Below are 107,195 nucleotides of genomic sequence, written 5' to 3' on the forward strand. Positions count from 1 at the left end.
TTGGTCCCTGGGTTTTTTGTAGCTGCTTCTCTCAGGCCAGGAGAATGGGTTAGGAAAAGACCAAAAGAAAAGAAAAGAAAGAAAAACCGCAGAGCAGTTCACTCTCTGGCTCAGGAAATTCCAATGTTAATGAAGCCGCCTGGGAAGGGGAGGGGAGGGTTCAGATAAATAGGAGAGAGTAGCACCAGGGCATATAGAGAAAGTTACTTATCTTGCTTGGGATGACTGTTTTATCTAAGATTCCCGAGGGGCACGTGGACTGTGTGCGCTGGCTGGGTAGAGATCGCCCCCGAGGGTCAGGCCTGCATCCTGTGCTTGCTCTGTCTCAGAAGCTGCGGTCAGTTCCTCCACTCCCAGTCCAAAGCCCAGAGCCAAGGTTCCCCTGCTGGGACGCCACATTCCTGGCTCCAAAACCAGTCGCTGCCTCCCAGTGACTCCTCCTCCTGTCAGCCGAGTCACTGCGCTGCCTGCGTTCACTGGCTGGGCTTCCCCCGAGGTCAGTTCACGGGGCTAGGGCTGCACCCCCTGTTTGCCCTGTTTCAGGATGCCGTGATCAGCACCCCTGCGCCCAGTCCAAAGCCCCGCTCCAAGGTTACCTGAATGGGATGCTGGCTCCGGGCTCCGAAAATAGTCGCTGTTTCCCTGTGGTTGTTTGTTCTCAGTCTCTGTCACTCAGGTCAACTCTTTAGATCTGTGTTTGATGGTCAGGGTTCGTAAACTGTCATGTATGTGATCGATGCACTTGTTTTTCCAAGTCTTTGTTGCAAGAGGGATCCGAGGTAGCGTCTATCTAGTCAGCCATCTTGGCCCCGCCTTCGTGTGTGTTTAATACATTTATGTATTCCCTTCTGTGACCATATCTCACTTCTATGTCACCCTCACAGACAGCATTCTAGTAAGTAAATGGGTCCATTGTGGCTGAAAGTATCCTTCAGAAGATATTTTGTTGTTTTGCATACATGCGTTTTTAATTTACTAACATAACGCCTTGTGATCCTTTCATGTGATTTGGCAGACATCTAATCCATTGCTTCTAGGTCCATATCACACCACATTTTACCACCCCACTCTCTAAATGAAATGTACCAAGTCTCCCTGTACCTTTTTACCACCCACAAGCATGCTCCTTTATGGGATGTTTGAGAAATTCTTTGTAAAACATTCCCAGAAATGGAATTGATGCCCCAGTCTGCACTCCCATCCGCAGTGCATAAGGATTCCTGTATCCCTGTCTTAGTCACCTAGTGCTGCTGTAACAGAAATACCACAAGTGGATGGCTTTAACAAAGAGAACTTTATTCTCTCGCAGTCCAGTAGGCTAGAAGTCTGAATTCAGGGCACCAGCTCCAGGGGAAGACTTTCTCTGTTGGCTCTGGAGGAAGGTCCTTGTCATCTGTCTTTCCCTGGTCTGGGAGCATCTCAGCACAGGAACCTCAGGTCCAAAGGATGCGCTCTGCTCCTGGGGCTGCTTTCTTGAAGGTATGAAGTTCCCAACTCACTGCTCGCTTCCCCTTCCTTTTATCTATTATAAGATAAAAGGTGATACAGGCCACACCTCAAGGAAACTCCCTGTACCTTGGATCAGGGATGTAACCTGAGCAAGAGTGTTATATTGCACCCTAATCCTTTTAACCACGGGCAGAGATCATGATTTATAAGACATAGAAAATCATAAAATGGAGGACAACCACACATGGCGTAACCAAGTTGGTACATATTTTTGGGGGACACAATTCAATCCATTACACCCTGTCTTAGTAATTTAGTGCTGCTATAACAGAAATACCACAAGTGGATGGCTTTAACAAACAAGAAGTTTATTCTCTCACAGTCTAGGAGGCTACAAGTCCAAACTCAGGGTGTCAGCCAAGGCTTTCTCTTTCTGTCGGCTCTGGAGGAAGGTCCTTCTCATCAATCTTCCCTTGGACTAGGAACTTGTCCGTGTAGGAACCCCAGGTCCAAAGAATGCACTCTGCTCCTGGAGCTGCTTTCTTGGTGGTATGAGTTTACCCCCCGCCCCCATCTCTGCCTGCTTCCCTTTCCTTTTATCTCGTGTAAGATAAAGGTATTGCAGGCCACACCCCAGGGAAACTCCCTTTATATTGGGTCAGGAATGTGATGTGAGCAAGGGTGTTACATCCCACCCTAATCCTCTTCAGCATAATCCGATATTGCCTTATTAACCACAAGCAGAGATTAGGATTTACAATACAAGAAAATTACAATCACAAAATGGAGGATAACCACACAATAGTGGAAATCATGGCCTAACCAAGCTGACACGAATTATGGGGGTACACAATTCAATCCTTGACAATGCCCATATCTATAACAACCCTGGGCATTATTCAGCTTCTGATTTGTTAATCCACCGCTCATCCGTCAGTGTGTTATATTGTGGTGGTTTGTGTTGCTATGAGGCTAGAGGCTATGCCACTGGTATTTCAAATTCCATTAGGGTCACCCATGGTGGACAGGTTTCAGCAGAGCTTCCAGGCTAAGACAGACTAGGAAGAAAAATCTGGTGACCTACATTAAAAAAAAAAAAAAAATGAGCCAATGAAAACTCAGTGGGTTACAAAATATTATCCAAGACTTCAACTCACTTACTTTGGCTGGGTTATCAGGAAGGACTGATCACTGGAGAAGGGCATTATATTTGGCAAAGTGGACTGCTAGCAAAGGTGAGGGAAACCCTCAATAAAGTAGATTGACACACTGACCACAACAATGAAATTAAACATGTGGATAATCATGAAGAAACCCTGATAGAGTAGTGGTTAAGAGTTACTGCAGCTAACCAAAAGGTCAGCAATTCAAATCCACCGGGCGCTTCTTGGAAACTCTGTGGGGCAGTTCTACTCTGTCCTATAGGGTCAAATGAGTCGGAATTGACTCGACGGCACTGGGTTTGGTTTGGTTTGGGAATGATCATGAAGATGGTGCAGGACCAGGTAACAATTTGTTCTGTTACATGGGGTTGCCAACAGTCAGCCAACTCAATTGGAACTACCAACACCAACAATTTGTTAATGCTCTAATAGACACAAATTGATATGTTACCTCACATTTCTTTTATTACCAAGTGCTTTGGGTTTCCCTTTACATAAATCTCTTATTCATTTCTTCAATCCATCTTTGAGTTGGCATTCTTATCTTATTCTTGTTGATTTACAGAAGTTACTTGTGTATTCTAATAACTAATCTTTTTGTCTGTTTGAGACCCTGCATATAATTTTCTGCAGTCTGTCAGCTGTGTGTTACCTTTATTGGTGGTATCCTTCATTGAACAGGAATCCTTGATTTTAATATACCAAATTCATCCATTCTTATAATATTGTTTGTGCTTTTGACATTTCTGACTGTGCCCTAAATTTATCCTCTCATAACTTCTTTTCACTTCCCCATTCCCTACCACTCCTTCCTCCCCACCCACCCTCACCCAATCCCTTTTTATATCTACTTTGCAACACTGTAGTGATATTTAGATTCTGCTGGAAGGCTTATCTGGTAGGCTCGCCCTGCAAGCATGCCCCCCCCCCACACATACCTTTATCTACCTGCCATAGTGCAGGGCTCAGAATCTCCATACATGCTACCAACATCTAGATAACATTCAGCTACAGCCTGCTCCAGCTCTGTGCCCAGCTCCTATGCTGGCTCCCACTTGCATAAGCAGAGGCACAAGCAGGGCTTCCTGGGGGGTATGGGTGGAGGCTGGGTTGGAGCCCTAGGACCATTACCAGCAGTGACAGGAACAGTGGTAGGTGGGAAGCAACTTCAATGAAGAGTTCAATATTGGCGGTCTTCTCTGGAAATATCACAGTTTTCTGTGTGTGAAAGCAGTGGAAAATCTGGGCCCAATTATCTCAAAAATGAGCCTTTTATCATCAAGGACCAATGACCCACACATTACTGTAGAGTGAGGTGTCTGCGAGTGAAGAGCAGAGCCTACTGTGTAGTTGTGAAATGAGAAAAAACATAAAACATTCCATTTGATAAACTTGAGACCTAGGAAATAAAGCTTTAATAAATATAACAAAGTTAATTTCCATATGGTAGTCAGAATTTTAAAGGAGGGGGAAAGGAGAATCATAAAATGGAAGCACAGGCTATTACGTGGGACAGCGGGTGGTGTCTAGAGTGAGAGTTTTGCAAGACAGAAGCGAAGAAGACAGACACCATTATTGTGCCAGATTCTGATAGCCAACAGCTTTCAGGGACCCTCGTGGAAATCACCCACTTCTTTGCTGCAGACCTCTGAGATCATCTGCGGGGATTCCTGGGATTCCTACTTCCTGGTTTCCTGCGCAGTAGAGGACTCCCTGGGTGGCACAAATGGTTAAGAGCTCAGGTACCAATCAAAAGGTTGGTGGTTTGAGCCCACCCAGAACTGCTTCAGAAGAAAGGCCTGGTGATTTGCTTCCAAAAAAATCAGTCACTGAAAACTCTTTGGGGTTATCATGAGTCGGGATGTTCTCCACAGCAGCTGTTTTTGTTTCTTTGTTTTATTTTTTGCTAGCAGTAGCTTCTCTGACCTTGGCTGTCTTAAGCCTTTACTTCCCTGCATTAAATCTCTTTTTTTCTTGAAATACTTAGAATCGTTCCTAATTTTGTGAAGGAATCATGACAGATACAATTATGGAAATCATTTTCTGGGATTGATTCTGCAATATTTTTTTTTAATCATTTGATTTTCTTTCCTAATAAAAATTGTAAGAAAACAAAAAAAGAAAAGCGTTGCCTGTCTGGTCAGTCAGTGGGGGTGAAAGGTAAGGGAAGTCAGGCATATGTGTATATATGGGGGGGGTAAGTCTGGTGTATGTGCATATATGGGGGTAAGTCAGGTATATGTGCACATATGGGGAATATGGAGATACGGAGAGAGGCTGGGTATATGTGTACATATGGGAGGAAGCCAGGCATCTGTGCATGTATGGGGGAAGTCAGTACAGTTTATGTTTATATACTGGAGGAGGACAGATATGTGTGTATACGGGCGGGATGTTTAGGCGTAAGTATATCTAAGTCTGTGTAAGGAGGGGAGGTCATCCGGCTGCCCTCTGTGGGTTCCGGTAACTGTCCCCTCCCCTTGCTACAGCAGGCTACAGCGGGAGGGGTACGCCACATCTTTACTGTGATTATCCCCTAGGCATGGCAGAATCACCTGTGCTTGTTTCCCACAAGATCCTAGCTGACAGATCTTTTACCATCATCTTTATTGTTTACACCATAACTTAAGTTACAGCTGTCTCAGTAGTGGAAACCCTGGTGGCATAGGGGTTAAGTGCTACCACTGCTGTACAAGAGGTCGCGGCAGTTCGAATCCTCCAGGCTCTCCTTGGAGCCTCAATGGGGCAGTTCTACCCTGTCCTATAGGGTCCTATGAGTCAGAATCAACTCGATGGCAGTACGTTGGTTGAACTCCAATGGTTAAGTGCTCGGCTGCTAACCGAAACGTCGGCGGTCTGAACCTACCAGCCACTAGGTGGGAGAAAGATGAGGCAGTCAGCTTCCATAAAGATGGCAACCTTGGAAACCCTATGGGGCAGTTCTACTCTGTCCTATAGGGTCACTTTGAGTAAGAGTCAATTCAACGGCATTGGGTTTAGGGTTTTTTCTGTTGTTGTTAATTTACTTGAGGTAGGGCTTTCAAACACTTTCTTTAAATAAATGCTGTACCTGGGCTTTATCCTGGGTGATGCGAACAGTTAATGTGCTTGGCTGCTAACCTAAAGGTTGGAAGTTCAAGTCCACACAGATGTACCTTGGAAGAAAGGCCTGGCAATCTACTTCCAAGAAATCAGCCATTGGATACCCTATGTATCCTGTGAGATGAAACTAGGAAAAATTCTACTCTGACACACATGGGGTTGCGATGAGTGAGAATCGACTTGACTGCATCTGGTTTTTATTTCACTTTTCAGGTGGAAGAAGAGGGCAGGCCAATGATGTTTACCAGCTTAGCAACAACAACACAACACACAAAATTTACACCAACAAGACATATCTATTACAGCACAAATCACTAAGTGAGACAACCACTTTCAGACAATGATTTTTACAATTCCTGAGGCCTGGTCATCTTGCAAGATTTCCTTTGTTAAAAATAACATTGGCAAAATTCATTTTATGATACAGAAGGCCTCTTGACTTTTTGGAAATTTCAGGAGAAGAAGTAAGATTTATCCTTCTATATTGCTGAGATTTCTTTCAGCAGAAGTTCAAAAAAACCTTCACTTTTCAAGGCACAGACTAGGAGTTGCATGAATTAGCCCTGAGAAGGGACAAAAAGCAGGCATGTCTGAAAGGCTCAAAACTGCTATGAAAATAAAAGGGGTGGAAAAGGGTTATTAACAAATGGTATGTGGGGGCATGTTGTTTTGTATATATACGCCTGTTATGTATTGAATCGTGTCCACCAAAAATGTGTGTCAACTTGGCTAGGCCACGATTCCCAATATTGTGTGATTGTCCACCATTTTGTCATCCGATGCAATTCTCCAATGTGTTGTAAATCCTAACCTCTATGATGTTAATGAGGCAGGATAAGAGCAGTTACGTTAATGAGGCAGGACTTAGTCTACAAGATTAGGTTGTGTTCTGAGTCAATCTCTTTTGAGATATAAAACAGAGAAGCAAGCAAAGAGAGACAGGGAGACCTCATACCACCAAGAAAGCAGCATCAGGAACAGAGTACATCCTTTGGACCTGGGGTTTCTATGCTGAGAAGCTCCTAGACCAGGGGAAGATTGACGACAAGGACCTTTTTCCCCAGAACCAACGGTGAGAAGAAACCTTTCCCCTAGAGCTGGCACCCTGAATTTGAACATGTAGCCTCCTAAACTAGATATATACATATACATATATATATATATGTAGGAAACCCTGGTGGCATAGTGGTTAAGTGCTACGGCTGCTAACCAAAAGGTTGGCAGTTCAAATCCACCAGGCGCTCCTTGGAAACTCTATAGTGGAGTTCTACTCTGTCCTATAGGGTCACTATGAGTCAGAATTGACTCGATAGCAATGGGTTTTTTTGTTGTTGTTGTTTTTACTTATAGAGAGAGGAGAGAGAGAGATTTATTTCAAGGAAGTGGCTCACACAATTATGGGGGCTGACAAGTAACAAATCCCTATGTCAGGTGGCAGGCTGGAGACCTCTGCTGGCTCACGGGATTGCAGGACTGATGAATCCAAAATCTGCAGGTCTGGTGGCAGGCCAGTGACTTCTGTAGGCTTTTGTCCTAAGATCCGCAAGTCAGGTAATGAGAAGAATGTGGGTTGAGAGAGAGAGAGAGAAAGTGAGCTTTGCCAGAACATCCATTTACAGTGAAACCTGTGAGAGCCTGAACTCAAGGGGATTGCCTTGTTTTTCCAGTCTCTAAAGTTTTCTTCCTTTGACAGAGTGTAGTTTTACTACTTTTCTATCGCTCATTTTTTTAGTGGAAAATATTTTAGTTGTCCTCTGACAGGCTTCTGAATCACATAGGCTCAGGCTTTCACAGGTTTTACTGTGTATTCTGGAGGCAGATCACACCCCCAGGGAAACTGCCCTTTCAACTGATCAGATCACAACATGGATAGTGATTATATTACATCACATTATAGTACATTACATTATAGAACAGCAACAAGTCCAGTATCTGGCCAAACCAGTGAGAATCATAGCCTAGTGAAGTTGATACATAAAATTGACCGTCCCAGACAATAAGGCCTAATTCTAGTTCTTACATGTCCCAGGAGTCATTTAGCATCGTCCGCAGCTTCCTACCCTGAGTGGGTGTTGAACTCCAGCATTTCTGTGTGCTTGGAACAGAAGATGGGATCAGTGTAAGGTAGCACAAGATTGGGTAAAGGGGTTTCTTCCTTATCAATTCAGTTTACTCTTTAGACGTGGAGCTGCACTTTCTACTTGCCCTCTTCATTCACCTTCAGCCCATCTGCCCTCAGTCTTTACTAGACTATTTGTGGCTGATATCATCTGGGGTCTCCTAATTTTCAAATACTATTTATAATTTTCAGGCTTCACCTGGCTTTATTTCTCCAGAGCATTTGGTACCAATAGCCATTCCTTCTGGAAACTGTCATACCTTCCAGAGCTTGGTTGATCATTCCTTTCTGGTTTACATGTTGACTTTTTAGCCTCCTTCTGGCTGTTAAATGTTGGTATTGTCCAATGTTCTGATTTTGGCTATTTTGCTTTCTCACATTAAGAAAAGAAAAAAAAAACTAAAGTGAATTTGTTTCTCATGAAAATCTTCAAACATACACAAAAATGTAATCAACATTGATAAGCTGATCCTAAATTCGTATGGCAATTCAAGAGACCCAGAATAACCAAAACCATCTTGAAAAAGATGAACAAAATTTGAGGATTCACACTTTCAGATTTCAAAACTTAGTACAACGCTACAGTAATCAGGACAATGTGTTTCTGGCATAAGGACAAACGTATAGATCAATAAGATAGAACTGAGATTCCAGAAAAAAAAAATTATCAATCAATTTTTTACAAATGTGCCAAAACAATGAGGAAAGAGTAGTCTTTTCCATAAGTGGTGCTGGGCAACTGGATATCCACATGCAAAAGAATGAAGTAGGGCACCTACCTCACACCACATACAAAAATTAACTCAAAATGGATCAAAGGCCTAAATATAAGAGCTAAAACTATAAAACTCTTAGAAGAAAAAATAGGAGGAAATCATAATGACCTTGTATTTGGCAATAGTCTCTTAGATATGACACCAAAATCACAAAAGCCTATGAAAAATTAGATAAATTAGACTTGATCAAAATTAAAAATATCTGTGCTTCAAAAGACACCATGAAGAAAGTGAAAACACAACCCACTGAATAGGAGAAAATATTTGTTAATAATATGTCTGACAATGGTCTTGTATCTAGAATATATAAAGAACTGTTACAGCAGAAACAACTCAATTACAAAATATACAAATGATCTGAAAGGACATTTCTCCAAGGAAGATATACAAATGACCAATAGCACATGAAAAGGTGCTCAGCATCATTGCTCATCAGGGAAATGCAAATCAAAACCACAATAAAATGCCACTTCACACCTGTTGGGATGGATAGAATAAAAAAAAAGTGAATAATAACAAGTGTTGGCAAAGATGTAGGGAATATAGAACTCTCATACTACTGGTGGTAATGTAAAATGGTGCAACCACTTTGGAAAACAGTCCAGCAGTTCCTTAAAAGATTAAACATAGAGTAAGATACCGCTTTACACCCACGGGGATGACTGTAATAAAAAAGACAGATAATAACAAGCGTAGGCCAGAATATGGAGAAATAGGGACCCTCACACACGCTAATGGAAATTACAATGATGCAGTCACTTTGGAAAACATTCTGGCAGTCCCTCAAAGATTATACATACTGTCATGAGTTGAGTTATGTCCCCCCAGAAATGTGCGTATTAACTTGGTTAGGCCATGATTCCCAGTATTTTGTGGTTGTCCTCCATTTTATGATTGTAATTTTATGTTAAAGAGGATTAGGGTGGGATTGTAACACCCTTACAAGGTCACATCCCTGATCCAATATAAAGGGAGTTTCCCTGGGGTGTGGTCTGCACCACCTTTTATCTCTAAAGAGACAAAAGGAAAGGGCAGCTATCAGAGAGTGGGGACCTTGTACCACCAAGAAAGCAGTGCCAGGAGCAGAGCCGTCCTTTGGACCTGAGGCTCCTGCGCTGAGGTTCTCCCAGTCCAAGAGAAGACTGATGCATCTGAAGGACCTTCCACCAGACCCAAAAGAGAAAGAAAGTCCTTCTCCTGGAGCTGGAGCCCTGAATTCAGACTTCTAGCCTACTGGACTATGAGAGAATAAACTTCTCTTTGTTAAAGCCATCCACTTGTGGTATTTCTGTTATAGCAGCACTAGATGACCAAGAGAGTTACTATGGTGTTGTTCTATGCTGTTGAGTCCATTCTGGCTCATAACAACCCCATGTGACAGAGTAGAACCACCCTATAGAGTTTTCTAGGCTATAATCTTTATGGAAGCAGATTGCCAGGTCTTTTCTCTCATGAAATCGCCGGGTGGATTTGAACCACTAACCTTTTGGTTAGCAGCGAGCGCTTAACTATTATATCATCAGGACTCCTTAGAGTTAACAACCATGTTGTTGTTCTTCTTAGGTGTTGTTGAGTCAGTTCTGACTCATAATGACCTTAAGTACAACAGAATAAAACATTGCCCTGTCCTGTGTCATCCTCACAATAGTACGTGCTTTTGAGCTCATCATTGCGGCCACTGTATCAGTCCATCTTACTGAGGGTAGTCCTCTATTTTGCAGACCCTCTATTTTACCTAGCACGATGTCCTTCTCCAGGGACTGGCCCCTCCTGATAACATGTTTGTCATGGATTGAATTTTGTCCCCCAAAAATATGCATATCAATTTGTCTAGGCCATGATTCCCAGTATTGTGTGATTGTCCACCATTTGTCATCTGATGTGATTTTCCTATGTGTTGTAAATCCTACTTCTATGATGTTAATGAGGTGGGATAAGTGGAAGTTATGTTAATAAGGCAGGACTCAATCTACAAGATTGGGTCATGTCTTGAGCCAATCTCTTTTGAAATATAAAAGAGAGATGTGAGCAGAGATACAGAGGGACCTCATACTACCAAGAGAGTGCCAGGAACAGAGCGTGTTCCCATGCGGAGAAGCTCCTAGTCCAGGGGAAGACTGATGACAAGGACCATCCTCAGAGCCACAGAGAAAGCCTGGAACTGACACGCTGAATTTGGACTTCTAGCCGACTAGACTGTGAGAGAATAAACTTTTTGTTTGTTAAAGCCATCCACTTATGGTGTTTCTGTTACAGCAGCACTAGATATCCAAGATAATGTCCAAAGTAAGCGAGATGAAGTCTTGCCACCCTTTCTTCTAAGGAGCATTCTGTCTGTACTTCTTCCAAGAGAGATTTGTTCATTCTTCCCACAGTCGGTGGTATACTCAGTGTTTTTCACCAATACCATTATTGAAATGCATCAATCCTTCTTTGGGCTTCCTTATTCATTGTCCAGCTTTCGCATGCATATAGGCAATTGAAAATACCATATGACCCATCAGTTCCACTCGTACACATACCCAAGAGAAATGATAACATATGTCCAAGTAAAAACTTGTAAACTAATGTTCATAACAGCATTATTCATAATAGATAGAAAGTGGAAATAACCCAAATGTCCATCAACTGATGAATGGATAAAGAAAATATGATATCTTCTTATAATGGAATATTATTTGGAAATAACAAGGAATAAAGTACTGATATATGCTACAACATGGATGGACCTTGAAAACATTGTTAACTGAAAGAAGGCAGTCACAAAAGGTCACATGCTGTATAATTCCATTTGTATAGAACGTCCCAAATAGGTAAATTTAGAGACACAAAGTAGATTAGTGTTTGCCTAGGACTGGAGATAGGGGTTGGAGGCTTGGGGGTGAGGACTAAATATGCCGAGGTCTCTTTTTGAGATGACTAAAAGGGTTTTAAAATTGATTGTGGTAATGGTTGCACAACTCTGTGAATATACTAAAAACCATTGACTTTTGCACTTTAAATGGGTGAATTGTATGGTATGTGAATTATATCTCACAATAATAAAGCTGTCACATGTATACACACACACAAAGAATAATATAATCAACTCCAATCACCATCACCAACATCCAACATTTTACAAATCTTATTTCATCTATCCCCCTAGAGTGGCACAACGCCAACGACAACAACAAAAAAGCCCAGGTGCTGTGATGGTTGTTATTTGTCAACTTGGCTAGGCCATGATTATCAGTATTACGTAATTATTCTCCTTCGTGTGATTTGATGGAAGGAGAGTTTCCTTGGGGGTGTGGCCTGCATCCAATATACATGGACATTCTGGCAAAGCTCACTTGCTCTGGATCCTGCATCCAATTCATCATCCTCTAACTCCTGATTCTTGGGCCTTGAGCCAGCAGCCTGCTGCCTTACCTGCCGCTTTAGGGATTCACCAGCTCCGGCAACCCTGTGAGTCAGGAAAAGTCTCCAGCCTGATGCCTGACCCACAGATTTGGGACTTGTCAACCTCCACAACTGCATGAGCCATTTCCTTGAAATAAATCTCTCTGTGTATACTCGTGCACATACACTTCACTGGCTTTGCTCTTCCAGAGAACCCAGCCAAAGACAGTTGCCACGTAGTCCATTCCAACTCATGGAGACCCCATGTGTATCAGAACGGAATTGTGCTCCATGGGATTTTCAATTGGCTGACTTTTTGGAAGTAGATCATCTCGCCTTTCTTCTGAGGTGCCTCAGAATAGACTCGAACCTCCAACTTTTTGGTTAGCAGCAGAGCAAGTTAACCTTTTGCACCACCCGGGAACTCCCCACAGTTTAGAGGTCCCTCATTTCCAAGTATGATCTTTTCTTAAAATGCAATAATTTGCATAACTCTTTAGAAAGTTTTGCTTGTTAGATGCGTTAGGCATTTAAAGATTTGGGGCAAATCATATTTATTAAATTTGTTGTCACATTTTGAAATGTCTCAGGCAGTGGTTCCCAAATTGTTGCAAGATGGGAGGGTGGTTAAAATCCCTATACTCAGTGCTGTAGGGTAAAAAACATCACAAAGTTTAATAAAGCAAAAAGAAAGTTTTATTTGGCATATAGTCAAAAAGACAAAAGTTGAGAAGCAGACAAGCATACTCCCAGAGCTGACGTCTGCCCGAGTCCAAGGAAATATTACAGAATAGACAGAAGAGGGAAAACGACAAGCATCCTGCCACAGCCATGTCTGCCTGAGTCCAAACAATATTATGCAGTCATCAGTATATATTAACACCACAAAATGGGCAAGACCATTGAAAGCTTCATCTTTTCACAGATTGGCTACAAACTGTTATCCTACATTTTGAATTGTCCCTCTCAACAATCATTGGTACAGGTTTCAGTAAGGACAGTCAGGAGGGTCTTCATTGGTCCAACAAGTTTCTATTCACTAAATGCAAATAGAAAATGATGAGTGGAAAGTCTTTTGTGTTTTGTTCGATTGGCTTTACATGAAAAACCAAACCAAAAACCCATTGCTATCAAGTCGATTCTAACTCATAGCGACCCTAATGCATGGAGTAGAACAGCCCCATAGAGTTTCCAAGGAGCAACTTGTGGATTTGAACTGCTGATCTCTTGGTTAGCAGCTGTAGTATTTAACCACTACACCACCAGGGTTTTGTATGAAAAGTTCCCTAAAAGTTATTTTCCAAGATTATCTTAGCTATTATCTTTATATCTCAAGCCCACCTGATGTGTCCTTGTGAGTCCTTGTGAGCCCAGCTCCAAATGGGTCACATTCTCTATTCTCAAGCACAACAAAAACAACACAGGGAATAATAATTCCAATATTATTTCCTAAATCACCAGGTAGTGCCTCATATCCCTTACCAATTAAATCAGCGTGTGTGGATGTAGGAACGGGTACACATCAGTATGTTCACTGATTCTCCAAATGAATACAATGTTCTGCAAAGTTCATAAACCGTGAGAGGTGTTTTCGTAGGATTTAATTTGTTAATCGTATCATTTATCTAATCAAAGAACGAACGAAGTTTTACCCCCCCCCCCAAAAAAAACTCGATTTATAAATGAATAACAAGTTTGGCAAGTTGACTAAGCTCAAGCGAAAAGTTTTAAAAGCCTAAAATTGTTTAAATTATTTACCATTTAAATACTGAATAGTCAAATCAGGAAATTTAAGTATACTTTCCTTATCAACAACACCCTCTCGGGGTTTAAAAATTAGGGCACAGCTGGGTCACTGAATGCTTCTCAAGCAGGTAATCTGGGGAGCAAGAGAGACAGAGTTCAAGTTCAGAAGACCCATTTCTTTTGACCAGAGGGACCCGGAAAGTGATCCCACTGGCCAGGAAGTTTCATCCGGGATTCCCGGAGCCTTGGCAATGGGTCCACGGTGATTTCGTGGAAGATCGCGTTTCCCCGCCCAGAGCGGGTTGGGGCGGGAGGGAACTACGCGCCGACCGAGCCGGGAAATGGGGCCGCGAGCCCAGCCTGCGATTGTCCTCTTGATGCTCTTGCGGACCGTGGCCCCGCACTGGCGGCCACCGCGTAAGTCCGGGGCCGGCGGGAGGATCTGGGGCGCGGCGGGCGAGGAACAAAGCCAGCCTAGCTCACCTAAACGCCCAGGAGTTTGCAAAGTTGGGAAGAACTGCTCAGCCCCACCTGCAATCCCTCCGCCAACTTGCTGCTCGAAATGGGAACGCTTCCGCTCAGCGGCCCACGGGGTCTCTTCGCTCCAGGACTTTGCACTCCACAACCCCGCTGTCGCTTCTCTTCCGAGTGGCGCCCACCCTCCCCTCGACTGGCGCGCCCCGTTACGCTTTTAAATAAATCTCTTAGTTTCGCATTTAGGCGGAGCTGGGCCTGGGGGTCTCTGGAACGGGGTCTTGGTTTACTAGTTTCTAATGTTGGCTGTGCCATCCTCCCCCCCGCCCCGTCGTCCCCAAACAGGAAGTTCTCGTTAAGTGCGACTTTGGCCCGGGCGCTGCACTGGTGTTTATGCACCACGGCGCAGAGAGAGGCTAGGAGACTTTGGGCTGAGCGAACCCAAGGCGGAACCGGTGCACTTCAGAACTGTTAGTGCTGGGGCGGTGGGAATGTGGGAGTGGGATCTGAGTTCCACCCCACTCCCACTCCCACTCCCTTGCGGTGATACTGGGTGTGGGAGGAGCCTGAGAAAGACTTGCTCCGGCCCTTACCTGACTCTTGGTGATTGAGCTCTTGCCTGGAAAGAAAAAAAAAAAAAGCCTTAGCTGTAGATAACCGTTTTCTTTCCTAGCCCGGCTTTGGGCTTTGTTGATTTGCAGTGTTAATGTGTTGTATAAGTAGGGTCGTTACTATAAGATACCAAATTCATGATGATTAACACTTCTTAGTAATGAGTTTCGGTTTTAAAATCTATTCATATCTGTGATTTTATCTCACACTCACTATGCACTTGGGAAATGTTGTTAGGTGCGCGAGTCGCTTCCAACGCATAGTGACCCTAAGTACAACAGAACACTTCTCGGTTCTGCGCCATCCTCGCAATTGTTGCTATGTTTGAGCCCATTGTTGCAGCCACTGTGTCAATCCATCTCATTGAGGGTCTTCCTCTTTTTGGCTGACCCTCTACCTCACCAAGCAAGATGTCATTCTCCAGAGACTGGTCTCTCCTGATAACATGTTCCAAGTACGTGAGAGGAAGTCTTACCATCCTCGATTCCGAGAAGCGCTCTGGCTGTACTTCTTCCAAGACAGATTTGTTCATTCTCCCGGCGGTCCATGGTATTTTAAATATTCTTCGCCAACACCATAATTCAAAGGCATTAAGTCTTCTGTCTTGCTTATTCATTGTCCAGCTTTCACATGCATGTGAGGCGGTTGAAAATACTATGGCTTGGGTCATGTGCACCTTAGTCCTCAAAGTGACATCTTTGATTTTCAACACTTTTAAAGAGGTCTTTTGTACCAGATTTGCCCCATGCAATAGTTCGTTTGACTTCTTGATTGCTGGTTCCGTGGGCATTGATTGTGGATCGAAGTTAAATGCAATCCTTGGCAACTTCAGCATTTTGTCTGTTTATCATGATGTTGCTTTTTGGTCCAGTTCTGAGAATTTTTCTTTTCTTTATGCTGAGGTGTAATCCGTATTGAAGGCTGAATGTAGTCTTTGGTCTTCATTAGCAAGTGCTTTGTGTTCTCTTTGCTTTCAGCAAGCAAGGTTGTGTCATCTGCATATCACAGGTTGTTAATAAGTCTTCCTCCAATCCTGGTGCCAAATTCTTCATATAGTCCAGCTGCTCAGATTATTTGCTCAGTGTACAGACAGAATAAGTATGGTGAAAGCATACAACCCTGATGCACACCTTTCCTGACTTTAAACCATGCAATATCCCCTTGTTCTGTCTGAACGACTGCCTCTTCGTCTATGTATAGGTTCTTCATGCGCACAATTAAGTGTTCTGGAATTCCCATTCTTTGCAGTGTAATCCGTAATTTGTTATGATCCACACAGTTGAATGCCTTTGCATAGTCAATAAAGCACAGGTAAACATCTTTCTGGTATTCTCTTCTTTCAGTCAAGATCTATCTGACATCAGCAGTGATATCCCTAGTTCCAGGTCCTCTTCTGAATCTGGCTTGAATTCCCTGTCAGTGTATTGCTGCAACCACTTTTGAATGATCTTCAGCACAGTTTTATTTGTGTGTGATATTAATCATATTGTTCAATAATGTCTGCATTCTGTTGGATCACCTTTTTTTGGAGTGGGCACACATATGGATCTCTTCCAGTCAGTTGGCCAGGCAGCTGTCTTCCCAATTTCTTGGCATAGACGAGTGAGCGCCTCCAGTGCTGCATCCCTTTGTTGAAACATCTCAATTGGTATTCCATCAATTCCTGGAACCTTGTTTTTTTTACCAGTGCCTTCAGTGCAGCTTGGACATCTTCCTTCAGTGCCATCAGTTCTTGGTCATATGCTACGTCCTGAAATGGTTGAACATCAACCAGTTCTCTTCAGTACAGTGACTTTGTGTATTCCTTCCATCTTCTTTTGATGCTGCCTGCATTGTTTAATATTTCGCCCTTAGAATCCTTCAGTATTATAACTCCAGGCTTGAATTTTTTTTCTTCAGTTCTTTCAGTTTGAGAAATGCAAAGCATGTTCTTCCCTTTTGGTTTTCTAACTCCAGGTCTTTGCACAATTCATTACAATATTTTACTTTAAAATCTTCTGTTCAGCTGTTTTACTTCATCATTTCTTCTATTCACTGGTTAATATAGTCACACTAATTGAAGGGTGCCTCAGAAGAAAGGTCTGGCAATATACTTCCAAAAAATCAGCCATTGAAAACCCTATGGAGCATAGTTCTACTCTGCCACAGATGCAGTCTCCATGAGTCGAAATGCTGGACAGTGACAGGTTTGTGTGGTTTTGTTTGTTTTTACTAGCAGTTAACTGGCTCTTAGGTTAAATAACTTTCCCAGTTTAATTTTAGATAGTGTACTACCACTCCTTCCTAAGCATAGCTCACATTAATCAGGCTCTTACTATTGCAAGACTCTAAGCTGACTTTGCAGACGTTATCATATGTAAGACTCAGAACAACTCTTGAGTTTGGGTTCTACGGTGAAACCTGTGAGATCCAGAACTGGATGGGACTGCCTTGTTTTTCCTGATCTGGCAAGTCTTCTGTCTTTGACAGGGTGCAGCCTTAACACATTTCTGTTGCTTGTTTTAGTGGAAAATATTTGAGTTTTTCCTCTCTGACAGGTTTCCGACTCGACAGTTTCTGGCTTTCGCAGGTTTTACTATATTTGTATTCACATGTTACAGATGGCAGTAATGAACATGGCCCCTCATCGATAACCCTGGTCGACATGACACAGGCTTTTGCAGGAGAATCCGTCTCTGCTCCATAGCTGTCATTCTTAAACATCCCATTGCATTAGAGTTTCAATCATAAAATTTGACGTTGAACAGAAATATTCATTCACAAGTACAAAAAGTATCACACTGTTCTAGGCCCAGAGTAACAGCAGGGAACCCAGTCTTTTGCCTTCTAGTGGGGAAGAGGGCAGTAAACAAATGAGCAGGTAGTGAGGGGTGCCATGAAGACCTGAGAGGTTGGGAGGTCGGGGGGTGGGGGCTCTCTCTCAGGGTGATGTTTGCACAGAGACCTGAAGGAAATGATGACAATGCCGTGCTGAGACGGAGCTTCCCAGGCAAAATTAGGCAGAGTGGGCCTGGCAAGTTGGGTTGAAGCAGGGTTTCATAACTTCAGGGTAATTTTGTGTTGTGGAGAACTGTCCTGTACATTGTGGGATGTTCAGCAGCACCCTGGGCCTCTACTCACTAGATGCTAGTAGTACTCCCTAGTTGTGATGATCAAAAATGTCTCCAGACTTGGCCAGATGTTCCCGGGGGAATAAAGTCTCCCAGTTGAGAACCACTGGGTTGAGGAAGAGCAACTAGCCTGGCACTGCTGGAGTGTAGTGGTCAGAGGCAGAAAAATGATCAATGGGGTCAGAAAAGGGGCCATAGGCAGGGCCATGCAGGTCTTTGTAGGCTACAGTGTGGATTCTCAGGTCCTGGGAAGCCAAGGGGTGATACGATCTTTCTTTTAAGAAGATTGCTCCGGTTGATGTGTGGAAAGCAGAATGAAAGGGGCAACGGTAGAAGCAGGGAGAGCAGCCAGGCAGCTGTTATACTAGGTCCAGGCAAGAGGTGGTGGATTAGGTGGCTGGGACCTGAGGAAGTGGTGAGAAATAGTTGTATTATGAGTGTATGTTGAAGAAAGTTGCTGAAGAAACTATGTGTTGCATGAGAGAAAAAGAAGAGGAAAAAATGACTCCATTATTTATTTTCATTTTAATGGCTTGAGCAATAGAATAATTAAAAAAAAAAAACAAAAACCTGTTGCCCTCCTGTTCATTCCAACTCATAACGACCCTATTGGACAGAGTAGAACTGCCCCATAGGATTTCTGAGGATCATCTGGTAGATTCGAACTGCCAACCTTTTGGTTAGCAGCTGAAAGCTTAACCACTAGGCCACCAGGGCTCCAAAATGCCATTTCTGAGATGGGTGAGGCAAAGAAAAGAGCAGTTCAGGGGCAATCAAGAGCCTGGTCTGGGGCATATTAAGTTAGAGATGTGAATTAGTCATCCAAGGGATAGGGTCATGTAGGCAGTTGAGTATAAAAATCTACAGTTCAGGTCCGGAAATAAATGAATTCATTCATTCATTGATTCCTTCAACAAGTATTCAGCACCTAGTTGGTGGAAACCATTTGTGCTTGACTACTAACCTAAAGGTTGGTGGTTTGAACCTGCCCAGCAGTACTGGGGAAGAAAAGCCCTGGTCATCTGCTTCCGTTAAGACTGTTGTTGTTGTTGCTTGCTGTTGAGTAGATTCCAACTCATGGAGACCCCAGGTGTGCAGAGTAGAGCTGTTCTTTAGGGTTTGCAAGACCAAGAAGACACTATGGAACATTCTACTCTGTAAAACATGGGGTTGCCATGAGTTAGAATCATCTTAACAGCAATAGGTTGTGTTAGGTTTGGGTTTTAAGTGCCAGGCACCATTCTAGGAACTGGGGATACATCGCTGAACGCTCTTATCCTACAATTGAGGGACAGTGTAGAGAAACTCACTTACCTATAGGTTTTGTCCTTTTCTGCTTACTCAGGACTCCTAAATTTGCTTTGAAACTGTTGTGATAAAGAGCTGCCCTAAGCTATTTATCTGCAGGTCTTCCAACATTCAAGAGCAAACATTTGTCCATGAAACGGTTTACAGGTGGAAAGGGTAAAAAAAAACACCACAACAAATTCCTCTGGACTCAGATCTAGTTCATTCTGGGTACCAACTCTGAGCTCAACTGTCATGGCTAGGGACACCTTGAGATTTTCTAGAGTCTGTCAGCACCTGGGGAGACTCCATAATTGTGGGCAGGGCCTGGGGGCAGGGAGGGAGTGGCAGCCACTTGTGGCAGATGGAAGCACACAGAGAGCAGACAGGACTGACATGTGGAGGGAGAGCAGTCACTGTGTGTCACTTTTCACGAGCAGGGACCAAACACAGCTGGCACTATGAGTTGATTCAGAAGCAGCGTGGCCCCTTTGCATCCCATCCCCCCTGCTGTCCACAGTTAAAGCCATCTGCTGGTCTCTCTCCAGGGTCCCATTCTCTTCGCTACCTCTTCATGGGTGCCTCAGAGCCAGACCTTGGACTGCCTCTGTTTGAGGCATTGGGCTATGTGGATGACAGGCTGTTTGTGTCCTATAATCATGAGAGTCGCCATGCCGAGCTCCGCCCCTTGTCGGTCTGGACTGGGTCTTCCAGCCAGCTGAGGTTGCAGCTGAGTCAGAGCCTGAAAGGGTGGGACCACATGTTCACCGTAGACTTCTGGACTATCATGGACAACTACAACCACAGCGAAAGTATGTGGAGAGGGGGCCTTGCCGTCCTGGGTGTGGTAGAGCTTCTCCCCACCTCAGAGATGCATCGATGCATCCGAGAGTTGGAGCATGAAGGTCTGGGGGCGGGGGGGGAGGCAGTGGGAGGAGACAGGGAACAGGGAAGGAGGCTGCTTCCTGAGGTTGCTGGTGGTCCCTGGGGATGGTGGAGACAGGGATCTACCTACTCCTTTGGTTTCAGTAATGAGGCTGGGGGTGCTGTCAGAGTCCCACACCCTGCAGGTGATTCTGGGCTGCGAGGTGCAGGAAGACAACAGCACCTGGGGGTTCTGGAAGTATGGGTATGATGGACGGGACCACCTTGAATTCTGCCCTGAGACGCTGGACTGGAGAGCAGCAGAGCCCAGGGCCCAGGCCACCAAGCTGGAGTGGGAAGTGAACAAGATTCGGGCCAAGCAGAACAGAGCCTACCTCGAGAAGGACTGCCCTGAGCAGCTGCATCAGTTGCTGGAATTGGGGAGAGGCGTTCTGGACCAAGAAGGTACGTAGGGGTACCATTTTGCCCCCACACTCTAGCAACTGAGTGGACCAGGATGCAGGGCACAGGGTCCTTGGCTGGCGTTTCTCAGAGGTGGCCAAGCTCGGGCGGTTGTGTGACTCTTCCCAAGTTCTAAAAAGGGACTTTCTCAGCCCTGAGGTCTCCACCTCACAATTTGGATATATGACACAGCCATGAGTTAAGGTTTTATTTTTTCCTCTGTGCATGTGGAGAAAGAAGTACCCATGATCCTCTCTTGATTGAATAGAGAATCCTATGTATATTTATTCTTTTTAGGAGTCCAGACATGTCAATATCACAAGGCAGGAAATTACCAAACGAGGCAACCAATCAGAGTTGCAGAGTTTGTTGGAGGTTAAAGCTTACTTTCACAGAACATAACAGTAGTCCCTGAAGCTTGGCTATCTTACAAGTCCCTTCCTCCAAGAATACTTATTGGGTTGAACCAATAATCCATATTCAATCAGTTTTGAGCCACATAAATGGCAATTTCATTTGGTTCAACTGAATCTATTAACAGAATGAAAGACCTGGACAACGGGTACATATTGGATAGGAGCACAATGCTTATATGATCGTGACTGTTCTTTTATGTGACACCACATCGGAGCCAAGTCTTAAAACAAATTTTAGGAACACCAAATGGTTTCCTTCCTGCAGCGTGCTTTGCCTGCAAAGAGTATTTCCTTTCTCCAACCCATAAAAAAAGAGAAGTAAAAGTCCCAGTCTTCCTAGCAAGGGTGAAAAAACTCATCTTTCTTCTTTCCTGTCCAGTGCCTCCTTCTTTGGTGAAAGTGACTCATCACGTGACATCTGAAGCAACCACTCTACGGTGCCAAGCTCTGAACTTCTTACCCCAGAACATCACCATGAAGTGGTTGAAGGACAAGCAACTCCTGGAGGCTAAGGAGGTTGAGCCTGTGGATATACTGCCCAATGGGGATGGGACCTACCAGAGCTGGATGGCTGTGGCCGTGCCTCCTGGAGAAGAACAGAGATACACCTGCCAGGTGGAACACCCAGGCCTGGACCAGCCCCTCACTGCCACCTGGGGTATGAATGACAGCCAGAAGCTGAGAAAATCTGTTGTAGGTGGAATGGGGCTGGTCAGCGTGGGGTCTGCTCTGGGTTGGGAGGTGGGCTGGGAGTTGGTGGTCACAGGCTTTCACTTGCCTTTGCTGTTTCAGAACCTTCGTCTCCTGGCACCCTAGTCATTGGAATCATCAGTGGGATCACTGTTTGTGTCATCATCTTCTTTACTGGAATTTTGTTCAGAATCTTAAAGAAGAAACATGTTTCCAGTGAGTAGACAGAAGGGAAGAAGTTGTATCTCTGCCCTTTTCCTTTTTCCTTAGCTGCCGTCAAATCGATTTGGCCTCAGAGCAATCCTGTAGTACAGAGTAGAACTGCCTATAGTGTTTTCTAGGCTGAAGTCTTTATGGGAGCAGATTGTAGGGCTTTCCCCCGCTGAGCCACTGGGTGGGTTTGAACCATCAGCTTTTTGGTTAACAGCTGGGTTAGCGGCCCAGTGCTTAACCATTGTGCCACCGGTGCTCTCTCTGCCCTTTGGGTTCCAAAACAGCAAAGACAAGGACACACTCCTGGCAGAAAACGGGCAGAGGGAGGACATGGGAAGCCTTCCCTCTCTCTTTTTCTTTGGGGGCACTAGCCCCCTCCTAGGAAAAATTATTTGTTTTCTCCAGAATGAAAACTCTAATTCAGCAAACATCTTTTGAGCACCTGTTTGCCAGGCACTATTTAAGGTAGTAGAGGAGCCCTGGTAGCACAGTGGTTAAAGCACTCAATTGCCAACTGAAAGGTTGGCTGTTGGAACCCACCAGCCCACAAGAGAAAGATGTGGCTGTCTGCTTCCGTAAAGATTACAGCCTTGGAAACCCTGTGGGGCAGCTCTACTCAGTCCTTTAGGGTCACTATGAGTCCGTATCAACTTGATAGCAATGAGTTTTGGTTTGGTTTATTTAGGGTAGTAAGGAGCCCTGCTGGCATAACAATTAAGTGCTGGCTGCTAATGGAAAGTTTGGCAGTTCAAACCTACCCAGCCACTCTGCTGGAGCAAAGACCTAGCGATCTGCTCGCGTAAAGATTACAGCCTAGAAAACCCATGGGTCAGTTCTACTAAGTTACATGGGATCACTATGAGTGGGAATTGATTTCATGGTACTAACATTTAAGGTAGTAGGAGTCCCTGGGTGGTGGAAACAGTGGACTGCTCAGCTAACTGAAACGTTGGCAGTTCAAATCCCCCAGAGATGTTTGGGAAGAAAAGCTTCTCATCTACTTCCCAAAGGTCACAGCCATTGAAAAACCCTATGTGCAATTTTACTCTGAAACACATGGGTTGATTATAAGTCAGAATTGACTCAACCACAACTGTTTTGGTTTTTCTGCTATTTAAGGTAGTGCAGAGGCTTAAGGAGGAAGGGCTCCTTTTTCCTCCTACGGATTGGAGGACGGAAATATTCTTTTCAGACAAAGCAAGCCAAGGACAGATACAAGTACATTTAAAGAAGAAAGAAGACCCCTCTAAGGTTCTAAGGGATATATGAAGCAAATGCTTTGAGGTGTCAAAGGAAGGAATGACCACCTGTCTCAGTCATCTACTGCTGCTGTAACAGAAATACCACAAGTGGATGGCTTTAACAAAGAGAGGTTCATTCTGTCACAGTCCAGTAAGCCATAAGTCTGATTTCAGGACACCAGCTCCAGAAGAAGTCTTTCTCTCTCTGTCGACTCTGGAGGAAGGTCCTTGTCATCAGTCTTCCCTTGGTCTGGGAGCATCTCAGCGTAGGAACCTCAGGTCCAAAAGATGTACTCGGCTCCTGGCGCTGCTTTCTGGGTGGTATGAGGTTCCCAACTCTCTGCTTGCCTCCTTTTTTTTTTTTTTTCCTTATCTCTTGAGAGATAAAAGGTGGTACAGGCCACACACCAGGGAAACTCCCTTTACATTGGTTCAGGGAGGTGACCTGATTAAAGGTGGTGTTACAATTCCACCCTAATCCTCTCAATGTAAAAGTACGATCACAGAATGGAAGACAGCCACACAATACTGGCAATCATGGCCTAACCAAGTTGATACACATATTTTTGGGGGGACATAATTCAACCCGTGGCACCACCTTTGGCTGGGGATCAGGAAGGCTTTTTGCGGATGGATTCTGAGGTGGATCTTGAAGGAGAAGTAGGACTTCTTTAGGCAAGGTTGAGGATGCGAGGAGGCCTAAATGGTTGGAGCAACCATGCAAGCAGAAGAGTGGGAGGCATACTGGGAGTTAATAATGACTGCAACCTGTCCTTGACTTCACATACCTGTCAGTCACCAAGCTGTTCATTTCTACCTCCTAAACATCTCTGGTTTGGGGAGAAAAGAGGCAGCCAGAAACCAGCTCATGCAGGACCCTGGAGGCCTGTTAGAACTTTATCTTATGGGTACTGGGGAAGCAAGTAGAGACATAAGCAAGGATAGACACAAACTCCTTGGTATGGAGAATGAGTTGTTAGGGGGTGAGATGGGAGGTGAGGAGACCAGTTAGAAGGCCATTAAACAATTCCAGATAAGACATAATGGTGCCAAAAATCTAGTAGTAGCCTGCATCAAAAGTTGTCAAAGTTGAGAGGGGTGCATGAGGGAGGCGAGGTATAGGGAGGGGCAAGGATGATTCCTAGGTGTGTAATGTCTCTTTCCTCATCTCTTGTCTGCACAGGAGGAACCATGGGGGACTATGTCTTAGCTGAAGGTGAGTGAAGTGCAGTCTGCAGACCCCTTGTGGGGAGGAGGCACAATTAGAGACTCAGAGGGGGCGCATTTGTGGAGTTCTCCACATTTCAGGACAGAGGTGGACCTAATAAATAGAAAATGCCTGAGCAACTCTCTGCTGTTAGCCTTCTCTCTTCACTCTCTCAAAAAGTTTTCCCAATTTAGGTGTTTGAATCCATGCATGCTAACAACCCTCAGCTATGACCTTTCTCCAGAACTGGGTGTCCAATCTAAAGCTGCATCAAGAGTCTGCCTTTATTTCTTCCATCACCTCAGACCCCATACACCTATGCCCCCTCATCTCCTACCTGTGGAAGAGGGACCTTTAAATTTTGGGAACTAAGATTCCTTTTGGAAACCTGGTGTTGTAGTGGTTAAGAGCTACGGTTGCTAACCAAAAAATTAGTAGTTAGAATCCACTAGGTGCTCCTTGGAAACTATGGGTCAGTTCTACTCTGTCCTATAGGGTCGCTATGAGTTGGAATCAACTGGATGGCAGAGGGTTTCTTTTTTTTTTTCAAGATTCCTTTTAACACCTGAGAAAAGCAATGAACCTTCTCTCTAGGGTCATGCACTTTCAAACCCCTACCACAATTTTGGACATACATCCAGGCATTTTTTAGACCTTCCCCCTCCCCGCCATCTCCACCCCAAGTTTCCTTTGACTCCTCTGTCTGTGATATCCATTAACTCATCTGTCACCACGCCCTGAGATCTCTTCCTTTAGAGGCTGACCTGGGTGTCCGTGCAGCTATGAAGGCTGTGCCTCCTTTCCCAGCAGAGGCATCATGGATGTTAATGAAGTTAGTTTTTCAGCAGCATGTGGGAGAGAAGTGTCTCCAGGAGGTGTGTCTTTTTCTGATTTGCATAAAGGCGCTAGTCAGATTAATGGTGCCTTCATTTGCAAACCTCTCCGTGTATGCCAGACCTGAAGGACCATACTAATTTTCTACTAGTTTCAGTTGACACTCTCTCCTTATTCTGATAATGAGGATGATGATAATAATAGTAATGTGGCTGTTAACCTGTTGCCATCAAGTTGATGCCAACTCACAGTGACCCTACAGAATAGAGTAGAACTGCCCCCATAGGGTTTCCAAGGAGCGGCTAGAGGATTCGAACTGCTGATATGTTGGTTAGCTCTTCACCACCTCCCACCAGGGCTCCATATTATAAAAAGGATTTACTTGGTCCAGGCCCTATTCTGAGCATTTACATGCATATCTCATATAATTCTTACAACAGTTTCATGAAGCAGGTACCATTACTATCCCTATTTTATTTTTTTTTAAGAAAATGAAGAAACAGTACAGAGTATCTCACAGCTTTCTAGGGATAGAGACAAGTTTTGAACTCAGCCAGCCTGGCTCTTAGTTCCATTTCACATATTACCACATTCAGATGGTTCCAGTGCTTGGAGTAATATAGAAAGAAGAACAACTGCTGGTTGATGTGGGTGAAATATGAGCGGTCTTCTCCCCATTCAAGGTTCCTGGGTGGTGCAAATGGTTTGCACTTGACTACTAACTAAAAGGTTGGTGGTTTGAACCTACCTGGTGGTACCATTGAAGAAAGGCCTGACAATCTGGTTCCATGAAGATTACAGCCAAGAAAACCCTGTGGAGCTTATTTCTACTCAGTCACACCTGGGGTCACCATGAGTTGGAATTGACTTGAAAGCAATGAATTTGGTTTTGTTTTTTTCCCTATTGACTTCATCTCTTTTCTCATTGTGTTTCTTCTCAGTGAACTTGACCCAAATGAATGGAAAACAGCAGAAAACAACCTACTGATCCTCGGCTGCCATATTTCCTTATGATATCCCTGTGGGAAGGACCCTGGAATATGACATCCTTACTCCTCTGTTGTTATCATCAGTATCTCTTCAGTCCTTAGGCCAGGGCTGTGACTGGTGATGTCAGCTAATGGCTGTGTTTGGCCAGCACTTCTGGAGCCAGAACTCTGGTGGCATTTTCCTGGGCAAGCTGGAGCACCCTCTCTCATATTAATGACTGTGAAACAGAAGCCACCAAGTGGCCTGGAGGATGCCCCAGGCATCTTTTTAGGGTTGCTGGAGTTCCACTTCTCATCCCTAGCTGTGCACATTTTAAAAAATTAGTCTAGCCAAGCCATTCAAGATTAAATTGCCTGACCATGTTCGAAGAATCTTAATATATACACCCAGATGTCATGTGTTTACTAGGCATCTATATATATTTAGGCTGCATAACAGTGGTACAAGACATTCTGTCTTGGAGACCAGGTACCTCTGGAGACCAGATACATCTCAGAAGGTCTTTTGGTAGTGTTACAGATTGAATCATGCTCCCCAACCCCAAAGATTTGTTGAAGTCCTAACCCCTGTACCTGTGAACGAGAACCTGTTTGGAAATAGTCTTTGAAGATGTTATCAGTTAACGTGAGGTCATACTGATGTAATATGGGTCCTAATCCTATATGACTGTCATCCCTATAAAGGAGGAAAAGATACATAGAGACAAGGAGGCAGAGAGAAGACACTGTGATGCTGCAGCTGCAAGCCATAGAACGCCTGGAACTACCAGAAGCTAAGAGAAAGGCATGGAACAGATTTTCTCTCAAAGGCTCAGAAGGAATCAACATGGCTGACATGACATGTTGGACTCTAGCTTCCAGAACCATGAGACAAAAACTTTTGTTCTTACAAGCCACCTAATTTGTGGTATTGTGTTATAGTAACCCTAGGAAACCAAGAGAGATATGTTGAATTTGAGGGAAAAGATCTCAGCTATTTTTTTTAAACTTTTCCTTTTTTTCTGACTGAGCAAATTATGTAAAAAAAGTAATTGGTATGCATTGTAGAAAATTTGAAAAATGAATAAAAATAAAAAGCATCTGTCATAGTGATAAATTCTATAATATTTATATTTCCTCAGTATTATTGCTGTATTAAACAGAAAATTAACAAATATATATTAATAAATGTACACTTGTGTACTGCGTGACCTTACTGATGTTGTACTTGTTCACATCTTATGTGTATATTTAGTCATTACCTCAGTTTCAGGACATTTACACTGCTATTTTTTTTTTTTTTTTTACATTTTATTTCATGAGTATTTTTATTAAATTGCAATAACTGAATTAATTGTTTTTCTTTGCTCTAGAGACATTATTATTTAAGTTGTAACACATTGGTTATTTTTACCCCCAAACTAAGCTGGAAACACACTGACCAATTCTTTATCTCTAAATATTATCCTATACTCAAAGCAGACTACTGAAAATCTTACCTTACTCTCCTACCTCATGAAGGAAAAGTGACAACAAAGGCAATGGTTTGTTGTATGTTGGTTTTATTTTTACTTCAGAAAACACCCTAGTCTTCATTAACAAACAAACAAACAAACCTGTTGCAGTCAAGTCAATTCTGACTCATGGTGACCCTATAGGACAGAGTAGAACTGCCCCATAGGGTTTCCAAAGAGCAGATGGTGGATTCAAACTGCCAACCTTTTAGGTTAGCAGCCAAGCTCTCAACCTCTGTAGCCTTCGTAATAACACATTAACAACCATCAGCAACTGGGGTATATTAGTTTTTTAGTTTTTTTCTTAGTTTAATGTTTCTGGCTTTGTCTATTCTTAAGGCCAAGTACATTTGAAAAATCAAAGAATACCTGCATTTTAAATTCTGTATTTTATTTTGCTTCCGGCAATACGACCCATAAACAGAAAGTGCTAGTAAGGAGAAGAGTGACATCTGGTGGCCATGATCAAATGTGTCAGTAGTCACATGACAGGAGTGTCCCAGAGTAAAGAGACCCAGTTGGGAGTTTTCCTGGGGTAAAGGGCCTGGAGAAGGAGTGGGGCACTGGATTGTTTGATGCTAATAGGCCCTGAAAATAAAAGCGAGGTTGAGGTTTTATTAATGATAGAATGGGCAAATTAAAGTTGGGGGCAAGTCCTCCTAGACCTTCCACTTAAAGGAAGGTGACAGCTGCTGGGATGTACACAAAGGAGGCTCACACCTTGTCTTTGTGTATGAAATTACCATTTTGTATATACTGTATTGATATTCATCAATTGAAACGCATGTAGGAATTTCAGAGCTTCCCCTATGGCCTCAGGCCTTGAACTTTTTCTCTGTAATGTTTGGCATCCCTCCTTAGCTAAATCTCCTCCTATAAAGGTGTGTGCTTGTGATGGGGAGCAGGCAGGGAGCGACAGGAACCTAAAAATCCACAATTTGGGGCCTGGAGAGTATAACTGCTTAGTTATTTCAGATGTGTCACAGACCATATGCCATCGAGAACTTCCCTGCCCTCTTTCAAGTCTTTTCTCTTCCTCACCCATTGGGTCTTCTCTCTTTTCATATGAACAAGTCGTTCTCTCAGACCATAATTCTAAGTATCCACAATAGGCTTTAACTGACCCCATGGCAACTGGGTTTTTTGTTTGTTTGTTTTAAACCAGAGCCATTCTTACCACAGAAAATTCAAAAGCTGCAGCAGGAAGCTAAGAAAAATTTGATTCTAGAAGTGTCCTCAAACTAGTCAAAGTTTTGGTTTGAGAAGTTCTCTTCAAATCACAGACAAACCCATTCTATTTTGCCTTTTTGTTTTGTTTGTAATAGGATTCCCAAACCAAAACGCTTTGCCTTCCAGTGGATTCAGCGCCATAAAGTGAAGTGGCCCGTACGGGGATCGAACCCGCGACCTTGGCGTTATTAGCACCACGCTCTAACCAACTGAGCTAACCGGCCAGCCATAACGAGCTTAGTCCCGTTTAAACACCAATAATCTTATCAAAGGCCTTCCACAGACAGACTGTAATGACCTTAATCGAGTATTAGCCCTACCCTACAATTAATCCCCAACTCTACAAAACGTATGTTCTCGTCTCTAAAACTGGAACAGTTTGAAAAGGGATTAATAAAGGAGGGAAGGGAAACTTATTGACTGTTGTTGACTGCAGGCTGATCAGACAGGTGCAGCCGGTCCAAACGGGGGTCCAGGGACAAGTGATTATCCAAGTTTAGCTTTATGCCCCTTGCTTCTCACAGACTTCAGAAAAAGGATTTTTTTTTTTTAATAGCGATGCAGAAGAGAAAGAAGTTTGCACTTAAAACTAAAAATTTTTTTTTTCCTTACACTTACCAGGTTATAATACGTAATATTTGTCTGTCCTTTTTATCTTCTCAAACACAGGACTTTGAGACCTTTAGGGACAAGAATCCTTCATGCCCAGGCTTATACTTTGTCCAGCACAGAGAAGGCTGTCAAAATGGAGTAGGGTTCTTAAAAGGAGTGGCAGGGAATGCCCCTTGACGTATAACTCCGCCTTTCGTTAGACATTATTCCTATTTTTCCAAGGGATCATTGCCTAATTTAAGTGGAAACATGCAAAAGAAACGTGGGTTCTTTGCTCAAAGTTTTTGAGCTGATGAGAATACTTTCAAACTTGCAAACGCACGCGGCCAACTTAATGCACCACGAAGAAAAACAAACAAGCTTTTCAGCAGAATGAAATCCATAGCTCTGCATACAGCGGGCCCAATGAAGCATCAGGTTTCACTAGCGAATCAAAACACTGAACTTTCAATAAAACGCCCGCCTCTCTTTGCTCCCCCCACTTGGCGACCTAATTTGGAAATTACGCCAGTTCTATTAGTTTTCACTTCGGTCCGCAAATATACTATTTAAAGGCCTGTGGCCCGCTTATGTCGTCTTTGTGAGAGCAGCCATGTCAGGTCGGGGTAAAGGAGGAAAAGGCTTAGGGAAAGGAGGTGCCAAGCGCCACCGCAAGGTGTTGCGGGACAATATTCAGGGTATCACCAAGCCAGCCATTCGGCGTCTTGCTCGGCGCGGCGGCGTCAAGCGCATATCTGGACTCATCTATGAGGAAACCCGTGGGGTGCTCAAAGTTTTCCTAGAGAATGTGATCCGCGACGCCGTCACCTACACAGAACACGCCAAGCGCAAGACGGTTACTGCTATGGACGTGGTCTACGCGCTTAAGCGCCAAGGGCGCACGCTCTACGGCTTCGGGGGCTGAAAGCAGAATCGACCTCACCAGCACTTTCTTAAAAGGCCCTTTTCAGGGCCGCCTACGAAATCACATAAAGGGCTGACCTGCGTTGCAGAAGTAAATGAGCTCTTTGTGGCTGCTGAAGGAAAACAAGCAAATAGGTCGTTAGCAATACTTGACGTTTGTGATTTTCAAGTGACTACGCCACGATAAGGTGAGAAGGTTTTTAATTAAGTACTTACTAACCACACTTAAAAAAAAAAAAACACTTCTAAGTAAGTAGAAAGTGCGCGTTTATCGTGCCATTGGAAGCATCTGAGAAAAGTCCTTGGACATCACCGGAGGAACCCAAGGCAGAAAACACTGCACTGCGCTATGTAAATGAAGGCTTTTTGGGGACAAGCTCTCGTTGGAGGACGCGCGATATCCGGAAAACGACACTGATACTGTAGAAGAAAGGATTCCAAGGCTGTTTTTCTACTGTTTAAAACAGCCAAGAAACAGGACGCAAAACCTTTGGTGGTTGTAACAGTTTTTAACCTGATAATATGCCAGGAGTGAGAAGCAAGGGCTTATAGGGTTTAGACGGATTCGCGTCCTGCTGGGGCGACTCGCTGGTGGCGAGTCAGTCCACTGCTGAGAACATCAGTCAGGCGTTGGGCAAGTGAAGCGTATTTTTGCATATCCACGATTCCAACCTCACAAGGAAACAATGACCACCATATCCAAGTAATGCATGGGCTGTGGATGAGCAAAATTAAAGTCATAATTTTCCCTTCCATTTTAGGACACGGTTTAATTTTTTTTTTTTTTTCCAAGCAGCCCATTTATACAAACGAGCCCTTCATAAAGGCCAGGCCCTGGCGAACCACATATAAAAATGCGCTGCTTAGCGTTGCACTGGGCTCTTTCAAAGGCACCCCGAATACTAAGGCCCAAAATAATATTAGCAACATTAGTGTAAAGAGCTCTGGTGGCGGAACTGTGCCTGAAAGTTGGCGGTTCAAACCCACTCAGCTGCTCAGTGGCGATTTGCTCCGGTATGGATTAAACCAAAAAAAAAAAAAAAAACGTTGCTTTCGAGTCCATCCCGACTCAAATAGTGACCAAATTTTTTGGGAAGCGGATTGCAACATCTTTCGCTCTTGAGAAGGCTGTCTGATGGATTCAAACCTCCAACCTCTCTATTAGCAGAAAAGCGCTTAACCACTTCAACACCAGAACGCCGATGCAGATTACAGCCTAGGAAACCCTGAAGGGCAGTTCTGCTCTGTCACATGCGCTTACTATGAGTCGAAGTCTATTCCAAGGCACCTAACAACATTAGTGTGGATTTAACATTTAGGATGATCTCTAAGGATGTTAAGTGAAATTTCAAAATAAATGTTGTTTAAAAGGGAAAGGTACTTCAACCTGGACCCTGAGGGTTTCTTAACATGCCTGTTTCATGATTTTTTAGGAGTTTCATTCAGGTCCTGTCAACTGTACCGACCCCAAAATTTCCATGAAAGTTTTGGGTTCGCCCTGTGGAGAGCCCTGGCGGCTTGGTCAAAGCTATAGGCTCTTTTCACAAATAAAATACATAGGATCAAAATTGTATTAAACTAAATGTATTAAAATAGTAAAACTTTTTTTAAAAATTCAGACAGTAATATACAAACTTGTTAATAAAATAATAGCATCTAATTACCACCACACTTTGGAAATAGCAGTGAGGATAAACACTATTTCAAGATTCTTGCAACAATAGTAAATTGAAAATATTTTCTATCGTTTAGTTTATAGCAGATAATGGAAGGAAATGCTAAATTTGTTAGAGGTTAGTAAAAACAGAGGTAATTTTTTTTTCCTCCTAATCCAAATTCAGAGACATCCCATTTCTAATTATTGTCCTCTTGGAAGTCACTGTACACTGGACTAAGAAAGCCTGGTTGGTATCCTACAGTAGATGCCGACTCATGGCAGGCGACCTTATGTGTGCAAATAGGTACTCCATAAAAGAAAAAAAAGATATAGGGTGATGTAAAAGAACAAATTGGGACATACCACTTGCTGTTAAAAAAAATTGTCTAAAACCCATTGGCCGTGGAGTCCATTCCAACTCACAGCAACAATGTAGGACAGAGTAGAACTACGCCCATGGGGTTTCCAAGGAGCGTCTGTTGGATTCGAACTGCCAATCTTTCAGTTAGCAGCCAGAGCTCTCAAACACTGCGCCACCAGGGCTGTGTATCTAGCTACCTATCTAGGTGTGTGTCTAGGTATATACCGATTATCTATCTAGATACCTATCAATCTAGACATCTCCATAGATTTCTATGGGTAGATATCTAAAGATTCGGTAGCTGAGCTTAACTTTATCCCTTCCTCACACTAGTCATTTCCAGAAACGCAGTCTAGCTTATACATAGGCCAAGTCCCTGGGCCCTCTAATAGCCTAAGCAGTGAAACTTATTTTTTGGATTGATTCTATCAACCACAATGGGTTTGGCTTTTTGGTTCTTACTGCGTCAATTACCTTTTGTTTCACTCCAAATATAACCACTTGTTTTTGTAAGGAGACCCACGACACTGACCTAGAGGCCCCACTTGGCTCCATAAACTAGAAATTTCCAGTGTCACACCGTTTTAGAAATATTTGGGTGGCTCTTAAAAGAGCCTTTGGGTTCTTTGAAAACTAGTCTCTCAATGCTTCTCACTTCTTCGATGCTGCCTTCCTGGGATTTATTTTCTGCTGGGTCACCTTGGGCTTCCCGGCCCTAAGCTTCCCTGTTCGGGCCTTCGGTGGGCTCTTCCGCTGCTGCTTGACCTTGGCGCCCTTAGCCTTCCTCACACTTCTGGCAGCTTTCTTAACTCCTGCTGCCCTTGGTTTCTTGACTTTGTTAGATTTGGCACTCTTTCTAGACTTCGGGTCTCTCGACAAAGCCAGCTTCTTGGCCTTACCAGAGGCGGACTTCTTGACTTTGCCCTTGGGCTCTGGAGCCGCCTTCTTGCTGAGCTTGAACGAGCCGGAAGCGCCGGTGCCTTTGGTCTGCACCAAGATCCCTTTGCTCACCAAGCTTTTGAGGCCCAACTTGATGCGGCTGTTGTTCTTCTCTACGTCGTAACCAGCTGCCGCCAGTGCCTTCTTGAGCGCAGCCAAAGACATGCCTGCTCGCTCCTGCGACACCGACAGCGTCTCGATAATCAACTTAGACACCGAAGGGCTCGGAACCTTGCGGTTAGCACCTGTCAAGCCGACAGGCTTCTTCCCTCTCTTCTTGGCTGGAAGCTTCTCCATCGGGGCTGGAACAGGAGCTGCAGGCGCTGTCTCAGACATCGCAACACGAAGACGGACAAAGATGCAATGACCCGTGAGAAGCGTGAAAGCGAGGCGGGCCTCAGGGCCTTTTATAGGGCAGGGCGCGCTGTGATTGGTGCATCTCCAAGGCACCGCCCCCGCCCTTCGGAGGAGGAGCATTTGTGTTTGTTCTACCCCCAAAAGTTGAATCCCACAAAACCCCTAAGCACCGAATCGCCAAAGTTCCACTACTGAAATGATCCATGGAGACTCGGGTTTCACATGCCTTATTGTCTTTTAGTGAAAGATAACCCTTTATGTCAAAACTATTCGATAAAGCTCTCGATTTTCAGCAAAATCTAAGGGCGGAGAATAAAACTTCCTCTTTTCCTTGTAAATTCAAAGGTAATATTTAGCCGGAGGTTTATCTCACCTCTTCTGAGTGGTCTTCCAAATGGTTGGCTTTCGCTTGATGGAGAAAATAAGTTATTCACGCCCTAAATTTTATTGAAATTTATTTATGTATGTGAGGAAAGTAACACAAATTTCTTACATGTCTCATTGCAGAGTTAGAAGACGCTTGTGGAAGTGCCTAAAACTTCAGGGTATGAATGTATTTGGGCAAACACAATCTATGAAGTCATAAGCCACAAGGCACACGACTTTCCTGTGATTAATGCTCCTCCCCAGACCCTGTGGCTTCGTAGAAGACCCTCAAGGACAGGTTAAGTCACATGGATCTCACAATATGGTATCTGCTTGGCCAAAATGAGGCCACCCTCATGGCTGGTGTCCTCAACTGAGTTCTGCTTCTGGTTTCCTTACTTCGGTTTCCTCCCCTCTCTCCTGACTGATACGCAAATACAGTCCCCCCGCCCCCAACACCCCCCAACATAAAATGTCAGGTAGGAATCCTGCCCTGAAGAGCCCAGTGGAACCACAAACCTGCAGCTCTAAGAAGAGTTGGGTGGCAGAGCTGTGGAGAAAAGGTTGTTGGGATCGTGCTCAGGATGCTTCTCTGAGCTTCTCCTTGGTCTGGCCTTTGTGAGGGGGCCTGGAAATAAGAGTTTGCTCATGAAAGCTGGGCCCTTCAGGAGGATGCTGAGGGAGCGGTGCAGTGTGGCCAGAACCCAAGGTCTCAGCAGAGAAAATCCCCCTCATGACTTTTTTGTGAGGATTCCCCTATGCCTGGGTGAGAAGTTCCCTGGTTATTCTGTAAACCTAAGAGCCACCAGAAGATTTGAAGGACAGACAGTTTGTTGTATTGTTGTTGTGGTAGTTGTTTTGGCTATATGTTTTTTGCAAAAACGATCATTACTGAAGAGGACCCAATGTCAGAGGTTGGGAATCTCTTGCAATAATCTCTGCAGGATGGCAAGGGCTTTGCTTAATGAAAGCACGTGGAAAAGTAGCAAGTCTGCGTCTGAGATATTTCTGAAGCAGAACCCGAAGGATGAGATTGCTGGCTTTCAAACTTTTTCTGATTGTAAAGTTAGATAGAAAAGCTTCTCTCTCTCTCTCTCTCTCTCTGTCACACACACATACACATACCTGAAACAAAAATTCAGGAAATAATACTACCCTAGGTGCCTGTACTGTGATATATTCTATTTTGTTCTGTCTCACTTTTTTAAATGCTGGTTGCAAACCATGAAATTGATTTCACGTTCCACTAATGGACTGTGACCTTCAGTTTGAAAAATCTTTCACCTTGAGGAGAGTGACCTTGTGTTGACATTTGCTTGGTTTCTCTGACCCTTAATGGCTCTCTGAGCACTTGTGTCCTTAAATGTCAGTGGCTTAGGGGTCCCTTCTGTGGCTGTTGGATCCTTGTATTTACAGGTTGACAGAACATATGCCATGACATTAAAAATAACATATGACTAAAGAACTAAGAAAAAATTTTAGATTATGTAATTTAAGACCCAGAGAAAGAACCATGAGTCATATTTTGCATTAGATAGCTAAAAAGATATCATAAAAACACATCTCTCTCTCACACACATATATTACATATTATACATATAAATACACATATAGTGCTTTTTTCTGTCTCATCACTGGCCTGCATTTTTTCCCTCCCCGCCCCCCAAAAAGGAACTCATCGTATAGATGAAGAAACTGAGGCATAGAAAAATCACATGATTTGACCAAGGTCAAAGAGCTAATGAGGGCAGACTAAATCCCTTGCTGTGGAGTTGATTGCAACTCATAGCACCCCAGGGAGGAAAAAGCTGTAATTAGTTAATAAATAAATAAATAAAGCAGGAGTCACTCATTTTAGTCTAAAGAGGGGGATGTTTGGTGCTCTGTGGATAGTAGAGTACCTTGTTTTTGCCCGTATTTACACAAAATTTTGAAATGGTCATGATTTAATCACGGTCTCAGAGTAACCTTGTTTGATATTGATGTTCAGTGAGGTTGTTTATGTCCAACCGGAAATAACATGGCCTAGCTGTGAGCGCTAGGCCAGTGTTCAAATTTCAGAGGCTTTTCTTTTCTTTTTTTTCTTTCCCGGGCTACTACTCATATTTCTTCATTTGATGTTCCCAGAAAGTCTATAAGGCAGTATCAATTCCATTTTGCAGATGAGAAACTTCAGCTGCAGAAATATGAAATAATTTCCTCAAAGGAGACAAGTGTTCAAAGGTCTGGACCCAGTCCCCTCCAAGATGCCACATGGTTCCCAGCTTGTGTTGACCAGCATAAAATGGGGAGAGGCAACCAGAGGGGCTAGGTGTTGTGAGTGGAACCCCCAGCCATTTGGGGGTTCACCTCTCCCTGATTGTAGCCAATCTTGGTCAGAACTGAAGGAAGGAGCAAGGACCTCCCAGGGCGCAAGGAGATGAATGGTGGTTTTCTTTGCCTTTTAGCTCCTACCTCACAAAAGGCAACTGAGGGATCATGGCTGCCTGAACCCTAATGTCATATCTGCCTGTTGCTTTTTTTTCATGTTGCAAATGAGTTCAACTTTTGTCAGCCTGAGCTAGCCATTAAAAAGTTTCCCATCTGCCTTTTCCGTAAGGGTTTCAAGAGCAACCACTGTCTGGATCTATTATTTCCGTAGGTGGCATTATTAATACCCTCTTTACAGCTGAGGGAACTGAGGCAAAGAGAGTTTGGGTAACTTGAGCAATATAAGCAGCTAGTATACAACAACTCGGGGATTGGCACCAGGCAGACTTACTCCAGAACTTATGTGCTTAATGACTAAAAAAAAAGAAGGGCATGGAGAGAATTTCATTCACATGGAGTCCAAAAGCAAGTAAAAACAAGCAATATATTTTTTAAGGATGCGTATGTAGGTTACAAATCAGGAAAAAAAAAAAACGAACAAACACAACGCATAATTAACACAGAATTCTGGTTAATGGTTACCTCCATGATAAGGGTTGGAGAAGGATCGAGGAGAGTCTCCTGGAAGTGGGGTCTTTGAAGATCCTAGTGATGTTCTATTTCTTAATGTGGATGGTGTGGACACAGGTGTTTATTTTAGTAATACTGTTTTATGTTCATATTTTTCACAATTATTAAAAAAAAAAAAAAAGTGAGAAAGAATCTAAGCCCAAGACCCCATCTAATTAGGAAGCCCCTGGAAGAAAAACAATTTGTGTAGCTAGAAAACCCTGGAGGAGCCAACCAGGTAATCTTATTTCTGTTCTTTCTGAAACTCCATATTCCTTTACTAGCTATTTATATGTAAGTAAAGGCATGTACCCCACCATGCTGTTTCTTAATTTGTGACTAACAGGTATTATGCTAACATCTCACACTTCAGTCTAAAACCTTTCTATGAACAATTCAGCCTCAACAAACCAAACCTATTACTGTGGAGTTTATCCAAGTCATAGCCACCCTATAGGACAAAGTAGAACTGCCCCATAGGGTTTCCAAGGAGTGGCTGATGGATTCAAACTTTTGACCTCTTGGTGAGCAGACATAGCTCACTGTAGCTCCTAACCAATGTGTCACTAGGGCTCCAGTTCATCTCCAGGAGTCGCAAATAATTTTCCCAAGTTACACGAATGCTAATAAGCCAGTCTTCAAAACAGGTGACACAAGCATTAGCACTTGGAGTGAATTTTCTTTAATCTAGAATATGGCGCAATCAGAAAGAAAAAGTCATTTTTCTTAGTCTTCACAGTAGCAAGGGGGTGGGATCTGGTGATGTATGCCTATTTCCCCTCACCCTTATCCCTTCTTTCCACCTCAGCATAGATCCAATGACCCCCTAGAGATGCTGCAGATATCTGATGACCATAAGGTAGAAAGTACATGAAGAATAGTTAGCACAGGATGATAGAAGAAGCCTGCCTCCTTAAGCAGCCCCGGCACCCACAGCCTAACCTAAAGTCATGGATTGAATTGTGTCCGCAGAAATATGTGCAGTAAATTCTAACCTCTATGCCTGTGGTTATAATGCCATTTGGGAAAGGATTTTTGTCATCATACACACTGCTGAGTTCCCCCAACAGTGCCTGGTGCATGAGAGGGGCTCAACAACAGTGCATACTGAATGGTGCACACATGGTCCACTCCTTTTCCAGCTTTATCTCATATCTTTAGGGCACAGTTTTACAGCATTTATCATTCCAGCTTATTCACCTATTTCAGGTATGAGATCAGTTTACAGATACACACCCCTCCAAGATTATGAGGATGTCAACATTTTATATCATTGTCTAAATGGAGAAAAGACTGAAGTTGTCAAGGATTTCATTTTACTTGGATCCACAAACAATATCCATGGAAGCAGCAGTCAAAAAATCAAAAGATGCATTTCATTGGGCAAATCTGCCGCAAAGGACCTCTTTACAGTGTTGAAAAGTAAAGATGTCACCTTGAAGACTAAGGTGCACCTGACCCAAGCTGTGGTATTTTCAATCGCATCATATGCATGTGAAAGCTGGACGATGAATAAGGAAGAACGAAGAAGAATTGACACCTTCGAATTGTGGTGTGGGCGAAGAATATTGAATACACCATGGACAAATCTATCTTGGAAGAAGTACAACCAGAATGCTCCTTAGAAGCAAGGATGGCGAGACTATGTCTTACATACTTTGGACATGTTGTCAGGAGGGATTAGTCCCTGGAGAAGGACATCATGCTTGGTAAAGAACAGGGTAAATGGAAAAGAGGAAGACCCTCAACGAGATGGAATGACACAGTGGCTGCAACGATGGGCTCAAGCATAACAATGATTATAAGGATGGCACAGGACCGAGTTTCATTCTGTGGTACATAGGGTTGCTGTGAGTCAGAACCGATTCAATGGCACCTAACAACCACATATCATTGTCATATGGATATGTGTAAATAGTTGTGTGCATAATTAGCATTTTTTTATTTTTTCACGAGGTTCAATGTTGTTCATGGATGAGTGTTCAGACTGGGCATTTGGATTGGGCATTGGTCTAATTACTGGCTCTGGGGACACTAAGCTCTGATTCCCGGACACTGCCGTCTGCATGTGGAATGGGAGGAGCCCCGGCCTTGGAATCAGGAGAAATAGATTAGCTTCTGTCTTAGTTATCTAGTGCTTCCATAACAGAAATAACACAAGTGGATGGCTTTAACAAAGAGAAGTTTATTCTCTCACAGTCTAGTAGGTTGGTTACAAGACCAAATTCAGGGTGTCAGCTCCAGGGGACAGCTTTCTGTCTCTGTCAGCTCTAGAGGAAGATTTCCTTGTCATCAATCTTCCCCTGGCCAAGGAGCTTCTCAGGCACAGGGACCCCAGGTCCAAAGGACAGGCTCTGCTCCCGGTGTTTTCTTGTTGATGTGAGGTTCCCCTGTCTCTCTGCTTGCTTCATTCTTTTATATCCCAAGAGATTGCCTCAAGACACAATCTAATCCTGTAGGATGAGTCCTTCCTCACTAACACAACTGCTGCCCATCCTCCTTCATTAACATTACAGAGGCAGGATTTACAACATATAGGAAAATCACACAATATGTAGAATCATGGCCAAGCCTAATCATTGCACACATTTTGGGGAGGCATAATTCAATCTATGACAGCTTCCCACCACATCTGTCTCTGCTTTTGTGACCTTGGACCAGTTTAACTTCCCTGCTCCTGTTCTCACTCAGTTTTCTTGTCTGTAAAGTAGAGCAGTAATACCTTCCCTGGGTAGTTAGGAGGTTTATAACAAACAGTGTGGATAAAAGTACTTGAGCTGCACTTAGATGCAGCCGAATGCAGTTGTTTACTCCAACATAGCCCTGGGCAGAGAAAATCCCTTGCCGTCAAGTCGGTTCTGACTCCTAGCGACCCTATAGGACAGAGTAGAACTGCGGATTTCCTAAATGTAACCTAAAAAAAAACCCTAAGATCCTGCTTATTCTTCAAATAGTGCTTTTGTTGCTACCATGTCCATCATTTTGCAGCACACTTTTTTCCTTACTGGGCCATGGCTTAATAAAATCATGGTGAAAATTTGACTCTCACTAATAATGAAGGAAATGCCTTTAAAATGAGAAAAAAAAAAAAAAAACTTTTTATTTTCTTTTTGCCTATCAGGTTAACGATGCTTTAAAATAAAAAATCCTCAGTGTAAGTATGAGCGCAGTAAAACAGGAGTTTCTATACTATGTTGGGATCATACATTGGCATGGTTCTTCGGGATTGACATGTTTGGCAATATGAAAGTTAAGAGACTTAAAAAATGTTTTTACCCTTTGGTCTAGTTTTACCTAGGTTTCTATTTCTAGAACTCTAACCCAAGGAAATAATCAAATATTGGAACAAAAGTTTTATGTACAAAGATGTGTGATCTGTGTCACCCGGAAGCATAAAAATGGGATTCAATCCAAACATCCAGTAACAGAGGACTAATTACGATATATCCAAAAATTAAATATTAATCATCCATGAAAATTTGTTTGTAAGCATATTTAGAAAATCATATATATGCATATATATATATGCAGATACATGTTATACCACCTAAATTTGCTCAATATTTATAAAATTTATTTATAGAATATAGAATTAACATATTTATATAACTATACATTTATAGGATATATATTTATCATGTGTGTATCATATATATTCATATACATATATCTCTCACATACATATAAAAAGAATAGGAGACACTAGGAACGATTTTAATTTTCTTTATATATTTTTCTTTTCACAAATTTTTGCAATAAACATTTAACATTTCTGAAAACAGGAAAAAAAAGTAAACATTTTAGCCAGATGCTAATTAATCCTTCCTGATTGTTAAAAATACTTCCATTTATCTTCTTCCAGCATCATTTTCATTGGTTAATTTGTGAGATGACCAACGGTGGAAAAGACATGCCTAAAGTCTGTTTGCTTCTCCTGTAAAGAGAGAGAGGGAGAAAGACTGATTCATTTCCACAATTCACCAGATCCCTAATACTGTACTTGACTCTGAGAACAACAATGATAATGAACATGGCTAACCTTCAATGGGTGTTTGCTCGTGCTAGGCACTGTACTAAGTTCTTTACCGATACCAATGCATCTTATCATCACAACTTCAGGACATAACTACCATTATTCTCCCTGTTTTATAGATGAGGAAATTAAGGCAGAGAGAGGTTGAATTTCCCAGGTGACACAGCTGTTGGTTGGTGATGCTCTGCAGTAAACCCATACCTTCTAGCACTTAAGCCTGGGTGTGCTGTTAAATAAGGGATGAACGTGACCTAGTCAGTATCCTGGAGGAGACAGATTCCCAGATGAAATTCTATTTGAGCTAAGTCTTGAAGGGCAAGTAGGAATTTATCAGGTAAGGAAATGGAATTAGGGCTTTTCATACAGGAGACACAGTGGCAAAGACCAGGCGGTGTATATTATCTAAAGTGGGATGCATATGCTTGGCCATGAGCCAGGTGAGCTACCCATGAGGGATGAGGAAGGTGCTTGCATGGTGACGAGTGGAAGAGTTCAAGCTTGTTATCCCACACAGGGCAACTGTAACAGTCTCCAGAAACCTTCTCTCTCTCTTAGGTGACATACATTCGAGCTGCTGGCAGAGGAAGCCCCCATCCCTCTTGCTTACTTCTTAAATAAGTCTAATGAAACATACGGATATATTTTCTTAGACTTATATAAGAGGAAAATTTTGCTTCCTTATATTGACAAGAAAAGGAGCCCTAGTGGTGCAGTGGTTAAGCACTCAGCTGTGAACCCAGAGGTCAGCAGTTCAAACATACCAACCACTCCATGGGAGAAAGAAGTGGCAAGTTTGCTTCTGTAAAGATTGACAGCCTTGGAAACCCTATGGGGCAGTTCTGCTCTGTCCTATAGGGTCGCTATGACTTGGAATTGATCTGATAGCAGTGAGTTTGGATTTTTCTGGTTATGGACAAGAAAACAAAGGCAAAGCTCTGTTCATGCTCTCCACAAGTGTATCCAAAACAGTGCAGGGAAATATATACAGGGTTTGCTTATTACAGAATCCCTTTTAATACCTGTGGGGCTGGCAGGGAGAAATGGGTTTATGTGATGAGTGGTCACACACTTACCCAAGGGTTCCTGATTGTGTCTCAGGCTTGACACATCTAACGCTCATGCCACACTTCACTTGACAGAGGCTTTTGCTACATGTTTCACATATACTTGTAAAACACAGTAGTCTTTAAACAATGAAGTTGTCTTTAGACAGGTCCTTAAGAAAGGTCATATTTAGGTAAGCTTTGAGAAAGATCTACCTATAAGCAGTGCCTGCAGGGAGTGGGGGGTGGCTGTGGGGCAAGCAGTCCTCTCTCTTTAGTCACAAACCATTGATCATCTCAGGTGATTCAAGGGGTGACCTCTGAACATCCAATAGCTCACTAAACAGAGCCACTGTTGATTCCAATGTACTAGTATTAACAACTGTAAGTGCCCCATATTATCTTAAACTCTATTGAAAAGGCACCAGATTTAAAGACTGTGCTGGAGGAGCCACGGCTCTCCCTCCATGTGCGCACACTCACACCTACTCTTACACACTCACACCCAGAATGAGGGCAGTGATGACAGCAGTAGAGAAGAAGGGACAGTTACTCAGAATAGATCAAAGGTAGAACCAGTAGGGCTTTGATTTCTCCTATTTTTTCATTGCTGGTCCATTCCCTAAGGGCTTCATATGTCTTTCAACTAACCTTTTATTGTCTGAAGTTCATTGAGTTAATATAATAAAGCACTTAGAACAGTGCCAGGCACATACTAAGTGCTACACCAGTGTTAGCTACTATTATTACATTAAGCATTGGGATAAACGTTACTACAACTATTATCATACCTACTAGCCGTTCCTGATGTGCTTTCCATGTCCTACCTTTTTTCTCTTCCATAGCATTTACACTTTTCCCAAATTCTATGTCTGTTATTATCTTTTTTTTATTATTATCTAGTTATTATGTCTATTGTTTGTTGCCTGTCTTCCCAGCTAGAATGTAAGCTCCAAGAGGTAGCAACTTTGCCCTTTTCCAAGCAGACAGTCACTGAAGATGGCTTCTTAGCAGCTAGAGGAACAAAAGCCAGAGGGATGGTCCCTCGGGGTGGAAAGAGAAGGAGAAGAAACCCCCTCCCTAGATCATCCCAAGACCCTTTCCCCACTCCCTGGTCTCTGATAGATGTTGTCAGTGGCTAACAGGAAACCACTGTGTGCTCCCTTGAAAGGGACATAGGGCAAGAGAGGAAGCAGAAGGGGAGCTAGTCCAAGGCAAATGGACACAATGGCTGAAAGTCAGCTTGCTCCGCCTTCACCAAACCTTGTTTATTTTCTACCAGGATATACAGCCTGGCAGTCTGCATTCTTCAGTCTCCCTTGCAAGTAGATGGGGCTGAGACCAAGTCTGGGCCAAAAGAACGTGTGCAGAAACAACACGTCGCTTTCAGGAATGGCCCATGAAAATCTCCCTCACAAAAGTCTTCTTGACTTCCTCTGTCTGCTGGCTTGATCTTGAGGCTTCAGCAGAGATCTCTGAGGCCCAAAGATGTCCAAGACTTCAGATACCAGTCGCAAGCCTGGTAGTCCCCATGACACCCTCACTTCTGACCTGCTAGCTGCAAATGCGAGGGTTCTCTCTATCTGCTCAAGATGCTAGCTGCAAGCTCAAGGGTCCCTAGGCCCCCTCACGTCTCACCTACTGGCTCCCGCTACTCTCTTGAGTTTGATAATTTACCAGAACAACTCACAGAACTCAGGAAAAGTATTATGCTTACAATTACAGCTCTCTTATAGCAAAGGGAATTCGAACAATGAGATACATAGGGTGAGGCCTGAGAGGATTCCCCACATTAAGCTTCCACGTCGTAAAGGATGTACTGCCCTCTAAGCACTCATGTCGTTCACCAACCAGGAAGCCTATGGAGCTTCAGTATCCAGAGCTTTAATTGGGGGTCTCATTATATATACATGATTGATCAAATCATTGCTCCACATGAATTTAGCTCCTTTCCCCTGAGGTTGGCTAATATGACTCAGTTGATATCACATGGTGGAGCTTTCTGGCTAGCCCCTACCCAAGGGTCACCTTGTTAGCATAACCTGTTAGGTAGGTGTCACTGGTCAACAAGAAACCATTGTAGGGTCCCTTGAGAGGAACACGGGGTAAGAGGGAAAGGAGAAGTGGAGGAAGCCCAGGGCAAACAGGACTGGAAGTCTGGAGGCCTCATCAAAGACACCAGTCACTGTGGAAATTTCAAGGTTTTAGAAGTTACCTCTCAGGAACTAAGGACAAAGGCCAAATTCTTTGGGTAAAGTTAATGGTAAATTCCATAGCATTTGACAGAAATTTATTGAACTAATGAACTGATTAATTCAATCTTTTTTGTGCACCTACTCTGTATCAGGCTCAGTGACAGCCCCTGGGGGATACTGTGGTGATCAAATCAGAACTCAGAACTAATTGGGGGAAACAACTAGACAAGCAATGACAATTACATGCAGGTGCAAGAGGGTTGGTCAGAGAAAGTTCAAAGGAAAGTGATGTCTGATCCGAGAGTTGCAGAATGAGTAGAAGTTTGCCAGGCAGGAAGGAAGTGGAAATATTCAAAGAAGGAGGTTCAGCATATGTGGAAGGCAGGAAACCATGAAAGGCAGGGTGTGTGCAAATCCAGCTGCAGTACAGAGCATGAGGGGAAGAGGAGCAAAAGAGGCCCAGAGAGTGGGTAGGGGCACATCCCGCAGGACCTTGGAAACTGTGTTTCAGGAGTTTGTAGTTTATCCTGTTGTTGCTAGTTGTCATCCGATCAATTCCAACTAATGGTGACCCCATGTGTTACAGAGTAGAGCTGCTCCATAGGGGTTTCTTGGCTGTAATGTAATGGATGCAGACTGCCAGGCATTTTCCGCAGACCTCTGGGTGGGTTTGAATTGCCAACCTTTTGGTTAGTAATTGAGCATAATCCTCACCACCTAAGGACCTTCATAGTTTATCCTAAGGGCAAGATAAAGTGCTTTCAGGCCCATTACAGATTACCCACTGCACCCTGGCTCACAGGACAGTAGGTTGAAGACCCCACTGCTCTTTCCCTTCATTTCCAGCTGAGTAAAATTCTCAAGCCATTTAGCCTTATTTATGTCTAGACTTATTTATAGTAAAAAATCATGAGTACTCCAAATCTTCCAAAAAACCCTTACCCTGCGTGAAACCCTTGACCTCCAGGCTGGCAGGTTTTCTTCCATTCAAGATAACAGAACCTTGCACCTTTTCTTTGGAATTCTTAAACACACAATCTTTTTCCAATTTAAAAAAATATTTATTTCAGAGCACCAACGCCCAAATATGTGCATGTGTTTTAACATCTAGTCCCCAAGGTCTGCCATCCCAATTGTCTAAGCAAGCCCAACAGAAGAGAAGGGAGAAAGGAAGAGGTGAGGGAGAAAAGAAAAGTAAGAATGAAGGTTTATACATATTGCTCTTGAATCCTTTTTTTTTTTTTTTTAACTGTTGGAGATCTTAATGTGGCCAGAGGACAAGCCCAAGAATGTAAGTAATGGAGCCAAGGTTTTCACCCATCGTTACCCTCTCAGAGTAGCTTCGTCTCCTCACAGAATTAATGAGCAAGAATTGATGGTATTGAAAAAGTCCAACCTGCACTGAAGCCATTGGCAAAAAACAAGGATCCAGGAATTAATGGAATATCAATTGAGATGTTTCAACAAAGGGTTGTAATGCTGGAAGCACTCACTCCTCTATGCCAAGAAATTTGGAAGAGAGCTTGCTGGCCAACTGAATGGAAGCGAGTCCTATTTGTGCCCATTCCAAAGAAAGGTGACCCAACAGAATGAGGAAGTTATCAAACAATATCCTTAATATCACCCACAAGTAAAATTTTGCTGAAGATCATTCAAAAACAGCTGCAGCAGTACATAGACAAGGAACTGCCAGAAATTCAAGCCAGATTCAGAAGAGGACGTGGAACCAGGGATATCATTGCTGATGTCAGATATATCTTGGCTGAAAGCAGAGAATACCAGAAAGATGTTCACCTGTGTTTTATTAACAATACAAAGGCATTACACTGTGTGGATCATAACAAATTATGGATAACATTGCAAAGAATGAGAATTCCGGAATAATTACTTGTGCTCATGCTGAACCTGTACATAGGCCAACAGGCAGTCATTTGAACAGAACGAGGGGATACTGGGAGGTTTAAAATCAGAAAAGGTGTACATCAGGATTATATCCTTTCACCATAATTATTCAAGACTCCAGACTGTATGAAGAAGAATGTGGTATCAGGATTGAAGGAAGACTCATTAATGACTTACAATATGCAGATGAAACAGCCTTGCTTGCTGAAAGTGAAGAGGATTTGAAGCACCTACTGATGATCAAAGACCACAGCCTTCAGTATGCGTTACACCTCAACATAAAGAAATAAAAATCCTCACAACTGGGCCAATAAGCAACATCATGATAAACAGAGTAAACATTGAAGTTGTCAAGGGGTTCATTTTACTTGGATCCACAATCAACACCGATGGAAAAAGCAGTCAAGAAATCAAACGATGTATTGCATTGGACAAATCTGCTGCAAAAGACCTCTTTAAAGTGTTAAAAAGCAAAGATGTCACTTTGAGAACTAAGTTGCCCCTGACCAAGCCATTGTATTTTCAATTGCCTCACATGCATGCAAAGGCTGGACAACGAATAAGGAAGACAGAAGAAGAATTGATGCCTTCGATTTATGGTGTTGGTGAAGAATACTGAATATATTATGGACTGCAAGAAGAATGAATAAATCTGTCCTGGAGGAAGTACAGCCAGAATGCTTCTTAGAAGCGAGGATGGCGAGACTTTGTCTCACATACTTTGGACATGTTATCAGCAGGGACTAGTCCCTGGAGAAGGGCATCATGCTTGGTAAAGCAGAGGTCAGCAAAAAGAGGAAGATCTTCGACAAAATAGATTGAGGCTACAACAATGGGCTCAAACACAGCAACGATTGTGAGAATGGCACAGGACAGGGCAGTGTTTTATTCTGTTGTACATAGTGTAGCTATGTGTCAGAACCTACTAGATGGCACATAACAACAACTACGACAATTCTATCATGCCACCTAACAACAACGACATAATTTCTGCTTCTACATCTCTTCTGAATCTGCAGCAGAGAGACCTGAACCAGGACACAAATATCCATAAGAAGATGAAGCCAGTACTTTTTATTAATTATCTCACAAATTGCTTACTGGATGATAGGCAAGTCTCATTTTTCCCCCTCAGAATTGAGGTGGAGGAGTAGGCAGTAGCTCATTCTCCAGACTTACTTCATTTTTTCCAAATTTATATTGAACCCATAGTACCTGAGGTTATGACCAGCTGATTTTCAGAGTCCAAAGAATTTTGTCAGAGCCAAGAATGTCTTGCACAAAGGTCATGGGCAGCTGTGCTCTCTGCCCAATGGATTTTTCTGCTTAGTCATCCAGGACCGTGCAGGGCGAAGGTTTGGAAACTCTAATTTTTAATGTGTTTAATTTAGGACTGCTGGGACTACGTGGCAAAATGTTGAACCTATACACTCTTCCAAACCTGGAAGGTTCAATATAAATGATATTCGTCATCCTTTGTGTCCATACGAATGTGCTTAGAGATCTAATTAAGTGTGCATGGAAAAAAAAAAAAAGCACTTTCTATGGACCTGTGGGATGAGGGTAAACACAATGGAATCAGCTGTTATTCTTTTTATATCAAATCATTTGTGAAATTCTCCTCATTTATTAGAGGTCAGTTTCCACCGAGGTCTTCAGTCATTAAGCTGCCTCAAGTTCTTTTAGAGGCTTAGCATTGTTATAGGTACAATGTGTCAAACAGCAGCAGACCCTGAGCACTTATTAAGTGCCAGGGACTCTTCCAAATACTTGACATGCATTAAAGATCTTTAATCTTCACAAACCCCTAGAAGGTGGTGTTATTACGATCATCCTCAAGTTAACGATGAGGACATCGAGGGACAGAGAGATTCAATGACTTATCTCAGAATCACACCTTGAATAAGTGGTGAACTGGGACCCAAACCTGGATTCAGCCTCCAGAGGCTACCCTTTTTTCACCATGGGGCAATGCTAGGCAGCCACTTTACTGGCATGAGATCAGGTCTGGGATGATTGCTCTTTCTATTTGCCATTTCATTTGATCACCACCCCATTTACATGAGTAGGTAATTATTACCACCCTACAGGCTCAGGGTATTGGGCTTGTTAGAGGATAGGTCAAGGAAGTTTAGTTAATTATTAGCACACTGTTAACTTGTGTACAAGGTATTTCAAGCAGTAGACTGATTTCATCCAACAAAGGTAAAGAATATGATTCACATAAAAGGGAGAGAAAAAACCTGAAGACTGTTGGAACAGGATACTGTGTTTGCACGTTATATTCAGTAGCAAAGTGTTCGGTCTGGACAGTCTGTTCTTGCACAAGCCAAGAAGGACCTTCAAAGAAAACCATTCGTGATGCTCTAGAAACTTTTGAGCTTGACAGTGGAGCATATGTGACAAGCTGTCTCTGGGTAACATCTTCTACTGTCCCTCCACCAGCATATCCATTCACCATTTCCTGTATCAATGTTTCAACACCCCTATTTTGGTCTGAAAAAATTTTCAGAAAGGGTGTTAAACCATGTAAGTTTTAGTCTCTTTTTGATAATAGCTCTGTAACAACATTTAATCATCTGCATATTAGGAGTCCCTGGGTGGCACAAATGCTTAAGCATTTGAGTACTAACCAAAAGGTTGGCAGTTCAAACCTACCCAGAGATGCTTGGAAGACAGGCCTGGTGATACACTTCTGAAAGGTCAGAGCCTTGAAAACCTTATGAAGTACAGTTCTACTCTGTGCACATGGGGTCCCCATGACTCAAAATTGACTCGATGGCACCTAACAACAACAATATACTAGGGCAAAGGAGGAAGGCAAAATAAAGCGAGGAGGGCAATCACAAATATTTATTATAAGAAATATTTGAAATCTATATTGTCTCTGAATTTTTAATCGTCTTAATTAAAAAAAATAGTTCTCATAGATTAGTTTGGTCAATTACAGTTAAACAAGTGTCATTTTTAAAAAATTGATTGTTTCAATTCTAAGTCAGGCCATAGAAATAAATTATGTAGCACACATTCTTGTTTAGGAATTTTTAGTCAAGGTAGAGGTCCTTGTTAAAAATATGCAAAGGCTCTTAAGAAATTGTAACTTAGGGTATCCTCTCCAATACTAAGAAGGGCAGATCAAAATTTAATCCTTGGAAAGACTGACAGTGAAGAAAAGGGCAAAACAGAGTAACACAATAGGCAAAAGGAGGAAAAAACAAATCTCATTTTGATCTGTTGAATCTGGGGAGAAAACGTCCCATTTCCAGAATTCTGGAGGTCTCTTAATGAGTCTCAGAATTAGGTTTCCAATGAGAGTATATATAAAGTGGTGGAATTCTAAGCATATTTACACTTGGAAGTACCCATCTGTCCTGAAAGTTAAAATCAACTTTTGTAATGAAGAGTACTGTTGTTGTTTTTAGGTGCTGGTGAGTCAGTTCCCGTGGTAGAAACCATATGTGCAACAAAAAGAAACACTGCCTGATCCTTTGCCATCCCGACAACCATTGCTAGACTTGAGCCCATTGTTGCAGCCACTGTGTCAGTGCATCTTGTCTCGGGTCTTCCTTTTTTTTGCTGAGCCTCTCTGTCTTACCAAGCATGATGTCCTTCTTCAGAGACTGGTCTCACCTGATAACATGTTCACAGTATGTGAGAGGAAATCTCGCCATCCTCTCTTCTAAGGAGCATCCTGGCTCTACATCTTCCAAGACAGACTTGTTTGTTCTTCTGGCCCCCAAAAACCCAATGCCGTCGAGTCGATTCCCCATGGCATATTCAATATCCTTTGCCAACACCATAATTCAAAGGCATCAATTCTTCTGTCTTCTTTATTCATTGTCCAACTATTATATGCATATATGGCTTGGGTCAAGAACACCTTAGTCCTTAAAGTGACATCTTTGCTTTTTAACACTTGAAAGAGGTTTTTCGTAGTAGATTCGCCCAGTGGAATGCATACTAGAAACAGTCTCTTCCATTACAGTTGTAAAGTTGACTTTTGCTGGAATCTCTTTTAATGTACTTAGTCTTTATTTGTGTTATTATGTAGAGGTGTGTTTGGTGATGGACTTTTTTAGAAATGCAGCTTACATTTGTTGGATATTTGCCAATGTAGCTAAACAAAAGTTATCGGTAACATCTGACCACATCAGAATGTCCCAAGGTGAAACATGTCAAAAATAGAAGAAAACCCGTGTTACATGAATCTTTCAGTACAATTTCAAGTCATGAAAATTTATGGGAATTTTTAGGTATAGACCACACTACCATTATTATCAAGTTAGGAGTAAAATTTTGGCACAGGAAGATTAAGCTCTTTGGGGCAATTTTTACTATAATTTATCTTGTTTTATGTTCTCAGCGTTTTGGGAATAATGTGGACAATGATGATTCCGTCTACTAAGAATACTTTTCTATAGATAGTTACAAAAAATGTTCCCCATAATCTCATTTTCCATCATTGAAAAGCATTGTAAATATTCCCAGATGGGAAAACAAAATCCATAAACTTTGAAACAATTACAGGAAATTGATTTGTTAATGTTGTGGTCCTGGTGGGAGAAGGGTTTGAAGTATTGCCTTACCTTTACAATTTTTCAATTTACAATAATTATGGACAAGGCAAAATTCAGTCACTTTCCAAATCTCCCAGTAACCAATATTTTTGTAAAATTTGAATTTATTTGTCCTTGTTGCTCATTGGGATTATTTCATTCCATGATTATAAAGTCTGGAGATGGTTGAGGGATACCAAGAAGCATGAGAAATTTGATGTAGTCAATGACATTTTGATGAACGGGTGCTGTATTTGATTTTATTTTTTCAAACCTAGAAATCAGCAGCCAATTGTCATTATAATACTCAAGGTGATGAAACCTTTAAGGACTATTTGTTTGCATTGCAATCAGGGCGTTTTCCTTAATATAGGCTTTAATTTTAACAACTGAGATTTTTTTAGTTGTTCTTTGTTATCCATGAGTAATTATCTTTTTGTTTTTCCCAATATTGATTGAGCCATCTGAAGAAGTTAGAAAACTCCTTTGTTTTCATACAAGTTAAAGGGATGAACTTTATAAGTCAATAAAGAATATCAACTATGAGTATATATGTCAACTCTTAAGCCTCTAGCAAAGTGACATTTTCATATCGGAGCTATTAAGTAGACTGCATTATTACTTATGGAATATTTAAAAGTTAGAATACAACAGAAAAAAAGGTATCCTTCAATTATTCTTCAGATATGATCCGTTTCCAAATAATATTATGTCAAGATTGTAATTAGGGCCAAACATCATACAAGCCAGAATGAGACCAGTTTAGCATGAGAACAGCTGTTAGGAAGTCATGGGATTTACCTTTACTGTGAGAAGGAGAGCTTGGGAAGCTGGATTTAGATTGGAATGACACTTCAGAGTTATGTAAGAAGCAGGCTGAATAGTGAGTGATGTCATAGGTGGTATGTGAAAAATACCTAATTATTTTAGCATCCCACCTTTTTTTCAGTTGTAAGAATAAATATTTGGCTACCCAATGGCTACCTAGGAAACCACAAACGTGGTTTTTGTTGTAAAAGCCATCTTAACAGTTACGTTATTTTGAATTTAGAGCTTGAATTTAATATAAAAACCAAAAAAAACCAAACCAAGTGCCGTCGAGTCTATTCCGACTCACAGCAACCCTATAGGACAGAGTAGAACTGCCCCACAGAGTTTCCAAGGAACACCCGAAGGATTTGAACTGTCGACCCTTCGGTTAGCAGCCGGTGCACTTAAGCACTATGCCACCAGGGTTTCCAAATTTAGGATAAGTAAAAAAAAAAAAAAAAAAAAAAAACAGTTGTCATGGAGAACTAGTTATTATTTCTTTGAACATAAATCATGGGTATATAAAAACAAGAAAACAGTTGCAGTCTTATTTTGGAGTGATGATATTTAAAACAGAGCATAAAGTGATAGTAGCAAGCTCTTTCTGAGTTGAAGTACCTTTGTTAAAAAATGATTTAAAGCTTGGCAAGGGCACAGTGATACACTGAAAGTTCCATTTTGAACACGGGATTTTTCTCTTCATTGCATTGTTTTGCTTCTTAACCAATCCTAATAAACTTTTATGTGTATTCGGATATACACAAATCATCATTATAGAATGGCAAATTAAAAGTCTTTAACTTCGACTCTAAAGTATATTTACCTTATCAGCATAAAATAATACCTATTAAACTGAGTGTACTGTATTAATGAACTGTAACAACTTCCTTAATAAATAAACAGAATAAACATGGCCATTATCTTGTATGCATGTTTGTGTTTCTCTGTAGCTATAGTACCTGGTAGTCACAGCTGTTTGTATTAATGACGGCCAATAAGCAAAGTTCATAGTGACCCTATAGGACAGAGTAGAACTGCCCCCTAGGGTTTCCAAGGAGTGGCTGGTGGATTCAAACTGCCAACCTTTTCGCTAGCAGCCAAAAGTTTAACCACTGTGCCACCAGGGCTATGAGTCAGAATTAACTCTACTGCAACAGGTTTGGTTTTTTTGTTTTTTTTTAACCAAAGCAAGCAATTGTATTCCTTCACAGGCACAAAGAAAACAGGAGGCAGTCATCCAAAACCTGCCTGGCCCTCTTGGCCCACAGGTACACATTACATATCCCTATTACAAACTTAAAGTGACAAAAACCTGCGTTTATCCATTACCATTCTCCAAAGGCATCTATACATTCTCTAACCTGTTAACTGCTGGTCATTCTATATTTTATACTGTTTCAAAAGAAGAGCCACCACTCATCTCTCAGTTTGTTCTACTGTGGTGGCTTGCACGTCGCTGTGATGCTGGAAGCTATCACGCAGGTATATCAAATACCAGCAGGGCCACCTATGGTAGACAGGTTTCCATGGCACTTCCAGATGCAGACAGACTAGGAAGAAAGGCCAGGCAATCAACTTCTGAAAATTAGCCAATGAAAACCTTCTGAATCACAACAGAACAATGTCTGACTCACTTGCTTTGGACATGTCATCAGGAGGGATCAATCACTAGAGAAAGATATCATATGTGTGAAGAAGAGGGCCAGCAAGGGCATGGGTGAGCCCCTCAGTGAGACAGATTGGCACAATAGCTGCAGTGATGGACTCAAACATGCTGGCAATCGCGAGGATGATGCTAGACCGGGCGAAGCTTCCTTCTGTTGTACATAAGGTCACCATGACTCAGAGTCAACTCAAAGGCAGCTAACAACAACAAAAATAACAGACTTGCCTAGACTAAATTGTTACCAGTGAAGTGTACTTTGTATCCTTCAACTTAGAGACTGTCTAGGTATCCAAAGATTGGGCATTACTAATTTACCCAATTTATATTTATCCAAGTTCTTAAAGTTATTGATGAATTGTGAATTTAGTACTTAACTGGCACATTGAATCCTTACGATTTGTAGCATTATGAAAATTAATTCTATTTTTAAAATGGTGTTACCTATTATGATTTAATTTACTGGAATACATAATTTTCAATTTTATAATTATAAATACAGTGATATTAGCTCACCTAGCCAGTAACCCTAGTGGAAGAAATTTAGTAAATTCAAATTAATTATACTTTTATTAGAAAATAAATCCCAGACTTGTGTATACTAGAATACTGGGCCAACGTTTACTTTTACACTTTGATAATAATAAAGAAAAAGACATTGAATCATTTTAAAAGCAAAATTATTAAGCCAGCTAATTTGTCCAAAAAGTTATCTTGACTAGAAACGTTATGTGATTCTTTTCCCTGTAAAATTACTAGGTGCTAAGGTTTTTAAATTACTTAAAAAATAGAGTTCTATTTGGTTTATTACCTTGTAATCTGATAACTAAGGCCATTAATTAAACTCAGTTAAATTTTTTTTTTTTAAATCTGAGGGATAATTTTAAAAGGCAGCCTATTTAAAGCAAAAGAAGAATTTTGATGTTTTCTTAGAAATATTTGGGTTACTATTATTTTTAATCAATGCATTTATTAGCATTTATATAACTTAATTTACTCGTTTCCTCCAGAGGCAGACAATTTGCTCACGTTTATTTTCTACTCAGAAAACGTTCTCAAGTCTTGCGCAAATTTAGAGAAGCTAATTGTGACAATGGAGCAGAATTTAAGGCAGATAGAAACAGAATCCCAGGTGTCCATTAAGTATGTTGATCAGTTAAAGAAACAAAGGCATGTAATTAGAATCAGAGATCCTTCAGGAAGTACCACTAGTGAGAATCTGAGTTAATTCTGTGACCCCTTTCTAAGTTTGGTAGGAAATTCTTCTTTCCAGTGCTGCTACAGGGTCGCTACGAGTTGGAATCGACTCGACGGCACTGGGTTTGGTTTGTTTTTCTGATCCCTTACAATGGAGGTCACTGGGGGCATAAAAGGTTTGCACTCAGTGGCTCACTGAAAGGTTAGAGGTTTAAATCCACCTAGGTGCTGTGGAAGAAAGGCCTGGCAATTGCTTCAATAAAGATTACAGTTAAGAAAATCCTGTTGAGCAGTTCTACTCTGTAATACATAGGGTTGCCATGAGTTGAAATTGGATTGATGGCAATGGGTTTGGTTTGGTTTTAATTCTTTATAATAAACATACTAAGATGAAAATGGTAAATATTTGTTTTATATGGATATTTAAAGACCTTTTTTTCTGAGTCAAAAGTAAGATCAATGGTGACATAAATTTCTCTCTCCTCTCTCATCTTAAAGAGCCTGGAGGGACGTTAATCTGGAAAGACTGAATTATGAACTTTACAGGCTTCCAGATAGCAATTAAACAGACAGGCCATTGCATGCTGGGGATTCCATTGTCTTAGTTTCTTTCTTGTCCTGGGCCTTTTCTTAAGCCTCATGCTTTTACCAAAGTCAAAAGTTACTACATGAGGCCATTTTACGTTCATATCATGTTTGATACAGCAATGCCATTTTGCCAAATATTGACAACTGTTGGCATCCGTAATGAGTAAACAAGAAAAAAGACTGTTTTGGGAGGAAGGAAGAGGCTCTAATCTTTAGAATTAGAGAAATTTACAGTATGTAAACACAAAACACCAAACACAGTGGTTACCATCAAAGTCTGAAATGAAAAAACACAGAGACTTTCTGACTCTATGTCCTCAAATGGCAGAGAATATCAGAATCTTCGAACAAATGCAAACAACCCCCCAAAAAGAAAAAGTAATAATAAGAAGTGAATCAGATTCCAAACTAATCACTTAATGATTTGACCACAAAGCCTTAACTCATGTTCTACTGTCACTGCTACCAATGTGCCAGTCAGCCAGACACAATCAAAAGCAGAACCAGAACAAGAAACAAACCTGGGCAAGAATAAGATTTAGCATGCAAGAGCCAAAGATTACAATCATTACAACAAAGGAGCCCAGGGGAGAGCAGAAAACTCCAAGGGACCTTTACTTTGGTTTCTACGGTAAACAGCGTCTTGCTGGAACCTCCAGAAATAAATGATTAAGAAGTTAATCATTAGCTTGCTATTTACTTGTATTAAAGCGAGAGCAAGCAATATAGAATTGTTTCATCTAACAAAGGCAAAAACAGAGTTTATGTAAGAGAAAGCCGGAAGAGGGAGGAAAAGAAATCTGCCACCAGCCTGGGAACAATCAATCTTGTTTGCGCAGTTTTTGAGTAAACTGATTAGCTGGCAATTGGGAGACAAGTTAGTCTGGAATAGGACCATCAGCCCTTAAGGCCGAGCTAGAAGTACAGAAAAAACAATTTCAGGTGTTGAATAACTTGAAGAAACCTTTGAGTTTAGCTGAGAAATACGCCTGACAAGCTTCCTCCATCAGCACCTCCACCTTAATTAGGCCAGAGCTGCACCAGGTCTCATCAGAATTTCTCAGGTATCTTGTCCAGGTAGACAGCTAGTGATTGCAGGCTATTTAAATGGAGGCCAGTCAGGCACCAAAGATAGGCCTTTTTATATAAGATACCCTTCTGGGGTATCAAAGAGAGTTGCAGCTTTAAGATCATGTGGTCTTCGTATTAAGCAACTTCATCATCTAAACCATGTGGTGTTTTAACTGGTTAAAAATCAGGGCTTTGAACTGGTTCATACTGGTTTGACCTCCTGCTGAGGATTTTCATTTGCACCCCAGATATGCTGAATCAGAATCTATATTTTAACAAGACTCCTGGGGGATTCTTCTGTACACACCAGGGGATCTTACTGTACGCACATACCTGGGGATCCTATAAAAAAATGCAGACGTGTACATCAGAATCACCTAGATTCTGATTCAGTGTATCTGGGGTGGAAATGAAAATTCTCAGCAGGGGGTTGAACTGGAAGAAACTGGTTCAAAGCCCTGGTAATAATTTTTTTCCATTTTATATAAATTTTATTCCCTGTATTTTCCAACGTTTTTAGTAGAAAGTAAACTTCACTCCTAAGTGCCAAAAATGTGTTCTAGTCTTGGATAAAATCTCAGACTGGAAAAGTGCTTCGACTTTCATCTGATAATGTTTGCCTGGAGCAAAGGTTGTGAGGAAGTGTTCAATGGAAAGTTGAATTTCCCAGGCCACAAGCCAGCCGGCAGTTGTCTGGAAATGTAAGATTCTCTAGTTGAGCGCCTTTGATTTTGCTAAATTAAATGGCATCTCACTCCACCCCAACCCCTGCATAGTATACCCACCAACCCACTGCCCCTTCGAGTCAATTCTGACTCATAGTGACTCTATACGACAGAGTAGAACTGCCCCGTCGAGTTTCCAAGGAGCGCCTGGCGGATTCAAACCGCCAGTTTCTTGGTTAACAGCTGTAGCACTTAACCACAACGCCACCAGGGTTTCTATAGGGACCTTTTAAAATTTCTTATACTCGGGCTACCCCAGATTACATCAGGCAGTGAGAATTGAACCGGGAATCTCATTTTTATAAACCTGCTAGGTGGCGCAGTGGACAACCAAAGTTGACTACTACGTAAATTAAGCATAACCTATGTAGAGGGAAAAAATCACAAAGTTTAGTAAAGCAAAAAGAAAGTTTTATTCGGCATATATTCAAAAAGACAAAAGTTGAGAAACGGACAAGCATGCTGCCAGAGCTAATGTCTGCCCGCGTCCAAGGAAATATCAGAGTAAGCAAGAATGGGAAAATGGACAAGCACGTTTCACAGCCTTGTCTGCCCGAGTCCAGAGAATATTACAGAATAAACAAGAATGGGAAAACAGACAAGCATGCTGCCACAGACCTGTCTGTCCGAGTCCAAGGAGGGTTACAGAGTCATATTAATATTGGAAATGGGCAAAGCCGTTGAAAGCTTCACCTCTTCACAGATTGGCTAGAAACTGTCATCCTACATTTTGAATTGCTTTTCTTAACAATCATTGGTACAGGTTTCAGTAACGGCAGTCAGGAGGGTCTTCATTGGTCCAACAAATTTTTATTCACTGTATGTTAATAGCAAAAGGTGAAAGTGGAAAGTCTTGTCTTCTGGCTTAAGTGAAAGGCATTTTCCAAGATCATTCTGCCTATTATCTTTATTTCAGAGCCCAATCTATGTATTCTTGTTAGATCTTGTGAGCCCAACTCCAGCTGGGTCACATTCTTTACGCTCTCAAGAACAAGGAATAATGATTCCAATATTGCCTTCTAAATCACCGAACAACCCCGAAAAATAGAAGCTAAAATGTTGCAGTGCCTGAGTGCAGACAGCATGAATTTGAATCCTTAGTAAATGACCCCTAACTGCAAAAGGGTATAGTCTTAAGATACTTGGACGAACGCTTCTGTCACAAGAACTACAGCAGAAAAAAAAGCTTAACTGCCCCAGACACCAGAGTACAGTACTTGCGATATCCTCAACACTGTACATAAATTTTACTTCTATATTACCTTGTTCCCATAAAGCTGGTAGAAAACAAGTATTACCACACCTTCTCATTTAGTGTAGTAACTTACCCAACAAAACCCAGCTCTAAACACAAAAAAACTGATTACAGCTCACTTTGTGGTTAAATGAGTGGCTCTTAAAAGAGCCTTTGTGTAGTTAGCTGTAAAGGCGCTTACTTGACAAGTCTACTTGGAGCTGGTGTACTTGGTGACGGCCTTGGTGCCCTCGGATACGGCGTGCTTGGCCAGCTCCCCAGGCAGCAGCAGGCGCACGGCCGTCTGGATCTCCCTGGATGTGATGGTCGAGCGCTTGTTGTAATGCGCCAAGCGAGACGCCTCACCAGCGATGCGCTCGAAGATGTCGTTGACAAACGAGTTCATGATGCCCATGGCCTTAGAGGAGATTCCGGTGTCGGGGTGGACCTGCTTCAGCACCTTGTAGACGTAGACGGAGTAGCTCTCCTTGCGGCTGCGCTTGCGCTTCTTGCCATCTTTCTTCTGCGCCTTGGTCACCGCCTTCTTGGAGCCCTTCTTCGGGGCAGGAGCAGACTTCGCTGGCTCAGGCATTTTCGAGACTTCGAAACACCAGAAAAACAATGAGAACGGGGAGCGGATTTCTGCTACTTATAGAGATTTTATGCTAATGAGGGGTGCAAAGACAGTCTTAGTTAATTGGAAGACAGATAGCGGAGCTGTCATTGGGCAGAACTATGCAAATTAGGTACAGAAATGCAGCTTTTCTATTGGTTACTTGCTTCTAGCCAATCAGAGAGTAGGTTTTACTCCCCAGGAAAGGCCTATAAAAGCGGCGGTGCTTTACTTACTTCCTGAGTAGTTTTGTTTTCCTGTGTCAGTTGTGTTTTGGTTTCTGGTCATTTGTTTCTTTTCTTTATTTTTTTCTGAGTTTTTGGTTGCGATGTCTGGACGTGGCAAGCAGGGTGGCAAAGCTCGTGCAAAAGCAAAGTCTCGTTCTTCTCGGGCAGGCCTGCAGTTTCCCGTGGGGCGTGTGCATCGTCTGCTCCGTAAAGGTAACTACGCCGAGCGGGTCGGGGCCGGCGCGCCGGTGTACCTGGCGGCGGTGCTGGAGTACCTGACGGCCGAGATCCTGGAGCTGGCGGGCAACGCGGCCCGTGACAACAAGAAGACGCGCATCATCCCGCGCCACCTGCAGCTGGCCATCCGCAACGACGAGGAGCTCAACAAGCTGCTGGGCCGCGTGACCATCGCGCAGGGCGGCGTCCTGCCCAACATCCAGGCCGTGCTGCTGCCCAAGAAGACTGAGAGCCACCACAAGACCAAGGGAAAGTAATTCGATACGTGTCTGAGCTTCGGGAAACATTTCAAACACAAAGGCTCTTTTCAGAGCCCCCACCGTTTCAAAAGAAGAGCTAAAGTCGCTTATATTTTAAAGTCCCGGAAAGTACAAAGGTAAGTAAACTGCAGATTCCTAATTGTTAAGAACTTTTAGTTTTTGGGAAACACTCGGTATTGTCAAAAACTAGTTTTTTCGTGGAAATTGGTAAACTACTTAATGATGTAGTATTTCGTGTATTTCACAATATCTTAAAAAAATACGTGTTTTCTGCAGACGAGGAATTGGACCATAGTCGGTATCGCCTAACTAAAAGTGTATTGCAGGGCCATGTCGCATCTCTAATTTGTGCTCAAATTATGTTTCTGAGATTCTTGAAGGCAAAGCTCCGGAGCGAAATGGCAGTTTCTCTAGCCCAATCCATCTAGATTTCTTTTTAAGGTGTAGTCGCGCCCGCCTTTTTTTAGTAACAGGAGTTCTAGGTTCTATTCATGCTAATCCTTGTGAAGTACCAGAGCTTGTTGAAATGGGTCTCTGGAAATAACTCCCCAGTTAGTTGGCTCAGAACACATGCTGAATCTAAGATCGAATTGCAGCTCCTCTCCCGTTTACTGGGTGTGGTACTAGGGCCACTTTCTAACCGGAGCCTGTTTTGTCCTGTATAAATTGGGGGTAAATGATAGTATCTTCATCCAGTTCTTAAGTTATTCAGTGCGCCTAGATCAGTGCTTGACGTTCAGCCAACTAGAGGTAAAACTATTTTAAGTGGGTCAAACGCCTAGGCCCCTAAAAAAAAAAAAAAGCTAACGCAGCCGAAAAAGAGGGTATAGTAGAAATTAACAGTCCCCAAAATACCTTGCTGTCGTATCACTTCCGACTCACAGCGACCCTAGAACCGCCCCATAAGACTTCCAAGGCAGCGCCCGGGGAATTCGAACTGCTGACCTTTAGGTTAGCAGTCGTAGCGCTTAACCGCTACGCCGCCAGGGAAATTTGCGACTGCAGGTCTCTTAGTGTTTCCTCTCCAAGTAGCGGAGCTCTGGGACGCTGCAGAAATCTGTGGAGTACTGTTTCCCTGGGTTCTTTTGCTAGGTGGTTTGAGTGGCCTGGTTTGCGCTTTGATGGGAATGAGTAGTCAGGGAGGGAGGCCGAGCTGGCCTAAGTCGGCCCATGCCCTGACGCCAAGTGGCTCCGAGGGCCCGAGCACAGGCAGCCTCTTCCACGCCCTCGGAACTCCGCTGGAGCGCTTTGCGTGGGATCGTTTTTAGTATTCACAGCCGAGTATGTGCTGGGAGAGACTCCAAGCAGAACCTGGTTCCGCCTGACGGCCTTTCACTTCCCAGATAGTGGCACCGGATGCCACGTGGTCTTGAAGTAGCCCCCTTCTCTTCCCTCGCATTCTTGGCTCGATTCCAAAAGTTTGGTGACGGTAAAGTGGCCGGAAAAAACAACTGACCGCTTTGAGAGCCACACGTTAGAATTTCCCCAGGAGTTTTTAAAGTTAAAATGATTCTACTGGACAGCCGGGCTGAGAACCTTCAAACCCGGGAAGTGCGGCCTCCTCGGAGGCAGGGCGGCCCGCCTCTGCTTTCTGAGCTTCGGGCCGGGGTCTACTGAGAGAACCGGGTTCTTTCCGCCCAGCATTTCCTGTATGTTGGAAAACTTGGCTCCTTGGATGGAATTGGTTTATATGAGTCTTGAGATCCCTTTCGTTAACTAGCCAGGCTGCCTTTCAACCCAGCTCCACCACTAACTAGGAGTGTAACATTGGGCGAGGTACTTAACCTCACCCAGTTTCTTTGGCAGCCTGTTTCACCTTGTGATGAAAAGAATGGGCTCAGCACTGTGGGTCCTGAGGAGTGCTAAAGAAAATCGCTAACACCTATCAGGCACAGTTTTATGCAGTTTCTGTGTGTTAACTCCTCCAAATAATCTTAAAGGTAGGTATTTATCCCCATTTTAAAGATTAGGAAGTTGAGGGACAGAGCTTAAGTAACTTACCTAAATTCCAGGACCAGGAAACCAATGCTTCCAACCCCTGGTTATTCTATAATCACCACTACCACCCCTAAGTCAGAAAAGATACCAGTAAGTAATCAATACATAACCAGTCAACTTTGCCCACATACCAGAATGTTACTAATTGCATTTGAAACTCTATGAAGAATTTAAGGGACACAAGAGAAAGAATTTCTCCTGGGTCTACATAAAAGGAAAAGGGTACATCAAGAATGTGTTAGCGCTGTAAATTCTGATAAAATCCAATACGTTTTTTGATTTAGGGTATGACAAGTGAAACAAATGAGGAAGATGGTTAGTAAAGAGCTACAGGACTTGATAAGCTGGTTTATTGTGGGGAGTAAGAAAAGCGATTAGAAAATATTTGAGTTTGATTGCTTTCCTCTGGGCTCCAATAAAACTTTTGAATTTGATTAGTAGTGAGTGACACATTGTGTTAATTTTATTTTACCCATCTTCAGCAAGACCTTGAGGTCAAGCACCCCATCTTAATCTGTAGATAGTCGGCATAGACCCTGGCATCCAAAAGCATTGAATAAATGAGCTGAGTCAGGGGCTGGGCAGCTAAGGAACTATTTGTTCTAGATGGTCAGTTTATTATCAGGGAAGACATTAATTACCCACCAGACTGACTGCTAATAGCATCTTCCCTTTCCAGTAAAAAATTCCTTCTGAAAATCCAACTTGCATGGGCAGCTTATTTTGGACACTTCAGAGAAGCACAGAGAAGGTTCCAGACAACCAGCTCTTATCTAAGAAGTGCTAAGAGCCTGCTCTGCAAACAGAAGACATTTGTCAAAAGTCAGTCCTGCCTCCTCATCCCCAATAGGCTTCATCACTCCAACATGCTTCTTCACCTTCCACCTTGAAATGTCACTGTTTATAATCCAAAAGCCCTAGTCACTTCTGGAAAAAATTCTCTAGTGAGCAATAACCTCTTGGTAGCTTATTTGGTTTCCAGCCCTTGAGCAGGGCCCTGGGGGAGGACTGTTTAAATTGGGACAAATTGAGGAGCACGCTAAACTCAGACCTCCCAATTACTTACCACATCTGGGCACCGGGGACAAAAGATTTCAGGGATTTACTGAGATGTGAAGCTGAGAAGGAATTATTTGGTTATTTCCGTCAGCCCAAACAGATCAATTTGACACATCATCAATTATATCTTTTTTAATTTCCTAATCATCTATGGGACAAATGTCCTTTCCTTTACTCCATCTGTCATCACCACTAACTTCCTCTTTATTTCTGCTATTTGAACCTTTTTATTCACAAGTATGATGAATTTTATATTCAGCAGTTATAAAAGCAGTACATTTTAATGTCAGAACTTAATCCTAAATTAAGTATAATCATTGTAACTACAAAAGAAATTGGGGAATATGACACATAGACTTCAAGTGTAGTCATATTGAAAAAATATCAGAACTCCGTTAAATCAAAAAGCCAAACCCATGGCCAATTCTGACTCACAAGAACCCTATAGGACAGAAGTCGAACTGCACCATAGGATTTCCAAGACTGTAATCTTAACGGAAGCAGACTGCCACGCCTTTCTCCCATGGAGCGGCTGGTGGGCTTGAACCACGGAACCCTCAATTAGCAGCTGAGCGCTTTAACCACTGTGCAACCAGTACTCTTAGAACTGCATTAGACTTCATTATATTTGTTTTATAGTAGTTTGAATGATAGTTTCGGCAGAGTAAGGGGACCGACATCTCTTAGGACTTACACACGTTGCTTATGGTCAAGGCTCTTTCTGAGCTTCACACTCTGTTATACAGTGTTGGTCTTCCAGCTGGAGCTCAACCTTTATTTACCACATCCTTCACCATTTCAGGGACACCAGGCAGTGACAGGTGAGGATGTCCATTTTTTTCTGTATCTGTGGTACAGCTGAAAGTACAGGGCTCTGACTTACCCCATGACAAACTGCCCTTGGCATTAAATATCTACGCATCTCAAAATGGCCAGACTGTCATGTATTCTAAATTTTAGAACCTTGGATCTTGGTTCTGTCCCCTATTGTTTACTTTGTCTCCTAATGAATTCAGTACCACAGTTTCAAAAGACCATCTATTTACAATAAACTTCCAAATTTACACCTCCAGGCCTGACCTGTTCTCGGAAATGCATATGTGTGTGTCCAAATTCCATCTTTACTTGGAGCTCTAACAAGCCTCTCATACTGAACCCACCCAGGACGGCAGAGTTAACATCCGGCTTCCTAAGCCTGTTATTCTTTACCCCCTCCCCCTGCCCCCCCAGTCTTTGCCAGCTAAGTAAATGACACTACCATAAATCCATTTCCTCAAGCCAAAATCCCTTCTTCATCACAAATCCAAACTAACTGTAAGTCATGTCACCTACACCTTCAATACCTAGCTTACTGCATTCTCCATACTCCCCTGACTTCATCAGCATTGCTCTATGCCAACCACACTGATCCCTCATCTAACGTGCCAAGCTCTTTGCTGCTTGAAGACATTTGCATTATTGGTCTCTCTCCCCTAGCCCCTGATGTTTTGATTTTGTCCCTTAGGTCTCAGCTCTTCCTCCGAGGCCTACCTAAAATAGACCTACCCAGGTGGATTAAAGATCTGTATGTAAAACACAAATAAAAGAAGAAATTTCAGGAGTCCATTTATATAACCTCAATTTGTGCATGTATGTGTATGTGTGTGTTTTGGGTTGTTATTATTAAGTAAAACAGGAAACACAAAAGCCGTATAGGAAAGAACACAGATCACCTATGCCAAAACAGAACATAAAGAGAGTAGAAAATGGGCAGTAAATTGTGATAAAAGATTTGCAAAATGTTGTGCACAAAAGGTTAATGACCTCAATTTACAAAGATCTGGAAACTGTCAGGAAAGAGGCAAACAACCTAACAGAAAAATGACTAAAGCATTTTTTTATACCACTTAACCAAAAAAAAAAACCCAAACCCAGTGCCGTTGAGTCGATTCCAATTCATAGCGACCCTATAGGACAGAGTAGAACTGCCCCATAGATTTTCCAAGGAGCACCTGGCAGATTCGAACTGCCCCAACCCTTTGGTTAGCAGCCATAGCACTTAACCACTATGCAACCAGGGTTTCCTTATACCACTTACTAAATTCAAATGGTCAGTACACATTTAAAAAAAAGTGAGCCTTTCTAGTATTTATACTTGGAGTCCCTGGGTGGTACAGACAGTTACAGTGCTCAGCTGTTAATCAAAAGGTTAGGAGTTCAAGTCTACCCAAAGGCACGTCAGAAGAAAGGCCTGGCCATCTGCTTTAAAAAAAAATAGCCATTGAAAACCCTGTGGAGCACATTTCTACGCTGGTGCACATGGGGTCTCCATAAGTCTGAGTCAACTCGTGGGCAACCTGGTGAAGTTATGCTTATTACAGCAACAGAGGGATATAATTTTTCTCCTGTGGATATCAGTTGCCATTGAGTTGATTCAATAGGCAGCCTTAAAGCCAATGGACATTTAGGTCTGCTGAGAATGAGGAAGAATTGTCACTGTCATACATATTTTGGGGGAAATGTCCAGGCAATATTTATTAGAATTTATTAATAGACACTTGGGAGGTGGGTGTGTCTACCATCCAGAAATAATAGCTCCAGTAATTAAGGTTATATGAAACACTGTAATAGGGAGGGTGAACAGACAATTATAACTGTAATGCATCTGAATAAGTATTAATAAGGATACTGTTAAATGAAATGACAGGACATCCAGGCTATGGGATATTATGCAGCTATCAAAAAAGAATGAACAGTGCAGTAGCATATCACACACTGCGAATGCGAGATGGGGAAGAAAACCCATCATATTGTTTATCTCAGGGAGATGAAATTGGAGTGGGATAAGGAAGACATTATTCACTTTTTTCTTAAACATCTATGTGAAGTGTTATAATAAACATGGTCATTTTATAACCTAAAAAAGGTATAAAAAATAAAAAAGTAGCTTTCCTCTCCCCACCTCCTACCACAAATTACTTTCTATCGATCACCCTGTTTAGGTTCTTTAAAATACAGTGTAAGATTCTTTCAATACAATGTGAGAGAAGGTCCTTGAGTAGGATAAAGAGTTTGCGCGGGACCACTAACCTACAGATTGGCAGTTCAAATCAACTGAGCAGTTCCACAGAAGAAAGACCTGGCAATCTGCTTCCATAAAGATTACAGCCAAGAAAACCCTACTTAAAAAAAAAAGAAAATTGCATGAAATTAAATCCAACCCATAACAACCCTATAGGACACAGTAGAGCTGCTCCATAGGGTTTCCAAGGGGCAGCTGGTAGATTCAAACTGCCAATGTTTTGGTAAGCAGCCCCTTAACCACTGTGCCACCAGGGCTCCAGTTCTACTCTGTAACACCATGAGTTGGAATTGACTTGATAACAACTAGTGTGGTTTTGGGTTTCGTTTGCCTCTCCTCATTAGAATCTTTGCTAGGTGAGGTAGGGACCTAGCAGAGGACATCTAGTGAGTACCAGAGAATGAATGTTTTAGCCCAGAATGCCTTCCCAAAACCCCACACATGTTTATCTGAACATCTGTATTAAAATGTCTGCCCATAAACCATTGTGTTGCCTACACCTCTCCCTGTGTATCAGGAAGACAATGAAGTTTGGAAGTAAACCCCTTCTGTTTTCTACATTCCACCCTTTTCCTGATTTCTAATCTCTCCAGACTTGATGTCTCATGATAACCCTCAGGAAGCCCTTAATTCTTTTAAGGACCTGTTCTCTGCTGGATAGTATCATGCACAGAAGACTTCCCTTTAATATGCTACTGGGTCTGTGGTTACTAGATGTTTCCTTGGAATCATGGGAAGAATGAGGTCACACGGTGTGTGTGACCAGGGTAATGCAGTTTCATCCAGTTGACGCTGTCATCTACAGCAAGAGTTTCTTGAAGAATGCTGTCTTACCCTTCACACTCTTCTCATATAATAGATCTTCAGTAAACACTCAGATGAGTAAATAAATATGCTTGACAGTACACTTGAATCTGCACAAAAATGGAGTAATGGCTAATGAAAGCTGCAGGGACTTGTGAGTTAATTCCCTTTTAGCTACCTCCTGTTCCTAGATATGAAGCAAGAAGCATGATGGCTTCCAGCACTGTGCTGTTGTAATACAGCAGCCACTGGCCACCTGTGGCATTTTAAATTTTAGTTGAATCAAAAATTGTTCCTCACTAACCACATTGCAAGTGCTCAATAGTCAGTCACACGTGGCTGGTGCTACTCTCTCAGACAGCACAGATACAGAACGTGCCCATGATCACAGTACATTCTGTTGGCTAGCGCTGGGCCACATACTTCTTGCCCCTCTGGGTGAGCGTAATTAAGTGAACCTAATCAGCTCCCTCCAGGTGGCATCTGCAGTTGCGGTTGCCCGACAAAAAATGTGGGACAGTCAATTAATTTGAATTTCATAAGCAACAACTTACTTTTTAATATAAGTATGCCCGCAAATATTACATGAGACACACTAATTTGTGTAGTTGTAATTCAAATTCAACTGGGCGTTGTGTATTTCTATTTGCCAAATCCGGTAACTCTATCTGAGGAGCTAAATTGGAGTATATTCCTGGAAGGTTCGAGCCTCTCAATGCAGGACATTACTTTTTATGTGAGGAATGGAGAAGGGATAGTACCCAGAGAGGAGCTAACTCATTCTAGGGAAAACTGGTCTGTCAGTTTTTCTGCATGCGTGAAGAAAGCTGAGAAGAAAGTTCTTTGATACAGTTACTTAGATTTTTTTTTTTTCTCTCTCTCTTGTTTCAAAAGCTTCTCACTACCGAGAGATGCCAGGATCCGAAATGTCTGCCACGGCCACCAATTGTAAGAAAGAAATGGGATGGACGGCTTCAGCATTCCTACATCACTGATTGATTCTGCACTTGCAAACTGTTTCCTATTAAAAATTTACTCTGGGTTTATTCCTTTGTGTGTATGTGTGTGTGCTGGGGGTAATGGGAATAGAGGGACGCAAAAAAAGTGTTACTGAGGAGAAGCCCTCTTTAGTACAAAATGTGTCTAATTTTTTGAATGGGTAATAACGTTCACAGGGCTCAAACAAAACGAAATAACAAGGTGTATATGGAGAATACACTCCCTCCACTGCCCCCTAGGTAATCACCTATTTTTTCTTATTTATCTGTCTAGTGTTAATTTATCTCCTCCTTTCATTCTCAAAAGAGCCCTGGTGGGGCAGTGGTTAAGCACGCGGCTGCTGACCAAAAGGTCAGCAGTTCAAACCCACAGCCTTGGAAACCCTGTAGGGCAGTCCTACTCTGTCCTACAGGGTCACTGTGAGTTGGAATCAACTCGATGGCAGTGGGGTTTTCGTTCTCACGGTGTGTCAGACTGCATACACTACCCTGTACCTGCTATTTTCCATAATAATAAATGTTGAAGAACTTTCTGAACGTGAGACTCCCATGTGCAAATGTGCCGTAGTTTATTTAACTGGTTCGGTGTTGGTAGGCATGAGGGCTGTTTCCAGTCTTTTGTTAATATCATAAGTGATTCTGAAATGATTAACCCTGACTTTCAGCAAAATTGAAATTACTGTCATATTCTGCTGGGATGGTGGAATGTGAACTGAAATTCAAGTCACTCTTGGATAGGGCTCAGAGTGTTCTTCCCCTTAAAAACTATGACCGTAGCCAAATTAAGTTTCTTTGAACCTCAGTTTCTTCATCTGTCACATGGAGGTAATATCTACCTTAAGATCATGTGAATGGATTGTTTAAAGCTCTAGAGAATAGTACTTACTTGATTTTCAACACCGTTTCTTTTGTAAGAGTTATAAGGAGATGTAATGGGAGCCCAGTTAAGACTCAGTTGCCATTGAGTTGATTCTGACTCATGGCAACCCTGTGTGTGCAGTGTAGAACTGCTCCATAGGGTTTTCAAGGCTGTAACCCTTCAGAAGCAGATTGCCAGGCCTTTCTTTCAAGGCACTTCTAGATGGGTTGAACCACCAACTTTTTGGTCCGTAGTTGAGCACTTAACCATTTGTACCACCCACCCACACACACACAAAAACCAACCATAGGGTTTTCAAGGCTGTGACCTCTTGGAAACAGATCACTGGACCTTTCTCCCAAGACACATCTGGGTGGATTCAAACTGCCAGCCTCTCAGTTAGTTGTCCAGTGCTTAACCTATTCCACCACCCAGGGACTCTATAAAAAAAAGTGGGAGCCAATTCCCCAGATTCCAGTTTAGCTGGGGGAAATAAGAGGTGGGACAAAGAGGGAGGAGGGTGGTTTCATTAATTACCTGCTTAAGACACTTACTTAGTTAAATCACCATTTCCCATCCTCCCTGCATAGGAGTTAGAAAACACATCATCCCAGGCAGCCGCCCCTCACCCCTTCCATCCTGCCCCATGTGGTCAAGATCACGTTTTAAGAATGTCTCTGCAACACTATAAAAACCAGGGGTGGTGAGGGGTGGGGGATTTTTCCTCCACTGCTGTGTTCCCAGCATGATGCCTGATGGTGCCTGACATGTAGTGGGCACTCAAGAAATACCAGATGAATTCATGAGACCTACTCTGGGTGGAGATTCAAATTGTGACCTTCATTTTTCTTGGTGGGAGAGTCACCCAGTAGTTCCACAGGCTGAATCATAGGGAGACACCCAACATAGTTTTAAAAAATACCTATATGATACCCAAACCAAACCCATTGCCGTTGAGTCAATTCCAGTTCATAGCGACCCTACAGGACAGAGTAGAACTGCCCCATAGGGTTTCCAAGGAGTGCCTCGTGGATTTGAACTGCCGACCTTTTGATTGGCAGCCGTAGCACCTAACTACTCCGCACCAGGGTTTCCACCTATATGATAAGTCTATAAAAAATGGTTTCTGTGTGTGCACACACAAAGCCACATATATGTAATCGCATGTACAGAGGGGTTCTAAAAAGACAAGGGAATCTACAGCTAAAACACCTGGATTTGTGTCACAGCTCTGCCATTTGCCAATGTCTGACAGGGAGAGTGACCTGCCAGCTCTAAGGATCAGGGTCTTTATCCGTAAAACGGGATAACACTCCAGAGTTGTAGCAACCAATCAAATGAGATGCACATGAGAAAGCACTTCGTTCATTGTAAAACAAATATGAATATAAATGTGTAGGATTATATAAAAACAAATACATATATAGAGAGAAATGTGTGTGTATATGTATATGTATATTTTTTTTCTTCCAAATATGGAAAAGGGAAAGCAGAGGAGGATTTGGGGAGTTTCATCAGAGATCTGTCTGCTTGCACGTGTCAAAACTGAAGTAATTGGATTTGCACTAAACCAAAATGATACCTGCTTCAGGTGGTAACTCACCTCCATGGCAGGAAGAAGCATCTGGAGGAGCCAGCCCGGCAGATGTGCTGAACTGAAATGGCGGCAGGGCATACCCACACCAAATCCCCTCAGGGCGCAGAAGCAGCAGCCCCAGTGGAGGGAGTATATATTTCAAACACAGCTGAGCTGCCTCTCAGCAAACAGAGGCCCCCAAGCCTGGGATGCCCCACACGCTGCCCACTTAGCTTCTAGCTACACTTGTCTCCATGCCTTCAGTGAGGGTATGGAGGGTCCATCCCTGTTGGGTACCTGAGCAACCTCGGGAGAAAAGAAAAAAGAGGAAAGCCCTTAAGAAGAGCCCTGTTACGTTGGCCCTGTGGGAGGAAAGGATTACCTGCAGGGCAAAGTACAGAATTTTTAATTACCTTTAACTCAGCATCTTCAGGCTGTGGGTGAAGAGCTGGGGCCCTGAATCAGCTGGTCTTGTGCATGATCAAAGAGCAGGCCAGTGGTTTGTCCGTGTTCACACACTGAATGATACTTCTGCCCTTGGCATCTTCATTCTGTCAGGCCTCCAACTGAAAATATAGGTATCGTTTTCTTCATCTGTCATATGAAGGTAATACCTACCTCAAGAAATGTGAATGGATTGTTTAAAGCTCTAAAGAATAGTACTTACTTCATTTTCAACACCATTTCTTTTGTGAGAGCTACAAGGAAATGTAAAGGAAGCCCAGTTAAAAACCAGTTGCCAGGGTCACTTCTGACTCATGGCAACCCCATGTGTGCAGAGTAGAGCTGCTCCGTAGGGTTTTCAAGGTTGTGACCTTTCAGAAGCAGATTGCCAGGCCCTTCTTCAAGGCACTTCTGGATGGGTTTGAGCAACCAAGTTTTTGGTTAGTAGTCCATTACTTCCTTCCTGCCTGCCTTCCTGCATTCCTTCTCTGTTCAGTTGTACATAGCTAGTCTGAAAGTGGCCAAGGTGGCAGTGTTTGCACCACGGAAATTGGCAAATGTTACAAGTGAGGATCCCCCCCCACCCCCCTACCTCCACCCCCCTCCCCACCCGCACCGAACAGCCAGTTGTTAAAGACTTACCAGCATACCACTTCCTTAAACCCCCTCTACTCCAGCCTGGTAAGGTACTCTCTTCACTCCATGATTTCACTCACTCTCTGTCTCTCTCCAGCAGTAGCTCACCCTATTGTACTAGTTTCCTACCGTTATGGACTAAATTGTGTCCCCCGAGCCAAAATATATGTTGGAATCCTAATCACTCTACCTGTGGATGTAATACAGTTTGGGAATAGGGTTTCCTTGGTTAAGTTAATCAGGCCATAGCAGTGTAGAGTGTGTCTTAAATCTAATCACTTCTGAGATATAAAAGAAAACAAACCAATTGCTGTCAGTCGATCCTGACTTTTAGCAACCCTAGAGGACAGAGTAGAACTGCCCCATAGGGTTTCCAAGTAGCACCTGGTAGATTTCAACAAAACATTCGACAAGCAAGCACGAATGAAGGAAAGACAGATGCCACCAGGAGGAGTTCAGTGGAAATCTCCAAGAAACTGAGGAACCTCTGAGCTAGAGGAGCTGAGACAGGGACTTTCCCCCACAGCCAACAAAAAGAACATTCCCCTGGACCCGGTGCCCTGAATTCAGGCTTCTAGCCTCCTAAATTGTGAGAAAACAAATTTCTGCTTGAAATACCACTGTATTTCTGCCATCTACCAAATGACCCCTTTGCTTCCAGGCTGATTCCAGTCCCACGCTGGCTTCCATGATCTGTACCTACCCCCATGGCTCTGTCCTGTCTTCCACCCACTCTCTGTTTTCATATCTGCTTTCCAAATTTTATGAGGAAGCCTGGAGCCCTCTTCTGGCAGATACTCACCTACCTCAACCTCTCACTTCCGTGAGACCTTTGCTCAAATGTCATCTTCCCTGCCAGCTCTCCCACCCCCGAGAGGAAAAGTGCCTTCTGGGAGGGAGGCCATGGTCTGGCAGATGGTGATGGTGGGAGTACGACTGTTAGAGCAGCACGACTAGGAGTGCCATGCACACAGGCAGTGTAAGGGCACAAGCAGGGCTGTTTAACTAATGACCCCCGGGGTTCCCTCTGGGTTGCCTGGCAATGCACTGGGAGCTAGGGCTGCTTCTCTCCCTGTGGGAAGACCTGCCAACCTTCCCATCCCAAGTGTTGGGAGGCTGGCTTTCCCAGCTGGCACCCACACAGAAAATTTTTATTCTCCTTATTTAAGTCTGCTCTCCTGTTTTCTCTATAAAAAGGGAACCTCACAGGCGGTGGGACCCTTGATTTCTGGGACAGTGTGAGACAGTGGGGATGAACAGCACAGGTTTGACTTCGAAGCACAGTCCTGCTGTGTGTCACTCTGCACCTTGCTGTGTGCACAGCTACGCAGGTTGCACAAGAGCAGCACTGTGCACTTGGACTTGACACTGTGCCTGCTGACAAGGCAGAATAGGCCAAAAGTGGGAAGAAGTGTTAAACCGGTTGCCCTGGAGTCAGTTCTGACTCACGGTGGCCCCGTGTGTGTCAGAGTAGAACTGTGCTCCACAGGGTTTTCAATGACTGATTTTTGGGAAGTAGATCACCAGGCCGTTCTTCTTAGGCACCTCTGGATGAACTCGGATCTCCAACATTTTGGTTAGCCACAGAGTGTGTTAGCCATTTGCACCACCCAGGGACTGCATGTTAGGAGGAATTACATTATGAATAGAGATGGTAATCAGTGGAAATGAGCAGGTATAAGTTTACATTGAGGGTCTAGGATTTACCTTTTTTTTAAATCATTTTTCTGATTGCCTCTTGTCTCATCATCTCAATGAAAACTACAAATCATTAGCTATTTCTGTCATTTTCCATTTATTGCCGTTTATGCCCCCCTTTCTATTATCCATTCTGTTTTCACTGTTCCTCCTTTTAGCATTAACAATTTTTAAAGGTGCGTTTTTTAAAACCATTATTCCTGTTTTCACACTGGGAAGTCACTGTTGACATACCTGCGGGTCTTCTGGCCTGTGGACGTCCCAGCAGGACTTGGCCTCCTGGACCTAAGGGCTCAGCTAAGATTCCTGGTGCCGCACACGTGTGTTCTGGAGCAGTGCACGTGGCAAGGCCCTCTGTCTCCATTTTCGGAAACCAGACTGCTTGGATCCAAGTTGTGGCTAAGAAACTGTGCCTCTGAATGAGACGGATATACCTTACTGCTGAAATTCACTGCCATCCAAACTAACTTTGGACAGTGAGGAATGTTGATCCTACCTCAGTAGTGCCAGGCACTATTTTCAAACATTAACTAATTTCATTTAATCCTCATAACAACTCTGAAATCAAAACCAACCCTGATGCCATTGAGTCAATCCGATTCATAGCGACCCTTTAGGACAGAGTAGAACTGCCCCACAGGGTTTTCAAGGCTGTTACCTTTACCGAGGACCCCTGGTGGCTCCGTGGTTAAATGCTTGGCTGCTAACAAAAAGGTCTGCCCTTTGAACCCACCAGCTGCTCTGCAGAAGAAAGATGTGGCAGTCTACCTCCATAAATATTACAGCTTTGGAAACCCTGTGGGGCAGTTCTACTATAGGGTCGCTATGAGTTGAAATCAACTGGATGGCAACGAGTTGGGCTCAGTTTGGTTTGGCTTGGATCTTTAGGGAAGCCGACTGCCATGTCTTTCTCCCTGGGATCACTGTTAGATTCAAACTGAGCTCTTAAGCACTGTCCCACCAGGATTCCTTAAGCCTATGAAGTAGGTGCTATTTGTCATGAATTGAATTGTGTCACCCAAGAATATCTGTAAACTTAGCTGGGCCGTGAGCTCCAGTATTGTGTGATTGTTCACCATTTTATGTGATTTCCCTGTGTGTTGTAAATCCTATCACTATGATGAAATGAGATGGATTAGTGGCAGTTACATTGACAAGATATACAAAGATTAGATAGTATCTTAAGCCAATCTCTTTAAGATACAAAAGAGAAAAGCGAGCAGAGAAACATGGGGACCTCATACTACCGAGAAAGCAGTGCCAGGAACAGAAAGCATCCTTTAGACCTGAGGTTCCTGTGCTGATATGCTCCTAGACCAAGGGAAGACTGGTGACAAGGACCTTCCTCCAGAGCCCACAGAGATAGAAAGCCTTCCCCTGGAGCTGACATCCTGAATTTGGACTTGTAGCCTACTAGACTGTGAGAGAATAAATTTCTCCTTGTTAAAGACATCCACTTGTGGTATTTCTGTCATAGCAGCACTAGATGACTAAGACAGTATTATTAACTTATTTGGTAAATGAGGAGACCGAGTAACAGTGAGGTTAATTAACTTACACAAGTCACACACATATCTAGTAAGACGGGCAGAGGGATGAGCAGGTGGGATTAAAACACCGGGCATCTGGCCCACAGTGTTACGGGGAAGGTAAATGAGATAATACATGTAAAGACCTTAGAAGAGCACCACGCACAAAAGGAACTCTGAATAAATTCATGTTGTTGTTTGCTGTTGTTATTCTTATAATTATCATTTTATTATACAAAGATACCAGGGGACTAGTAGTCCAAGTAGCCAAGCACGACCTGTTTCTTTGGAGGATTTGTTTGGTTTGGTTTGGTTATTTGTTACTTCAGATTCAAATTATACCCTGTACTTCAGTCTTTAATCCTTTTTTCATTTTCAGGTAAGTTGTGATGTTCTGGGAGAGAAAATTATGGATTGGATTTTAAGAAAGTGCTAAGACATTTGATTTTAAACAATTTATTCTTTCTATTTGTACACAACCCAAATGAGATAACAGCAACCTGAAGGCCAGTCATTTTGATTTCTGGGGCTATGTGAGATACTGGAGATAAAAAGTACAAGTTTGACCACCAATCAGGCCCCAACTTAATGCCACACAATGAGATCATGAGGCAATCATTTTTTCCTTTTCATCCTCAGTTTCCTTGTTTGGGAAATGGAGCTAGTCATGATCACCCACCTCAGAGAATGGATATAAACAGTAAATGGAGATAATGCGCTTGGCATATAATAGGTACTGAAACAATGCCCACTATTCCCCTCACTTACCACTTATACAGTGTTTGGTTCATCTCTGAGTGTATTAGTTATCTATTGCTGCATAACAAATTACCCCCGAAATTAGTGGCGTCAGAATCTGGCCTCAGCTACACTGAGGTCCTTAAGTCTTGGTCAGCTGTTCTTTGTCATGTGGGTATCTCTATAGGACAGCTCTCAACATGGCAGCTGTCAGTTCTCTGAGGGAACAAAAAAGTGAAAGAGTTCAAAATGGTGCCCAAGACAGATGCCACAATCTTTTTGTAACCTAGTCTCAAAAGTGACATACTGTCACTTCTTCCATATTCTATTGTTAGAATCAAGTCACTAGGTATGGGACATACTCAATAAATGGTGATAACCCAAGGGCAAGAACCCTAGGAGGCAGGAATCATTGTAGACCATCTTAGAGGCTGCCTACCACACTGGGTAAATCACAACCTGCTTAAATCAAGGTGAAACTGATCTCCTGATTCAGCATCTTTAAAAATGGAAATGCATCCCCGTATTTTTTAGAGGGCTAGTGCAGGGACATCGTCATATACTCAAGCATTTGAAATTACAGGAACATTTGCGTTGAGTTTTTAACTGTGCCTGTTATTTTCCTGTTTCCTAGCAGATCCAGCAGGGCCTTTCTCAGCCCTGCTGTATACCACCCAAAACTACATTTCCCAGGCTCCCTTGCTCTCTTGTTCCCAGTAGATTTGGCTCCCATAAAAAAAAAAAAAAAAAAAAAATCATGGCAGTAAATTTGACCAATGGGAGGCACTGTGGAATATAGAGGTTGCACCAGAAAGTTTCTCGCCTTTCCTGTTTGCTTTTCAGGGCTTCCCCACTTTGTCTGATCCTCTTTGGCTCCAGCTCCCACCACATAGCCCATCACCTGGTGGTCTCAGACCATGTTTTACCAGCCTTCCCTGTTCCAGCTTCACTGGGGATTTCAGCTCCACCTCCTCAATTCCAGTATCACCTCTTCTTTCCTTTGCCCTCTAACCCTAGGAGAGGTGGCATCATCCTGCTGCTATTGTCCTTGGGTCACCTTCCCTCTTTAGGTATCTCAGCTCTTTTATCACCTGTTTATTTAAGCTTCTTTATTAAATTCCTTCTACATGAAATTCCTAGAATGATTTCTCTTTTCTAACTGAACTTTATGAGGTAAAACTCAGTGAGACCAAATACAACTGATGAACATTGATTTTTGCTGAGCAACCCATGTACAGCGGTGTTTGTAGCATTTTCTAGTCTTCTATACCTGCCCTGACCCTCATGCTAGTGGGAGACCTGGGGGTAATCACTTCCTTAGGATGTATCTTCACCATTTGGGGCATAAGTTTCCTCTTTTGTGAAGTGGGGGGCTTTGTGACACTTGTGGTGCCTTCAGTCCCTGAATACTGAGTGCTCCAGAATGTATCTATAGGAAAAGTTTAGAAAGTGCATTCTGGTTGCGGGGAGAGGAGTAGGAGAGTGGTTTATCGTGAAGCTACATTGGGCAAAGCACATTAATTGAGGAGAAAAAAAAATCCTGAGTTGTCTACATCACAGAAGGTGGGTGCCAATGATGGAGACTATGGGAGAAGCTAACATGGATCATGCTACGTCTTCATACAACAAGTATGTTGTCCTACAAATTTGCTCCCTCTTTACTACCTCATCCTCTGCTTTCTACCTCATCCCCAAATCAAGGAAGAGGGCTTAGAAAAAAAAAAAAGTTAACAATTTTGAAAATAATGTATCTCTGTATTTGGAATAAAAATAATTTACAAAAGATGGTGGGAATTTGTCATTGAGGAAATCTTCCCAGGAGTAGAGGCACCATAGGTAATACGTTGGGCAAATTGCTTAGTACCTCTGACTCAGTTTTGTCTTCTGAAAAATGGTATTAATAATAGTACCTAGGGTTATTTTTTTAGATGATTAAATGAGATACTATTTACAGTGCTTATTACAGTGTCAGACACATAATAAGTTACTGCGCATGCTACCTGTTACTATGATTATACAAAGCTAAATTCATGTTAAGTGGATTTATAAGCTATGTTATTAATTTATTAACTTACAAAGAGAACTGCACTTGATATGAAAAATAAGAATCAGAAGTGTGCTTATGGCATTACTCTGTGCTCAGGAGACAAAGGTGAAGCTTAGAATATACTTTTTGAGCGTAGAGTTATAAAAGAAATATTTTTATCAACGATTGTTCTCCCGATCCATCAGCTTCTCCAATCTAGGCACTCGCGTGTCCTGTGTTCTGGAAAACTCACCATCCTGTGAACTATTCTTTATTTTGCAGTTGCTTTTACATGACCTCTCCTGGCTTGTAGTAACCATAATCAGTGCAGTATAATTTATATCAGTTATGTTATAAATACAGAATATTGCGACATATTTATAAAGTTCACCATTGCAACATATTTATAAGGTTCACCATAAAGTATATACTATATGCCAGGCACTGTTCTAAGCACTTTACAAATACTGAGGCATCTGCCACTAGGCAGCCATGTTTGCCTGCCATGTGAGTGAGGCATCTTAGGGTTAGATTCTCCAGCCTGAGTTGTCTTCAGATGATTGCAGCCCCAGCTGACATCTTGACTCCAGTCTCATCAGATATCTCAAATAATACTCATCCAATTAATTTTGTTACTAAATGTATATTTAAAAAAAAAAATCTTTTTTGATGCTATGTGTTTTCACTAACGAAAGGCATGCTGATTCAAAGGCCAATTTGGAATTTTTGATATGAGTTGTGGATTTTGAGATACACGATCTGGTAATACAAACCATCAATGAGGTGAGTGGCACTCTTGCACCACCAATCTGTGGTATGACAATATCACAATGAGAGCTATATAGATAATTTATTGTAGGCACCTTTCTATTAGATTACACGGGGACCCTCTGGTTACCCAAAATTGACAGAGAAAAATCAAAACAAACCCATTAGGGCTCCCTAACTATGAGTAGAATATGGATTTCTTTTAACTGTCACAGAAGAAAGCCAAAATTATGCTTGCAAGCCTTACTTCACAGAAATAAAGCCTTACCTCACAGGGCCAAGGACTAGAAGGCAGGAGGGGATAGGAAAGCTGGTAATATGGAGCCCAAGGTCGAGAAGAGGAGAGTGCTGACATGTCGTGGGGTTGGTAACCAATGTCACAAAACAATATATGTACTGATTGTTTAACAACAAGCTAGTTTGTTCTGTAAACCTTCATCTAAAATACAATAAAAAAGAATTCCTATCTGCAAAAAAAAAAAAAAAAGAAATACAGGAAAAAAAGGTAAAATTTTATAAAACTAACACATCCAGGAAGCATCACACATAGGATGTTGAACCTACACACAAATGAAGCTCCAACTGTAGCCTGCTGAGCTTCATGCATTTCAAAAGGGACCCACTTTGACTCTAAGTGCACTAGAACCAGAATAACGCCTTACTTCTGAGATCAAGAGGCATAAAAATGGCTGGTATACCATTAATTCAATAGTAAAGACAGAGTTAAGCCACCCTGAGATTCCTGACCCATGGAAACTGTATGAGATAACAAATGTTTATCATTATTTTAAGTCACTAAATTTTGCAGCAACAGATAACTAGTACAAGACTCTGAGTAACCATTATACCAAACTGCCACTACCGAATTAACCTTCTTGTGTAAATAGATGATCCTTACATTTACAAACCAGCAAATTCATTTAATATAGAGGGAGTGGAGAGGAAAAAGTAAAGGGATGTTGAAAAAATAAAAATGGGAATTATGGTAGACAGAAAGTGAAGACCAAAACCAATACCAAATCAAACCCATTGCTGTCAAATTGATTCTGACTCATGGTGACCCTAAAGGACAGTATAGAACTGCCCCATAGGGTTTCCAAGGAGTGCCTGGTGGATTCAAACTGCCAACCTTTTGGTTAGCAGCCGTAGCTCTTAACCACTATGCCACCAGGGTTTCCAGTGAAGCCTAAAGAAAAGATAAATAAGAAGGCCAAATTCAATCTGTTCATGGAACCATCTCTTCTAAAGACACCACCAAGATCTTTGAATAAATAGATGCTGAAGAGATTGATTAGGAAAATGATTATGGTTTCGATATTAAGGTTAATGGAAAAGGAATTAATATCTCTGAAGCCATTGTTTCAGAGATTATTCTCTGGACTCTTGCCAGGATGAAAGGATCAACATTTTGGTTCTTGAAAGTATTGAGGTCTCTTTAGTCAAAGACACCCCCATCCTCCAGCCCATCCCCAGATCCAAATTACTTTCCATCTGCACCTTTTACAAGGATCCTTCCTGCCTCCAGATTCCATGAGATTCCCCTCCAGCTAGCCCAGAGAGCAAGTCATTGACCTCTTTTATTCCAGCTTCCATCTTGAAATGGTAATGGATTCTCAGAGCTTCCATATTCTTCAACATCCAAATTAAATTTAGAATCATTTGTTAGATTTAACCATTCTCTCTATATATTTTTATTTTGTTTTGTTTATCCTTAAGTCAATGTAGAATTGTGTAAATCAAGTCAAACAATTTAACTTGAGGTTAGGGTTTTATGTATAGATAGACAGGCAGGCAGACAGAGAGACGGACAGATTAGATTAGATAGATACAGATATCTCTTAAGCTGCAGCCTAACACGGTTTTCTTTCAATCTGCTTATTGAGGTAATTAATGAGACACAAAATCAATTTAGTGCATTGTGGTCAGCTTTGTTTAAATTAAATAGAGAAGAGAAAACTGCAGAGCAAATTGCACGTAATAAAGATACTTGCTGCTTCCTGAAACTTTTGTTTCATGCTTGCAAAGAGTGTGAGTGCATACTGTAAAATGTGTTTCTTCATTTAGGTTTCTTAAAACTTAAAATATGTTTCATAACTGTAGGTTATGGTCAAAAAATTTATTTAAAAAAACTGTTCAGTTAATAAACATTTAAAAATAAAATTATATGATTACTGTTTAGGTTACTAATGCTACATAACAAAGTACCCCAAAACGTAATGGCTTAAAACAACAATGATTTTATTATGTCCACAGATTCTCTGGGTCAGAAATTCACATAGAGGGCAGAGTAGGGATGGCTTATTTCTGTGCCGTGATGTTTGGGACTTCAGCTGAGAAGACTCAAAAGCTGGGAGATGTGAGCACTGGGTGATGGAATCATGTGGTGACCCCTTCTCTCACACTTCCAGTCCTTGAACTAGGGTGGCTCAAAGACTAGCACTATTAACCAGAGTGCCTAAACATGGTCTCTGCATGTGACTTGGTTTCCTCATAGCATGGAGACCTCACAACAAATGAAATTCTTAGGAGATAGCTCAGGAATCCAAGCCTGAGGATTTCAGCAAATGAAACAGAAGCTGTATTGCCTTTCATGATCTGGCCCAGGATGTCACACAGCCTTGCTTCCTCTAAATTCCAAGGGAGCAAGCGATCAGAAGCTCACTCAGATTCAAGGGTAGGGGGATTAGACTTGATGGGGGAGTGACAAGTCGCACTGAGAAGGAAATGTGGGTCACTAAAAATTGTTCCTGTCATCACTGGAAAAATTAATTTGCCACATTATACAACCACTGGAATATCTATGAGGAGTGGACTACATAAGTAAATACACCGGGCCACATTTACAAATGAAATATATGCAGTAGTACATCAACACTCTGGAGTTCTTTGCATCAATATCAGGGATGGATCTTATTAAAGAGAAAAGGAAAGACAAAAGAATAAATGTACTATGATTTCACGTATATAAATTTCAAAAACAGGGAGAATTAAGCCATATCATTCATGGATACATATATGTGATAACTCTATAAAGAGAAAAACAAGGAAATAATTTCAATGAATCCCCAGATAATGGAATGAAAGAGGGTTTGTGATTAGGGAGCGTGCAGAAAGGGGATAGTATCTGGGTGTCTGGGAAACTCAACACACTCTTATTTTTAAATACGTATTAAGAAAAAATTTTTTTACTGATAATAAAGTAATCTATGCTATGGTATGGTCAACTGTACTTCGAGGAGGCAGCTCTTCTCCAGCTGTATTTGAGAGCCTTACAACCAAAGGGGCTCATCTTCCTGCAATATCAGAAAATGCTCCGCTGTTATTTGTAAGGTTTTCACTGGTCAGTTTTTTTACAAGTAGATCACCAGGTCTGTCTTAGTCTGGAAGCTCCACTAAAACTTTTCCGCCATGGGTGACCCTGCTGGTATTTGACTTGCCAGTGGCATAGCTTCCAGCATCACAGCAACACACAAGCCACTGCAGTGAGACAAACTGACAGATAAGTGGATGGAGTCAAGTTTTTCAGTCTTTCATTTGCTAATGGGGCGTGACTGACAATGAGAAGGAACAGCTGCAAATGTCCAATAACAATTGGAACATGCAGTGTACAAAATATGAATCTAGGAAAATTGGAGATGGTCAAAAATGAAACGGAACACTTAAAGATGGACATCCTAGGCATTAGTGAGCTGAAATGGACTGGCACTGGCCATCTTGAATCTCTCAATCATATGGTCTACTATGCCCAGAATGACAAACTGAGGAGGAACGGCATCACATTCATTGTCAAAAAGAACATTTCAAGATCTATCCTGAAGTGCAACCCTGTAAGTGATAGGATAATATCTGTACACCTACCAGGAAGACCAATTAATAACACTATCATTGAAATTTATACACCAAGTGCTAATGCCAAAGATGAACAAATTGAAGATTTAACCAACTTCTGCAGTCTGAAATTGACCAAACATGCAATTGGGATGCATTGAAATTACTGGTGATTAGAACGCAAAAGTCGGAAACAGAGAAGGAGCAATGGTTGGAAAATAAGGCCTTGGTGATAGAAACGATACCAGAGATCGTGTGATGCAATTTTGCAAGACCAACACCTTATTCATTGCAAATACCTTTTTTAATCAACATAAACGGCAAATATACATGTGGACTTTGCCAGATGGGATACACAGGAATCAAATCGACAACATCTGTGGAAAGAGATCATGAAGAATCTTATTATCATCAGTCAAAACAAGTCTAGGGGCTAACTGCAGAATAGATCATCAATTGCTCATACGCATGTTGAAGTTGAAGCTGGAGAAAATTTTAAAAAGCCTACGAGAGCAAAGTACGACCTTGAGTATATCCCACCTGAATTTAGAGACCATCTCCAAAATAGATGGGATGCAATGAACACTAATGACTGAAGACCAGAGAAATTATGGGATGACATCCAGGATTCATACATGAAGGAAGCAAAAGGTCTTTAAAAAGACAGAAAAGATGGTGAGTAGTGAGCTTCTTGGATCAAGTAGACACTTGAGACTATGTGGGCAGCTCCTGTCTGGAGGAGAGGTGAGAAGGCAGAGGGGGTCAGCAGTGGCTGAATGGACACAAAAATAGAGGGTGGAGAGAAGGAGTGTGCTGTCTCCTTAGGGCGAAAGCAACTAGGAGTGTACAGCAAGGTGTATATAAACGTTTGTATGAGAGACTGACTTGATTTGTAAACTTTCACTTAAAGCACAATAAAAATTAAAAAAAAAAAAAAGACAGGAAAGAAAGAAAAAAACAAAATGAATGTCAGAAGAGACTCCAAAATTTGCTCTTGAATGAAGAGTAGCTAAAGCAAATGGAAGAAATGAGGAAGTAAAAGAGTTGACTAGAAGATTTCAAAGGGCAGCTAGAAAATACAAAGTGCTATAATTAAATGTGCAAATACCTGGAGTTAGAAAACCAAAAGAGAAGAACACGCTAGGTATTTCCCAAGCTGAAATAACTGAAGGAAAAATTCAAGCCTCCAGTTGCAGTACCAAAGGATTCTATGGGCAAAATATCGAACCACACTGGAAGCATCAAAAGAGCATGGAAGGAATACACAGAGCCACAGTACCAAAAAGAATTGGTCAATGTCCAGCCATTTTAGAAGGTACGGTATGATGAAGAATCGATGATATTGAATTCAGGAAGAAATCCAAGCATCAATGGAGCCATTTGCAAATAACAAGGCTCTAGGAATTGAAAGAATACCAATTGAAATGTTTCAAATAAACCTGTACAAGGCTGGAAGCTCCCACTCATCTATGCCAACAGATTTGGAGGACAGCTACCTGGCCAACTGATTGAAAGATCCATATTTGTGCTAGTTCCAAAGGTGATCCAACAGAATGTAGAAGTCATTGAACGGTATCATTAATATCACATGCTAGTAAAATTTTGCAGATCATTCAAAAGCAGTTGCAGCAGTATGTCGACATGGAACTGCCAGAAGTCAAGCCAGATTGAGAAGCAGACATGAAACAAGGAATATCATTGCTGATGTCAGATGGATCATGGCTAAAAGCAGGGAGTACCAGAAAGATGTTTACCTGCATTTTATTGACAATGCAAAGACATTGGATTGTGTGGGTCGCAATAAATATTGGATAATATTGTGAAGAATGGGAATTCCTGAACACTTAACTGTGCTCTTGCTGAACTTGTACATAGACCAAGAGGCAGTCATTCAAACAGAACAAGGGGAGGCTGAATGTTTTAAAATAGGGAGAGGTGTGCATCAGGGCTGTATCTTTTCACCACACTTATTCAATCTGTATGCTGAGTAAATAATTCGACAAGCTTGACTATACGAAGAAGAACATGGTATCAGGATTCGAGAAAGACTCACTAACAACCTGCGACATGCAGGTGACAAAAACTTGCTTGCTGAAAATGGGAAAGACTTGAAGCACTTATTGATGAAGATCAAACACTACAGCCATCAGTGTACACTACACTTCAACTTAAGGAAAACAAAAATCCTCAGAACTGGATCAATAAGCAACATCAGAATAAATGGAGAAAATATTGAAGTTGTCAAGGATTTCATTTTACTTGGATCCACAATCAAAGCCCATGGAAGCATCAATCAAGAAATCAAACGAAGTATCACATTGGTCAAATCCGCTGCAAAAGATCTCTTTAAAGTGTTAAAAAGCAAAGAGGATAAAAGGTTTACTTGACCCAAGCCATGGTGTTTTCAATTATCTCATTTGTATGGAAAGCTAAACAATGAATAAGGAAGAATTGATGCCTTCGAATTATGGTATTAGCAAAGAATATTGAATATACCATGGAGTACCAGAAGAATGAACAAATCTTTCTCAGAAGAAGTACAGCCAGAATGCTCCTTAGAAGCAAGGAAGGGGAGACCTGTTTCACATACTTTGGACACTTCACCAGGAGAGAACAGTTCCTGGAGAAAGACATCATGCTTGGTAAAGTAGAAGGTCAGCAAAAAAGAAGGCCCTTTATGAGATGGGTTGACACAGTGGCTGCAACAATAGGGTCAAACATAGCAAAAAATGTGTGGATGGTGCAGGACCCAGCAGGGTTTTGTTCTGTTGTACGTAAGGTTGTTATGAGTTGGAACAGACTCAACGGCACCTAACAACAGCCTGTTAAGGTAGATATTTTGAAAAAGTACACAAAAATTGAGACACACAAGTAAAAATCATCTATAATGTTTCCGCTGTAGAGAGTTTATGTCACATTTGGTATATTTTCCCCTTCTATGAAGAGTACTTTAACATGGTGAGGTCCTAAGAGAAACTTCCTTTAAGAAAACTTTACATTTTGGACTAATTACATATTTATAAGAAAATTGCAAAAATAATATAAAAAGTTTCCTTATACCTCTCAATCCATCTCCCGTAATGTTACTGTCTTACATAACTAGAGTGTAATAGTCAAGAATAGGAAGTAGACATTGGTACAATACTAGCAACTAAACTTCAGATAATATTCAAATTTGATCAATTTTTACACTAATGTCCTTTACCTGGGAACCCTGGTGGTCCAATGGCTAAGAGCTACAGCAATCTACAGCTGCTAACCAAAAGGTCAGCCTTTCTAATCCACAAACTGCTCCTTGGAAACCCTGTGGGACATTTCTACTCTGTCCTATACTGTCACTAGGAGTTGGTATCAACCAGATGGTAACAGCTCGGGTGTTTACCTGTTCCAGGATCCTGCTCAGGACCTCACTTTAAATTTCGTTTTATTTTTTCTTAGTGTTCTCCATTCTGTAATAGTTTCTCAGTCTGTCCTTGTCATTCAAGACCTTGACACTTTTAAAAAAATACTTATCTGTATTTTAAAGAATATCACTTGATTTGAGTTTGTCTGGTGTTTCCTTATGATTGGGGTGAGCTTATGCACCTTTGGCAGGAAATGCCGCAAAAATGGTGTGTCTTCAGTGCAAATGTTTGTGATGTCAGCTTGTCTTATTACTCGTGACATTTACCTGGATCACTTAGTCGTGAGCCAAGTTTATCCACTGTCAACTTACTATCTTATGCTTTGTAGTTGAGGGAAATATTTCCAGGTTCTGCATATCTAGCTTCTCCTTCACCTTTGGCCCACTAATTTTAGCACCCATCACAGGACTTTGTTAAGTCTACCCAAATTACTCTGTGTTTGCCAGATGATCATCCCCTATTTCCCTCTTGCCATCTACATAAATTAATTTGAATTCTACTGTAAGGAAGAGTTGTCCCTCTTCATCTACTTTTTGTGTGTGTGTGTGTGCATGTATGTATTTACATCAATAGGGACTCATGGATATTTGGACCAATGAGCAACATCATGATGAAAGGAGAAAAGATTGAGGTTGTGAAGGATTTCGTTTTACTTGGATCCACAATCAACACCCATGGAAGCAACAGTCAAGAAATCAAAAGACACATTGCATTTCTGCAAAAGGCCTCTTTAAAGTATTGAAAAGCAAAGATGTCAGCTTGAAGACTAGGGTGGACCTGATCCAAGCCATGGTGCTTTCAATCACCTCCTATGCATGTGAAAGCTGGACAATGACTAAAGAAGATGGAAGAAGAATTGATGCCTTTGAATTGTGGTGTTGGAGAAGAATATTGAATATACCGTGGACTGCCAAAGGAACAAACAAATCTGCCTTGGAAGAGAAGTATAACCAGAACGCTCCTTAGGAGCAAGGATGGTGAGACTTCGTCTCACATACTTTGGACATGTTATCAGGAGGGATCAGTTCCTGGAGAAGGACATCATGCTTGATAAAGTAGAGGGTCAGTGAAAAAGAGGAAGACCATCAGCAAGATGGATTGACACAGTGGCTGCAACTATGGGCTCAAGCATAGCAATAATTATGAGTATGGCGCAGGACCAAGCAGTGTTTCATTCTGTTATGCATAGGATCACTGTGAGTCAGAACCAACTCGACAGCACCTAGCAACAACACAACATTCTATGAGTTAAAATCAAATTGTATCAATTTTTACAAATTATTTTAATGCTCAGGCTGTACCGACTTTAGTCATTAGGAGCTCCTTCAGATTAGCTTGTGTGTATGTGTGCATGTTTTCAGCATGCCCCCATCTTTTTTTTTTTAAATAAACAATCTCCTATTCTCTATAGGCACCCTTGGGTAGCGCAAATGGTTAACCACTTGTCTACTAACCAAAACGTTGGTGTTTCCAATTCACTCAGAGGCATCTTGGAAGAAAGCCCTGCCAATCTGCTTCCAGAAGGTCCAGAAAAAAGAAAAAAGGCCCCGTTCCCCTCAAGGTGATTCTGACTCATAGGGACCTTATTACAAGAAGCAGCTGGTGGATCTGAACTGCCAACCTCTTGGTTAGCAGCCAAGCTCTTAACCACTTTGCCATCAGGGCTCCTCTGGAAGGTCGCAGCCATAAAAACACCATGGAGTGCAGTTCTACTCTGAAACACATGGGGTTGCCATGAGCCAGAATCAACTCGATGGCAACTGTTAAAAATTGTCTGGCACCACAGCAAGTTTCAGGCTCATCCTTTATTTTCCCTCCCCAAGCCCTAGGACCAACCACTACTGCAAGGAGCCCTGCTTCCTCTTATTGGAGAATAATGCGGTGCCGTAGTGGTTAAGTGCTATGGCTGCTAACCAAAAGGTTGGCAGTTCAAATCTGACAGGCGCTCCTTGGAAACTCTATGGGGCAGTTCTACTCTGTCCTACAGGGTCACTATGAGTCGGAATTGAATCGACAGCAACGGGTAACGCTTCAAAACCAAGAATTAGGTGCCAGGTGTGCTCATTGGGTGGCAGTACTTCTAGGCCCTCTCAGCTATTAAAAAAAAAATTAGAGCAAATATATCTGTGTGTACTAACCCACACATATACACTCTCAGATCTATGTTTCTGTATCCATATGATTGTATACATATTGAAAAATATGAGTCCATTTTACTAACCCTGATCCCAATCCAAGTCCATAAGATTCATTTTAGCCTTATTTGTAACTTCTTTTTCCACCAGTGAGAACACTGAATCTCATTATCTACAATACATTTACTTATTTGTTTAATTCTCCTATACACCTAGTTTCAGAACTGGTAGCCAATATCCCTGAAAGAAACATTGTTACTAGATTGCAGCCCATTACATACAGTTTTTTGAGGGCTTTACAGTGGTGCAGTGGTTAGGAGCTACCACATGCTTCAGCTGCTTATCCAAAACGTTGGCAGTTCAAATCCACCAGCTGCTCCTTGGAAATCCTATGGAGCTGTGAGTTGGAATCAACTTGGCAGCAACATGTTTGTTTTTGCTTTGTTTTGTTTTATAGTATTCAGTCAAGATATTGTTTTCCACAGTTACTTAGGTTAATTCTTACCTACTTCATCCCTTTCAGTGTTGTAGATTATTAATTTAGTACAGTTTGGTTCATTTGTCAGTGCTTGTATTCCATTTTGGATTCCCTCATCCCTGGTGGTTTTTATACTTCGTTCTTTTGAGGGTATGTGAAACATTACTGTAGTTATAGGACTCGGAGTTACTAAAAAAATAGAAAAAAGGTATACTCAGAAAAGTGACACTCTCATCTTATCCCTGTTATCGTATTTCCCTTCCCCCTTCCTTCCATTCTTTTCTCATCCACGTCAATAGATAACCAATCTTTTGTTTTTTTTTTTAATTTATGCTTCTTATATTTCTTTTGCAGAGATGAGCAGAAACTTTATATTACAGATAAGCTTTTTCACTTAAACGTGTGCACTAGAATTCATTTCATATTATTTCACTGAGATTCTCCTCATGCATTTTTGTAGCTACATATTCATCTTTTGTGTTGATGTTTCATATTGAACTAGTCTCATATGTATCAGCATTTAGATTGTTTCCAATATTTTCAACTCCAAATGGTGCTGCAATGAATAGACCCTGGCATGCAATCCACAGTTTTAATTGTTAACTTGAGTAAAAATAATCACAATTTCTAATCTATAGCTCCTTTTAAGAAAAGTTTTCCAGAAAAGCTCTATGCCAAAACCCAAGCTAGAGTATCTAGTAAAAGAGTCTATGAAGGGAAAGTCTGTCCCAACAGATGGAGTGCTGCAGGTGGTCTGCACGATGTCATCACCTCCATGTTTATATAACACAGATCCTACGAGAAAGCTTGGTGAAGGGATCATTGGTCTAGTATAAAACCCTGCTTTCCCAAACTCTGTCTTTAATAAAGCAATCATAGTAAAATAAGATTAAAGTAGCAAAGTCCAGAATCAAGCACTTGGAACCCAGGATTGCAGAGCAAAAAGAACCAAGTACAAGCCTCCCCTTCCTTTCAGCTTTTCTACAGATCACGTTGTTCCTTTTAGCACAGTTGAAATCATGTCTAAAATGGAAATGATCACAGGGTGCCCCCCATTTTCCATCACTCGGGGTTCCATAAAGGTTTAAAGAAAAATCAATCATGAAAAATTACTTGCTTAGCTTTATTAGAGAATAACTCATTTGAGAATATTTCCTGACTGCAAAAGCTCATGAAATTCCATGAGAAAGACACACTTCTCACTCTGAGCATATGAACCTGCACAGAAAGAAATACCTTTTACATGTTGTATCAAAGGTATATGGGGGCTCTCAGGGTCAGAAGTAGTGAAGAATAGATGGAGAAAGTGAGTCATCTGAGAACAAACCTCAATGAGTTCTGCAAATTTCAGCACTTATGGGAGTGATTTTTTTTTCTCATTAAAAATGAGTATACTCCCTCTATTCTGGCATCAAATGCCCACATAATTATAGTTTCCCTAGTAATGATCAATTGATCTATTTTAGAGACACCCTCCCCCATTTTATTTTAATAAATACCAAAGGGCACATTTATTTTACACTAAAAAACCCAAACAAACAAACCCAAACCCATTGCTGTTGAGTCTATTCTGACTCATAGCGACCCCTATAGGACAGAGTAGAACTGCTACAAATGGTATCCATTGAGCATCTGGTGGACTTGAACTGCTGACCTTTTGGTTAGCAGCCAGAGTTCTTAATCACTGTGCCAACAGGGCTGCAAAATCTCACTCTCAGGACACAGTGAGGCAAGGAAGAAACGATGAGGGTGGGATTCGAACCCACGCGTGCAAAGCACAATGGATTAGCAGTCCATCACCTTAACCACTCGGCCACCTCATCTCTCTGGTGTTTTGCTTTAGAGTCAATTCTGACTTTTTTTGACTCATAGCGACCCTATAATTAAAGTGAATATGCTTACACATTAAGGTTTAGAAAGTATTGATAATTTACATCACTTTTATACCAAATTTATCATTAATTTAAACAAGACTATTTTGCAACATTTCATTAATGTTGTATCAAAGCTGTGAATTCTTCTTTATTTTAGTAGTGGAGGCAATGGAACTAAGTCAAGGTGATGCCAATGCCTTGTTACAACCTCCCACATTCGTAGAATAGTATCATCTTATTTATAACATTGTGCAAAATTGTATCTTATCTCTCTACTGGCGGCTTGAAGCTTTTAAGACAATTCTGCACTGTTTTCCTGCAATAATTCCTTTCATTGTTCTTTCATTGCCAACATATACTCTTCATTGGCTGGGCAACTACCTAAACAAACCCACTCTTTCAAAGGCCTTCCAAAAGATTTCTTCAGAGGGCAGTGACAGCTTGGCTAGCCTCTCAAAGTTCTGTTCCTGAGATGGAAATTTAAACTTGTCATTGAGCTCCTACATGTGACTTCTTTTCTTTTTTTTCTGGAGCTCTGAGAAGTTTGGGGCCATAATCTTCATGGAGATTGAAACCATATTTAGTATTTTGACAGAAACTCTGGTGGTATAGTGGTTAAGAGCTATAGCTGCTAACCCAAAGGTCAGCAGTTTGAGTCCACCAAGTGCTCCTTGGAAACTCTATGGGGCACTCCTACTGTGTCCTGTAGGGTTGCTATGAGTCAGAATTGACTCGGCAGCAATGGGTTTTTTGGGTTAGGTGTGTTGACTAGTCATTCATCACTATTTAGTAATAACAGGGTCAGGGTTTTCTCCATTAAAGAGAAATGTGCTCTAATTTCTGCTTCTCATTTATTTTCCCTTATGACTAATGCTTGAATTCCAGTTCTAAATAATACATTAATTACGATTTGGTTCTAAACCAAATGCCTGAAGAATTCAGCAAAGCCAAAGACAAATTCTTCAAAGTAAAGTGCATCCCCTTTTCCAGTTACTTTGTGGATATCATCTGCCTCTTAATTGAAAATTAAATATTTTACATCTCTGTACCATGACTGTGACTTGGGCTCCCTTCTTCCCCAAATATCCTGAATTCAAGGTATCTCAACCCATGGAGCAGTTGTCCACAGGAAAAGAGAAGCAACAGCCCCGCCCTCAACCCTTGGGAGCAGAAAGGAAAAGAATTATCCTAAGGAATTATTTAAAAACCCAGGTGCAGCAGACAAAATAAAACCAGGGCTGTATAGACTGATGTTCCAGGGGTCCAGAAGTTAACCTCAAATGGGCAATAATTTGTTTGGGATTAAACTAAACCAGTTTGATGAACTCAAATGCCCTCGGCTCAATAGGCAGGACTCTCCCAGGAGCCTGTGTTACTTCCCTCACTTAAGCGCAGATTTGTAATAAAAATTCTAATGCCAGTGACATGTTTTTTGGACATATAAGAAACTAACCACTTGGAGAATCATATTTGAGGGGTCAGAAAACTCCACACATGAAGATCGGTTTATAATTTACAAAGAAAATAGAAAGTTTTGTTCCTCTGAGTTGAAATTTGACGAGCACAGCGGGAAATATTGCAAGTTTTTGGCATAAGGCCTTGAGCTTTGCTCATAATCTGAGACCACCTGGAAGCTTGAGGCTTCGGGGATCATTTTCTGAGAAAAACTGGGCAATTCAGACTAGGGAATTTTGATATTTTTGAGCTTTTTTGAGGTGTAACAAACACAACTCGGGATCGGAGAGGAGACTCTGCGGCTGCCAGTGAGGCGGGCTGGACAGCGCACCAATCACCGCGCAGCTCCGCCCTATATAAACCGGCGGGCGCAGCCGCGCAGCCCGAGTCCCGGCCAGTGCCTCTGTTTCCTGCTGGAGTTGAGCTTCCCATACCCGCCCTTAGCATGTCCGAGACTGCGCCTGCTGTGCCCGCCGCTCCGGCCCCTGCCGAGAAGGCGCCCGTGAAGAAGAAGCCTCGCAAGTCCGCAGGTGCCGCCAAGCGCAAGGCGTCCGGGCCCCCAGTGTCCGAGCTCATCACCAAGGCGGTGGCCGCTTCTAAGGAGCGCAGCGGCGTGTCCCTGGCAGCGCTCAAGAAGGCGCTGGCGGCCGCCGGCTACGATGTGGAGAAAAACAACAGCCGCATCAAGTTGGGTCTGAAGAGCCTGGTGAGCAAGGGTACCCTGGTGCAGACCAAGGGTACTGGCGCCTCAGGCTCTTTCAAACTCAACAAGAAGGCAGCTTCTGGGGAAGCAAAGCCTAAAGTCAAGAAGGCGGGCGCGGCCAAGGCCAAGAAGCCTGCGGGAGCGGCTAAGAAGTCCAAGAAGGCGGCGGGGGCAGCCACCCCGAAAAAGAGCGCCAAGAAGACCCCAAAGAAGGCGAAGAAGCCGGCTGCGGCTACAGGAGCTAAAAAAGCGAAGAGTCCGAAAAAAGCGAAAGCAGCCAAGCCCAAGAAGACACCCAAGAGCCCAGCAAAGGCCAAAGCGGTGAAACCCAAGGCGGCTAAACCGAAGACCGCCAAGCCCAAGGCTGCCAAACCAAAGAAGGCGGCAGCCAAGAAGAAGTAGGAAGTTTCTTTGGCCAACTGCTTAGAGGCTGAATACAACCCAAAGGCTCTTTTCAGAGCCACCCAGAGATCTCAGAAAAGAGCTGTTGCACATTACAAGGTTCGTGGCAGTAAGCCACAAGACACAGGGAAGGGGTGACTCCTTAAGATGAGGGTGAGGGTTCGTGGGACAGTGGTCCTAGTTAAAATTCTAAGATTTGCCGGAGTTGAAAAGACAGCCACATTTCGGGTCTAGGGAGTGCACCACTTTGGAAGCAACCTTGTTTGGAGACTTTTTTACCCGTCAAGACGCACATAATTGGTAGTTTGTATGCAGCAGATAACCGCCAGAATTTTGGTGCAGTTGATGTTGAGATGTAAGAGGGCCAGGAGCGAACTTTAACTTGGTGCGGAGTTCCGCGCTCGCCAACAGCGCGTTGCCGGCCAGCTCCAGCATCTAGGCGGTCATTCAGCGGCCAGGTGCTCTCCAGCCGGCCCAATCCGCAGAGCTGTTCTTGGGAGCCAGCATTGACTCCACCCACAGGCCTAAAGCTTGTAGACTTTAACTGTCTCCTCTCTGTGACTATGCAGCAAGCTTCTTTGGAAAGATATAAGAAACTTTGCGCAGTCTAGGTTAAGCTTTTTGATTGGGTCAAAGCAAAGTAATGAAACAGCCAATGAAATGCAGACCGGAAAGTGTTATTTACAATCGCATTTGTGACGACATACTTAGACAATCCAATCGTAAGCGCAATCTTGTTAACTTTATTTGAATACCGCGTCTATAAATAAATGCGATTTTGTTGGGTTTGGTTATTTTCCCACGTGTTTGCGGTACTGTTGTAAGTTAAAACGTCGCGATGCCTGAACCCACCAAGTCGGCTCCAGCCCCGAAGAAGGGCTCCAAGAAGGCGGTGACCAAGGCGCAGAAGAAGGACGGCAAGAAGCGCAAGCGCAGCCGCAAAGAGAGCTACTCCGTCTACGTCTACAAGGTGCTCAAGCAGGTCCACCCCGACACCGGCATCTCCTCTAAGGCCATGGGCATCATGAATTCCTTCGTCAACGACATCTTCGAGCGCATCGCTGGTGAGGCGTCTCGCCTGGCGCATTACAACAAGCGCTCGACTATCACATCCAGGGAGATCCAGACCGCGGTGCGCCTGCTGCTGCCTGGAGAGCTGGCCAAGCACGCTGTGTCCGAGGGCACCAAGGCTGTCACCAAGTATACCAGTTCCAAGTAAACCTTTCAAGTAAGCGCCTTTACACTACACCTAATCCCAAAGGCTCTTTTTAAAGCCACGCATGCTTTCAACAGATGAGTTGTAATCCCTAATATTCTGAATGCTCTCGTTCAGCTTCTCATACCAAATTTGAAGCTACGTTACCATTCTTAAATGTTCTGTTACATCTGCGTGGAAAAGATTTGTAAGGTACGGTGAATAGTAGAATAAACCGAGCTCTCACTAAGGGCTTGTACAATTACGTAAAATCATTAGCTCATTTAGTTTCACTTAACTAGAAATTAATAAAAACTTTTAATACATTTCAAGTGTACCATGTGTACGTCTGCAGGTAGATGGTGATGTTGGTTCTCTAACGACTGGATGCACTCGGGGTGATCAGTGCTTAATATGAGCCCAAAGGGCCCTGACAACTTTGTTCGCCTCAGAACCCCCCCCCTTTTTTTTAATCAAAATATGTATTACTAAAAAAGGCTGAAGACAATGTGAATTTTCACGGAAGTATTACAAAGGGTTTCCCAGTTTGCTTGCTTTGCAATTTGGCCAGTTTCTGCTTGAGGCTCTGAGCAGGCTCAGAGTGGGAGGGGAGGAGCCTAATGGTGTGTCAAAAAGGGACAGAGGAAGGGGAAGGAGTCAGGTCTCTCATTTACAGGCTTTTACTCCAAAAGAAGCCGTAATAGCAGGGTCTGGTTAAAAGCCCTCCAGGTAACGAGAGGGAAGTCTAACATTCAACGGGTTAAGGTGTTTGAGTGTGGTCAGGCAATCGTTACCCTCAGGACTGAGGCCCCCTTTTCAGTACCATTCACCCTTTCTCAGATTCCCTGAGTGTCAAAGAAGTCAGGGTGTAGAAAGGAAAAGAAAGCCTCTTGACAGGATGTGGCTTCTGGTGTGCAAGGTAAGCTGGCATTAAGGTCTTTTACTGCTAGGGCATGAAGTTACGTGGAGAAAATAAATCTTAAAAAAAAAAAAAAAAGGAGGAATTGGGAAGGAGTAATCAATATGGAAGGAACCAATGACTCAGAGTTTGACAAGATAGTTGTGAGATGGATGAGGCTAGGCTTGGAGTGAAGTGTTTATTGAGATGGAGAATTTGGTTGAAGTTGATGCTAGCAGAAGTAGGAATGAATATAGCAATTGCAGTGTCCTGACACCTTCCCAAATAAACATGGATTCATGCACTATGGGGGTAGATTTTTTCATAACATGATGAGATTGATAACCTGGATGGACAACTAAATCCTGCATACTTCTTTTTTTAATTCCTAAAAGCACCAAAGAGCTGCTAAGAAAGTAGGGAACTTAGACCCAGGGACTTGACCCACAGGAAGCCCCCAGCACCACACCTGGCTTTCACCCAAACATGACCTTTGGCTTTTAGGGTATTTATTACAAGGAGTCTGTCCATGGTGGAGAACCTGATAAGAAATCTTTCTCCGTGAAGTTCAGACACCTGATCAAAAGCAACATCCTCAAAGAATGAACCAGAAATAACTTCCACCCACAGCCACAAACGCACTTAACCACAGGTGACTGTAGAGAAAAGTTTGTGTGGAGAATTTGGACTACAAGTGAGCCCTCACACTGACTTATTGCAGGCTTTCACACCACAGGAATTCAGAGAACCCAAGCTGGTTTTGTGCCCCTGTGCCCCTAGTAGAAGGAAATACAATCTCTGGATAAACCAGCTTCATTTTAGTCCTCAACAAATCTCCACAGATAAACTATCAAAGACAATGACTGAGCAACATCACAACCAAAATTAACCACGCACTGTGAAACAAGACGCTGTGACCCAGAACAAGAGCAACAGACAACAGAAGCAAAAGAAAAGAGAATTACCAGATACAAATTACATTTGACTAATATCTTTAAAAAAAAAAAAAAAGACTTCAAAATATGTTCAGGAACTTATACAAAGAATGACAACATTTGAAAAAAGAACCAAATAAAAATTCTAGAATATATATATACGCATACATATGTACGCATACATTTGTGTATAACATATATATGTTAATTATATCACAAAATCAAAAGCATATAAAATGGGTTCAGCAGCCAGTTGGACCCAGGTCAAGTAGATAGCCAGATCTTAAGAAATTATCCAAAATGTAGCATAGAGAGCAAGATATTAAAGTGAGTTTAAGAGATCTGGAATTTGTAATGAAAAGATCTAACATGTATCTAATCATAGAACCAGAAGGAAAGCTGGAGAGAATGATGCAGATGTATGATTGAAAAAATCATGACTGAGAATTTTCTAGAATTGATGGATTATTCACGTAATTAAAACTGAGAGTAAAAATAATAGAAGAAAAAGGGGTTAGTATCTGACATTGTATAAGTAATCATAACAAATGTAATGCTGATTTTCATAGGGTTAAGTTTTCTGTCTCATACAACAGATGGCATCAGACTGAAGTATTGCTTGAAATTTTGTGTGGGGAATAATAATTGAGTAATTGATCATTTATATATATTTTACATCCAGCTAACTTAACCACATTTTGTTAATTCTAATCAATCTTTAATGGACTGTCTTACGATTTCATTGCATATAATACTGTTGTTGTTGTTAGGTGCCATCAAGTCAGTTCTGACTCATAGCGACTGTATACACTACAGAACAAAACGCTGCCCGGTCCTGAGCCATCCTTACAATTGTTGTTATGCTTGAGCTTATTGTTGCAGCCACTGTGTCAATCCACTTCATTGAGGGTCTTTCTCTTTTCCACTGACCCTGTACTTTGCCAAGCATGATGTCCTTCTCCATGGACTGATCCCTCCTGATAACATGTCCAAAGTATGTAAGACACAGTCTCACCATCCTTGCTTCTAAGAAACATTCTTGTTGTACTTCGTCCAAGACAGATTTGTTTGTTCTTTTGGCAGTCCATGTTATATTCAATATTCTTCGCCAATGCCATAATTCAAAGGCATCAATTCTTCTTCGGTCTTCTTTATTCATTGTCCAGCTTTCACATGCATATGATGTGATCGAAAATACCATGGCTTGGGTCAGACGCTCCTTAGCCTTCGAGGTGACGTCTTTGCTTTTCAGCACTTTAAAGAGGTCCTTTGCAGCAGATTTACCCAATGCAATGTGTCTTTTGATTTCTTAGATGCTGCTTCCATGGCTGTCATTAGCAAATAAAAATGTTTGATCTTCCCAATAACTATTTCTGTTAATTACTGTTAGTATCCTTTTGAATTAGCTAAAATCACGAACACCATCCCATATTAAACATGCTAGCAGGCATCATTGTCTTCCTTCATTTCATGAAAATGGCTTTAGTAGTTCATTATTTATAAGAACTATTTGCTTTTTGGATTGCGAACAGTCTTTATTGTGTTAATGTAGTTTCCTTTCTAATCTTATTTTAAGAGTTTTTATTAGGAACAATTTGGGAGTTTTATCCAGTCTTTTTTTTTTTTTTTTTTGGCATCTGCTAAAGGCAAGTGCTTTTTCTTCCTTCACCTGTTGTAATGAAGTATAGATAGATTTCCTAATGTTTATCCAGTTTTGCACTCCTAGGGCAAATCTTATTTGGCCATGTTAAACGTTACTATTATTTAAATAGTGGCTGGATAAATTTTGTATTTTTCATGAATTTTTTCCATCTTTATTCATGCATAAAAATTGTTCTATGATTTTCTCTTTTGGCATTGCCTTTATTAGATTTTGCCATTAAGATTGTGGTAGCTTTGGAAAAATGATTGTGGGGCTCTTCTCTCCACCTGAATATATTACTTATTGCTGTGTAACAAATTATCCCAAAGATGAATAGCTTAAATAAATGGACATTTATTATTTCATACAGTTTCTGTGGGTCAGGAATCCAGGAGTGATACAGCTGGGTGGTATGGCGAGGGTCTCACATGAGGTTGAAGTCAAGATTTCAGGAAAGTCTGCATGCAGTCACCCTCCAAGATGGCTAGCTGCGTGCCAAGTTCATGTTGGCCGTTGAGAGGCCTCAGTTCCTTGCAACATGGACCTCTCCATAGAGTTAATTGAAGGTCCTCAAAAAGTGGCAGCTAATTACCCCCAGAAAGGGAAATTATAGGGGGAAAGAGAGACAGTGGGAAGAATAAGCTATCATGCCTTTTGTGACCTACTTTCAGAAGTCACATACTGTCAACTTCTGCCACATTCTATTCATTAGAAGCAAGTCATTTCCAAGCTCGGGGGGGAATTAGGCTTTACCTTTTGAGGTAAATGTAGTCAAAGAATTTGTGGACATATTTTAAAACCACCATGTCATCTGTTTTTATATATTTTCAGTACTTGAATGTAAAAATTATTTATGCTTGAAAGATTAGATAGAGCTCAGCTGTAAAATCAGCTGGGCTTGATATCTTTATAAGGTAGAACTTTAAGAATCTCAACAGCTTAGACTACAATTGACCACTATTAGAGACAAAGGCAAATAAAATACCCACGTGATCAGAGACTGTCCTAATGCATTTTCCCTTAGATATAGGGTCGCTATGAGTCAGAATCGACTTGTCAGGCAATAGTTTGTTTTTAGCAGTGACCCCTGTGGATATGTATAGGGTCGCTGTAAGTCAGAATTGACTCGATGGAAATAGGTTTGGCTTTGGTTTTGCGATAATGTAAGATATTAGCCCAGCACATACTTTAGAAAAGTATTGAGTGTATTGAGTCAATCCATCTGAGCAATGCTAAACTGCAGTCTGTAAAGCAGGTATCTGCTGCCTTATCATTGTTAGAATATCCAATGAACTAATAGGTTTGGTCTTTTCAAACAAAAACAAAGTACAGGAGAAAAATAAACACAAGTAAAAGTTAAGATTCCAATAAACACTATATGAAAATAAAAATACATATATTTGGAAAAAAAAGTAACGACATTTAAAATAAGAAAAGTTAAAGCCAATTTAATAATCTATTTAAAACATAGAATTTAAGATTGATCATTGATTAATACTAAAAAAAAAAAAAAGAGGGCTTAAAGTGTAAGGTAACTTAAGGTAAGAAGAAACCAAATAGAAGAATTTAATCATGAAAGCTTACAAGGAAATTCTAGGTGTCTCAAAATTCCCTAGTAAACTGTAACATTGCTACAGCTCAGAGTGTTTGTTTATATATAAATTCAACAGATACTGAGTATTCTTGGGCTGGGCACTGGGAGGGGTCCTGGAGATACAAAGAGGTAAGATTGTCTTCGACCTACTTACTGGAACCATCAGCTTTGTAGACTGAGAGTCAAGGAGGCTCTCAAATATTGCTTTCATTTTCTTTTGTTTTTCACTAAGGCCTAAAAAAATGTTTCTCACACAGGAAATCTGAAGGCAAGTGAGTGGCTTTGGCTCATATGGGGACTGCCAAACGCATTCAATTAAAGAAAATTACCCCAATTTTCGAGTGGTAAACAAAATTGAATAATATTAATATCATTGAGACAGTGTAAAGATAAGAACAGTCCCTAAGATCACCCTTATTTCTGCCACCAATTGCAAATTCAGAGGTCTCCAAAACCATCCTCGGGTTTGATAATTCACTAAGACTCATAGAAATCACTGAAAGCTGTTACAGCCATGTTTATTACAGTGAAAGAGATTAAAATCAGCCAAGGGAAGAGATGGCAAAGGCAGAGTCCAGAGAGGTTTCGAATGGGGAGCATCCAGTTGTCCTGTCCCAGTGGAGTCGTGAACAACATTAACTCCTCAAGGCAATGATGTGTGACCAAAGACACGGAGTATTGCCAACCAGGGAAGCTGACATGAGCTTTCCTATCCAGAGTTTTTATTTTGGCTTGATCACATACACCTGGTTGATAGCTTGAGTGGCTGACCTTTAGCCCCCACCCCCTCTGGAGGTAGAGCAGATACAACCTGACCTCAAACCCCCAACATAAGTCACATTGTTGGACTATTTGGTATGACCTAAGGCCCCCAGGTAAACAAAGACACTCTTATCAGGCAGAACATTCCACGGGCATAGAGATCACCTCCCAAGAGCCAGGGGCAAAGGCGAGGCCTCTCTTTGAGGGAGGTTAATTCTTTACTACATACATAAAAAAAATAGTGATGAGAAAAAGTGTGTTTTTGAGATTCTTAATGAGATAGCTATCATTGGCCATAACTTCAGTTGTAAAGCTATTTGATTTTTATTATTGCTGTTAAATAGTTTTGGCTATTCAGATTCATTGTGAACCCCCAAAATTATAAAGATGTCTCACTGAAGATTATTTTTTGTGCTTTGCTCAGATGAACGACCTCAGCAGTCTTTTCCCTGATTTGTACTCCCAACACCCCTCCAAACCCTGGCTGCAGGAAAAGAAGACTGGGAAGATAATAGAAAACAACTTTGGGGAAAGCTCAGAGTTCTTAAAGAGTTCTTGTTCTGATAGCATGGGTATTCAGTGCGAAACAGAAAAAAAAAAAAAAAAAAACTTGTTTTCTTCACTTAAGCAGCAGTCGTTGAGTGGTTTTCCCTTCATAAAACAGGAATTCTGCTATCACAGACAGCGAACAGGAATTGTAGAAAAGTGGGCAACTTGCTTTTGAGGATTTTGTTTGAAAGTTAACAGTAAATGTTAATAGGTATTTCATAAATACAAAACAAGGTATTATAAATATAACAGTCAAATTTTGCCTTTTTTTTTTTTTTTTTGGATAGAGGGAGGAGCATGGGAAGAAGAGGAAAGGTGAGAGAAATTGGGGAGGAATCAGGAAAAGAAGGAAAGAAGCAAACTGGTTGGTTGCAAAAGGCCTCGGTTCCTTGCCACACAGACCTCTCCATAGAGTTAATTGGAGATCCTCAAAAAGTGGCTGCTGATTTCCCCCAGAAAGAGAAATCACACAGAGAAAGAGGGAGGGAGGGAAATTGCTGAGAGAGGAGCCAGCAGCCCACAACAGACTACGGTAAGACAAAGGCAGAGAGAACAAAGAGAAAAGGAGGGGGATGCAAAGGTAGACCTTGTCGTATATTTGACGTCTTGTGTGCAGTCAAGTTAATTCCGACTCATAACCCCTTGCGGTCCAGTCGTTTCCGACTCATAGAAATCCTATTGGACAGAGTAGAACTGCCCCATAGAGTTTCTGAGGGGCTTCTGAGGAGCGGCTAGCGGATTCGAACTGCCGGCCTTTTGGTTAGCAGCCGAGCTCTTAACCTTTGCACTACCAGGGCCCTATTCCGACTCATAGTGACCTTATATGGCAGAGTGGAAGTGCCCCTTAAGGTTTCTTAATGTTTATGGGCGCAAACTACCACATCTTCTTCCTGCAAGCAGCTGGTGTGTTCAAACCTCTGACCTTTCAGTTAGCAGCGGAGTTCTTTAACCACTGCACCACCGAGGGCTCCTTAGTTATGTATAATACCTGTTAAATGATTACTGAATTACCCCCCGACACTTCTATTGGATTGAGTGGATTTGTTAAAATGTCATCCCATCTGGGAGACTTTTTCTGACCAAAAAAATGAAAAATGGCACCCTTCTATGCCCATTCTTAACATTCTCTATTCTTTCTTTTTCATTATACATACACCTGAAAACATTTATTTATTGTCTGTCTCCCTTCATCACTCTCAAGACTGTAAACTCCATGAGGACAGGAACTTGTCACTGTAGTCACTGCTGACCCCCTAATGCCTAAGGCTGTCCCACACATACAGTATACTCTCAATAGATATTTGTGGCATGATGTAATGAATTAATTGAAGTATACATGTGTCCAGAGCCCTGGTGGTGAAACGGTTAAGAGCTTGGCTGCTAATCAAAAGGTTGGCAGTTTGAATTCAGCAGCTGCTCCTTTGAAACCCTGTGGGCAGTTCTACTCTGTCCTATAGGGTTGCTATGAGTCAGAAGGGTCACTATGAGCAATGGGTTCATGTGTGTGTGTGTGTCTGTGTGTGTGTGAAAACAGGGATAGAAGCCAGAGCTGAGTTGTCACAATAGTTCAATTGAATGAGTGACTCAGCCTTTCTGGCCTCACTTTCCTCATCTATACAAAGAGGATATTAATAGTAAGCACCTCCTAGAGTTAAGAATTACATGAGGTAATTCAGGTAAAGCTCTTGAAGCGGGAATGGACATTTAGTAAGCACTTAGCCATTGTTAGCAATTACTGTATTTTCTTTGGTCACTGAGTTAAAATGAAAATCCAAGTGGCCAGTCCTCCTCAGGTTGCAAATTGAAGGGAGAAAGTATGAGCTTTTCAATTCTTCGAATCTCATCACAAAAAGAGTAGTTGGGGGATTTGGTACAAAGATCAAATTGTTCAGGAAGGTCTCTTGACTAAGCATGATTTGAGCCAACATCTGTTAATGCTAAAAATTAATTACTAAAGTGTAGCTAACACTGGAGCGGAGGTTCCTGATAGTACAGTATAGTACTATCACATGTTAAAACAACCCTCTTCTCTGCATGGCAATTCTTAGTGCTGTTGGAAAAGTGGCATCTAACAAAAAAAAACCCTTTTAATTTTTCATTCAGGGGAGAGATCTCAATGCAGAGAAGAAACGAATGCAAGCAGTAACTGAAAATGTGAATCAGCCCATAGAAGTTATGAAGTATGAAAAGTCTGACCTGCCTGAAAAAGAGTGATTAGTGTGTATATTCTGCCCAAATCCAACCCATTCTGGAGATTGTGACATTTTATCTTCTTCATTTTATTTTTTGTACGAGTTATAAAAATAGAACTTACTTTTAAGGCTCTGATTTGTTTGGAAGACTAATTAGAGTGTCTTGTTTTCCCCTTTGATTTGGTCACATTTATTATGAGCTTATATTTGAATATATCTCCATTTCCTGGTAAAGTGCCTGGCACGTAATAGGTGCTCAATAAATACTTGCTGAATAAATAATTTGTGTGAATCTCAAGAATTTGAGTTCAACATGCTTCCCTCTTGAAGGGGTTTATGTTCACCTTAGTAAGGACTGGGGGGTGCTACAAACCTGCATGACTTTAATTTCTCTAGTGCTATTCATTGAAACCCCAGACCCTGTATAGGTCTATGGTTAAATCCTTGAAGCAAATTGCCTCTCCTCCCTCCACAGAGCCCTGCAGAGACAAGCAGTTTTCTTCTCAGGAATCTCTGTCAGATTTGTTTTTTTCTCTCTAACCTACCAGGGTAGTGCAAGCGGTTAAAGTGGTGGGCAGCTAAACAAGAGATTGGAGCTCCGAGTGTACCTGGAGGTGCCTCAGAAGAAAGGCCTGGCAATCTACTTCTGAAAACTCAGGCATAGAAAACCCTTTGGAGCATAGTTCTACTCTGACATAGGAGTCAGAATCAACTCCATGGTGACTGGTTTTTATCCTTTCTGCAAAGCTCTTGGCTTTGTGCTAGGTGTCTCCAGTTTCTTTTAAGGGCTTGGATTCCTCTTCCCCGAGGAGCCGCCATTAACTCCCAAAGCTCTGAGTCCTGATAATGGTCTGTGCCCCCCAGGGAGCCCCAGCAGGTATGTTTATCACCCTGTTTTCAACTCCCAGGTTTTTGTTGCTCTGAGGGATTTGGGGACATTTTCCTTGTTAGCTGGGCAATGCTTTACTAGCATATTTGATGTAGTTTATTTAGTCTTTAGGTGTTTTACCCCAGGAGAATTTTCCAGAACATCTTGTTTTGCACATTGCCACTGAAAGTTCTTGTGTCCCTCTCTAACCCTACTAATACTTTTAGCCTTAAGTTCTATTTTGTCTGATATTAATATTGCTTGTACTTGCTCTGTCTTGGTAAACATTTTTTGGCACATTTTCCTCACATCTTTATTTATTTTTCCTTTTCAAATCCATCCATGACTGTTTCCAGTCTCAAATAAGAGGAGCATTCTGTAACACACATTTTTATTATATACATTCTTTTGCTTTATGAACAAGTAAACATCATAAAAAGATAAAATATTGTATATACCCCAGAACATTGACATATGTTTTCCTGAGAAAAACAAAACATACAGCTTCCATAAGACCACAATCGTGATGCTACATATACATAGTAAAATAACTTAGAATAAATCACATTTAAATTAGCATCTACCCTTATTTCGGAGTTCCAATTTGTGTAAAACCTAAAAAAGATCCCTGTTCCTGGACCTGGAAAGAATTTTTACGGGACAAAAGTATATCAGAGAGTGGTTTGGGATGATTTAAAAAAAAAAGGAAATAGTATTATGGTTACACAACATCGTGACTATACATAACACTGTTGAATTGTATATGCCAACAATGGTTAAAATGATAACTTTTATGTTATGTGTATTTTATCACAATGAGTGAAGAAAGCCTACTAGAGAAATCCACTTATTTATAAGCATACTAGCAAATTTTCATTTTTAAACTGGTAGTTTTGTGGGTCCAGTAACAACTTTCAGGTCATCATCAAATACCGCCTCTGAAGAGTTTAGAACAGGGATTCAGGAGCCCTGCCTAGACAGGCAGTTTTCACGGTAGCCAACATATATTACTATGAACAATAAATCTATTTCCTTAATTTCAGTTCACATTTTCATAAAATAAGTGTGTTCAATAACATTTTTAATTTTTGTTTTTAAGTGTCAGGACCAAAACCCATTGCCTTCAAGAAAATTCTGACTCACAGCAAATGTCAGAACCAGCAGGACTTAAAAGAGCTATCTGTAGATTGCAACTGACAGTGTTGAAGATCAGCATTTCAAATCTACCAGCAGCTCTTTTGGAAGCCCTAGAACTACCTTGGCCTATGGGGTCTCTGAGTCAGAATCAGTGGTTTGGGGATTTTTTCTTTTGTTTTGTTTTGTGATCCTGGAAAACAGTGTCTTTTAAAGAGATCCTCCACCCTTTGTGGTCTGGAAAAAGTTTTCTGCAAGAAACCATCCTTCTTCCTATGACTTAGACCAACCTCACAGATGCCCTTCTTTACCTATGACAAGGCCAGACACAGAAAGTCCTCATAAAAGATAGCTGAGCTACTTATCCCCACTGGTCAATCAGTACAAAATACTTATTAACCAAACTTTGGCTCAATTTCTCTCCTTACCCCAGCCCCTGAACTTTGACCCACCCTCAGCCTGAGGCAGCATACAAGGCCTCCTTAAAGGCTCCTAGACAGAATAGGCTGGCCTCAGGGTAAAAACCTCTGACCTACTATCTGATCACTCCACCCTTTCAACTGCCTTCCCAGCTCTCAGTTCTTTCTACCCTTACTTAATCCTTGATAGCAACTAACAACATAAAAGAGAAATCCCTTTTGCCTAATCCTTGAGAAGCTTGCAAATTCTATGGTTGGAGCATGCTCCCTATTAAAATAATCCTTCCTCCTCCCTCCTTGCAATGATCCTTTTGAATAAAGTCTCTACTGACCAAGTTGGAGCTCTGGTGGGACAATGGTTTAGAGCTCTGGCTGCTAACCAAAAGGCCAGCAATTTGAATTCACCAACTGCCCCTCGGAAACCCTATGGGCAGTTCTATTCTGTCCTATAAGGTCACTATGAGTCAGACTTGACTCCATGGTAATAGGTTACTTACCATGTTGGATTCACTTTTTCTTTAGCACAATTCTTGGACTATTTTGTCTGCTCTGTACACTATGTGTTTCATTAAATTCATGTAGGTGTAGAATGAACACTCCTGTCTAGATCAATCCTCACTACTCTTCAGTGTTCTATAGAAGCCAACTTTATCTATGCATCATTCACATGTTTAAAGTATTTGCTTGGTCCCTTAGGCCACCAATTTATATTTTATTAACCCAATAGTTAACTACAAAAATGGTTTACAATTGTGGGACAAATGGTCATGTGTTGTTCACTTGATGCTGTTATTTTATTAATCAAATTTGCCCTGAATTGGAAAGAAATCAGGCCAAAAAAGATTTTGTGTTCTCAGGCAATGTGTCCTTGTTTGCAGAATGCTCACAGACATTTGTACAAGTAGGTTCCCTTTTCAGGATAAAATCTCAAGGGGAGGATGAAATTAAGTGTGAGAAATTGTCACACCAAAAATTATTGCACGTTAATTTAACTCTACAGCTTTAGCTCTCAACTTGTGGATTTCAACTTTACCCATAATATGTATCAGTTTTCAAATTTATTTTTTAATTAATTGAAATTACATAGAATTTTAAAATGTTGTTTTTCACTTAGCACAAGCCATACTTCAAGTGCTCAATAGCCACATGGCAACTGTATTGGATGGCACAGTTCCAGCCTACAAATTTGAATACAGAATCATGAATCATTCCTACTTTAATTCATATTTCCAGTGACCAGATTTAAAAAATGTTAAAAAGCAAATAGTAAAATAATATACAGAATGTGATTCTATTTATGTGAAGAAAATAAAAGCAAAATTAAGTAATGTACCATTCATGGGTCCATATTTAGAAAGTAAAAATATAAAGGAACATTAGTTTTTCAATGATTAACACAAAATGTAGGATAGTTGTTTATCTGTGGGAATGTGTGTGTGGAGGGAGATAGAACTGGGGAGGGTGACAAAGGGCCTACTAAGATACTAAGGACGTTGTAGTCAACCTGGGTTTTGAGTAGCAATCATTTGTTTTATAATTTTTGTTTATGTTGCATAAGCCCATTTCATGGCTGAGATATTTTACTATAAGTTTTTTAAATCTCTTTAGCCAGAAATAGGGCCCCTGGGTGCTACAAACAGTTCACTGCTCAGCTGCTAACCAAAAGGTTGCTATTTAGAGTCCACCCAGAGGCACCTCAGAAGAAAGACTGGGTGATCTACTTCTGAAAAACAGGCCATTGAAAGCTCTGTGTAGCACAATTTTACTCTGACAAAGGTGGGGTAGCTATGAGTCAGAATAGATTGCATGGTAACTGGTTTAACCAGAAATAAGGAATCTCAAACCTCTTTAATCAAAGATAAGGAATCTCAGGTCCACTGAGTACTTCTTGGCATTTCTGAAACTTCCTATGTCTTTTCCTTCTTTACCTATGTACCGTATCTCCACTTTTGTTCCAGTAGATATAAAAATGCAGGAATTTGAAAGTGTCCAGCAGCAATTTAAAAAATCATGAAGAGCAGCATTGCTTCATTAAAACTGATTATCGAGTCTCAATCCTCCTATTTTATCAGTTGAACATCTGACATGTGGTTGTTAAATGCCTCCATCTGTCTTTTTCTGTGCCTTCTTGCAGTTGCAGATTGTATTACTGGATCCACCTCTCTATGGTTTCCTGTGTATGTACATTTTCTGTCTCTTCCTCTTTAGGTGAATTTTTCTATTTGTTTTGACCCTACTCTTCCATCACTGTCTCTCCTTCCATTGTGTCTATTTTTTCCCCTTTGCATCTGCTGCTTTCCCTTGATCCTGTTATAATTTTCTTTCTCATTTGTCTTTCTCTTCTTTTTCCATCGACTAGGTAGTCTGTAGAATCAAAGCTTTTTATTTTTAATGCTCTCTCTTAGTCATGAAAGGAACGCTCTATTTCCCTTGCTTTTAAAATTAGAGGAAGGTAGCAAAACGATTCTGTGGTATATAGTAATGATGGATACATGACACTATGTATTTGTCAAAACCCATAGAACTGATACAAAGAGTGAACCCTATGTAAACTGTAGACTTTAGTTAATAACAATGTATCTATATCAGTTCCTCAATTGTAACAAATGTAAGATGTTAATATGAGGAGAAACTGTACAGAGGGGAGAGAGGGTATGTGAGAACCCTCTATACTTTCTGCACAATATTTCTGTAAACCTAAAACTACCATAAAAAGAAAATCGTATTAAAAAAAAAAAAAGAAGAAGAAGAAGAAACAACATAAACGACAACAAGCATTTCTCTACGCCAAAACAGCCACCCTAGCGTCTGGAGTCTTCTAGTGAAGGGCCCAGTCCCTGGAGCCAGATCTGCCTACTCACCATCCTGGCTCCACCACTTAGGACAGTGAGATCCAGAGGAAGTTGCCTTGCCTTGGAGGCTATGATTTCCTTCTCTGTAAAACGGAGGTGTTGCGGGGGGCGGGGGGGGGGGAGATGGGGGACAATAATAGCCGTCACGTAGAGTTTTTAGAAGAATTGAATGAATACATACAAGGCACAATAGCCGTTATTCTGAATATTGCTAAATTAGCTAAATTGTGAATAAGGAAGAAAAAAAGAAGTTGAACAGTTTCTCAGCGATTTCCTTATCGCTGAAGTGAGAA

General features: G+C 41.8%; 7 protein-coding genes and 2 non-coding genes across 14 annotated transcripts; 5 read left to right on the forward strand and 4 right to left on the reverse strand.

Annotated features, from left to right (window-relative positions):
* Window positions 1–13,903: 13,903 nt before the first annotated feature.
* HFE (homeostatic iron regulator) lies at window positions 13,904–27,333 on the forward strand. 5 transcript variants are annotated; one of them, XM_049885303.1, is made up of 8 exons: window positions 13,904–14,156; window positions 19,771–20,034; window positions 20,252–20,551; window positions 21,344–21,622; window positions 21,757–21,870; window positions 23,283–23,429; window positions 24,292–24,324; window positions 26,091–27,333. In XM_049885303.1, exons 1-8 carry the CDS (start codon window positions 14,081–14,083, stop codon window positions 26,135–26,137), a joined length of 1,260 nt encoding a protein of 419 aa, XP_049741260.1. In that variant the 5' UTR covers window positions 13,904–14,080; the 3' UTR covers window positions 26,138–27,333. The 5 variants fall into 5 exon arrangements, with proteins under 5 accessions (XP_049741260.1, XP_049741265.1, XP_049741271.1 ...); XM_049885308.1 differs by having other exon boundaries at window positions 13,907–14,156; window positions 20,276–20,551; XM_049885309.1 differs by lacking the exon at window positions 23,283–23,429 and having other exon boundaries at window positions 13,916–14,156.
* Window positions 27,334–29,011: 1,678 nt separating this feature from the next.
* TRNAI-AAU (transfer RNA isoleucine (anticodon AAU)) lies at window positions 29,012–29,085 on the reverse strand. The gene has a single exon. It is a non-coding gene; the product is annotated as a tRNA-Ile (tRNA).
* Window positions 29,086–30,059: 974 nt separating this feature from the next.
* On the forward strand, window positions 30,060–30,582 carry LOC126076966 (histone H4). The gene has a single exon (XM_049885721.1). The coding sequence runs from the start codon at window positions 30,066–30,068 to the stop codon at window positions 30,375–30,377; it is 312 nt and encodes a 103-aa protein (XP_049741678.1). The 5' UTR covers window positions 30,060–30,065; the 3' UTR covers window positions 30,378–30,582.
* Window positions 30,583–33,045: 2,463 nt separating this feature from the next.
* H1-6 (H1.6 linker histone, cluster member) lies at window positions 33,046–33,669 on the reverse strand. The gene has a single exon (XM_049885403.1). It carries the CDS (start codon window positions 33,667–33,669, stop codon window positions 33,046–33,048), a length of 624 nt encoding a protein of 207 aa, XP_049741360.1.
* Window positions 33,670–40,860: 7,191 nt separating this feature from the next.
* On the reverse strand, window positions 40,861–58,682 carry LOC126076873 (histone H2B type 1-C/E/F/G/I). The gene is made up of 2 exons (XM_049885545.1): window positions 58,255–58,682; window positions 40,861–40,969 (listed from the first exon to the last, which is right to left on the reverse strand). Exon 1 carries the CDS (start codon window positions 58,642–58,644, stop codon window positions 58,264–58,266), a length of 381 nt encoding a protein of 126 aa, XP_049741502.1. The 5' UTR covers window positions 58,645–58,682; the 3' UTR covers window positions 40,861–40,969; window positions 58,255–58,263.
* A 230-nt stretch (window positions 58,683–58,912) lies between these two features.
* LOC126076819 (histone H2A type 1-C) lies at window positions 58,913–67,357 on the forward strand. Its single transcript, XM_049885443.1, has 2 exons — window positions 58,913–59,505; window positions 67,206–67,357. The coding sequence occupies exon 1, from the start codon at window positions 58,994–58,996 to the stop codon at window positions 59,384–59,386; it is 393 nt and encodes a 130-aa protein (XP_049741400.1). The 5' UTR covers window positions 58,913–58,993; the 3' UTR covers window positions 59,387–59,505; window positions 67,206–67,357.
* Window positions 67,358–89,169: 21,812 nt separating this feature from the next.
* On the reverse strand, window positions 89,170–89,251 carry TRNAS-GCU (transfer RNA serine (anticodon GCU)). The gene has a single exon. It is a non-coding gene; the product is annotated as a tRNA-Ser (tRNA).
* A 1,899-nt stretch (window positions 89,252–91,150) lies between these two features.
* On the forward strand, window positions 91,151–91,971 carry H1-4 (H1.4 linker histone, cluster member). Its single transcript, XM_049885349.1, has one exon. The coding sequence runs from the start codon at window positions 91,203–91,205 to the stop codon at window positions 91,860–91,862; it is 660 nt and encodes a 219-aa protein (XP_049741306.1). The 5' UTR covers window positions 91,151–91,202; the 3' UTR covers window positions 91,863–91,971.
* A 671-nt stretch (window positions 91,972–92,642) lies between these two features.
* Window positions 92,643–102,814, forward strand: LOC126076862 (histone H2B type 1-M). Of its 2 annotated transcripts, none has more exons than XM_049885530.1 (2): window positions 92,643–93,090; window positions 94,460–96,377. In XM_049885530.1, exon 1 carries the CDS (start codon window positions 92,701–92,703, stop codon window positions 93,079–93,081), a length of 381 nt encoding a protein of 126 aa, XP_049741487.1. In that variant the 5' UTR covers window positions 92,643–92,700; the 3' UTR covers window positions 93,082–93,090; window positions 94,460–96,377. The 2 variants fall into 2 exon arrangements, with proteins under 2 accessions (XP_049741487.1, XP_049741478.1); XM_049885521.1 differs by lacking the exon at window positions 94,460–96,377 and adding an exon at window positions 101,541–102,814 and having other exon boundaries at window positions 92,644–93,090.
* The last annotated feature ends 4,381 nt before the right edge of the window (window positions 102,815–107,195 follow it).

The sequence above is a fragment of the Elephas maximus genome, chromosome 1 (assembly GCF_024166365.1).
Source record: "Elephas maximus indicus isolate mEleMax1 chromosome 1, mEleMax1 primary haplotype, whole genome shotgun sequence".
In the NCBI taxonomy this organism is placed as follows: Eukaryota; Metazoa; Chordata; class Mammalia; order Proboscidea; family Elephantidae; genus Elephas; species Elephas maximus.

Excerpts from the sequence above, each read along its gene's own strand:
- H1-6 (XM_049885403.1), bottom strand. The coding sequence starts at position 33,669 with ATGTCTGAGACAGCGCCTGCAGCTCCTGTTCCAGCCCCGATGGAGAAG.
- LOC126076819 (XM_049885443.1), top strand. The coding sequence starts at position 58,994 with ATGTCTGGACGTGGCAAGCAGGGTGGCAAAGCTCGTGCAAAAGCAAAG.
- LOC126076966 (XM_049885721.1), top strand. The coding sequence starts at position 30,066 with ATGTCAGGTCGGGGTAAAGGAGGAAAAGGCTTAGGGAAAGGAGGTGCC.
- LOC126076862 (XM_049885530.1), top strand. The coding sequence starts at position 92,701 with ATGCCTGAACCCACCAAGTCGGCTCCAGCCCCGAAGAAGGGCTCCAAG.
- LOC126076873 (XM_049885545.1), bottom strand. The coding sequence starts at position 58,644 with ATGCCTGAGCCAGCGAAGTCTGCTCCTGCCCCGAAGAAGGGCTCCAAG.
- H1-4 (XM_049885349.1), top strand. The coding sequence starts at position 91,203 with ATGTCCGAGACTGCGCCTGCTGTGCCCGCCGCTCCGGCCCCTGCCGAG.
- HFE (XM_049885303.1), top strand. The coding sequence starts at position 14,081 with ATGGGGCCGCGAGCCCAGCCTGCGATTGTCCTCTTGATGCTCTTGCGG. Across the intron at positions 20,035-20,251 it reads CAACTACAACCACAGCGAAA|TAATGAGGCTGGGGGTGCTG; the intron begins GTATGTGGAGAG and ends CTTTGGTTTCAG. Across the intron at positions 23,430-24,291 it reads CTGGCGCTGCTTTCTGGGTG|GAGGAACCATGGGGGACTAT; the intron begins GTATGAGGTTCC and ends TTGTCTGCACAG.